The sequence below is a fragment of the Muntiacus reevesi genome, chromosome 20 (assembly GCF_963930625.1).
Source record: "Muntiacus reevesi chromosome 20, mMunRee1.1, whole genome shotgun sequence".
NCBI classification, from domain to species: Eukaryota; Metazoa; Chordata; class Mammalia; order Artiodactyla; family Cervidae; genus Muntiacus; species Muntiacus reevesi.
In genome coordinates, this window is record NC_089268.1 from 33688558 (window position 1) to 33803776 (window position 115219).

At 41.3% G+C, this 115219-nt stretch overlaps 4 protein-coding genes across 7 annotated transcripts; 3 read left to right on the plus strand and 1 right to left on the minus strand.

Moving 5' to 3' along the window:
• Positions 1-499: 499 nt before the first annotated feature.
• On the plus strand, positions 500-15554 carry C20H6orf62 (chromosome 20 C6orf62 homolog). Of its 2 annotated transcripts, none has more exons than XM_065912654.1 (5): positions 500-1546; positions 4552-4728; positions 5764-5886; positions 11346-11480; positions 14171-15554. In XM_065912654.1, exons 1-5 carry the CDS (start codon positions 1505-1507, stop codon positions 14294-14296), a joined length of 603 nt encoding a protein of 200 aa, XP_065768726.1. In that variant the 5' UTR covers positions 500-1504; the 3' UTR covers positions 14297-15554. The 2 variants fall into 2 exon arrangements, with proteins under 2 accessions (XP_065768726.1, XP_065768725.1); XM_065912653.1 differs by having other exon boundaries at positions 502-2884.
• Positions 15555-15991: 437 nt separating this feature from the next.
• Positions 15992-28129, minus strand: ACOT13 (acyl-CoA thioesterase 13). Its single transcript, XM_065912655.1, has 3 exons — positions 27859-28129; positions 19953-20137; positions 15992-17637 (listed from the first exon to the last, which is right to left on the minus strand). Exons 1-3 carry the CDS (start codon positions 27943-27945, stop codon positions 17433-17435), a joined length of 477 nt encoding a protein of 158 aa, XP_065768727.1. The 5' UTR covers positions 27946-28129; the 3' UTR covers positions 15992-17432.
• Positions 28130-28241: 112 nt separating this feature from the next.
• TDP2 (tyrosyl-DNA phosphodiesterase 2) lies at positions 28242-39633 on the plus strand. 2 transcript variants are annotated; one of them, XM_065912651.1, is made up of 7 exons: positions 28243-28549; positions 28634-28719; positions 32514-32693; positions 33423-33514; positions 35223-35341; positions 36670-36840; positions 38518-39633. In XM_065912651.1, exons 1-7 carry the CDS (start codon positions 28385-28387, stop codon positions 38797-38799), a joined length of 1095 nt encoding a protein of 364 aa, XP_065768723.1. In that variant the 5' UTR covers positions 28243-28384; the 3' UTR covers positions 38800-39633. The 2 variants fall into 2 exon arrangements, with proteins under 2 accessions (XP_065768724.1, XP_065768723.1); XM_065912652.1 differs by lacking the exon at positions 32514-32693 and having other exon boundaries at positions 28242-28549.
• Positions 39634-42789: 3156 nt separating this feature from the next.
• Positions 42790-114303, plus strand: KIAA0319 (KIAA0319 ortholog). 2 transcript variants are annotated; one of them, XM_065912331.1, is made up of 21 exons: positions 42790-42913; positions 70838-70995; positions 76247-76989; positions 79440-79617; positions 81973-82071; positions 84249-84346; positions 85527-85614; positions 86764-86856; positions 88261-88393; positions 91592-91820; positions 94674-94797; positions 95204-95336; positions 96759-96907; positions 98646-98797; positions 100633-100771; positions 101474-101633; positions 103651-103793; positions 106511-106633; positions 107857-107947; positions 110905-110996; positions 111285-114303. In XM_065912331.1, the coding sequence occupies exons 2-21, from the start codon at positions 70941-70943 to the stop codon at positions 111461-111463; spliced, it is 3201 nt and encodes a 1066-aa protein (XP_065768403.1). In that variant the 5' UTR covers positions 42790-42913; positions 70838-70940; the 3' UTR covers positions 111464-114303. The 2 variants fall into 2 exon arrangements, with proteins under 2 accessions (XP_065768403.1, XP_065768404.1); XM_065912332.1 differs by lacking the exon at positions 70838-70995 and having other exon boundaries at positions 42895-42913.
• The last annotated feature ends 916 nt before the right edge of the window (positions 114304-115219 follow it).

The window sequence follows — 115219 nt, forward strand, 5'->3', positions numbered from 1 at the left end:
TGAGGGGAGCACGAAATGAGGGCAGGGCGAGTCCATCCGGGTGCTCCGACGGGGAGGGCGTAAGGGCGTGGCTTTATGACAACGGCGGGGGCGGGGCGAAGGAGCCAACTCGGGAGCCGGGCCCTCCTGGACAGAGGGGCGGAGGGAGAATTGGGGTCGTCCCTTTTCACGCCCCATAGAAACTGCATTCTGGACAAGAGGGGGAGATTTCTATTCTCAAACTCCCCTTTTGAGGCGGGAGTGTTTAACCAAGAAGCTTCATCTCGGAGAGTCACCCATTCTCAAAGCTTGCTCACACCCTCTGCCCCTGCTCTTCTTTCCTCCCTCCGTGAGAACCATGTAAACCTTCACCACGGCCCGTCTTCTCTTCCCCCTTCGCCCCTGCGCGGATGGTGGCGGCCCGCGCCGGTGCGCAGCCGCAGAACGTTCAAGGCGGTGCCGGTGAGGGGCGGGTGACGCAGCGGCCGTCGCTGCCATTTTAAGTTGTTTGTTCTCGCTTCTCGTCTCAAACGCGACTCTGCCCCGGACCTGGGAGGCGCCGAGGCAGCTGCTGTCGCTTCCGCAGCCTACCGGTGGGGGGAAACCAGGCTGTGCCACCGCGGACGCTCACCCTCCGCTTCGGCTTCTCCCCCCTCCGGGTCTCCTCGACCTTCTTTCCGAGAGCCGGAGCTCGATCCGTGCGGAGAAGAAAGACTCCAGAGCAGATGCTTGAACTGAAATAACTTTTTATTTTGGGGGGTTTCCTTCGCTGACAGACCCCCTTTAGCGCAGGGCTCCCCTCCCCTTTCTCTCTTCCCCCTCCGCCGCCAGTACAAATCCAGCCCCCCCTCCCCCTTCCTCCTCGTTTCTCCTCTCTTTTCTCTCGCCGTCGCCGCCGTCCCCGCGTCCTTCCCGTCCGCCGCCGCCCGGGGCGCCGAGCCAGACTATGGGTCCCAGGTGGGGGCTGAGCGGCGGCAGCAGCGCGGGCGGCCCGGTCACAGTGCGCACTGCAGCGGGGATGGAGGGGTTCAGTTGGCTGGTGGTTTTCTCTTGACATGGCTCCTGCCCGTGCTGCGAGCAGCGCCCCCACCGCCGCCGCCTCTTCCGCCGCCGCCACCGCTCCGCCCGCAGGCTGCGGCTAGAGGGCCCGAACCCCGCCCGAGAGTCGGTCCGCCAGTCCCGGTCTCCGCGGGGACAGGGAGGGGACTTCCCCGTCACCCACCCCGCCCCAGCCGCCTCCAGTCCATCCCCCCTGTTCCTTCGGGAAGCCAACTAACGACCCCACCCTAAGCCATCCAAAGTCGGGAAACATGGTCTGTTCAACGTGAGAGCTGAATCCGGAATCCGGGAACTTAGTGTTTTTTTTTTTTTTTTTTTTCTTTTTTCTTTACTTGGGTGGGGTGGGGTGGGCATACTTTAAAAAGTAATTAATATTAACGCAACTATTTTCTTTTCTTCCCACTGATCCTTCCCCTTTACCCTCTCCCGCCTCCTCTACCCGGGCGGGGATTGTTTCCACGATGAAATGAGTGAAAACCCGAGTGATCCAGTGTCTCCCGTGGTGCGAGTGAGTCGCTGCCGCTGAAGGCAAAGGGCGGGAGTGGGACCTCTGGGGGGTGGAAGGCAGGTGGTCCCCGGGCATTGCCTGGGCTTTGGGAGAAGAACCCGCCACCTTTGCCTCAGCAATGCTAACAAAAAGATAAGTCTCACTCCCCACGGTCTTGCACGCGGGCAGATTCATAGGGAACGGTCCCTCGGGGAATGTAGGACTTATTGCAGGACTTGGGGTGTTGGGATCCCGGGCATTAATCAGGTCTAACCAGAGAGCCGGAATCATTATTATAGCGTATTATATACCCCTTTTTCTTCTGCCATCATGATTCTCCTTGGCAGCAGCATTAGCAGCCGCCTGATGGTGAAAATGTGGGTGATGGGGAAATTGGTAATGACTCCGCTGTTTTTTCTTATGGCTCCTTTGGGCAACAACTGCCCGCCCCCGGTATACACTGTAGTTGATTGCAGGGAAACCCTGAACCTCTCCCCTTCTTTCTCTACCGATTTTACACTTTTCTCTTTGTTCACTACCAAGTGTAATCAATAACACGCACTGATAATACATAGCAATAGTGAAATCTGAAATAACTTAAGAATTAATTAGGTACTACAGCCATGAATCTGGCTGGATAAAGTCCAATTGGATATTTCAGTTTCATTCACCTACCCTGTTTTGGTTTTGGGGGGAGGTTATTTTGGTGGCTTTTTTTTTTTTTTTCCCTTTTTGATATTTGGAAAGTAAGGATCACAGCCCCCCTCCTCATTCCTTTTCATTATTCCTTCTCTAAAAAGAGGGGAAAAAGATCCGGATGGATTTTAAGGATTGGACTGGTGTCAACTGTGTTTTATTGCACACCTAAATCCTATTCATAGGTTTTTCCCTTCCCCCACCTTTATTTTGGCAGTTAAGCCAAATGTGTTTTCCAAAAAGTTAGTTCAAGTATTTTCTCTGTCCTTCCTTCCCTTCCTTTTTCCCATCTGACCCCAAACCTTTCTTGTCCAAACATGACTGGACAGCAGCTTTTGTTTCTTGACCCTGTAATATGACAGTCTCCTAATATTGCCAGAAGGTGCAGTTTTTGGGTTGCAGTCGTGATTTTAGCTATACAATCATATTAGCAGGAAAAAAAATGACTTGTTTCTGTTGTACTTGAGTCTTAAGAAAAAGTGCCCATAGTTTAGTGACAATTTCCAAAGGCTTTAGTACCACCTGTATTTCAAAATGGGGGACCCAAACTCCCGGAAGAAACAAGCTCTGAACAGACTACGTGCTCAGCTTAGAAAGAAAAAAGAATCTCTAGCTGACCAGTTTGACTTCAAGATGTATATTGCCTTTGTATTCAAGGAGAAGGTAATTTAAAGTTCTTAATGTGATTTAGCACAAGGTTTTTTCTAAGTGTATATTACGTGATTAGGGTTAAAGAGTGGTGGACAAAAATCTTCATTTGTATGCTTTAACTTTGACCCTCAGTCAGAGGAGTTAGGGTGTAACCATGAATGAAAGGCTTGTGTGCTCATTGGTTTGGAAATAACGTAATTCTAAAGCTGAGTAGGATCCACTTTTAGTTAACATGGGGTGAGTAGCATTGTACAACTCGCGTTTTTGTTTTACAATAAATTTTATTTACGTGGAGTTATATAGAGAACTTGGTTACTGAATTTAAAGATGATCTGAGGTATATAGAATGTTTGAAAGTAGTAAATTGGAATCAAAATGTTTACTTGCTGAAAGCTTTCTGGTTCTTAAGCTACATGCTGTAGTTTATTTTTTCTCATGGTACATTTAGTGAAATAGAATGCACTTTTATTTTTAGGAGCAGTTTATTACTGTAACGGTTAATTTGTCTTTAGAAGTACAACATGACCAAAAGAAGTGTACATTTTTTTTGGTGTTAGAGTTAATTCCACAGTAAAATAGCAAATAATGAGTTGTGAGTAGTCACAGAAAACCTGATAAAAAACTTTTTTGGCAACTTAAAATAATGGACAATTTCTTAGATAATTTTTATTTGATATGAGGTTAGGTTTTGAATATTAAGGAAACACTGATTTTGTGCTTAAGTTGTGAGCTAATTTCACATCAGAAACACCATCTTGGCATGGTATATCTTTAATTTGAAAGTTTCTCACATATTTATTCCCACTATTAAAGTTATTAGTATTTAAGAACTCTCTTAGCTGCTAGGTATAGCATAAAAAGTGGTTTCGAAAGTGGTTTGTTTTGAAATGATTGTCTCAAGAGTGAATATCTCGGATTTGCTATTTTCTTTTTTCATTAATTGCAGAATTGAAAAGACCAGATTTTAATGGACACTATTATAATGTAGGTTCACTAGAAATACGAGATAAAAATAGACTAGATCTCAGATGCTGCAAATTATATCATCTAGCTCTTCTCACACCTATGGAAGTCTTTGACTGGACAGTATCCAGACAGTTGTCTTGAGCAGTTCATGAATTTTATGAACTAAATTGATGAGTTCTTGATCTTAACTAAGTTTGAAGGTTTGGAGGACATTTTTTCCTTTCCTTTTGAATATTGACATTTGTAGTTACATAATACCCAGAAGGAATAATGGAAATTGACCCTAGAGCCTTGATTTTAAACTGCTGAGAGTTTGATTTTGCTGTATGTAGAACCAGTTGAGTGAATTTGTGTCAGGAGTAAATCACTGTTTTGTTTTTTTATTAAAGCAGGGGTATCTGGTGTTTTGTTTCTCATTGTTTAAGAAATACTGTGCAAAATAAGTTCTTGTTATGGTTACCATAATGCTAAAAAAAACGTGCAGTTAAACATTCTGATAATAGCCTATTTGTGTGTGGTTGGGAAGTAAGGGGGTTGAGGGAAGAACAGAGGAATCCACCTAGTTTGAAAATCTGTGTTTTCTGTACAGAAATGGCTTCAGTTAAGAATTTTGCTGTGTTAGAATAATGCTACAAAAATTGTATTATGAACTCTGGGTGTTAGAAGACAATGTGCTACCAGTAGGTTAATACACTTTTCTTTTTTCCTTTTAGAAGAAAAAATCAGCACTTTTTGAAGTGTCTGAGGTTATACCAGTTATGACAAATAATTATGAAGAAAATATCCTGAAAGGTGTGCGAGATTCCAGCTATTCCTTGGAAAGTTCCATAGAGCTTTTACAGAAAGATGTGGTGCAGCTCCATGCTCCTCGATACCAGTCTATGAGAAGGGTGAGTTCTGTTTTTAAGTCTTGATTGGGTAGGCTTTATGTGAGTTAAACTTGCCTTTTTTTTTTCCCCTCCTAAGAATGGGTAATGAACGGTGATTGTAAATCCCTTTAAAAACGGAATTTAAATAAAGCATGCGTAACTTTCTTAGGCATTACTCTGTTGGTAATAGTGTACATTACTGTGATTCATGTATTATGGAGGTTTCCTTTTTCAGGGAGAATAAAACATCTTGCCCCTTGTAAATACAGAACTTTTGAGGCGGTTTGTCTAAACTTCTGCAACTCATTGAAAGTTATTGTGGGCAAAGTAACTTCAACAAGAGGGCCCCATCATTAGTAGGCTTGGGGGGGGGGCAGCTGGAGATAACCATGTAGTGGTCTGGAAGAGGTTAATTGGCCTCAATAATCAGCATATGATAGAATTAACATTTCACCTGTAATAAGGTGATTTAGAAGTTCCAGGACACCTTTGCTTAATTAGGGTCTGATTTTGAAGAGTGAAAATAATGGTATAAGAACTTAAAAGACAAAAAATGAGAGCTTCAGTTGCAGTTTTCACTGTGCACTGATGAGTTTAGATCTCAGTATGATAACTATTAGACTGATTGATTATATGTGAACTCTACAAGATAAAAATTAGAATTAGGTCGTAAACTATTCAGATTGTATACAGTCTTCTTGTCACCTCTTAGAAGACATAACACATGGTAGACCCTTAACACAGATTTGCAGCAACTGTCAGGGCCCACTTATAAGTGGATTTTTTTAAATAAATAATTTACAGTACTGCTCAGTCTATAGTTGGTTGAATCCACAGGTAAAGAACTGCAGATACGGAGGGCTGGCTATAAAGTTACATGCAGTTTTCGACTCTGATCAGTGTCTTTCCTGTCCAGGTTGTTTAAGGGGCAGCTGTATAGTGAACCTTTTGCACTTGTAAAATGTGTTTGTAGTCAGACCCTGTAATTTGTGATATTGCTTGTTACGGCTTTGTTTTTTTGAAAGTAACGTTTTGTGTGTGTGTGGCATTTTACAGGATGTAATTGGCTGTACTCAGGAGATGGATTTCATTCTTTGGCCTCGGAATGATATTGAAAAAATTGTCTGTCTCCTGTTCTCTAGGTGGAAGGAATCTGATGAGCCTTTTAGGCCTGTTCAGGTATTTTATTCTAAAATAAATGTGGTGAACACATAAATAAGTTGAAAACTCAGAGAATAGGGTCCAATTTAAGAAATTCCTTACAAATATGCTTTCTGATAGGTTTTCCTTCAAGAGTCCCTCCTGGCCTTTTGACTGTTGTAGGAATGGACAGCATTTGGATTATAGAATCTCTTGAGATTGAGGTGGTTCTGACTAACCAGTGTGTCTTTGAAATTATGGTCAGAAGAAAATGTTTTAAGGTAGACATTTGTTGATTGATAGTGGAGCCTATAGATAAACTTTAGAAAATCTCTTCCCCTCCACCACACACACTCCTAAAATACTTTGTAACTTAACCCTGGTTCTCAGGGGAATCTCATCCAAGAAATGAATGAAGAAACCCTTTCCTAGGAGTTGATTTGCATATAAAGCTTCATAGGAGAAAAGAATTTAGTAGTGGTTCTTAATTAACTTTCCTTGACATTTTGCTATGTTTTGACTTGTCATTTAATGTGCTTGACAATTTCTAATGTTTTATTTAAGGGAATTTATCTGTGTGTTAATGTAATTTTATTTATACTATATATGTGTGCATGGTTGTAAGTACAAGATCCACCAAAATGTTAATTATGGTTAGTTTTAGGTCAGATAAGGTAACTTTTCCTTTTTTAATTAAATAATATATGTTCAATAAATTTCTACAATGAACATACTTACCAATCAGACAAACTAAGTAACTACATTTATTTAAAGACTAAGTATACCAAACTAAATTTTAGAAGGATTATTTTGAACTAATTGCTTCAGTTCGGTTCAGTCGTGTCCGACTCTTTGCGACCCCATGAACCACAGCGCACCAGGTCTCCCTGTCCATCACCAACTCCCAGAGTCCACCCAAATCCATGTCCATTGAGTCAATGATGCCATCCAACCATCTCATCCTCTGTCGTCCCTTTCTCCTGACCTCCATCTTTTCCAGCATCAGGGTCTTTTCCAATGAGTCAGCTCTTCGCATCAGGTGGCCAAAGTATTGGAGTTTCAGCTTCAACATCAGTCCTTCCAGTGAGCACCCAGGACTAATCTCCTTTAGGATGGACTGGTTGGATCTCCTTGCAGTCCAAGGGACTCTCAAGAGTCTTCTCCAACACCACAGTTCAAAAGTATCAATTCTTCGGTGCTCAGCTTTCTTTATAGTCCAACTCTCACACCCACACATGACCCCTGGAAAAACCATAGCCTTTGACTAGATGGACCTTTGTTGGCAAAGTAATGTCTCTGCTTTTTAATATGCTGTATAGGTTGGTCATAACTTTCCTTCCAAAGAGTAAGCATCTTTTAATTTCATGGCTGCAGTCACCGTCTGCAGTGATTCTGGAGCCCAGAAAAATAAAGTCAGCCACTGTTTCCCTATCTTATTTCCCATGAAGTGATGGGACCAGATGCCATGATCTTAGTTTTCTGAATGTTGAGCTTTAAGCCAACATTTTCACTCTCTTTCACTTTCATCACGAGGCATTTTAGTTCCTCTTCACTTTCTGCCGTAAGGGTGGTGTCATCTGCATATCGGACTATGAAAATTGTCATTGAAAAAAAATTTTACTTTAATCCATTCTAGCGAAATGTCTTTATAGTGCTTCTGGGTGTAATAGACTAATTGGTACCCTTGTCCTGTCCCCATGGTAATGTTGCTACACATAGCTCAAAGAAGTTGTCATTCCTTTTTCTAAGGTTCATTTGACAGTAGGCTAAATAGAGGTGAATGTCCTATGTTTCTGTGTTGTTTTAATTGACGACATCTGACTAAGATGAACGCTCTGGAGAATTTAAGCTGAATATAGAAGACGGGAATGGAAAAGGCATGTTGGTCTTAAACCTTAATGGCGCTGCTCTCCAAAAGTACTGTTAGGTTTTTTGTGTGTGTTTTCAGTTCAGAATATCCCATTGGAAAAACTTAGGTCTGCTTATCACAGTATGTTTTTTTAATTCCTAGTACCGTCTTTCTCTCAGACCTTGTTTTAAAAAAATAGTTGTATTAAAATAGTTTTCTCAAGTGTTACTTTTCTTTAAAATCATGGCTGTTATATTGAGTGTTGACTGCTAGCCTGTCTTTTAAGTAAAATTTGATGTATGTTGAATCTTACTTAGTCCTTAAACTAGGTAGATAGGAACCTCCTTTTGCAAAGAAACTATCAGATAGGTAAATTATCCAAGGTCATGCAGTTAAGTGGTAGTCAAGACTTAAGTCTAGACTGACTATAAAGCCTACGCTCTTAACTCACTCCTGTACTGTGGAAAGTTCCCTGAATGATAAAATCTTTAAATTACAGTAGGATATAGGATTATCTAGGATGTAGGTAATATTTTTATAATTAGCAGTGTAAAAACAATCATACTTCTTTTGAAGTAATTTTAATCTAAATATCCTGAGTGAGAAACCTTAAATAAAAATAGCAGGGTTTATTCTCTCAAGATAGGTGAAGGAAAGGCAAACTTTATTGACACACCTTTTTTTTCTGACTCAAAGCATTTTAAAATCAGAATTCTTCAGTAGTGAGATTTAATAGAAACCACAGTAAAGCTGGTTTTAAAATATTGAGTTCTGCTATAGTCATAGTTCTGTGAAGTGCAGGGAGATAGTGTTACAGTTGGCCTGGTCTTCTCTTTCCTCCTCATTCCTAATGCTTTTGCTGCAGGTTAGCTCTTCATCATGCTATGAAAACATTCATTACTTGCCTTCTGGGAATTGTTTCTTACATGCTGCATATTAGTTTTCTTTTTTGTGTGGACCATTCCTTCCCAAAACTCTGGATATTCAAACAGGATAGAATTGATGTGCCACAGAAACGCAGGCAAAACAGGCAAAGCCTTTTTCAGTCTCACTTAAATTTCTTGTCAGTGTGTTATCTACTGGCCTCTTCCATCCACCCTGATATGTGCCACAGTGAAACACTTGAAGCTGTCTTTTTTGAGCAGCGTCTTGATTTTCACACACTTGTGTTTGTGTAGGTTTTGTTTCCTAGAGTGGCATTTTCCAAATTGCTTACCATTTTTATTTTCCCCAGGGAAAATTATTGTCATCTTTTAAGGCCCAATCCAAAATCATCTGCTAAAACTGCCCTCCTTGTCTACTGTTAGTTAATTATTCTTTCTTCTCATGGCTCTTTTAACAGTAAGAACCCATTTTAAGATTTTTTTCTTTCTTTTTTTTTTTTTTTTTTTTTTTTTACAAATAACCAGATCATATTCTGGGAAAGGTTTGAAGTAAGTTAGGATTTACGTTTTTATGTGCTTTTCCTCTTCAGCAGTATGTGAGTCCCTTAAGATTGAGATAATCTTACTTATATTTGTCAGTATCTAATAACATGCTTTTCATATAGAGTTCAATAAATATTTGTGCAAAAGTATAATTCAATATTTTATGTAGAGTCATGTGTGAAAGTGAAGTCGCTCAGTCGTGTCCGACTCTTTGCGACCCTGTGTACTGTAGCCCACCAGGCTTCTCGTCCATGGGATTCTCCAGGCAAGAAGACTGGAGTGGGTTGAGAGTCATGTGTTCAGTTCAGTCACTCGGTCATGTCCGACTCTGTGACCCCATGAATCGCAGCACGCCAGGCCTCCCTGTCCATCACCAACCCCCGGAGTTTACTCAGAACTGTGTCCGTCGAGTTGGTGATGCCATCCAGCCATCTCATCCTCTGTCATCCCCTTCTGCCCCCAATCCCTCCCAGCATCAGGGTCTTTTCCAGTGAGTCAACTCTTCACGTCAGGTGGCCAAAGTATTAGGAGTTTCAGCTTCAGCATCAGTCCTTCTAATGAACACCCAGGACTGATCTCCTTTAGGATGGACTGGTTGGATCTCCTTGCAGTCCAAGGGACTCTCAAGACTCTCAAGAGTCTTCTCCAACACCATGGTTCAAAAGCATCAATTCTTCAGTGCTCAGCTTTCTTCACAGTCCAACTCTAACATCCATACATGACCACTGGAAAAACCATAGCCTTGACTAGATGGACCTTTGTTGGCAAAGTAATGTCTCTGCTTTTTAATATGCTGTATAGGTTGGTCATAACTTTCCTTCCAAGGAGTAAGCGTCTTAATTTCTTGGCTGCTGTCACCATCTGCAGTAATTTTGGAGCCCCCCAAAATAAAGTCTGACACTGTTTCCACTGTCTCCCCATCTATTTCCCATGAAGTGATGGGACCAGATACCATGATCTTAGTTTTCTGAATGTTAAGCTTTAAGGCAGCTTTTTCACTCTCCTTTTTCACTTTCCTCATGAGGCATTTTAGTTCCTCTTCACTTTCTGCCGTAAGGGTGGTGTCATCTGCATGTCTGAGGTTATTGATATTTCTCCTGGAAATCTTGATTCCAGCTTGTGCTTCTTCCAGCCCAGCATTTCTCATGATGTACTCTAGGGGATACCATATTTGATGTTATGGCTTATGAGAAAAACTACTGGGTAGTAAAACCCTAGACATCAAGCAAGGTCTGATGTTTTTTCCATGTTAGTATTTTCTACTGTCTTTAACATAATGGGAGAATAAAGATTGTTTGAACCAAATGGACTAATAATCATTTTTACAATTCACTATTCTAAAATAGATTGTTTAAGGTTTCCAGGTTTCTTGAATTCCCTGTTAGCCTGGTCTTTTCACCTGTCATTTGGCCTCTCCATAGACGTTTTGTTGGATAATCTTCTTAATGTTAAAAGATTAAAAGAATGTTATGACTGTTCTTCATAATGTAAAAAACTTTACTAATATGAAAAAAATGTGTATACAAACTTTTTTTTTAATTTGAGGGGTTCCTGTATCCTTAGATACTCAACTTTGTGAGGCCTGAAGGTATATTTCAGGTGTGGGTTTTACTTTTCATTTACTCCTCTTAACTGATGGGTTAGAGCCCTTTTATTTTATCGGTGAGGAAGCTGAAATTTAGAAAAGTTAAGGGGTTTGCACAGGTCACGTGTGTAGTGAGGTGTGCAGCTGGGATTGGAATATAAATAGATTTCTTTCCAAGAGCCATCTGTAGCATTCTTTGTTATATAAAAGAAAGATGGGTGGTGGTATTGGACTAAAGTACTAAAGTAGGAGTCTTGAGCTAAGTGGATCTGAAAATCTTATTTAATGATATTTGGCTTAAAAGGGGTATTAAAATTTAGTCACTTAGGTATAGTTTTTCTTGAAGGTCAAATTATGAAGGTGTTATGCAAAAGAACTTTGTGATGAAGGAAATCTTGTGTATCCCAAGAGATTATTTAGAATGGTGGCCACCAGCTACCAAATGAGACTATTGATCATTTGAAATGCAGCCAGTACAATTAAAGAACTGAATTTTCAATTCCATTTAATTAATATAAATGTAAGTAGCCTCTATTGGTTACCATATTGGAGAGCACAACTGTATGCATATGGGTGCAGTAGACGTTTTAGGTAGTGTAACATGCTTGTAGTTACATGTAAATGTCTTATTTCTTAGGCCAAATTTGAGTTTCATCACGGTGACTATGAAAAACAGTTTCTGCATGTACTGAGCCGAAAGGACAAGACTGGAATTGTTGTCAACAATCCTAACCAGTCGGTGTTTCTCTTCATTGACAGACAGCACTTGCAGGTAAGCTGCTGTTGTGTGTGTTTTTTTTTTTTGGTAAACCACACAAGGGCTCATTTTAAAACTTTACTGGTTAGTAAATTGTTTTCTCTATGTTACTTATTTCTGATACGCCCCTTCAGTATTGCATTATTTTTGAAGTTATTTAAAAACCAAGAAAAAAAAAAAAAACCAAGAAACAGATGTCCTGACCTTAACCTGGAATATTGGTTCCCAAACTGCTGCATGTTAGATCTACATGGGGAACTTTTCTAAAAGTCATGATTTCAGTTTGCAGTAATCAGAATCTGTATTTTGAATAAAATCCTCAAGAGATTGATAACACATTTGTTTCGAGAAGCACTGGCCTAGATCTTTTTAAATATCTAAAAGGATGGAAGCACATCTGTATTTTAAAGGTCCACATGTATTTTAAATAAGTACTTCCAATTTAAGTAGCAATCCAAGTATTCCAAATTGATTTTTATTCTGTAAAATGTTTATTCTTATCAACCTAAGCCTAATAAATGTCATCACTTAGAATTTATAGTGGGTAATAGATACTTTGTTAATTGTTAAAAATAGCATAATTGTAATTTATTTAGCATTCATTCAGCAGATGAGTGCTAAGTGTCAGGTATTGTATAGCGGTGAACAAGTTAGAAATTCCTGCCCTATGGATTGGCATTTCATTGTGGGAAACCCTAGAAGTAGGTAAGTAATAACTACTAAGAGAAAAGAGGGAATTATATACTGTTTGGTGTGAATTCTTAGGTAATGTCACCAGAGAAGGCCTCATTGAGAAGGTGATTTTAAATACTTTTAAAAAAAAGTACGATATTAATTGCATTGTGTATAATGTTTTTGTTTTTATTTGAGCAAGTCTGTGCAAGGTACTAGAGAATTAGAAATGGGAATCATACTGCTACCTTCATGGAGCTGATAGGCTATTTGGGAAGACTATACATTTTGTACCTTATAGAAAGTAATTTTATGGTGTAGTTACAAGTAAAACTGGGAGTTAAGAAAATTAATTTCACTGGAAGCATGTGGTAAAACTGATAGAAAACCATACAATTTAGCTGGGGTGTATTTTGTTTTGGGCCTTTTTTGTTTTTAGTTTCTTATTTACCTTAGTACTCCTGTGGTGAATATTTTTTTGTTGACTCTCTTGTCCTTTTTAATTGCTTATAGTATACTTTCGTTTGAGTTACTTACTGAGAAAATACTGTAGAGCAGGATATTCCAGTAGTGTCTACAGTTGACCCTTGAATGACAGCGTTTCAACTGCACTCGTCCACTTACACGTGAAATTTTTTTTGATAAATACATACTGCTCAGTCCAGTTGGCTGAATTCATGGTTGGTTCAGTCAGCTGATCTGGAACTGTATATATGGAGGGAAGACTAAATTATACATGGAGATTTTCAAATGCACTTAGGGTCTGTGTTCCAATCCCTGTGTTTAAGTGTCGTGTCATCTGTACATAATATTTTACACATTTATGACATAACCTTTTTCTTTTTTGGATACTTTTAGGCTATGTGGTTTATCTGGATTTTTTCAAATTTTCACAAATCTCAAATTTTTTCCAATATATTTATTGAAAAAAGTTACTTATGTGGCCCTTGAGCAGCCCAAACCCATGTTGTTTAGGAGTCAACTGTATTATGCACCAAACTCAATACTAAGAGCTTTCCGTGTATGAGCTCATTTAATCCTCATAACAATTTTTTGATGTATAGATATTACTACTCCCATTTTATAGTTAAGGAAATCAAGAAATTAAGAAATTTGATTGAAATCATCTAGCAGAGATTTGCCCTTTATATTCTAACATAAAATACATGATAACGGCTAGACCAAAAATATTTTGAATGGGAGGTGATATAGAAGCTCATGCCTAGAATTCGGATTCTAACGCACATGCAGTAACTTACTGGCCATGAGACCTTGGACAAATAACTTCTGTGATCATGTTCTTTTCTATAAATGTAGTAAATGAAAGTCCTAAGTTTTTAAAGTTAAAATGAAAAAATATACATGTATGGATTCTGCTTGTAGGTATGTAGACTGCTTCAGACATTGGCAAAGTCCACCTTCTGTTCCTTTTGCCTTTTTTTTTTTTTAAGAGGTGCTATAGTGAAAAGATGCAAAACTTTGAAGGCAGTTCTGGGTTCAGATTTCATTGTCCACTTACTAGCAGTAGATTTTTGTGAAAGTACCTAGCCCTTGTTTATCAGAAGTTAGATGTTAAAATGGTAACTGCTTTTTAAAAATACTTAACGAGTGTGATTTATCTGTTAATACTTTGGGCTTGTTCTTTACCTCAGGATATGCTCAAATCTCTTAACCTATTTCTAATTTCTCTACCTTCTCCTCTCACCACATCTGCTGTCTTTCTCTATACAAGCGTGATTGCAAACCTCTATTCAAATCTATCTCCATGATATGCCTTTAATCTTAATTTCTTTTAGCTAGTAGTCTGACTTTTGTAACTTTTTAAAGTCTGCATAAATTCTGTAAACATTTAGTACCATGTTGACTCCTCTTCTGTATTTCGTATGTCAGGGTTCTGTCCTGACCAGACCAAGGTCCCTGTGAATAGGGACCATAATTTTCTTGCCTTACTCTGTAGAGATTCTCATGTGATAATTGGCCAGTTACGTTGAGGTCCTTCTTAAGAATATTCTAAAATTTTTTTCCCTTTCCAGACTCCAAAAAACAAAGCTACAATCTTCAAGTTATGCAGCATCTGCCTCTACCTGCCACAGGAACAGCTTACCCACTGGGCAGTTGGCACCATTGAGGATCACCTCCATCCTTACATGCCAGAATAGAGTGCTGACCAGCAAAATGGAGAAGATCAGAGAGTGCAGCAGCAATTTTTTTTTCTTACCACTTGATTCTTTTAGAGTTTAAAGAAAAATGGACTCATGCACAGAACACTATGCATTTTGAAACTCGTTCATCCTGGATTTTTTTTTTTTTTTTTAATCATTTGTATCTCAGAACTTAAATTAGATGTCTTCTGCACGGACTGTGTGAAAGAAGATGCTTTGCATATTTGCTGCACTGCATCAGCATCTTACTAAAAATGTGAAATGAAAGGACAATTGTACACTGAAATGCTTAAATGTTTCTGAAAGCACAAGGTGATACTCATTTTTGATGGTCTTTCCATTTGTGCTGGTGTTGGCCTCTTTGACACCTGTCATCAGTATTTGGAGGGTGAGAAGTGAATGTAACAGGTATAAACGACGTTTTTAAAACTTATAGCTTTGCTATAATCACCGTTGTTCAGAGCAGTGTCAGATTCATTCTAATGGCCAAAAGTGGTTGTTTAAAAAAGAAAAAGAAGATACAACCATGGGAAAGAAATCTCTTAAAAGCATCTCATTTTAGGCAGTCTTGCCTCATGTATTACTGGGTCATGTTTGTTTCCTGGTACTCATAAATGTATGTATTTTATTTCCAGATCTCTTTCCCCAAGTTGCTGTTATGAAAGAGTATTCTGCCGAGTGTGCACAGTTACACACACGTTAAAGCAGATCTGGAGTCTGAAGTAGCTAAGCAGCTGTGAAACTGAGAAATACATTCATGGCTGCAGAAACCACAATAGGGAGTGGACTTTCCTTTTGGTATTTGGGGTTTTTTTTGGTTTTGAAGAGATTTTTATTATAAAGAAAAACAATTCCAGTGAATTGTGCAGAAATACTGGTTTTTACACCATCCTAAAGGAAAACTTAGGGTTTTTTTGATGTAGAAAAGTTATTAAAGTTGGGATCTTAAATTGTTCGGGGAGGAAAAAAAACACCATTGAGTGTCAAAGTTCTAAAAGCAGAACTCATTTTGTGCAATGAACATGAGGAAAGACTACTGTATAGTTTTGTTTTATTTTTCTTTTAAATGAAGAAAAGCTTTGCTTAAGGGTTGCATACTTTTATTGGAGTAAATCTAAATGATCCTACTCCTTTGGAGTAAAACTTAGTGCTTACCGGTTTCCAATTGTATTTAGCTTCTGGTTGGAATTTGAATAAATGAAAACCTAAATAAAATAGGTGAAAGTTCCCTGACTATTCAGGTGAATACACAAAACTCGAAGTGGTAACTTTTCTTCTAAGTCACTTGGGTACTTGTTATTGAGACCTTAGCCCATGGCTAAACCATAAACTCAGAAGTTGGGTTTGTAATTTCAACAGGAATTGGGAATCAAAGACATTTTGTCAGCTTTTAACAATTACCATCCTGGCCTTATACCTGGCTTCGTGGAAAAGACAAAAATATTCTTAATTTCACAATGCACTTCCATGTTTTCTGATCAATTGACAATTGGAATCTATTTGAAATGAACACTTTCTCCTGGTCAGGGACTGTTCTAATAAACTCTTTACCTAACCGCCCTGAGTGGAACTAGGTGCCAAGGTTTAGAATTTGCCCCCATACTCAAGTTTTGAAGGGTTCAGGCCAATTTTTTAAAAAAAACAATGTCCTTATTTGGTATTTGATTGCCTTTGTGGTTAAATTTGGATTGGGCATCCTGGTCATTGCCCATTGTGAGTGATGTTACACCCCCCTGAAGTTAATATCCAGAAACACACTGCTCATACGCTCTTTATTGATGTTCACGTTCATTGGTGAAGGTGGTGTCCTGTTTCCCCATTTTATAGTTACTATTTTATATTTACTCCTCTACATGTGCCAGCGTTCTGTTAACAAGGAAGGGCTCTCCTGTCTCAGCCATTTATTGTCACCTAAACAGTATGGACTCATTTCTTTTTAATGGTATATAGTTTATTTATTTGTAATTGGAAGATAATTGCTTTACAGTAATGTGGGTTCCACCATACATTAGCACGAATCACCCATAGGTGTACATGTCCCTTCCCTCATGAACTTCCACCTCCCACCCCTCTAGGTTATCACAGAGCACTGGGTTTGAGCTCTCTGCGTCATACACTGCTATGTAATTTTCACGCTTTCTTTTATTGAGCACTTCTTGACTTTCAAATACAAGATAGGTTCATCTTATTTCCCTATCCCAACCTCCAGCTCTGAAATCAGCTGTTTTTTCTAAGGATCCCAAGTTCCTTTTTGTGGGCAATACTAGATCTGGGTTTCCTGTGTGCTCACTTGTTATTAAGTCTGCTTCTGCCCTTCCAGCAAACAGGGCTATATATATTCTGATGTGCATGTTGTATTCTAATAGAATCAAAGGATCATCAACCTTTAATTGTTAACTGTTTCCAACTTCCAAAGGAAATTACTTCCTTTCTTTATGATCAGTTGTGAAATGTTAGAACTAAGACCCTGATGCAGAAACCAATTATAAATACCACAGTTGACAGAAATTTGAGAAATTGACTAAACAATTAGTGAACTTGGTCTTTCCAGTACCAAGCATTAGGAGACTGAAGATCTGCATGGTTTTATCCGAGATACTAGAAAAGGGGTAATTCTGTGCTTCCCACTACCACCACTATAAAATATACCAATCCTGAATTGTCAGAAAAGCAGCATACCCACTGGGCTATTTATCACTAATCTGCTTTGCCTTAAACTTTATTGAGGACTGCTCACTCTTATTTTTCAGTGTGGCCTGTGGTTCCTCTGCTTTGAAGTTCCATAATGGAATTGGGTTTTTTAAAAAACTTAGCATTTTAGAGCTGAGGACCTACAATTTAAGGATTAATCATTAATTTGTCCTTTAGCACGATACTGGGTTTTAGTTATAAGGTAATCTTAACCTCAAATGGCCCTGTGAGCTTTGCTTTACCTGTTTTCAAAACACTCTAAGCTGAGTGTTTTCATCCAAGTATCACGGATTACTGACTAAAACTTAAGAGGCTCGAAATCAAAGAATACAGACAACCCCCTGTCCTATATCCCACTTGATCTCTGGCATTTTCCCCAAAGACACTTTCTTGGCTACTTGTGGTTGTGCTATTTTGAAAACTACATTTGTCCAAGTCAGGTTTACTCTGGACACTCATTGTTGAACTTCTTCAAGTTGCCTTCAGATGGTGTGTTTCCCATGTGTTTGGTATGTCTGCCTTGTGCTATTAATTTTCCCGTGGCCTTGTTAGTCAGATCCACAGAAGCAAATGATAGTAATCTTCCTTCCTTCAAAACATGTGCTGTAATCAGTATGTCTTCTCCCATTTTAGCAGGTGATAAGTACCTTGAAAGGAAATATTTAAATTAACAAATAGTTTTTAAAAGAGAAAGTTGAGTGCATCTCATAACAGCTGCCTTATTTTTTTCCTAGGTAGTTCAAGAATAGTATCAGTAAACTTTCTGTCCTTTCTAATTTGAATGGCAGATCCTGACCCAAGTTAGCTCTTATGATTCCTTACACGCACACAAGTTTGTTTTCCCATAAACACAGGGGTTTTCAACTGCTCCCCAGCCCTGCGGCCCTTCTTTGTTTTTAGGTTTCCTACTTCATATTTATTTGGGGCTAGTGAAAGATTCCCCCAAGCTTTCGTTTAATTTGCTTAACTTCCTATGTGAGGTAATACTTGCTGTTTTGTTATCAATATGCAGAAGTTACTCAGCTCTAAAATGATTTAAAAACAACTACAAGGAATTAATATAAGGCCCTCTTGGATTTTCAGGCAGCTCCTGATGGTGGCCAAAACTTCAGCCACACAGACTTTTTAAAAGGCCAAAATTATGTTTGGCTTATTAAAGATGCTTTATGGTTGTAATAGCAGTATCTTGGAAGATCATGAAGTGCAGTGCTAGGTTGGAAGATCTTTGCTCCTAATAGTCTTGAGGCAAAGCAGGGTCATCAGGCGGTCTTAACCCTCGTCACATGGAATAAGGGAAGAACTGCTGAATATGTGCCTCAATGCCCCAGCAGTTCTTTTCGTTCATCTTAATCTCAAAAGACCCTTTGCATTTTAATCTTGTGATTTGCTTACTGCACGCTGATTTCCATAGTAAAGACAGACTAAATGTTAAGTTAGCCTAAGGAAAGATTTAGATTGAAACCAGATGACATGTTTACATTGCCATCATGTCAAATAACATTGGCTTTCCCACTCTAACTTCTGCCTCCCCTTCCAACAAAAATCATATCTTCTGTAGCTTAGGTGGAAAAATTGATTGTCTTTTTCCAACACCACAAAAGCATCAATTCTTCCAGTGCTCAGCTTGCTTTCCAACTCTCATCCATACATGACTACTGGGAAAACCATAGCTTTGACAAGATGGACCTCTGTCTGCAAAGTAATGTCTCTGCTTTTTAGTATGCTGTCTAGGTTGGTCATAGCTTTTCTTCCAAGGAGCAAGCATCTTTTAATTTCGTGGCTGCAGTCACCATCTGCAGTGATTCTGGAGCCCAAGAAAATAAAGGCTGTCACTGTTTCCATTGTTTCCCCATCTATTTGCCATGAAGTGATGGGACTGGATGCAATGATCTTAGTTTTTTGAATGTTGAGTGTCAAGTCAGCTTTTTCACTCTCCTCTTTCACCAGGAGACTCTAGTTCATCTACGCTTTCTGCCATAAGGGTGGTGTCATCTGCATATCTGAGGTTATTGATATTTTGCCCAGCAATGTGATTCCAGCTTGTGCTTCATCCAGTCCTGCATTCCACATGATGGACTCTGCATATAAGTTAAATAAACAGGGTGACAATATACAGCCTTGACGTGCTCCTTTCCCGATTTGGAACCAGTCTGTTCTATGTCCAGTTCTCACTGTTCCTTTTCGACCTGCATACAGATTTCTCAGGAGACAGGTGAGGTGTTCTGGTATTCCCACCTCGAAGAATTTTCCATAGTTCATTGTGAACCACACAAAGGCTTTGGCGTAGTCAATACAGCAGAAGTAAATGTTTTTCTGGAATTCTCTAGCTTTTTCTATGATCCAGTGGATATTGGCAATGTGATCTCTGGTTCCTCTTTTTCTAAAACCAGCTTGAACATCTGGAAGTTCTTGGTCCACGTATCGTTGAAGCCTAGGCTTGGAGAATTTTGAGCATTACTTTGTTATTGTGTGAGATGAGTGTAATTGTGAGGTAGTTTGAGCATTCTTTGCCATTGCCTTTCTTTGGGATTGAGATGAAAACTGACCTTTTCCAGTCCTGTGGCCACTGCTGAGTTTTCCAGATTTGCTGGCACATTGAGTGCAGCACTTTCCCAGCATCATCTTTTAGTATTTGAAATAGCTCAGCTGGAATTTCATCACCTCCACTAGCTTTTGTTCATAGTGATGCTTCCTAAGGTCCCCTTGACTTCCCTTTATCACTGATTATATATTCCTGATTATTTATATTATTATTACTAATATATACTGTACTTAGAAATCCCTTTAGTTGTAGATTCTAAAACCATGGAATGTTTTTAAGGCAAATCTGTAGCTGCACTTAAGGATGACCAGCTAAGGGCAACTCGTGCTTTATTTCTGTTATAAACGTGTGTAGTCTCAGTTGTTTGAAATGAGTTATCACATTGAGAAAAGTGATTTGGGATGCAGTTTGGATACGTACGTTATGTTCATATCAACACTGACTCCGCCTATACCTCTTTCTGTGCACAGCAGCGCGAGGGTTGATATGACATCCACTAAGGTGGCTGTCATGCTGCCGTGGAGGGTGCCCATTTTATTGGTATGCTGCTCTTCTACTTTCATTTCACAAATCACTTTCCCAGGGGCAGCAGAAACAACAGTCACCTGTGTGTTAAAAAAGAAAAAAGAATTTTGAATATTTGGTGGTATTAGAAAAGCACAAACAGCTCTACCAAGAACTGTCATTGGATTAAACCAAGCCACCCCCAAAAGTTGATTCAGAAACTGAAAATCAAGTTACCAGTCTCTCTTGATAGAATTGAATTCTGGAGTAAATTGTGCTGAAATAAAAAGGAATATTTAGGGAAAAACAGGAGTAGTTTTTCTTAGTCTCCACTACTATGCAGAAATCAAACATTCCATCTGAGCTTTTCAGCTCTATGTACAGCAACCTGGCATTTCTTAATGTCTTCTCAGAAATTTTGCATGAACAAAGTCAGGTTTGTGCATTGTAATTTTAATTTGGATGTTCCCTAGTTACTGCACAAAGTAATTTTAGAATGACTTCATAATGAATGGTTTAAAACAATTTTTAAAATAGGCTGAAAGAAATTCAATACGTTATGAAAACAAGCTTATACCACAAACCTATTTTAGTATAAAGAAAGTTTAATAGAATCCAGCAAAGGTAAATTGCTGCTTTTAAGGTCCTACCCCATTTATAGTATCATAATGAAAAAATTACATGAAAGATAAAATGTGGAACAATTAATTTAAAATGTTATATCAAACATCTTTAGAAAGGAAACAAAAATAAAATGTGTTTCTTAAATCCTATTTAATTTACTAGGAAAAAACATCATAGATAATGTTTAGAAGTTGGAACTGAACTGTGAATGGAATGTGTTGCATCCAGTGCAGTAATTCTTGCTGTCACTAGAGGTTTTCAGACAGAATATGGATGACTGTGTGATGTCTCTGGGGAGGGAGGGGTGTCTCATGCATTAAACAATTCGATTCTAGAGAACTACCATTTATTGAGCATTTTCGTAAGTCAGGCACTGTGCCAGTCTTTCCATGCACTATGTAATAAGGGAGAGATGGTTTTCATTTTGTAGTAATTTAAATTCAGACTGGTTTACTCTCAAGATCACCCAGGATATGACAGAATTGAGATTCAGGTCTAAGTCTATCCACCTCCCAGTCTCCCTTGTTGCTAACTGTAGAATCTCTAGATATACAGCAGCTTTTATGCTCCCACCAGGAAGGCATTTTGGAACTTCACAAACTAACTTGAGTTGTTTGCTGCTGTTTACCCCTTAGAAGGCCCTGATATAAAACAGAAACAGAACCATAAAATACAAACCATTCTAAATAATATGTCATGTTTTCCAAATCAATGGAAAAGTGAATGTTAGAATGGGATTATTATCATTCAATAAATGATCTAGCCACAAGATGTCCACATAAACTAATAATGCACACCAAGGAGACCCAAGATATAAACTCACCGTACTGGGGCATTTACTAGACTTTGAAGCACTGCAGTCTGAAGATGAACAAGATCAAATCTCTGCTCTTAAGGGGTTTCCAGTCTATAGGAACAATACATGCACACTGCAGTACAGTGAATGACTGCAGACAGGATAAATACAGGTTGCTGGAAGTAAGGATCTTACTCATCCAAGTATGTTTTCAGGGAAGAGACATTAGGAAAGGCATCCTGTGAAATTATTTGCAGATTGAAGGATGGGCAGAATTTAGCCAGGTGAAGACAGTTTGAAAAAGCTAGGCAGTTCAGGAAAGCCTCACAGTCACCAACGGTGGGTGCGTGTGTGCGTCTGTATTTTCAGGCACATCTGATTTTTTGCAAACCTATGGATTGTAGCCTGTCAGGCTCCTCTGTCCATGGGATTTTTCAGGCAAGAATACTGGAGTGGGTTGCCATTTCCTTCTCCAAGTCACCAAAGGCAGTTGAGCGTAATTTCAAGGTACAGTGTATTTAATAGAGATCAGTTCTTAGTGTTCCATTTGATTATCTAACTTTGGCTGGGATGACAAAAGGTAAAACAAATGTCAATTTGACTTTCTACTGCAGAATACTGATTTTAATACTGATCTTATCCCCCAGCTTGGTGGTGCAGATGGTTAAGAATCTGCCTGCCCAGAGGAACCAGATAACAAATTGCCAACATTCACTGGCTCATAAAGAAAGCAAGAGAATTCCAGAAAAAACATATACTTCTGCTTCATTGAGTACACTAAAGACTTTGTGTGAATGACAATAAACTGTGGAAAATTCTTAGAGATGGGAATACCAGACCACCTCACATGTCTTACAGGCACAGAGACACTGTCTCAGTCCTCACAAATCTTTCATGTAGACAGTGTGTTTGTCTCCACTGGACTCAGGTCCACTAAGTAAACCTGCCCTCCCCTAAGTTACTTGAAAAGAACACTGAAAGATAAAGGTAAAAATGGAAGCAGTGAGAGACTATTTTTGAGGGGCTCTGAAATCACAGCGGATGGTGACTGCAGCCATGAAATTAACAGATACTTGCTCCCTGGAAGAAAAGCTATGATCAACCTAGACAGCATTTTAAAAAGCAGAGACATTACTTTGCCAACAAAGGACCATCTAGTCAAGGCAATGGTTTTTCCAGTGGTCATGTATGGATGTGAGAGTTGGACCATAAAGAAAGCTGAGCACTGAAGAATTGATGCTTTTGAACTGTGGTGTTGGAGAAGACTCTTGAGAGTCTCTTGGACTGCAAGGAGGTCCAGCCAGTCCACCCTAAAGGCAATCAGTCCTGAATATTCACTGGAAGGACTGATGCTGAAGCTGAAACTCCAATACTTTGGCCACCTGATGCGAAGAACTGACTCGTTTGAAAAGACCCTGATGCTGGGAAAGATGGAAGGTGGGAGGAGAAGGGGACGACAGAGGATGAGATGGTTGGATGGCATCACCAACTCAATGGACATGAGTTTGATTAAACTCTGGAAGTTGGTGATGGACAGGGAGGCCTGGTGTGCTGCAGTCCATGGATTCGCAAAGAGTTGGACATGACTGAGCGACTAAACTGACTGACTGAGGAACCAGTAGAGACTATAAGAGAAGACCAAAAATGAAAGTTAACAAATGGGTGCCATGGGAGGCAAACAAAGCCCTAGGGAAGTGCTCAGAGGAATTTAAATATTCCCTGAAGATTCAACTAGCTGAAGTACCATTCCACTCATGTTCATTGGCAGGGTGGTGATGGTGAGGAGAGATGTGCTAAGCAGGATTATAAGCAGTATTTTTCCCAAAGGCTGATAAATGGTAGATTTTATCGAATCAGTCTAGAATGCCTACAAAGGTAGATGCTATGAAGGCTTATATTCACAATAATCAAGTTGGCAAGGTTTCTCTCAATTACAGCGCCTCTGCTGCCTTCAACCTGGAAAAGAGGGGCTAATAGGGAAAGGCCTTCCTCACCACCTATAGATTGAGGACTGGGGTGATGTCTCTTCACTCCTTCAGATCTCCTCTCAAGAGGGAAAGCACAAACTTGGGGAGAATCTTCGCAGCTAATCTAGTATGTAGAACTGGAATAGAGTCATTCCCAGGAAGGCGTGATGCCCTGCAGGAATGTAAATATGATGAGCCCATTATGATAAAATCACAAATCAAACAGAAACAGAGAAGTCTAAATAATCTGTTCCCTAGTCCAGCTGTACCTTTTGGCATACCATGTTCATAAACTTTAAGTAATATCACTGTCCTTTTGTGGTAGAGTCAAAGCCTCAAAGTTTTTCTAGTAAGTATAAGGTCTATTCTTACTTTCCTAACCATTTCTATAGTCTTCAAAGGCTACTTGCTGTTCTCAACCCTGTATGTCCTCCGGGTTCAGTCTTAAATCTTTAATGCTTCTCTCTAGTCTGTGCTCTAGTCTAGACAGCTCATTCACCTACACTTTAGCTCTCATTTCCACAAGGATGACTCGACACAATTTAACCTGGCTTCTGAACTGCCTGCCCTTATTTGTGTGTTGGATTGCACCTGGTGTTTCCAGATCTCACTTGAGATCTCACTTGAGACTCCTGAAGTATATACTTTCACATGTGTCATTGTGGGAGTGAGAGTTCCATTGGCAAGTAACTTAAACATGATAAGGTGAAACGTGTTTCTTTACTGCAGAACTAGTTGAAAGCTTTAATATATAAAAGGGATGCAATGGCTTTACTCATATGAGGTACATAGAGTAGTCAAATTCAGAGACACAGACTATAGATATTGGTTGGCAAAGCTGGGGAAAAAAGGGAATGAGAAGTTATTGCCTAAATGGTAGAGTTCCAGGTCTGCGAAATGAATTCTGAAGATGGATGGTGGTGATGGTTGTACAACTATGTGAATGCAAAAATTACTACTGAATTGAATACTTTAATATGGCTGAGATGGTGAACTTTATGTTGTGTGTGTGTGCTCAGTCGCGTCCAACTCTTTGTGACCCCAAAGACTAGCCGGCTGGCTCCTCTGTCCATGGGGATTCTCCAGGGAAGAATACCGGAGTGAGTTGCCACACCCTCCTCCAGGTGATCTTCCCAACTCAGGGATCGAACCCAGATCTCCTGTCTTGCACGCAGATTCTTTACTGTCTGAGCCATCAGGGAAGCCCCATGTGGTAAAATATGTGTATTATACCACAATTCTAAAACATCAATGTTTTCTGAAATTATTTGGAGGACTTTTCCCCCCCTCAGGGCACATCTGATGGGACTGTTCCGTGGAACCCACTTTTTCCCTCTCCTCGATGATAAGGGTGAGGAACTGTGGTGGGGAGTGTGTGGTGTGTGTATGTGCACACAGCTGTGTCTGACTCTTTGAGACCCCATAAAATGTACCCTGTCAGGCTCCTCTTGTCCATGGAATTTTCTAGGTAAGAACACTGAAGTGGGTTGCCATTTCCTCCTCCGGGGGATCTTCCCAACTAAGGAATCGAACCTGCGTCTCCTGTATCTCCTGCATCTCCTGCATTGGCAGGTGGATAGTTTACCACTGCGCCACCTGGGGAGTCGATGGGTATTTCTTTATAATCTCACAGTACTTAGTTTGTTGACTGATTTAAAAGTGATCTTATAGCAACAACAGGACTTTATTTTGAGTGTTAGTCTTTCTGTATCAGTGCTTTATAAAAGATAGCTTCTGTGGGTGTTTATAAACACTGATAAAACAGAGGTTTTTTAAAGAGGACAGGCTAAGATAAAGCAGTATAATGTACAATCTCATACATTGACTTGACATCTATACCAGAACTAATTTTCAATTTGCCAGATCATTTGTAGAGGGACAGAAAGTCACTATCATTTTTCAGATTCTATATGCTATCTCCAAACATCTGTCCCCCAAACAAAGTCCTCTTTGGAATATTATCAGCCAAATTTTCCAGTGTTTTTGTACTTGATTCATTGACTTTGTGGGAGTGGGTACTGGGGCAAACTTGACACAATAGTTCTGTACATCTCACTTGCTTCTTACACCGAGAAACATTATTCCTTCTAGTCTTTACAAAAGCAACGGGGTAAGAGGACAAGTGTGTCTGAGAGACCATGTACATCTTTTATTCCAGTTTAATTTTAACAGTAATCTTGCATTCTAAAATCCTGTACTTAAAAGTGAGCATTTCTTGCCTTGAAGAATCTCTGGTGTCGTATTTAAATCACCAAAGCGACAATTTTTTGACGTAAAATGATTTATCAGTCAAGATCCCGTAAGGCACAAAAACTACACTTCTTTTATTAAGAGACTTTAAAGAATTATTAACCAGAGATTTAGAGAAAGAAATCATATGATTTGAACAGTCAACTCTAAGTCCAGTGCAAAGACATGGTTTATATGTACATAGAATAAGAGTAGCAATTTATCTACTTATGACCTAGGTCAAAGTGAATGATTAAGAGCATGGTTTTAAGTCAAGTTTTAAAAATCTCAGCACTGCTGACATTTGGACTGAACCATTCTCTGCTGTGGAGACAGGGGGAGGGAATCTGCGCACTGGGGATGTTTGGCAGCATCCCTCCACTCTACTCACTAGATGCCAGTCCCACCACTCCTACCACACTCCTGTTGTAATCAAAAATGTCTCAGTTCAGTTCAGTCGCTCAGTCATGTCCGACTCTTTGCGACCCCATGAATCACAGCATGCCAGGCCTCTCTGTCCATCACCAACTCCCGGAGTTTACTCAAACTCATGTCCATTGAGTTGGTGATGCCATCCAACCATCTCATCCTCTGTCGTCCCCTTCTCCTCCTGCCCCCAATCCCTCCCAGCATCAGGGTCTTTTCCAGTGAGTCAACTCTTCCCATCAGGTGGCCAAAGTATTGGAGTTTCAGCTTCACTATCAGTCCTTCCAATGAACACCCAGGACTGATTTTTAGGATGGACTGGTTGGATCTCCTTGCCAGTCCAAGGGACTCTCAAGAGTCTTCGCCAACACCACAGTTCAAAAGCATCAATTTTTCGGCACTCAGCTTTCTTCACAGTCCAACTCTCACATCCATACATGACCACTGGAAAAACCACAGCCTTGACTAGATGGACCTTTGTTGACGAAGTAATGTCTCTGCTTTTTAATATGCTATCTAGGTTGGTCATAACTTTCCTTCCAAGGAGTAAGCGTCTTTTAATTTCATGGCTGCAGTCACCATCTGCAGTGATTTTGGAGCCTAAAAAATAAAGTCTGACACTGTTTCCCCATCTATTTTCCATGAAGTGATGGGACTGGATGCCATGATCTTAGTTTTCTGAATGTTGAGCTTTAAGCCAACTTTTTCACTCTCCTCTTGCACTTTCATCAAGAGGCTTTTTAGTTCCTCTTCACTTTCTGCCATAAGGGTGGCAGGACACTGCCAAATGTCCCATGGGGAGCAAAACCACCCCCAATTGAGAACCGCTGGTCTAGATCACAATACCTTAAAACTCACAGTAAAAGAAACTATGTTCATGACTAGATTTACAAATCACCATACATAAACCTATTTAGCCTGAGCATATCTGCCCACTGGAAACAACTGCAAAATCTATTTTTGATCAAGTTAACACACAGAGCACCTATCATGATATCGACCTGTGCAGTTAATACGGTAGCCGCTAGCCACCTGTCAGTAGCGAGCACTTGAAACACGGCTAGTATGAACTGAGATGTGCTTTAAGTGTACAGTACACACGAGATTTCAAAGTACAGTAAGTTAGCCCTTTCTGTATTGACTACATGTTAAAATATTTTTATGTTAAACTATTTTACTAAAATTAATTTTATTTCTTTTTAATTATACAATGTTGTGATTATAGAATAACTATAAAACACCTCCTTCCAAAGGGGGTGATGAAGCCCTAAAGGGGGAACTTTCCCCCACTTACCACTCCTCCCAGTTTACTTTATAAATCCCAGCAGGAAAAAGGAAGATTTTATCAGCAACAAGCTAAGAAACCTCCGCAACTCAATCAATGAGACACCACCACAAACCCGACTCTCCTCTCCTCCAAGAACTTGTTCAAAACGGCCCCTCTCAACTGTCTCCTATTCTCTCTATAGAAGAACAGCTGAGGACTTGCACATGGTTAGCCTCAGTTTGCATGTAACTCCTCTGCCATTCCTGAGATAAACCCATTTTGCTGACTTACCCACTTAACCTTTTCCTTTTAAAAACGGACAGATGAACGTAGGCACACCTAGCACATAACTCTTTTGGATTGAGTTCCTAAACTCACCCATTACTACTAAGGTGAGTTTAGGAACTCAATCCAAAAGAATCTAGCCAGAGACAACTTATCCAGCGTTCACCCACGAACCAAGGAGGGCGCTTTCTTTCCCTTCGTTAGAAACCGCGCCTTCGCCTCTAATACCTTTTCCAGGTTTCTGTCGAAACTGTTAAATTTGCCTGGGTGCGCTGCCCACTCCAGAAGAGTCTTTGCCTTCTTCAACCAGATCATCGTGGACCGTTCGCCGGCTCCCAGGCCCCACTTAAGACTGAGTCTTGGAAGAGCAGGGGAGCCCCGAAGTTCGCAAAAGAACAAGGACGCAAAAGGTCAACGGCCTTCTGGACCCGAAGAGCGTTCCAGGTGCGCCGCCGAGCGCACCCGCCGCAACTGTCCCTCACCGCGGCAGCTGGCGCACTGACGTCTAGCGCGCCGTGACAGCGCACGCATGCGCCGTTTGGCTCGCGCCACCCCGGGCCGACTTTCTTGCTGCGCAGGCGCTCTACCGTCTTCCGAGAGGCGAGCGTGTTTTCTCGCGAGTGGTGGATGGGCTAGCGCCGCGGGCGCTGGGCGCCTGTGCAGAGTCTGGCGCCTGACTGTCCCCGCCCCCGCCCCCCACCCACCCCACCAACTCCCGGCCGGGTTCAAGGTGCGGTGAACGTGCCGGGAACCCATGGAGCGGAAGAGCGGGCCGGAGGCTGGGCCGGAGGCGGAGCTGGAGGAAGGGGAGCCCGAGGTGAAGAAGCGGAGACTCCTGTGTGTGGAGTTTGCTTCGGTCGCGAGTTGCGACGCCGCTGTGGCTCAGTGCTACCTGGCGGAGAACGACTGGGAGATGGAAGTAAGCTTTCGCTGCTTCTCTCTTGCCGGCTCTTCACCTTGGTGATGCAGGCGTACGTTCCATCCCTGTGTCTTTGTTTTGCAGAGAGCGCTGAACTCCTACTTCGAGCCGGCCGTGGAGGAGAGCGCTTCAGAAAGCCGTCCTGAGTCCCCCTCTGAGCCCGAGTCCTGGTGGGTGACGACCGGCCGGGGTTCGGACGGAAGCAGTCGGGTACCCGGTTGCGTTGGGCATCCAGGACCCGCCATCGAGTTAGGCGGCGGGTCTGCGCCGAGACGGGCCTTGGGTCTGAGTAGCCGAAGGAGGAGGGTTGGTGTATGTGAGACCTGCCACAGCAGCGGGGCTCACGTTTCTCCCGAGAAATCCAGGCTGTGTCACTTCGGATATACTTTGGAGTCCGAGGGAGAAATAGCAGAAATGTAATTTTTTATTACAGGTGTAGGGAATAGGTAAGCGAGCGTTTCGAAATGGATGAGACACAAAATCCTCTACTGAAGAATGGTAACTTGGAAGTCTCCTTGCTTCCTTTTGTTTGTTTACTCTGTGCTGGCCGGCCAGGATAATGGTTTTTATAAAATGCACATCCGCCCCTGTTATCCCACTGCTCCCTCCCAATTCCTGCACTTCTGCTCTTAAAGTCGTTATGCCTTACACGTTTCCCCATGGTTTGACCACTGCCTGCCTTTCTGGGTTCGTTTCCTGTCACGCTCTCTTTCCTACCCCACAAAACTTCCAGGCATGTCAGTCAGTCAGTTCAGTCGCTTAGTCGTGTCCAACACTTTGCGACCCCATGGACTGCAGCACACCAGGCTTCCCTATCCATCACCATCTCCCAGAGCTTGTTCAAACTCATGTCCGTCCAGTCGGTGATGTCATCCAACCATCTCATCCTCTGTCGTCCCCTTCTTCTCCTGCCTTCAATCTTTCCCAACGTCAGAGTTTTTTCCAGTGAGTCATTTCTTCTTATCAGGTGGCCAAAGTATTGGAGTTTCAGCTTCAGCATCAGTCCTTCCAATGAATATTCAGGACTGATTTCCTTTAGGATGGACTGGTTGGATCTCCTTGCAGTCCAAGGGACTCTTCAAGAGTCTTCTCCAATACCACAGTTCAACAGCATCAATTCTTTGGCGCTCAACTTTCTTTATGGTCCAACTCTCTCATCCATACATGACTACTGGAAAAACCACAGCTTTGACTAGTCAGACCTTTGTCGGCGAAGTAATGTCTCTGCATTTTAATATGCTGTTTAGCTTGGTTATAGCTTTTCTTCCAAGGGGCAGGCGTCTTTTAATTTTGTGACTGCAGTTACCATCTGCTGTGATTTTGGAGCCCAAGAAAATAAATTATGTCACTGTTTCCATTGTTTCCCCATCTGTTTGCCATGAAGTGATGGGACTATATGCCATGGTCTTAGTTTTTTGAATGTTGAGTTTTAAACCAACTTTTTCACTCTCCTCTTTCACGTTCATCAAGAGTCTCTTCAGTTCCTCTTCACTTTCTGCCATAAGGGTGGTGTCATCTGAGGTTATTGATATTTCTCCCGACAATCTTGATTCCAGCTTGTGCTTCATCTAGCCCAGGGTTTCTCATGATGTACTCTGCATATAAGTTAAATAAGCAGGGTGACAGTATACAGCCTTGACGTGCTCCTTTCCCTATTTGGAACCAGTCTGTTGTTCTGTGTCCAGTTCTAACTGTTGTTTCTTGACCTGCATACAGATTTCTCAGGAGGCAGGTCAGGTGGTCTGGTATTCCCATCTCTTGAAGAATTTTCCACAGTTTGTTGTGATCCACACAGTCAAAGGCTTCGGCTTAGTCAATAAAGCAGAAGTGGATGTTTTTCTGGAATTCTCTAGCTTTTTCTATAATCCAACAGATGTTGGCAGTTTGATCTCTGATTCCTCTGCCTTTTCTAAATCCAGCTTGAACGTCTGGAAGTTCATGGTTCACGTACTGTTGAAGCCTGTCTTGGAGAATTTTGAGCATTACTTTGCTATCGTGTGAGATTAGTGCAATTGTGCGGTAGTTTGAGCATTCTTTGGCATTGCCCTTCTTTGGGATTGGAATGAAAACTGACCTTTTCCAGTCATGTGGTCACTGCTGAGTTTTCCAGATCTGCTGGCATATTGTGTGCAGCACTTTCACAGCATCATCTTTTAGGATTTGAAATAGCTCAACTGGAATTCCATCTCCTCAACTAGCTTTGTTCATAGTGATGCTTCCTAAGGCCCACTTGAATTTACATTCTAGACATGTCAAACTTTTCTGTTCTCCAGTGGGTCCTTTTTTTCTTGCCTTTCAGCTCTTGTAAAGATATTTATCACCTCTGCCTAGAACATTTTTCTTCCTCTTTTGTTGCTTTTCTTATAATTGTACTAGGGTATATATGTATGTCCTTATCTTTAGGTGTGTGTGTTTGCGCACTCAGTCGTGTCCAACTTTTTTTGACCCCGTGGACTGTAGCCTGCCAGGCTTCTCTGTCCGTGGACTTCTCCAGGCAAGAATAGGGAGCGGGTTGCCATTTCCTTCTCCAGGGTATCAGTGCATTCAAAATACTTATGCAAATGTTTCTGAATAACAAGTAAAGCAAGTAAATGTTAAATAAGTAAAATGTTAACATTTATTTGTATGAATGGTGAGTAGAATTCTTTTTACTGTTTTCTGAAAGTCTGAAATTATTTCCAAAGGAAGTTTATAGTTGACTTACAGTGGTGAGCATTTTGCAGTATGTACAAATATTGAATCATTATATTATGTACCTGAAACTGGTATAATGTTTTATATACATTATACTATATGACACAGAGTGGTAGGCTGTCCTCAGTGCGTTAGATCAGGAGGCCCCTGGTATGGATTTGTCCCCAATACTGGTTAATTATATTTTAATTTAAAAAAAAAATTGGGGAGAGGGAGAGTTCCCTGATGGTCCAGTGGTTAAGACTTGGACCTTTTACTGCTGTTGCTGGGGTTCAGTCCTTAATTGGGGAACTCAGATCCTGCCAGCTGCGTGGCAAGGTCATAAAATAAAATTCAATTTTCTAAAAGAAGTTAAATTACTGGCATTAAATCTACTAAAATTATCAATACAAAACCCTAGTTCTGAAATTTGTGTGTGTGATATAAATGTTTAGGAGTCACCTTTTAGTGATGTTTGCCCCTCCACGCCAATGTCCGGGCCTTGATGGTTGAGGTGGATGGAGTAAGGCAGGCCTGAGGACTAGAACCCACACATGTGGTCTCTCCAGTGTGGCAGTCACAGAGTCGTCAGACTGCTCATGTGAGAGCTCAACGTTCTTGGACAGAGGTTCCAAAAGACTGGAGTGAAAGCTGCAAGGCTTCTAATGGCCAAGCCTCAGAAATCCCAGAGTATCCTTTTCACTGTATTCTGTTGATCAAGTAAGTCACTAAAGCCCAGATTCAAGGAGAAGGGTGTTCATTGAACTTCCCCTCTCAGTGAGGCAAATAACAAAATTGTAGCCATTCTTTCTCTGGCACCATATTTCAAATATGATTTAAAATGAATCCAAAAAAAAATAAAATAAAATAAAATGAATCCAAGTAAATGTGGAAATCTTACATACTCAATATAATTTGGAGTTGTAGTCTATAAAGTTATTTTAATGACCTATATCACTGAGGGATATCAAGTTGGTTATAAGTGAACAGACTTTTGCATAGCACAGAGTCTAGTTTTCTGTAGTCATCAGACTCTTGCTCTTCTATAAGCAGATAGTTTAGGACTCTTAAAATGTACTTACCTCCTGCCCAACTTTGCAATGAGGAAGACTTAAGAATAAATGTGAAATTCAAAATTGATAATGAATTGCAATAAAAATAACAAATCCAATTTCAGCAAGAGAATTTTACTTACCTGTAAAATGAGGGCTACAAAGATTTGAAAAATAATTTTTAAGTTAATCAGTTTCTAGATTATTTGCAGAGTTATGTTTCATTCTGCTCTTGCCAGTGTTGACCTAACCAAGGAAGAGACAAATGATTCTGTTAGTTCTAAAACCAGCACATCTGAAGATAAAGGTGTTCAGCAAGAAGATGGCAGCGTATTCTCTTTCATTACCTGGAATATTGATGGATTGGACATGAACAATCTGCTAGAGAGGGCTCGAGGGGTGTGTTCCTATTTAGCTTTGTAAGTATTATTACATCTGTTTCATGATAGTGTGATAATGTGTCTTACCTGCCTACAAGGAGGGTAATAGATCAAGGTTATGGGCTTTGCAATCAGTCCTGACTTCAGAGTCCAACTGTCAGAAAGAATCAGGAGTGATTGCCTCTGGGAGCAGGACTGTGGGTTGGAGTTCAGAGGGAACAGTAACTTTTGTTTGAAGCCTTCTGGTACTATTTTACTTACTAAACTTGTTATGTAATTATTGCTGTGAAAAGAAAATTGCCAGTGTGATCTGTATCTGCCACACACTGGCTCTGTGACCTTGTAGAACCACTTGAGAGCCTCTTCAATTCTCTGGAGCTCGGAGCTCCATTTTCTTCATCATGGATAATAACCGTTTCAAGAGGACAGAAAGAGACAACAACACTTCAGGCATCTATTAGAGTATAAGACAATTGGAAGCTCTTAATATTACTGGGTATCTACTGTCAGTGATTCTAGTTCTTCTGACTTTAAAGGGTTGTCCTGTATATGTTTTTTTTTTTTAATTTGATCTTTACAGTATTATGTGCTAAGTAGCACAGATCTTTCTCATTTTATAGTTATCAAAGATCAGTGTAAACATCCAATAGTAGGTGTCCTAGAGGACTATAATTTTGTGTTTCTTTTATGCTGTGGTATTTTCCTAATAGGTAGCTGCGAATGAAATGGTATACCTGGTACTTATCATAAATTGATGTGTTTAATTAGGTACAACCCTGATGTGATATTTCTACAGGAAGTTATTCCCCCATATTATGCTTACCTAAAGAAGAAAGCAAGTAGTTACGAGATTATTACAGGTAACAATTTTTCTGTTATTTAACTTGTGGTTTTTTTTTTTGCAAAACAAGTCAAGGAGAGAGATAAATCAAAGTTAAACAATTGGAACATGGGGGAAAAAAAGCACAAATAAAGTAAGCTTTAGTAAAAGAAGTCACACTCTCCGATACTAGAAAAAATCATAGGAGAAGATACTATATGTGAAGAAGTGGTTAAAATGGATGGTTTTTCAGAAAAATGTAAATTGCCAAAATTTAAGACATGAATTAGCTTTTTGGTCAAATCAAATTGTTGGAAAATATTCAAGTGTGATGATCACATTGTTATGTTTTTCAAAGAATCTTTACCAATTTCTTTTTATTTTTCTTTTTTCTACCTTTTTGCTCTTAATATTTTAATTTTAAACTTTTCATCTATTTTGCTCTTATTACGTGCATTTAGTGTACCACTGTGGCTTCATTTCATGATTTTTGGCTAAAGCTCATGTTTTCTTTGACTTTCACTTTTGCCTAGTATATGATTTCAATTTTGATTTACTTTTTAATCCAGAATTGCTGAAGGGAGAATTCTCTTTGTCTTTTTCTCTCTCTGTGGGACAACTTTTCTACATTCTCTTGGAGATTCCTTTTGCCTGTCTTCTCTTCTCTTGTTTTCTGAATCCCCTGCTTTATCCCTTCTTGCTTTACTTCCTCATTTTGTTGGCATACATTCTCTAGTGACTTTCTAAAAAGTAGTGGAGAGAGTGAAGTGTTTGAATCCCATCCTATTTGCATGTGCCAGTGTTTTATCCTCAGAGTTCTTTGATAGTTTGGCTGGACATAGATTTCTAGGTAGAAAGTCATTTTCCTGCAGAATTTTGAAAGCATGATTTCAGTATTTTCTGGTTTCCATTATTGATGATTTTAAGTCTGATGCCATTCAAATTCCTGTTCAGGAAACTTTGAACCTCTTCTTCTAAAGCCAGTGTTTTTTCATCTATTATGCTTAACACTTGGTAGGACCTTTCAGTCTGGAGGTTCATAACCTTTGGTTCTAGAAAATTCTTTGTTCTCTTTCTCCCTTCCTCCCTCTGCCTCCCTCCTCCTTTCCTGCTGCTGCCTTGCCCACGTGCTGTCTTTCTAGTCTGATACCCTCCTTCCTGCCCCTCCCTCTCCAGTTCTTCCTCCCGTCTCTCCCTTTTCTTCTTTTCCTGGTTTCCCTCTGTTCTGATTAAACCAGTCACGCCTTCTCCGTCTGCTTCGCTCTCTGAAAAACTGGGAAGCTCTTATTCACTGCCCCCTACCTCTGTTCTCTTTTCTTCTTGCAAGTTTTTACTTTCTAAATTTTTTATTCCACTCCTGTGATTTTTCTGGTGCTTTCAGAGTTAAAAGTAACTTCATATCAAGTTGCCTCAATTTGTCCCATACTCTTGCCTTTCAACATTTTTTCAAATTTTTATATTTGATATTAGCACTGTTAACTGATTGGGGCATTTATGTAAATTCATTTTTATTTTTGTGTTTCTTCCGTATTTTCAACTACATTTTTGTAATTCTTCCATACTTCAATTATGTCGGGACTTGGTTGGCCATCTTCAACTATTCTGAAGTAATAGTTTACTCTTAAGATATAGATCCATTTAAATTCTGTACCTGTTTGTTAAAATAGAATTTTCAGTAGGGGAACTTGGGGTAAACTGCAAATACCTCTGACCTCTCAGCCTACATTCTTTTCCACAAACACTTGAAGGTCATGAAGAAGGATATTTCACAGCTATAATGTTGAAGAAATCGAGAGTGAAGTTTAAAAGCCAAGAAATTATTCCTTTTCCAAATACGAAAATGATGAGAAACCTTTTGTGTGTGCATGTAAGTAATTTTTTTAAATTGACTTAAAAAGAAGAATGAACTAATTTTTTCATAGCTCCCTGATGATGTCTTTAAACAAAAAAAATAAAACATTGTATTTAGAGAAATATTTACTCCTCACTTACAGGTTCTTTTAAATAGTCTAAGAGAACTTTATCAATTAAATTTTTAGACACATTTCAAATACAGAAAATTTGTAAAAATAAGATCCTTGATTCATTAGATATTTTCTTAATATATGAGTTTGCTAACATTCCACATTTGCTTTCTAGTGTTTGTTTGTTTTTTTTTAATTAAATGCATTGTAATTGGTACTGTGTTGGATTCTGTGAGTCTTTCAAAAATTAGTCAAATGGATCTTGTTCTCATAGAATTCGTATATTAGCAGGGGAGAGATTATATGTATAGTAGCTAAAATAAAGGAAAGGCATAAATGCTGTAGGGGAGGTGTAATCATGTGCCTTGAAAGCTTAGAGAAAGAAGAGATGACTTTTAGCTGCATTGTTTAGTGACGGTTTCATGATGGAAGTTGTATTTTAATTGGGCCCTGAAAAATATGTAAAATATAGACATTAAGAACAGTGGTGGTGGCAGAACCACCATGAGCAAACTGGTGCAAATTGCAAATAGCAGGGTATGTTTATATGAAAGAGGGCACGTATAGCTCGAAATGAGTGTTCTATTCAGTTGAGTGTAGAGGGTACAAAGAGGGGTAGTGTGATGAGAGGCTAGTAAAGTAGGTTGGATCCAGATTATAAGAGATCATGAATGCCCAGTATAAAAGAATTTGGACTTGACTCTGCAGGCAATTAGTTGAAATATTGACAGATCTTACATTGTTGGTATCTTCATTGCAAATGGTAAGTGATTCTCATTCATTCATTCATCATTTAACTGATATTATTTTGAATTACCTACGTGCCAGGCTCTCGATACTATAGTAGAAAGTAAAAGAGCCTTCTTTGCTTTTGAATGATTCAACAGCTTTGTAGGAGAGAGGTAATTGTGCTGCAATTTATTATCTTATGAACAGTCTACAGTGTGCTGTAGGAGGATAGAAGAGGGAGCCACAGACCTGGGACATTGGGAAAGGGCTCACAGTGGAGTGGACCTTGGGGTTAGGTCTTGAAGTATTAGAGGGTCCTTGCTCAGTATTCTTTGGGAGTCTTGTTTGACCTTTTAGAGATAAGCCCAGTGCTGATGATACAGTTTCACTTTAATGAATATTAATATATAACCAATCAATTGAATAATTACTGATTCTGTTAACAAAGTTCAGTGTTAACAGTGGATCATTTTCTCAATTCTTCTCATTTGTCTTGTTGCAGGTGAGTGTATCAGGAAATGAACTTTGCCTTATGACTTCTCATTTGGAAAGCACCAGAGGGCACGCTAAGGAACGAATGAATCAGTTGAAAATGGTTTTAGAGAAAATGCAAGAGGCTCCAGAATCAGCTACAGTTATATTTGCTGGAGATACAAATCTCAGGGATCAGGAAGTGAGTGATGAAGTCAGTTCAGTGTTTATGGGCAGTTTATTGCTGTGGAAATTCACTTAGATTTCTTCTGTTTTTGGTGTGGGTTTTTTTTTTGTTTTTTTTTTTAATTTTGTTCGTGGCTGCACTGGATCTTCTTTGTGGCATGTGGGGTCTTTAGTTGCAGCATGTGAACTCTTAGTTGAGGCATGTGGGATCTAGTTCCCTGACCAGGGATCACACAGGGGCCTCCTGCGTTGGGAGCGCAGAGTCTTAGCCACTGGACCACCAGGGAAGTACCCTAGGTTTCTTTTGACTAAAGCTGTTAAAACTAGGACCTTCATTTGTTCATTACTTGTAAGTGGCCCTGCAGATGCGGTTCAGTGAATAATTATTTAGACTGCACTACTTGCCTAACACAGGGAAAGCAGAGGCAGGAGAGACTCACATTATTAGTGAAATATATATATATAGCATATGAGAAGGACAACACAAAACAATATATATTGATTAAAAAGAGGGGTTTAGAGGAAATACTAAACTCTTCTAGTTTAGCAAAGGTCGCTTTATTTTTAGTTTCTCTAGTTGCAAGGTGAGAAGAACAAAGATTTGACCAGCCTAGTTTTCCCTAACTCTTCCTACTGAGATTTTCTTTTTTCAACCTTTTTTTTTTAACCTTCATGACATTGGATTTGGCAGTGATTTCTTAGATATGATACCAAAAGCACAGAGAACAAAAGAAAAAATAGATAATGTAGACTTAATCAGAATTAACTTTTCTGCATTAAAGGATATTATCAGTGGTGTGAAAGGCAACCCATGGAATGGTAGAAAATATTTCCAAGTCATATATCTGATGAGTGATTGATATTCAAAATATGCAAAGATAAAAAAAACCTCATTAAAAAATGGATACAACACACATGGAATTCTACTCAATGTTATGTGACAGCCTGAATGGGAGGCGAGTTTGGGGGGAAATGGATACATGTGTATGTATGGCTGAATCCTGTCTCTGTCCCACCGGAAGCTATCACATTGTTAATCAGCCATATCCCAATACAAAATAAAAAGTTTAAAAGGCAAAAGGTTAAGATATTTCTCCAAAGAAGACATACAAATGGCCAATAAGTACTTGAAAAGATGTTTAATATCATTGGTCATGAGAAAATGCAAATCAAAAGCATGATGAGATACCACTTCACAGTCATTAGCATGACTATTATTTAAAAAAAAAACAAAAACAGAAAATAACCAAAAAAAACACAACTGCAGATATTTGACATTATTAGATCATATAAAATGGTATATGTCTAAATGTATAGCTTAGAGTAACAGTTTTGCCTTCTCTACACTTATGTTCATTTTTTAAGAAACTACTAATGACAATAACTGAGGCCATGGGTTTTCAGTCTTCTGGGTTTTAACTGATACCCAAAATTAGGGATCTATTTATGTTAGAAGAGAAAGGGCAAATTTCAGACCTCTCTGACTCTCTTGATATCTTTATACTACCTACTTATTATCATGCAGTAAACTACTTTTATAAAATATCTAGTTGTACCCAGTTTTGCGTTTGTGCATCAACAAATAATCTGTGGCATTCTGACTGGAAAAATTGTACTTAGATGCAGTCATGGTAAAGACCTTTTTAATTTAAGGGAAAAAAGACTGAAAAGAGTTCTTTGTTTTTCTTTTCAGGTTACCAAATGTGGTGGTTTACCCAACAACATTTTGGATGTCTGGGAGTTTTTGGGCAAACCTAAGCATTGCCAGTATACATGGGATACACAAATGAACTCTAATCTTGGAATAGCTGCTACTTGTAAGCTTCGTTTTGATCGAATATTTTTTAGAGCTGCGGCAGAAGGTGGCCACATTATTCCCCAAAGTTTGGACCTGCTTGGGCTGGAAAAACTGGACTGTGGTAGATTTCCCAGTGATCACTGGGGTCTTCTGTGCAACTTAGATGTAATATTGTGAACTGCTTTTCAAATACGAATTTTAAATGTTTGGAGTGATTTTGTTCTGTGATTATAATTTCAATTATAATTTCTATCTGTCCTGGAAAGGTAGTTTAACAAAGAGGAATTATAAACTGGATCATTGTAACAGAAGGAAAAACTACTGTGATTTTACTTTGTGGATTGTGTCCTCAGATTTCAGAACTAAATCTTAATATTCATTTAAACTAAAGCATACCTGTGTTGAAAACGTGAGGCCTCTTAATGCAAGGTCACAATGGCTACCAGAGCTTTTAATAGTGCTCGTAGCTGCTGGCTAGATTTCAAGCAGGGCCACATTTTGTCTGTGGACTAGCCTTTATATTAGATTTATTTTTTAAATCAGGTACCAAAACAGTTATATTTTAAATAAGTCTTCAAAAAAAAAAAAAAGAACAAATGGGTTACAGAGTCCTTGGGATTAGATGTTTTAATACTATTTCATAAATCCAGATAATCTGATAGTTATCATCCATCAGATTTTTTTGTCAGTTAACAGTACCTAATTGGTAAGCTAGAAATGAACTCATGATTTAAAAGCCCTTAACTTAAAAAAATTTGTGTTTGTAGTTATGTTGCCGAACAGAGGCAGACTTATGCTTGATAATGATTAAAGTCAGTTTTCCAGAGGCATTGGGCTTTTTTTCTAAGAGAAAAATGTGTAAAGAGAAATAGCCATTTAGTTTTACTGCTTGTAAAACTGAATTTTTTTCAGGAGTTGAATAAGGAACACTTCTACATGTGCTTTAAGGAAACATTTTTTTTTTCTTCCCCAAAAGAATATACTTTAAATAAAGAATTTTGCTTGTTTATAGTTTGTTTTAACATGCTTTTGTGCTCATGATGGAATTGAAATTATTACCTGCTTCCCGTTTCTGGCTCCACAGCTACTGCAGCTTCACCTGTGTGTAGAAGAAAACAACTTTCTACATTACTTCTCACTCTGCCAAGTATTACCAAGAATATATTGACTTCCTCAGTATACAGAAAGGAAAACTGGTGGTAAATAATTGGAATGAGAAGTGGCAGAACCTTATTTTCATCAGGAGTGTCAAAATTAACAACTAAAAAAAAAAAAAAAATTAACAACTGAAACACCTTAAAAAAGACAAACTGAATTTATACATATGGTGTGTCATAATGGAAAAGAGTTGTATATGCTAGTCATTTAAGAAAATGAGAATTAATGCTAATCTTTTAGCATATATTATGAAAGCTATAGTTCATTTTTGTGAGAAAAGGATGTTTGGGGCACAAGCTGCTTATTCACTTGAAAGAAGAATTAGAAGAACTCTACCACACTTTATATTACCAAAAAAAATTCTGGATAAGTGACAGGCTAAATATAAAAAAAAAAATGTAGTACTGTGTATTAGATTAAATAATTACCAAATTGTTTTAAAAACTGGAAAGGAGTATCATTTCCTTCATATGAATCAGCATCCAAGTTAAATACCTTCCCATTTACTGCTTATAGTGACAAAATCTAAGAAACAAGTTAGAAGTGAATAAGAACGATAAAACTACTTTTCATCTGCTTTCCATAGGCAAAAGTTCTTCATGCACGAATAAAGACACTCTATCTTTTTCTAATATTTATTTTTAATTGATGATTGGTTTATAGTATTGGTTTGATTTCTGTCATACAACAACATGAATTAACCATTGGTGTACATGTGTCCCCTCCCTCTTGAATCTCTCTCCCACCTCCTGCCCAGTCCCACCATTCTAGGTTATTACAGAGCACATGTTTGAGTTTTTACTTTGAATCTCAGGTATTCTCAGTATAGTAGCTTTTTTTTTTCCAGTCTTGTTGAAATTCCAACTGAGAATCTTATGTATCAGTATGGTAAGCAGCATCTTTGCCACTGATATGGTAAGTACTTGAATCATGCTAGACCTGTTTCTCACACCTCCAAAAAAATGTATGTCCTTGTCTTTTATTGTGCAGTTCAGTAAGAACAAATGTCCCAACCAACAGCATATAAAGATCAGATAAAGTCTGGAAAGCTGTACTGAAAATATATCATTTTATCTTTAGTAGTTATGATAGTGTCTGGCATGTAGCAGGAGCTCAATAAACGCTGAAGAGAAATGATAGTGGTCTCTCGTTTGTGTCTTAGAGAGGCAGTTAATATTTTCATAATTCAGTATGAAAATAGATACTATATGTATTGTGAAGTGAAGTCGCTCAGTCGTGTCCTACCCTTTGTGACCCCATGGACTGTAGCCTACCAGGCTCCTCCATCCATGGGATTTTCCAGGCAAGAGTACTGGAGTGGGTTGCCATTTCCTTCTCCAGGGGATCTTCCTGACCCAGGGATTGAGCCCAGGTCTCCCGCGTTGGAGCCAGATGCTTTACCGTTTTAGCCACCAGGGAAGTTCCCTGATTATATGTATTACATATATCAAAATAGATATTCATTGTAATGACTCTTGAGTTTAAAAGTCTAGGCTAAACTTACATGTATATGTAAGCATATATATATGTGTGTGTGTGCAAAGATTTTTAAGCCCATATATTAATTACTTAATTTTTATTTAGAGACTCCTGGGAACAGTCTTGTCTGAGTACATCAGATTTCTTGATGTGGGGAGAAAGGGCACTCGGTGGTACAATGGAATGCCACTATGAGAAGAGAAAGGACAGAGTGTCTTGTAAGGTTTGGGTTTCCTTTGAAGGAGGGTCTTGGAATCAGAGATTGGTCCTGTTGGGTTACTCTTTTTCAGAGGCAGGTTGGGAGAAGCAGGGATTAACTATGGATTGGGCACTGTCTTGAGGGAAGGAGAATTCAGCAATGGGGTATCACTAGTTACTAATGGAAATAGTGAAGCAAAGGGGTTGGCTGGTAGGAAAGCAGTCATTCTTAGAGGGGGTTGTTATGTCATTTTACAGCTACCGCATGACTGGGAGAAATATTTCTTGTTAATTTCCCTTCAGGGTTAATTTGTACCTGTCCTCCCAGCCTGATCAATTGGTGTTTCCACTCTTTCAGTCCTGAATAGTTTTTGTCTTTGTGCACTCCTCAAATCCCCACAATCATCTTCTACAAGTGCTATTACCGTCTCTATTTTATAATTGACAAGACAGGTTCAGCAAGTAACTGAGATTTCAAGGCCCAGCCATAGCCAGGGAATAGCCTAGAAGGGGATTATTCATCAAAAACTACTCAGGACTGAAACAGTGGAAATACCAGCTGATCAGGCTGGGAGGACAGGTACAGATTAACTCAGAAGCGAAATTAACAGGAAATATTCCTCCCAGAGTCATTGCTTCCAATAAGTACTGCTCTAAACTTAATTATCATGGGAATGTACAAGGAAGGCCTCAGTAGTGCCCTGGCTTCCTTTTCGGTTCTCTATTACCATACCTCGATGTGTGCATCTTTCTTACAAGGAAACTATAAATGCAAGGGAGAATCTTACACAGGAGTTTTCTATTGTTCAAATGATCACCTTCCCATAATGCAATACTTCTTAACACTGGTTTCCATCCTCGTTTTAGAAAGCAACACGTGCTCAAAATTAGCGGGAAGCCTAAAGAGGCTCCCGCTGGAGGAGTAGGACGTGTGCATGTGGGTGACTTTGCTTTGGGGAAGACATTTGCAAAGGGTCTTTGACCCAAGTACTGTGCTCACGCCTCCCTTGAACCTGGCCCCGGCATTTAGAAGAGGTACTCATCCCCTCAGGCTGTTTAGGACCAAGGTGGCCTCAGGGGTTGGTGAAGGAAAGGTAGAGCAATGCAGGCCAGCCTGCTGCTCGAAAGCCTTCTGTATGGTCTCCTGCGGGGTGGGAGTCCAGGTAACTTGCGTACCCATCTTTAGAGCACGAGCTGGGAGCCAAGAGCTGGGCAAAGACAGCTGCCCTCCCATCCCTGGGGGCACGTGTGCGCGTGCGCGCGCGTCGCCGTGGTAACCACGCAGCAGAAAGGCGCTGAATCACGGGCGCGCGCTATCCCAGCTCCGGCAGAAGCTGCAGCGAGGGGCGGGCGGGGACCCTCCTGGATGTATCTTGGCTAGACCCGTGCCAATCCCGGCGGGACTGGCTGGCCCCGCGCAGAGAAGCAGTGACCACAGTCGCTGTCACTGCTGGAGGTAAGAGGGCAGCAGTAGCCTCATCCTGTCTCCGGTTTGGGCAAGAGTCTCTCCTGGCCAGCAGCGCCTCGATAAAATATCCCCCTTCCCAACCCTCTGGCCGAGTAATGGGAAGAGAGGACAGCAAGTAGGCAGGTTATGCCAAAGAAAAATAAAACCAAGACGCCCCGAGTTAGGAGGTGAGTTTCTTAAGGTTCTTCTGGCCATCTAGGAAAGGGCTTATTCTCGATTACTGCACCGATTGATTGTTTCTTAGTAGGGTGGAGTCGAGAAAATTTGCATCTTTCCCCAATCTCGTGAATTGCATTTCTTAGCCCTATAGAATCGGTTTTCTTTAAACTTCGTTTGGTATTATTTATGTGATCTTTACTATCATTTGCTAAATTCATGTTGTCTGTGTATCTTAACCATAATTTGAAGCTAAAAACCTCTTCATGGCTTTTTCCTCCTTCCCTTTGAACTTCCTCCACTGAGTAGATATTCATCACAATATTAGTAATCAAGAGCATAAACCTCGTTTGTGAAAGTCATTATTCTTTCCATCATTTATTCTCTTAAGTATATGGAGTGAGAAAAGAATATGATATACACACTCGTCCATTTTTATTGCTAGATTTCTCATCTAAACATTTTTGTTTGTGGGTTAAATGTTAGTGTTTTTTCCAGTATTTAAATAGAAAAATTGAATGATATCTTTGATAATAATAGAAAAAGTCAATTTCAAACAACCCCCTCAAAAGAGCAAGAAATTTTGAAGGGAGTGTTAGTGTTTATTTCTTTATTCCTGAAATGTATGTTCACTGTCCAGATGTTTCAAATTGTTTGTTGCAAGAAGACCACAGTCATGGAGACTCTTGAAATTATGCCAAATGTAAAATTTTATCTTCTGCTTATTATTATACATGATTTTTCATATAGACAAGGGAAACTGGAAATATCAGTTCAGCTGTAGACTTTTGTTTCATATGGAAAGCTGGATTCCTCTTTGAATTTGAAAAATCTGAAAAAGAGAAATAAAAATATAATCAAGACTTTTTTAGGACCTCAGGTGATAGATTCATCACACCTTTGCCATCTAAGATGCTAATTTAGGAAATTAATTTCCTTTTAGAATAACAAAAATAATTCAGTCAAACTGACTGCAATGAAAATAGTCAAAAGAAAAAAAAAATAGAAAATAATCCAAAGAGAGTCACGGTAATTTTTAATTGTAAGAGAATGGATTTGCTGTTAAATTTTCTTAATTTTTTCTAGCCAAACAGAGAAGATGCATTCTCTTTAAATAAATCTGTAGAATCAAGCATGACTATTTCTGGGGCAGTGATGTAGATTGCCAGGTCAGATGGCCTGGGCTTGGTCATGGCTCTGCTACTTAGCGGCTCTGTCACATTTGACAAATTCCTAACTTCCTCTTAGACTCAGTTTTTTCATCTGTAAAATAGGGATGATAATAATAGGAACAACCTAATGGAATTCCTGTAAGAATGAATTAAAGCAATACGTATAAGAGCTCTTTACTCGTTGCCAGGCATGCAGTACACTTCAGTAAAAGGTGAAAGTGAAAGCCTCTCAGCCGAGTCCGACTCTTTGTGACTGTACAGTCCATGGAATTCTCCAGGCCAGAATACTGGAGTGGGCAGCCTTTCCCGTCTCCAAGGGATCTTCCCAACCCAGGGATCGAACCCAGGTCTTGTGCATTGCAGGCAGATTCTATACCAGTTGAGCCACAAGGGAAGCCCACTTCAGTAAAAGTTAGTTGTTATTATTGTTCTCAACGTAAGTTTTCTTTTCAAAAAATATTTTCTATGTCTTCAGAATAATTTGGCACTAAAAATAGAAATATTTTGATGTGACAAAACTTGTTCTGATTTGTAATATTAAATCATCAGAAATGCATAAATATTTCTTTGCAGCATCTTTACAACAATAATAAATATAATCACAATCTTAAAGGCATGTCAATTCCAGGTAATTATATTTGATACAATAAGGAAGGAGCTTCGCTTTAATGGGCCTGGAGTAATTGGTGAGTTATTGCTCTATTTATTTTTTTAAATGTGTATTTTTAGACACTATTCATGTGAATTCCATAGTGAGAAGCTTTATTTCTGTTAAGCAGTAAATGTGGTTGGACCAAAATAGCATCTATTTTTGCATCATTTGGCAGAGTCTTTTAACCATAGGTAGTTGTTTCAGAATAAGTCTTAAATGGTGTTGAACTGTAATCCCTTCCAAATAACATTGGTAGAATATGTTACTGTTGGAAAGTGATATTATGTCTAGCCTGCTGTACATTCTTTTCCTTAAGTTCATAAAAGCAAGGGATTCTAGGAAACATGTTTAATTTAAGCAATGTAGCTAGAGACAGGATAATTCCAATCTCAAATTTTCAAAGTTAGTTTCATTCTGTGCTAAATTTAAAGAATTATTAAGTATGGAAGGTAAATTAACTCAGTGTTGCCACTTACAAATTTTATTTTTTAAAATATTTATTTGGCTGCACTGAGTCTTGGTTGCAACATGCAAGCTCCCAGATGTGGCATGTGGGATCTAGCGCCCTGACCAGGGATAGAACCCGGGCCCGCCTGCATGCAGAGGGTGGAGTCTCAGCCATTGCACCACCAGGGAAGTCCTCACCTACAGATTGAAAATGTTAGTGTGTGTGGTATGTTTTTCATGTGATGGGGAAGTATGGATTACTCCTCTCTAGGATAAAGATCCTGCTATTCTAAGGTTGTGATTATCAGCATACTTTACCACTTATTTTCTATCCCTCTCATTAAAATAAAGAATAGGATGTCTTCTGGTCAATGTAACATAGTTTTCTTCCTTGAAAATGTCTCAAAAAGCACCTCTTAAGATGACTTATCTTCAATAAAACTGCTGTCTTTACTGTCTCTCTCATTGTATTTCTACTTATCAGGAGGTTGAAATATTTTGTTGATTCACTGTCTTCAGCCTCCTTGTCTTAAAACTATAAGACATTCAAATTCCAGGTGCCAAATGCCCAACATTTTCTTATCCTGTGGGAAAGACTTCTTTCCCAACACATACGTGTTTAGGAGTATGCTGCTAGCTAACTAGTCTCCACTCATTTATATCAGAATTTCCTAACTACTCCTGTGCAGCAACTGCTCCTCCCAAATCTGAAGAAATTTTTTTCTGATCTCATTTTACTAGACCTCTTACTATTCTCACTTTCTTGAAACAAAGTCTTCTTTTGGTTCACAATGCGATCCTTCAGTCCCCTCCTAGGGTTACTCTAAAGCAGCTATATGAACATGTCGCACCTCTGCTTCAGAATCTTCAATGTCATGTCCATCAGTGGATAAATGGATAATCAAAATGTGATCCTTACATACAATGGAATATTATTCAGTTTGGAAAAGGAAGGAAATTGTAACGTGCTACAACATGGATGAATCTTGAAGATATGCTAAGTGGTGTAAACCAAATACAAAAGGACAATATTGTATGATTCCACTTATTTGAAATATCTAGAAGAGTGAAATTCATAGAAATAGAAAGTAGAATAGTGATTACTGGAAACTGCCAGGTGTAGGTAATGTTATGATTTAATGGGTACAAAGTTTCTGTTTGGAATAATGACAAATTCTGGGGGTGGTGACAATGATGATTTCACAAGATTTAATCTCTGTCTTTCCAGTTCTGCAGTTTCGTTTCAGGGAGAATAGAAACAGAATTATTTTCAACCTGCTCAAAACTTCTTGTACTTCCAGAATATGAAGATTTCTGTCTTTCATTGATTCCAGGAACTTCTTGGCTGTTTTCTCTTTACATTTTGTTTCTTTCCAATTCTTTTAAAAAATTTTTTCATTTTGTTTTGGAATATAGCTATTTAATCCTCCCAATTATTTTTATTCTTTCTTTTTGGAGTCATCAGAAGATGTATATTGGGCCAATTTTTTTTACTTCAGGACTTTATTCTGGCTTTTGCATTTTCAGCTTATTTGAATTGCATTTCAGGTTATTTCTTCAGTTACAGCTTCCATTTCATTGAGTTTTATTTATTTTTTAAAAATTTATTTATTTTAATTGGAGGCTCATTACTTTACAATATTGTAGTGGCTTCTGCCATACCTTGACATGGCTCCGATGACTTTATTTCTAATTCTACAACTTCTGATTGCATCATTTAAACTATGTCTTTTAATTTTTGTCTCCTCTTTTCACTTTAATCTGCTTCACCACTTCAAACATACTTAATCTGTAGTGTCTCTTAGGTACACTTTTACTCCTGTTTCTCACTCTCATCTGTTAATATCTGCCACCTCTCCTTTGTACTGGTTTGTTCTCTAAGGTATATTACTCTTGTTTTTACGGTGGTTCATTTTCAGTGGGAATTGCTTTTCCGGTGGAGTTCTATGTGCTTCACGTCCAGCACTGTCCCTCTAAACAGATTTTTGCTTTGCTTCTGCCTTGGCACGTAGCTTTGTATTAATAAAAAGTTTTCTTGTTGTTACGTATGTGTATGGTCCATTTAGCCTGGAAATGGAACTTATAAATTGGTATTGTACCAGGTTGTTAAAGGAAGTCCCCATAGAGAGGTACATCTTGGCCATCCTTCCCCGGTTTTCTTTGAGTCTTGTCATGGCATGCCTCTGATTTCTTCTAGCCCTTCTTCCTAGGATGCATTAGTCCTTCTAGGCTGCAGGGGTGTTTGTGAGGCTCCTCATAATATTTTATAATGTCAGTAGATGTTCAGCTACTTTCCTGCTGCATTAGTTTTTGATAATATCTGATTCCTTAATTGATCCAAATTAATTTTGTCCCTGTGTTTGAAACTAATATTGTGTTTTTCCTTTCTTCTCTTTCTTTTTAAAAACTACTCCCATTAAGTTTTTTGTTTGTCTTTGGAACATTCATGTAAATTTTCCTCCTTGTTAGAAACATATATTCATTATCATGATGGCACTTCTTAAATCGTAATTCCCATCCCACTCTTTTGTTATTCCTGGTTTGTTACAGAGTAGTAGTGAGTAGTGCATGCATGCTTAGTCATGTCTGACTTCTTGTGACCCCACGGACTGTAGCCCGCCAGACTCCTCTGTCCATGGGATTTCCCAGGCAAAAATACTGAAGTGGGTTGCCATTTCCTCCTCCAGGGGATCTTCCCAACCAACGATTGAACCCAAGTCTCTTGTGTCTCCTGCATTGGCAGGAATATTCTTTACCACTGGAAGGGAAGCCCCGTGATAGACTAAGCCCTAATAAAAAGTTATTTTAGCATATATATTTTAATAGATGATTTTTTTATTTATAGTGAGTTTTAGAATCTACCATGCCTCTTGCCTCTTCTTTCTTTCCCCAAATATCTTTTTGCCTGTTTGTTTTTTTTGCAAATGAATTTTGTCAAGTACTTTAAAGCCATCTGTTGAGTTTTAGTTCATTTTCTGTTTCTTTGTTAACAGTATTATTATCTTTAACGTCTATTGTCTTTCCAGGTTATACAAGATTTTCCTCCCCCTGTATTTGTATCTCCTGTTATCTCTCCCAGTAGAGTTTTCTTACTGTATTTTAATAGATTGTCTTCACATTTTGAGTCTTTTTGCATATTTTAAAGCTTCTGGCCATGCCTAGGAATGGGATCTCTCTAATTAGTGCTCTATCTGTATATTTGTCTGCTTTATACAGAGATGCTGTTGCTTCAGAAAACTTTGCTGATCTTCAGCAGCCTGATTGTATCAACCCTTGTACTGATATTTCCTTCACTAATTTGATGTGTCTAGTGATGAGGAAACATCTTGTGTTATTCTCTTCACTGTCTCCTTAATAATCTGATTCTTAGAACATTGTTAAAAGAGTGATTTGACTTTTCTTTTTTTTGGCTTATTTTCCCTCCTATTTATTGCCTGGTCTGCCCTTTGGAGCGTCACAGAATCTGTTCACTTGCTATTCCACACGAATGCCCATCCTGTGCTTAAAAACCAATGCTGGATCATGTTCCCCTTAATTCTGCTTGATCGCCTAATAGGAAATCATTTTATACTGTAATTGTAAGGCATTATCTCTGTTGCCAGTAAATTCCTGGGTAATCCTCTGTGTAGGTTGGCACAGGTTTTTTTCTAGGACTAGTTTTACTTTATCCTCTGTCAGTGGAGAAATTCAGACCACAGATTACCTTACTGAAACACTGCCAAGTTTTTACCTTCGTGGCCTGGCATCTAGTCGTGTCTGGGCTTCCTCCACCACCTTACTTCCTTGGTTTGTTGGTGAAGATCTGAGGCCTTGAGAGCCCTTTGGAGATGTAAGAGCAGTGGGTTGAAGCTTCTTCCACAGGTACTTTCTGAGCTGCTTAATCTTCAAGTCCACTCTCCAGGCTCAGGCAGGTCCAGGGTGAAGGAGTGGACTGATGAAGAGTTTATCAACTGCCTTGGCCAAGGCAGTGTTAAAGGGAAAAAGATCGGGAAAAAGTTCAGGAAAAAGCAACCTTGACTCTTTTTCTTTCGTTGTGCTCCTTACACATTGAAACTTAGAGACTTGCTTTGGAGAAACTGGAAACTAGCTTCTGATTGGTGAACCACAGAATTTCAGCTAATTCAACCAGAATATTCTATATACCTGTTGTGGATGACATGTATCTGTCTTACCTCTCTCAGATTCTTAATGGGAACTTCAAATAATATGAAAATAGTATGTAAAACTGCCTTGTGAATAAAAGGACTATTATCAATGGCTATTATATTGTGATGGTGATGATGAATATTACAAACCATTTAAAAAACTTTCTTGTTAATAGGATAAATTATTAACCTACAATATTCTACCTTCTTTCTATTTTATTCCTTTTCTTTCATAGGAAATAAATGAATAATTATTAATGCCAGAAAGTTAAATTCTAAAGGAGAACTTTTTTTTAAACAAAGTATAGTTGATTTACAATATTATGTTAGTTTTAGGTATACAACAAAGTGATTTGAATCTTTTCTTCCAATTCTTTTTCCACTATAGTTTGTTACAAGATATTGAAGATAGTTCCCTGTTTTATATAGTAAATCTTTGTTGTGTAAAGAACTCTTACACCAGCTAATTATAGACATGTTGATAAATATTAATAGAATTGAGGGCTTGAACAGTCTCAGAATTGATGAACAGTTTGCCTGTTTCAGAAGTTTTTTGGTAATCATCACCTGTCTTTAGAATTTGGCATAAAGCAGATTCACTGTGTGTTGTTGACACACAAGACATCTAGTATCTGAATTTAAACATCGCTGAGCACCGACTGGGTTTTTCCCCTACAGTGGGTGGCAGATGGTGTCTGCACTCTTCCTGGCCTTTCCTCGTGCATGCTCTCTAAAGGTGATGATTTAATTTTTAAAGCGCAGGACAAAGCATTTATTTAGAAAGCAGTGTTGACCCCATTAGTCAGAATTAAATTGAGGGAGAAACAAAATTGCTGAGCCAACTGAAAGCTAAGCTGTTCCCATAATTAGGGAGACTATTTAAAGCTCCAAGATGTTCACTCAAGATTTCACCTTCTGAAAAATTTTCCCTTAATGTAGGAATAGTTTCTCCAGGAATACCAATGTCTGGTGTTATTTATAATATGAGGACCCTGAGACAGTGTGTCCATTTCCAGAAGTTCAGAAGAGATGGTTTATTCTAGGAATCAGTACCTAAGTAAATATAACTTCTCTTTACCTTTTCTTTCTTCTCACATACAACCTTTCACTATCCACTTGTCCTTTGAATTGTTCTCTTGACTGTTTTATCCAGTTACTTCCAGGAAATCACCATGTTCCTCTCCACTCACTTTGACTCCTTGAGTGCAAGATGTTCAGATGGTAACCCATGGCCTGCAGTCCCCCCTGTGAATAAAGACTGCCTCAGCAAAGACAGCTTTTGTCACAGTAGTGACTGATAAAGCTTGGATGCTCAGATGGTATAAGAATAATATGACAAAGACAGCACCTCCAGCAGCTCCCAAGGGCTAAGTCGAAATAGCAAAATACAGCTTATCTTGTTTGAGTTCACTGGCTCTGAAAAGTAAGCGTTTACCAGCCTACTTTTGTTAACCAGTTAACTGCAAACAGGACCAACTATAGACGCAGCCTGTTCCCAAATAGCCCGCAGGAAAATGCTGTCCAGAAGATCCGTTGAGGTCTTTGAAATGAGGCCCCATTTGAGCTGTTTTCATTTCCCTTGGGCAGACATGCTAGAGCTTGTTTTCTCTCTGAGCCTGTAGAAGCATTTCACTGCGGCATTATTGATAAAGGCCAAATACCAGAAACAACCAATATCCAGCAATAGGGAAATGGCAGCCCACTGCAGTATTCTTGCTGAAGAATTCCATGGACAGAGGAGCCTGGTCGGCTACAGTCCATGGGGGTCCCAAAGAATCGGACACGACTGAGCAACTAACACTTTCACTTTCACAAGGAAATGGTGAAGTCAATTATAATAATCACCTCCATGGGATATTGCAAAATAACAGAAAAGAATAATGAGTAAGAAAGTAGCAGTGAGGGATAATGAGGGATAGAATGTGAAATGAAAGTGAGAACTATATTTCACTAAGAGAATAGCTTTGGTGAAGTATATGTATACATACTGAATAAATGGAAGGAGAGCCTGGAAAGAAAAAATAGCCATTCATTAGTATAATTTAATTGTGATATTTTTAGTGTACGTTTTGGTCATCATAGTTACAAAACGAGTTATTTCATTCACTCAGCCTCCATCTGGGCAGTGTGCCAGAGGTTGGAGACACAGACAACAGCTAATAAAAGGCAGTTCTCCTGGGCTTTTGTAATATATCATCTTAAAAAACAAACTTTTCCCTTTGATCAGAAATGTTAGCACAGAAAAAGTGGCAGCCGCGGAGGAACAGCAGTTTCATCACAAAGTTTATCTTTCATAGCTCCTTCTGGCTTTTCATGTCAAAAACTAGCAGCAGCCATAATAAACCATCGCCATGCAATGTCTGTAACTTCTGGCCACAATGTATCATGATCTGGATTGGAATACCCTGAAGTCCTTCACCATTCATCCTACCTTGGTTCTAACTTGACTGGTTTCCTTTGGGCAGAGATGAAAGAAAATCCCCAGTGTGTGAAGACTTGAGTTATTCTTTCTTCTCCCTGTAAAATGGTTGGCTTTTTTTTTTTTTGTCCACCCTTAAACTTAGAAAATGCTGTCTGTTGTAGGTACTCTGTGGGGTCAGTAATGGGACAAAGTGGGAACATTTCAGAAAGCCCTTCTGTCGAAAAGGACAAAGGATAGTGGTGTGTTTTGCATTGTGTCCTCCCTAAAAGATAAGGTGAAGTCCCAGATCCTGGTGCCTGTGAATGTGACATTATTGGAATTAGGGTTTTCACAGATGTACTTGAGCTAAGATGAGACCATTAATCCAGTATGACTGGTGTCCTTGTTAGCAGAGAGAAATTTGGACCCAGAGGCAGCCTAGGAGAGCATCATTTGACAACAGATGCAGACTGGAGTGATGTAGTTGCATGCCCGGGAATATCAGTGACAGAGGCAAAAAGGGATTTGCCTCAGGGTCTCAGAGGGGCTGTGACACCTTGATTTCAGACATCTGGCCTCTAGGATTGTGAACGAATAAATTACTACTGTTTTAAACCACCTAGTTTGCTGTACTTTATAATAGCACCCCCAGGAAACTAACACAGATGTGAAAAGTAAATAACCACTTCAATGATCACCCGATGGGAGTGTAGAAATAGACAAGGCATTATGGACCTGGTCAGGCTTTTAAACCCCTACAGGACGATGATGCTTCAGAACTTTTGTCTGAGTCAAACACAACATATTCAAACAATTTAAAGAGAACTTCCAGGCTAGAAAACAGGAACATGTAAGGTTACTCAGAAAACTTTTTTGCATTGAAAGCCAATGACTTTAAAAGTGGGAAAATTTCCCTCCAGTCTGGGTAGGTAGGGGCTCCCCAGGTAGCCATGGGGAGGAGAGCTCTGCTCTTGAGGGGCATGGCTTGGGAATGGTGTATGTTTCCTTCTGGGACAGTCTTCAGATTCTCTTGGTTCTGCTTTTTTTGTAGGCCCTCTGCTGCCACTGACACCCTATGAGGACAAATCTCGCTCTCTTTTTAAAAAGAGATTTAAAAAAAAATATTGCATATTTATTTATTTTGGCTCCACTGGATTTTGTTGCAGTGCACAGGCTTCTCATTGTGGTGGCTCTCTTGTGGACACAGGCTCTAGCCGCATGGCCTTTAGCCATTGCAGCCTGCAGGCTCAGGAGTTGTGATACACGGGCCCAGCCGCTCCCCGGCATGTGGAATCCTCCTGGATCAGGGGTCGAACCTGTGTCTCCTGCATTGGCGGGTGGATTTTTCTCCACTGCACCACCAGGGAAGTCCCAGATCTCTGTTTCTTAAGAGAAGATTCCTGGCATAAGCTTGAGATCTGGCTTTCTTTCAATGCGTCACACAGAGGTTGTGCATTGGCCCATCTTATCTTGGCTTTCATGGGCTCAGGGCTTAGGGCTCCTCCAGTGCCCCCTGAAAGTCCTGTGCTTCCCCAGTTTCTAGAGAATGGGTTTCCTTTATCTCCCTCTCTTCCATGCCACCTGCTTCCTATCTTCCAGGAATTCTTTGGAGTTTCTGGTCTATTAGTAGTTCTCATTCTTATTTTTCCAATGTTAGGGTTTCTTTTCTCCCATCTGTTCATACGTTGTGCCTGCCTTTCCCCTTTATTTTCAATTTTCAGTAGGAAAGTAGGAAAGAGGGGAAATAGATGTTATATATCCAGTCTGCAATTTGGAACTAGAAAGTTTTCTTTTTCTTCTCAGTTATTGATGAAACTGATTTCAAAACTCCCAAGTCCTATTAATCCTGTTAGTGAAGCTAATCCTTTTAATGAAGCCAATTCCCCCCAGGAAGATTTGTGTGAATGTATTTGCTGGGTAGGCTGGGTCTCTTGGTATAATGGTGACCAGGATCTGCCTCTTTAGAGAGCTCAAACAGCGAGGGTGGAACGATCCTTCTCTAAGCAACACCTGGAGACTTGGTCTAGTACTACAGCATCTGGCTTGTCTCAAGCTGCCTTGAGGACAAAATGGGTGTGTTAAGTAGCTGTGATTAGAGAACTACAAGACAGACACCTATCTTCCAGCTATCTCTCATACAACTGCTGTCAAAAATACCTAAAATAGCCTTTGGTCACCAGGAATCTCCTGTGACATCCTCATAGAGAAAAAGACCTTAAGGTTTAATCAAGTTATAGCAACCAACACCTTTGCCTGGAAGCTTGGGTTTATAGAGACCTGCAGGGAGGGGATCGATGGAGGGGAAGGGGAGAACCTGACCAAGGCTCCCTAAAAGGGGTGGTGGTGGTGTTTTAGTCACTCAGTCATGTCCGACTCTTGGGACCCCATGCATCCTCTGTCCATGGGATTCTCCAGGCAAGAATACTGGAGTGGGTTGCCATTTCCTTCTCCAGGGGATCTTCCCAACCCAGGAATCGAACCCGAGTCTCCTGCATTGCAGGCAGGTTCTTTACCAACTGAGCTACAAGGGAAGCCACCCACCGAAAAGGGGAGACAGGCATAATTCTGTGCTTCTCAGTTCTGTCTGCCAACACGCACCGGCTGATCTCTTGTTGCTTCCGTTTCTTGCTTCGAAATGAAATACGAAAGAGAATTGGCAGCGGGAAGATGAGTGCTCTGCATGCACAGGCCCAATGGATAGGGCTAGGTTTAGGGCTAGGCTGAGGATACAGAAAGCAGAAACACAGCTATGGATTGTCAGCATTCCCTCCGGGGTAAAAACTGCAGAGGCCCTCATATTTGGAATCTTCCCAGATGAGATTACAACCAAGCTCCGAACTGCTGCAGCCTGGCTTACCAAAATGCCTTTTTAAAGTTTCTGAAGTAGAACTGCATATTTTTGCACAACCGAATGTCAAGCTCACGAAGTCTGACTCTCCTACTCTCCTCCAATGTTGTTAAAATATATTAAAAATAAATTTCTAATTTTTCCCCCCGTGGCATATTGTTAATGGAGGAGATACAAAACTGGGTTTTATATCAGTCCATCTGGTAGTGGTAGAATTGGCAGTGATCGGAATCCACTTAATGGTCGATGTTGTCAGTCCTTTCATCAGGCCAGAGCTCTGTTTGGTTTGCTCCGGCTGAAGTAGCCAGGGAGTTGCCGCCATGGGATTTGCACTCCCGTTGACAGCAAAATGTGGTGCTCTCCGAATCAGAAGGCGTTATTTTAAGTTTCTCCCCCTTGCACACCAAGGCCTCCCCACGGGTCCATCTGACTTGGTGAGAGCGGTCGCTGATGGACCCGTTTGAAGACGGGCCAGTCCCTCCAGTCCGCGCTCAGGTTTGCCACTCAGGCAGTTCTTCCCCTTCTTCTCTTTCCTTTTTGTTTATACTTTTCCCTCTCAGTGCTGTTTGAAAGGTCGGGTATGTTGAGGCATGCCCCGAAAAAAGTGCCGCAGACAAGTTCCGGAGGCTGGCTAAACTTCCGGGGACCGACCCCCTGCAGCCTGGTCCAATCAGGAGCCGACACGGAGCCCTTGGACGCCCACCGCCGCTGTAGCCCGCGCTTTCTTCCTTACATGGAAGGACCTGGCCTGGACGCCGGCCCTGGCTATAAAACCTCTCCCCACCTCCCATACCTCCCTTTGTACCCTCGCTCACCTGCCCCCGGGAGTTCTGCCCGAGAGTGACCGCCCAATACAGGCCTTTACCAACGGTCCTTAGAGGTGGCTGTTTCTTCCCGCGGCGTTTTCTAACACTGTTAACCAGTCTTGCAGTTTTTAAACCTGCTCTGTGGCTCCCCGTTTATACCTCCAGCTCCTCTCTCCTCTGAACTCCAGACCTGTTTGTCCAGTAGCCTGATCAGCACTCCACTTGACTGTCTTGAGTTGCTCCCCATTTCAGGTCATTCCAACCCCGTTCTTCCAACTGCTCAGTCATCCTAATCACTTGTCTTCATCTCAAGCCCTCCACCACATCCAACAGCAAATCCTGCAGTCTCTACCTGCAAAATAATTAAGGTATTTTGAGACCCAGACCCTCACTGCTGCCTCCTGGGGGCAAGGTGCCATCCCCCCACCTAGATAAGTGCACGGGCTTCTCACTTATCTCTCTGCCCTCTACACTCCCTTCAGCATGGAAGCCTCAGCCAACAGAGTTAATGCTGCACCACTTCCTGTCTCAGAGGCCAAACCGGAGATCCTTAGGGTACTGACCTGTGAACCAGTGTGGCCTCCAGTTGTCTCCCTGACCTTTCTCTTTAGCCATGCTGACGGTCTTGCAGTTCCTGGAATACAAGGCACATTCCTCCCTCCTCAAAGCCTTTGCATTTCAGGTCCCCTCTGCCTAGAACCCTTCTTTCTGTCCACATGTTTCATTGTCTCATCTCTTTAAGACTTGGCTCCAATAAGACCTTTTTTTTTAAAAGTTTATTTTCTTAATTGAAGGAAAATTGCTTTACAGAATTGTGTTGCTTTCTGCCAAACATCGACATAATCAGCCATAGGTATATGTGTGTCAAATAGGACCTTCTGAGTGTATGAATCCTTCAGTAGTGTCTAATCTGCTCTTTAACTCATCTGTTGAGCTTTTGATAGCAAAAGTATCTTAATTACTTTTACCCTTGTGCTTGGTGATTTTTCAAATCTGCCAGGGTCTTTTTTTTTTTTTTTTTTTTTTGGAGTAATCTTACATCTTTCTTTTTGTAAACATTTTAAGTGTCTTATTTTATATCTGTAGGTCAGGATTTTATTATTTGAAAATCTCAGAAACCGGATTCTCTTTGTCTTTTCTGTTGCCTTTCTTCCTGGTGTCTCTTTGTTTTGTAATTTGGAACTCTAAGCTCATGTTGATCTGAGTTCTCCCTGAGGGTTGCAGCAAGTTCTTCCAGACAGAATTTGTCATTTCCTCTGCCAGGTTTCTGTGGGTACTATCAGCCCAGAACTACTTTAAGGTAATTTCTCCCCTTGGATTTAATTGAACCAAACTTGTAATGAAAAGTGTAGCCCAGACCTGTGAGGAGCAAACCTCTGGTTGTCAGTTCTCAGGGGTAGAATTATTTCTTCCCATAGAGCACAGTGGCCAGGGTTTTATTTTTATTTTTTTCCCCAGTTCATCCTTTCACCCACAAGGTTGTGTCTCTTAAAGGTTCCTGGTTTTCCAAGGCACCTTAGTTTCAACCCCTCATCTTGAATGCGCCCAAGGCTCCAACTTCTGTATTGTAGCCATTAGACTTCTGTCTCTATGTTCTAGAAATCAACAGATACCTCAGGCAACTACAACCTCAGCATCAACTTCCAACTTTCTGTTTTTTTTTCAGCTTTAGGGGATTTCCCTTATTTCCCTATGAGTGCAGTTATATATTTGAAAAGTGTCTGTTGTATTTTACCCCCAGAAATCTGAATATTGTATGTGTTACCATTTTGCTAGACATAGAAATCCAGACTTTCCCCATGTATTTTCTTTTTAAATATGCATCTTTCATGAATTGATAATACTCTGTGCAACATGGGCCTCATAGTAATAATACATGGGTATTATATATCCATAGGATATACAGTTATATTTAACTGTACCCTAATATTGGATATTATTGCTTTTATACATTAGAAGAAAACCCAGTTAGCTTTTTTTTTTTTTTAATGGAGAGACATATAAGGCAATACAGAATAGTGGCAAAAACATATTCTGTGGTGTCTGACACGCTTGGATTGGGTTCTAGTTCTTTGGCATTTTAGTTTTTCTGAGCCTTGATTTCATTGGATGATAATATGCAATTGGAGGGATTTCAGAGGATTAAAATGAGTGCCAGGGACATTGTGAAATAGATGGGAATATTTACAGAGGTTAATTGTACTTCATACAATGTTTACTTGTGATAATAATCTAGCCTTGGAACATGTCCTGAGGGGAGGGAACAGTGACTTCAGCTTGGAGGTTATGTTCAGGAAGCTGAGGAAGGCTTCTTTGAAGACCTGATTTTTGAAGTGGATATAGTCAGGGTAGAGGAGGTTGTGGATGTTGGAAAGAAGACTGGGAAGAGGGGGACATGGAAGGTCTTGTGACGAGTTTGCTCTCCTCTCCCGAGGTGTCTATCCTGGCATATTTCCGGAATTTGTAACACTGGCTCCAGTCAGCGTTTGAACCAGTCTGTGTATTGGGTTGGCCAAAGAGTTTGTTCGAGTTTTTCCATAAGATGATATGGAAAGCGAACTCCTTGGCCTACCCAATAACATGTACACAATCACCATCATCCTGGGAGACCTGCCACGGGCCAGGAGATGGTTCCTACTTGGTTGAAGTGAGTTCATTGGTCACAACTACTACAGTGACTTTTCTAAGATCAAAAGTGAACTGCAGTGAAATGGAAAGAGAAATATATGAATAATATATTTCCTGCTATTCTCCACAGGATCATCTGGGCAAACCTTACCAAAGAACAAGGCAGTTAGGAAGCAAATATCAGATACGTTGGATTTTGGCTGCCACATGCAGGATTTCTTTCTTTCTCTTTTTCGTACACTCAGCTCCAGCTGAAATGAAATCTGTCAGCTGAGTTTGAAAAGTAATTTGTCACAGAGAACCATGGTGATTCTATCTCTCTGAAATAGAAATTACTGAGTTTAAAAGTCGCAAATTAAAATATGAATACACCCACTTTTTTCAGTGACTTGTTTTCTAGATCTTCCCCTCACTTTGGTTCTTTCCCTGAAAGCGAAGTGTCATGTCCAACTCTTTACGACCCTACAGACTGTAGCCCACCGGGCTCCTTTGTCCATGCCTGGATTCTCCAGGCAAGAATGCTAAAGTGGATTGCCATTCTCTTCTCCAGGGCATCTTCCTAACCCAGGGAACGAACCTGGGTCTTCTACATTGCAGGTTTAACTGTCTGAGCCACCCAGGTAAACCTCTTTGCCTGAAATAATGGTAACTCCTTGTGGTCTTAACAAGTTGTTCATGCTTAGCTTAAATGATTTCACAGACCCATGGGGAGTCAGCATACTGTCTGAATCTGGGTCAGACTGTTTCTTCTAAGGTGAAGTATAAATATCAGCTCTTTCTCTCCATAGTGTTGTATGTATAGACCTTCTGAGCAGAGATGTGTACTAGTTGTAGTTCTAACTAGCTGCCCAGGATAGCCCAGGCATTTTCTCATAGATTGGGCTGCCTGACAAAATACAGTATAGACATGTCCCAAATATTGCATAATAAAAATTATTTGTTATTTATCTGAAATTCACATTCTATTGGGAATCTTGTGTTGGTTTTCGCTAACTCTGGCTGCCTTTCTCATAGCCCATCCCCCTCTGGGTTACACGCCCAGGTTCCTTTCCTGCATGGAATCTGTTATTTACTGAGGTCTTGATGCTCAGTAGATCTAAGCCTCCAGGCCGAGCACAATGGCAAGAATATTAAACTTATTTATTTACATGTAAAATATTGAAGATATTCACATGATTCAAGAGGCACAAAAGACTGCCTGTTGAAAAAAAATTCTCTCTTCCTGCTCCCTCCCTCATCATCAGGTGTTAATAACGCTTTCTTGGTTGTGTTCTTCCAGAGATAGTTAATGCATTTTCAAACAAGTTCATATTTATGTTTTTCCCCAACCCATTCTCTTTTCCCACAAATGGTGAACACCATTTATACCATTCTGCAAGTTGCTTTTGTCATGTAATGTTGCTGCTAAGGTGCTTCAGTCGTGTCCGACTCTGTGCAACCCCATAGACGGCAGCCCACCAGGCTCCCCCGTCCCTGGGATTCTCCAGGCAAGAACACTGGAGTGGGTTGCTATTCCCTGTTAGGTCTTGGTATATTACCAGCACATGGAGGGCATTCCTCTTTCTTCTTCACAAATGCAGAGAATTTCAGGGTATGAGCAGCCTTAATCTATGTAACCACTTCCCTGCTGATGAAGGTTTGGTTATTTCCATTCTGTTTGTTAATACCAATATTGCAGCCCAGCAATAAACTAGTGTGCATATGATTTCATGAATGGTTGTGTATATTCTGTAGAATAAATTCCTGGAGGTGGAGCTGCTGAAATGTACTTGCTGCCACTTTGCCCTCCACAGAGATTGTGCTAGTTTCCATTCCCATTAGTAAGGATGAGAATGTCTGAGTATCCAAACTCTCACCCACACCGTGAAGTATGAATGTTTTTTCATATGTGACAATCTCATAGATGAAAGAATGGTATCTCTTAGCTTTAATTTGTATTCCTCTTCTTATGAGTGAAATTGAGTATCTTTTGAGGTATTTAAAATGCATTTATATTTCCTTTTCAATGTTGTATCTACTGATGGACTTTTTGCCGGAGCCTGCCGGCAAACGAACTGGTCGAGAACGCAATTACCAGAGTACCTAGGAAAAATAAGACTCAGAAAGAAAGATGGGGTTGAGAGGGACGGAGTCTGCCTGCGTCTGACTCCGCCGACTTTATTGAAGAATACCACGCCTATATATACGCTAACAGGAGTTACTAAGAATAGATCGAGGGTTTGCATACGTGCAGAGCTACAGATGTTTTAAATTCCCACTCAAGATCAGTAAAGCATTAATTACCCTAGCGCCCAACATGATTAAGATCAATAGAACATTAGATAGAAAACAGGCTTCATCAATAGAACATCATCTAGATTGAAAACAGGTTTCGAGCATGATGAGTTTATCAGCACCAGAAAAACAGGCATAAGGTCACCCGGGTGTTTTTTCCCTGAAGGAGATAAATGCCAGTCTATACTTTAACAAGAAAGGGTGGCAGGACAAAGAGAGACCACCCTTTGTTCTCTCTTAGGGCCGTAAGGGGCCTGTACATTCGGGCCGGCTCCCTGCACTTTTCTGTTAGAGGACACTTTTATGTGTTAGGGAAATTATGTAAGCTGTAAATATTTTTCCCACTTCAGTTCTGTTCAGTTCAGTCACTCAGTCTTGTCTGACTCTTTGCGACCCCATGAATCGCAGCATGCCAGGCCTCCCTGTCCATCACCAACTCCTGGAGTTTACTCAAACCCATGTCCATTGAGTCAGTGATGCCATCCAACCATCTCATCCTCTGTTGTCCCCTTCTCCTCCTACCTTCAATCTTTCCCATCATCAGAGTCTTTTCCAAGGAGTCAGTTCTTCGCAGCAGGTGGCCAAAGTATTAGAGTTTCAGCTTCAACATCGGTCCTTCCAATGAATATTCAGGACTGATTTCCTTTATGATGGACTGGTTGGATCTCCTCGCAGTCCAAAGGACTCTCAAGAGTCTTCTCCAACACCACAGTTCAAAAGCATCAATTCTTTGGTGCTCAGCTTTCTTTATAGTCCAACTCTCACATCCATACATGACTACGGAAAAAACCATAGCCTTGACTAGACGGTCCTTTGTTGGCAAAGTAATGTCTCTGCTTTTTAAAATGCTGTCTAGGTTGGTCATAACTTTTCTTCCAAGGAGCAAGTGTCTCTTAATTTCATGGCTGCAGTCACCATCTGCAGTGATTTTGGAGCTCCCCAAAATAAAGTCTGTCACTGTTTCCACTGTTTCCCCATCTATTTCCCATGAAGTGTTGGGACCGGATGCCATGATCTTAGTTTTCTGAATGTTGAGCTTTAAGCCAGCTTTTTCACTCTCCTCTTTTACTTTCATCAAGAGGCTCTTTAGTTCTTCTTCACTTTCTGCTGTAAGGGTGGTGTCATCTGCATATCTGAGGTTATCGATATTTCTCCCGGCAATCTTGATTCCAGCTTATGCTTCACCCAGGCCAACATTTCTCATGTTGTTGACAATTTGACTTTAGAAATGGTATTGCTTCCATGAAAAATTTTATTTATCCATTTTTTTTGTTAGTGAACATGATTTATTTAGGCTTCCCACGTGACACTAGTGGTGAAGAATCTGCCTGCCAATGCAGAAGATGCAAGAGATGTGATTTCCATCCCTGGTTTAGGAAGATTCCCTGAAGGAGAAAAATGGCAACCCACTCCAGTATTCTTGCCTGAAAAATTCCATGGGCAAGAGGAGCCTGGTGGGCGATAGTCTATGGGGTCGCAATCGCAAAGAGCATAGCACATGATTTATTCATATTTTCTATAATGATTTCTGAGTTCATTTCATACCTAGGCCTTCCCCACTCAGAGATTACAAATATAATCTCCCATAGTTTCTTTTCGTTTAAAAAGAAAAAGCAGCTTTAAGATACAGTTCAGATATCATGCAATTCACCTATTTAAACTGTAGAATTTAGTGGCTTTTAATATATTCATTGACTTGGGCAACCATCATCACAGTATATTTTAGAATTTATGAATTTACTATTTCAAAAAGAAATCCCATATACATTATATGAGATAATAGAAAACATATATATATATATAGGTCTCTGCCCCATTGAATTGTCCTGGCATCCTTGTCATAAACCCACCTCACAGTTTCTTATAATGCTTTTATGGTCTTATTTATACATTAGGAATTTATCTTGGTATTACATGTGAGGTAGGGATACAACTTACTTTTTTTCAAATGGCTTTCCATTTTTGAGTATCATTTATTTAATAATCTACCCCCTCCACTGATTAAGATGGCATTTTTAATCATGTCCTATAATCTTTTAAATATTTGGATTCGTTTTTTGAATATCTGTCCATTCAGTGATCTAGTTTTGTACCTGTACTGTCCCATTTTAATGATTTTTACTTTATAATATGTTTTGCTGTCTGGTAGGGCTAGCTTCCCCTTAGTTCTCTTCTGTTCAAGCTTGTTGTCCTTCATATCTTACTGATTCTTCCATGTGATCTGAGGAATCATCTTTGTCTAGTTTTCCATTTGCTCAAATAAATTTCTATCAGCACTGTTTTTATTGGGAACATAGAAATTTACTTGTCAATTTAGGAAAAACTATCATATTTCTGATATCATTTTGCCCAAGAATATTTATTCATGTTTTTGTCTGTTTATTTAAGCTTTTTTGGTATTTCTCCCCAGAATTTTAAAGTTGTCTTAAAATAGGCAAGTATCTTGTAAATTCATTCTTAGATCTTCGTTATTTTTTGTTGTTGTTTGCTATTCTTTTTTATTATATTCCTTTTTGTTGTTTTTGTTGTTGTTATTTTCTTTAATTTCTTATTTAACTGGTTGTTGTTAATGGTAAAATTTTAAGAGAAATTGCATGCGACTTAATTTTCTATTTTTTAAAAATCATTTGCTCCTTGAGGTTTGAAAATAAACATTTTCAAATGTATCTTCTGTGTTCACAGATGAGATTGAAAAGTTATTTGTTGTGCATGTGCACAATTTCTAAATCATCTGTCACTTTACCTAGTTTTCACCTAAAGAAACATTTTTATTTAAAATGCATTAAACATTAGCCTTTTATTTTTTATTTTAAATTCTTCTTTGTTTTTTCTTCTAGTTTTATTGAGATATATTGACATATAGCGCTATATAAGTTTTGTACAGTATAATGATTTGAATTTCAGATACCATGAAGTGATGACCGCGGTAAGTTTAGTGACCATCCATCGTCTCATACAAACACACAGGAAAAGGAAAAGAAATGTTTTTCCCTTTGTAATGAGAACCAGTGAAGTTGCTCAGTCTTGTCCGACTCTTTGCAACCCGATGGACTGTTGCCTCCCAGGCTCCTCCATCTATGGAATTTTCCAGGCAAGAGTACTGGAGTGGGTTGCCATTTTCTTCTCGAGGAGATCTTCCTGACCCAGGGATTGAAACTGGGTCTCCCACATTACAGGCAGATGGTTTACCATTTGAGCCTCCAGGGAAGCCCTTGTAATGAGAAGTCTTATGATTTACTCTCTTAACAGATTTCACATATAATATACAGCAGGATAAATTATATTAATCACATTATACATTACATCCCACGTACTTAAGTTTCTTATAACTAGGAGTTTATACCTTTTGACCACCTTCAAGCAGCTGACCCTCCCCAACCCCTGCCTCTGGTTATCACAGATCTGACCTTTTTTTCTATGCCTTTGGTTTTTGAAGTATTAACCTCCAGTACTATTTTAAATGTGGTGTACAACATAGTGATCGATATTTCTATACATTACAGCATGATTCCAAACATTAGCTTTTTTAAAACCTAAAATTGTTAATGTTGGTAGATGAGAAATTAGTAAACTTGAAGTCAAAATATAGTCAAGCTGTGTTTTAAGGTTGATGATCTTTCCTCAAGAAGTTTATAGTTTATTGGAAAATATACATGAAAAATGAATTAATCCTATAAGGAAGTGTATGCTCACTCTCATATAAATGGTTTCAGATGTCATGGGCATATCTGCCACTTAAAAAATGATTAAGTTTTTGGACTTCCCTGGTGGTCCAGTGGTTAAGACTCCATACTTCCAATGCAGGGGTTGCAGGTTTGATCCCTGATTATAGAACTAAGATCTCATATGCCATGCAGTATGGCCAAAAAGAAATTTTTTTAATTACTCTTAAAAAGGTTTGGACTTTTATAGTATTTGAAATCCCCATGAAGTAACTGAGCTTACCTGAACCTAAGTATTTTACATTCCATAAACTGAAAAAAAAAAAGTAATCCATAAGTAATGTCACTTATGGATTAAAATGGGAGCTGGTGCCATATAATGGAAAGTGCAATATAAGCAGTGGCTTAAATGAGGTAAAAGTTTATTTCCTCCTCAGAAAAACTCACAGGTTGGCAGTTGAGGATCAATACATCAGCTCCATATCATCGGGGACCTTTGATCTTTCTAGACCTGGCTTGCCTCCTCAGGGTCTCTATGTGGATATAGACAGCTGCTGGGGCGTTAACCCTCGGGTCCTCTTTCAGCTAGCAAGAAGAAAGAAAGAGGAGGAGGGCAGAAGGAGCTTTTTCTGGAAATCCTCGCCAGCAATTCCTTCATATTAATATCTCACTGACCAGAGCTTAATCACACATAACCCCATGGGGCTTCTGGGAGTGTTGGGAAATAGTCTTTTAACTGAGTACCCTTGTGTCCCAAATAATTACCTGAAATTGTGTTACCAGGGAATAAGGGGAGGACACTCAGTGAACAGACAGCAGAAATCTTTGAGCCTCACTCTTCCTGCTTCCTTGACCCTCCTCCCTTCCTCGGCCAGGACGAGATGTGTTCCATCATTACTTGTTGATACATCTCTGTGCTCTCTCTGAGCTCACTGCATTCCTACAGCTCATTCATTCTCTGACCCCATCCCTGAGCCTTATGTCATCTCTGAGTCAGTGACATCATCACCATCACCCAAAGAGAAAGGACAGTTGGTGTGAGGCTTCTTGGATGGTCATGCATGACAGGAAGCTCTGAGATGGGATGACACTTAAGAACAAAATCAGGCCAGAAGCATTAAGAATCACAAATAGCTCTTTGACATGCATCTTGGTAACTTAAAAAAAAAATGCTGTGTTACAACAACCAAAGCTTGCTTTATTTTTGAAATAAAAAAAAATTATTTATTTACTTATTTGGCTGTGCTGGGTCTTAGTTACAGTATGTGAACTCTTGGTTGCTACATGTGGTATCTAGTTCCCTGACCAGGGATCAAACTCAGGCCCCCTGCATTGGGAGTGTGGAGTCAGTCACTGGACCACAAGGGAAGTCCCCTAAGCCTTCTTTAAAAATGAAAATACAATTGTATTTTATTAATACAAGGGGAAGATGTATTTAGTGTATTAAAAAATAGAATTTTCATATAAGAGAGGAAGGAAGAGAGGGAGAGACAAGAAATCATCAAAAGGAAGAAATAAAAATTATTCTCACCAGTTTTCACCTTGGGAGGGGCATTTCTTTTAGATCTTCACGTGTATAAAGTTGATCCATGCAGAGTTTATGTAAGGATCTATGTATTTGTACTATTTATAGCCTTTTGAACTTGTTAAGCCTTATTTTAAAAGCCCTATTTTACCACTCAGATTCAATGCTGCCTTTGATTGAAATTTTTAGGAAGCTAGTGAGGCCTTCTCTGTGAATTCTTTAATACTTTTCTTTCCATTTAATGAGAACATAAAACCACAGGAAGGTAGGCAAGGCAAGTAGTTGAGAGGGCAAGACTCTATCAAGAGAATCCAGCAGTTTAGAGACTGAATAATAAGTGAAAGAGGTCTTCTTCAGTCACCCAGAGTAGAATGTTCTTACTTTCCGAAAGTGTAGAGGAGGACTGGGGCAGTTACAGGGCAGGTTTGAGATCCAGAGCCTCAAGACTGACCCCAAAACTCAGTTTCCTTTTGTGTAAAGTGGGGATAATAAAACCTCCTATCTCAGAGAGAGCAGTTATAGGGATCAAAGAGGAAAATACATGTCAAAATATGATTTAATCCATGAGGTGCTATATATATATATATTTAAAGAATAAGATCAGGCCAGAAATATCAAGAATACTTGCAAAACCTGCAAATTGTTAGAGCAGAGAAGACTTGATAACATGAAGTCTGTATACCTTTGAATGTTGAAGAAATGGAGATCCACTGCTTATAGTAATGTGCTGAAGGAACCTTATAGACAGTGTTGACCGTCAGTTCAGTTTAGTTCCGTTGCTCAGTCGTGTTGGACTCTTTGCGACCCCATGAACTGCAGCACACCAGGCCTCCCTGTCCATCACCAACTCCCAGAGTTTACTCGAACTCATGTCCATTGAGTCGGTGGTGCCATCCATCCATCTCATCCTCTGTCGTCCCCTTCTCCTCCTGCCTTCAATCTTTCCCAGCATCAGGGCCTTCCAAAATGAGTCTGTTCTTTGCATTAGGTGGCCAAAGTATTGGAGTTTCAGCTTCAGCGTCAATCCTTCCAATGAATATTCAGGACTGATTTCCTTTAGGATGGACTGGTTGGATCTCCTTGCAGTCCAAAGGACTCTCAAGAGTCTTCTCCAACACCACAGTTCAAAAGCATCAATTCCTCGGTGCTCAGCTTTCTTTTTAGTCCAACTCTCACATCCATACATGACCACTGGAAAAACCATAGCTTTGACTAGATAGACCTTTGTTGGCAAAGTAATGTCTCTGCTTTTTAATGTGCTGTCTAGGTTGGTCATAACTTTTCTTCTAAGGAGTAAGCGTCTTTTAATTTCATGGCTGCAGTCATCATCTGCAGTGATTTTGGAGCCCAAAAAATAAAGTCTGCCACCGTTTCCACTGTTTCCTTATCTATTTGCCAAGAAGTGATGGGACCAGATGCCATGATCTTAGTTTTTTGAATGTTGAGCTTTAAGCCAGCTTTCACTCTCCCCTTTCACTTTCATCAAGAGGCTCTTTAGTTCTTCTTTGCTTTCTGCCATAAGGGTGCTGTCATCTGAATATCTGAGGTTATTGATATTTCTCCTGGCAATCTTGATTTTAACTTCTACTTCATCCAGCCCAGCATTTCACATGATGTACTCTGCATATAAGTTAAATAAGCAGGGTTACAATGTACAGCCTTGATGTGCTCCTTTCTCTTTTGAGAACAGTCTGTTGTTCCAGTTCTAACTCTTCCTTCCTGGCCTGCATACAGATTTCTCAAGGGGCAGGTCAGGGGTTGACAAGAGGATTTGCTTACATCTGCTGAGCACTGAAAGTTGGCTCTAAGATAATTGCTTTTCAGAGCTTTCCAAGTAGGATATGGTTTTCAAGGTACATTGCACAAGGGCATCTGCCAAAGGGTTAAGGGCTTAGAAATTTGGCTCATGGCCCTTTTACCAGGCTGTGTGCCTTTGGAGCAATGTTTGCTCAGAGATTCACCTTTTATTAATTTGGCTGAAGTTATCCTATGGTATGGCAGGGGCCTGGTCTTGATCCATGGGGTTCTCAGCCAACCGCCCCTGGCTGATAGCAACTCTGCTCTTCTGGGCAGTGTCTTGGCAGCAGGCTGAATGCCATCCCTGGAGGACCAGTTGCTCTCCTGCCTTTTAGGGCATGGTCAGTCACCGCAAATGGGATATGGCCAGTCTTTTCTTCTATCCACTTCCCATCCCAAACCACACTTCCGTTGCTTCAGAGAAAGGAAGTTATTAGTGGCAGACAGTTTGCACCAGCAGGCGGTCTTCCTCTGGGTTTTTAGGCCTGAAGCTTATGGGACTCTGAATGTTCACATTCTCTGCTTCACCTTATGGAAGCTCGTGTTCATATGGCCTCTGTTATCCTGACACACGGAAACATTAACACAGAAACAACCTCCTGAATTTAACCACGGCCACCTTCACTGTGGTTCCTTTCTGGTCTTTTGACGTGACTCAGCTCAGTAACATGGGGGCCGGGGAGGCGCCCCTCTCTCCTTAAAGGACACGGGCCGGTGATGCTTGTAGGCTGAGCAGCAACCTGTTCCAAGTGGTCAGTGACAGCCATCACTGCAGTTCAGGGGGAGGCCTTCTTGTGGTTTGAATTGCTTCTCGAGAAAGACTCAAAGCAAGGTCCAGCGATTCCCCAACCCTTCTTCCATGGGATTCCGGGTTTGGCTGTGTTTGTAGGCTCCTTGTCCTTTCCAGTTTCCTCTCTGTCTCAGTGGCAAAGAATCCGCATGCCAATGCTGAAGACGCAGGAGATGCAATTCCCTCCCTGGGTCAGGAAGAGTCCCTGGAGAAGGAAATGACTCCCCACTCCAGTATTCTTGCCTGCAAAATTCCATGGACAGGAGAGCCTGGTGGACTGCAGTTCATTGGGTTGCAAAGAGTCGGACACGACTGAGTGACTGAGCACACGCTGATAAAGCTAATTCACGTATTAGGACGTACGACAAGGAAGCTGCCCCAGTGGCCCGGTCCACATCCCAAATCTAAACCACAGTCCATATGCATGTGTGGGAGATGCTTGTCAAGGAGCCCTCACACACACCAGTTGCAAGCCTCCAGCTCAGCTTGCTTCCTTGGTGGCTCAGATGGTAAAGAATCTGCCTGCAATGCCAGAGATGTGTGTTCGATCCCTGGGTCAGGGAGATCCCCTGGAGGAGGGCATGGCAACCCATTCCAGTATTCTTGCCTGGAGAATCCCATGGACAGAGGGCCTGGCGGGTTACAGTCCATGGGGTCGTAAAGAATTGGAAATGACTAGCACCTCACCCTAGAAAATAGGACCTGCTCGCCTTGTAAGGAAATCTCTGACCTCCTAGACTATTGTGCCCTTTTTCGATGATGCTGCTTCTAATGTTCAATGAAACTCATTCTTGCCCCAAATCTAAGAGTGGTCCATTGCTTAGATGCCCTCTACTCCCTCAGACCATGGATTGTGTTCCCTTGAATAAAGGACAGCCAGCACATCACGAAATGTTTTGTTTTGCCAGTAACCCCCTTCCACCTCCCCCAGATACCACATCATACTTAAATGACGAGTTGGAAGGCCTCTGAGATGCTTCTGGAAGGGGGACGGGAAGAGGAAAAATAAGGTGTCTTTTTCTCTCCCAAAAGCCTGAGTATAAGTGTGCTTGGGGAGGGAATGAGGGATGGGTGGGAGAGAGTGGTGTGAACTTGAACTGAACCCTAGCTGACCATAGCGTATCAATTTGCAGCTCACGGCAAGGCTCTGGCACACTCATTAGGAAGCCCTTATCAAGCTGTGCTTGCTCCTGGGAGCCTTGTTACAGTAACAAGCACTTCGAGTCCAGACCTTCCTTATACTGGTTCTTCCTCACCCTTGAGCAGATCAGTGAACTTTGGTGAGCCTCAGTTTCACCATCTTCATATTATCAAAAGCATTGATAATAATGCCACCTGTGTTATTGTGAAGATCATACTGAAGGAAGTGCCGGGCAAAACCAAGATGCTCCTATTGCTCTAGATCATTGAATCTGAGATGCTAGTGATTAGAAGATGCATCGTTATTTTAAATACCACAAAGGAAGAAAAAAAAGTCCTGTCAATTATACCATAGCACATCCCTTTCTTATCCTGTAAACTGTTTCTACACATTGAAAGAGATTTTGGGGAGGTTGCTTCAGGGAGATTTTTCTCCTAGGTCATTCTTGGGCATATATAAAAAGGAACTATAAGTGAATATACATTAAGATGTTTTAAAACTTCCTGACAGTCTTAGTGCATTGCTGCTGAGTCACTTGTGAAGGCATTTAGTGAGGTCTGTGTGTTTTCTGGACAATCTTGCCTCTCTGTCATCGTGTGCATTGGGGGTGTAGCGTTTCTGAAAGAGGGCTTTGCCTTGCCTTCTTTCAAGCCTCTGACCCCAGCTCTCTTTTATTGCCTAGGTTTGGGCTTATAAGGGGAGAGAGCATGAGAAACCCTTTGCCCCTTCTTAGGAACTATCCTTTCTGTTTAAACAAACTTCAGATGGATGGTTTGCCTGAGAAATGATTTTCAGGAGGGGTCCTCTGTGTGTGTGTGACTGATCAAATAGTTATAATGACATAAGTCAGGTTAACAGGAGAAAACCAAATTTAATTGCTTATTAAATTTGCAATTTAATAAGAAATCCACATAATGTGAGAGATTCCAGATAAAATGAGGGTCGGATATAATGAAGTATATTTGTCCTCCTAGACCAAGGAGAAACAGGTAGGGTTCTGGGACTTCAAAGGGAAGGAAGGCAATTCACAGGAAGATGAAAAAGAACCAGTGTTTGGAAAATGGATGTTTGCCATGTCCTAAGGAGACAGTGGGGCCCACAGAGTTTTAACAAGCAGACTTTGCTAGATTCCTCCATGTCTGCCACACTTAGCTCATATTATATTGCATTTATTCATGGTGATAGCTGCGTTCCTCGAACAGGTCCTCTGTCTAAATCCTTTTCGGCAGTTCGAGGGACGGACAGAGTTTCATCCTGAGTCCTCTGGACTTTGTTTTCATCTTGAAATAATCCACAGGCCAGAGTGGCACATCTTGGGGTGTCCTGCCCTGAACCCTGCTGTGACCCTGGGGTGTTACCAAGATAGGCTTCCCATTGCCATGAATAAATGATAGAGATAACTTTGTGTGTTTCTGCATTCACCTATTCTTTTCTTCCTTCCTGTCTCTTTTCTGTTTTTCCTTTGAAGTTCTGAGGCCAAATCTGGCTCCTAAGAAACCCAAAGGAAGCCCGCAGCCAAGACCTCTCAGGGCTGTCTACGCAGCCGGCCTGCACCCACTGCGTGAGGCAGAATGGCGCCCCCCACAGGCGCACTCGCTTCATTGCTGCTGCTGGTGACCTTTACAGGTAGGAAGCCGTTACCCTGGAGACGCCAGCCTCACCCTTGAACTTCCTCTCTGACTTAAGCAACTCAGATCAACCTGAGGAGATGAAGGTGCTGTGCGTTTGCTTTCAACAGACTTATTTCACATATAAAAAGGAAGACCTCATGCATAAGTGGTTTCTGGAAACAGGCATTTAACTTTTTCGTCATGACTATTTTGGGGGAAAGAAAATCACATTTCATATATCCTGGGAAAACTTCATGTATTTATTTCAAAGAACCACATAGTAGATCTTTTTTGGAAAGCAAATAACAGGCTTTTTTCTATCTTAAATCTTTATTTTTCGTATGGTCTGTTTACTTCTTGTGGACACACCATGGCTTAAAATCCTTGGTCAACATCAGCTCTGGTGATCCATGCCCCAGCTAGGCCAGCCAGACCCCTTTGAACTTACCGAAGCCCGAGGATGGACATATGGCTAGGGAAACTGGTTTTATATCCAGGGTTTGTCACAGTGCGGTAAAACCACACCGAGGTTTATCTGGGAGTGACCCTTGTTAAAACGTGTCTTCTTAGGCCCCATCCAGACCTACTGAATCAGAACTCCTAGTGCGTGTGACTCAGGAGCCTGAAGCATCTAAATTTTTTTTTTTTTTTTTTGATTCTTTTATTTTTTTTATTTTATTTTATTTTTTTAAAATATTATTTTATTAGTTGGAGGCCAATCACTTCACAACATTTCAGTGGGTTTTATCATACATTGGCATGAATCAGTCATATAGTTACACGTATTCCCCATCCCGATCCCCCCTCCCACCTCCCTCTCCACCCGACTCCTCAGGGTCCTCCCAGTGCACCAGGCCCGAGCACTTAACTCATGCATCCCACCTGGGCTGGTGGTCTGTTTCACCATAGATAATATACATGCTGTTCTTTCAAAACATCCCACCCTCACGTTCTCCCCCAGAGTTCAAAAGTCTGTTCTGTACTTCTGTGTCTCTTTTTCTGTTTTGCATATAGGGTTATCGCCACCATCTATCTAAATTCCGTATATATGCGTTAGTATACTGTAATGTTCTTTATCTTTCTGGCTTACTTCACTCTGTATAATGGGCTCCAGTTTCATCCATCTCATTAGAACTGATTCAAATGAATTCTTTTTAACGGATGAATAATATTCCATGGTGTATATGTACCACAGCTTCCTTATCCATTCATCTGCTGATGGGCATCTGGGTTGCTTCCATGTCCTGGCTATCATAAACAGTGCTGCGATGAACATTGGGGTGCACGTGGCTCTTTCAGATCTGGATTCCTCAGTGTGTATGCCCAGAAGTGGTATTGCTGGGTCATATGGCAGTTCTATTTCCAGTTTTTTAAGAAATCTCCACACTGTTTTCCATAGGGGCTGTACTAGTTTGCATTCCCACCAACAGTGTAAGAGGGTTCCCTTTTCTCCACACCCTCTCCAGCATTTATTGCTTGTAGACTTTTGGATAGCAGCCATCCTGACTGGCGTGTAATGGTACCTCATTGTGGTTTTGATTTGCATTTCTCTGATGATGAGTGATGTTGAGCATCTTTTCATGTGTTTGTTAGCCATCTGTATGTCTTCTTTGGAGAAATGTCTGTTTAGTTCTTTGGCCCATTTTTTGATTGGGTCGTTTATTTTTCTGGAATTGAGCTTCAGGAGTTGAAGCATCTAAATTTTAAGAAGCACAGTCTTAGGTCATACAAGGTCCACTTGAGGAAATACTATAGTCAGGAAAGCTTTATCATTTCCTGCATATTACTCTCCTCACACCAAACGTCCATCTTATTAAAATCACCATTGCTTAGTATACAAGACAAAATGATCCTTTACTCCATGCTTGATGTACTCTGTACTCTGGAAAATGCTGTCATTAATGTTTGAGCCCCCCCCCCCCTTTTTTTCTCTCAAATCCCTACCTTTTCACTGCTTTTTGTCATTTTCTTATGGGATATTTTTCATTTATTCAAAATTCCTGGGTTAACTGAACCCCAGTAATGTTATTTAGGGGTTGTCGGCTTTACTCTATCCTCTTTGCCTTTGACAAGATGCTAACCATTGATTTTGTTGACTTGTCAACAACTGTGGAGTGCTTACTATGTTCATGGATTGGACTGGGGATTTGTAGAGGGAACAAACCTGTGAGTGTTCTTCTGTTGCTTCAGGAACTTTCTTGAGTGAGTCTAATAGATGGTTTAGTTGTTGGGATACCCACCTTCTCAAACTTCTTTATTTAATATTCAGATCCACTCTTAAGGTATGTGTATCTAAACAGCCCATTCAGGTGATTTTTTGCAAAACAAAATGATGATCTGTCCCAGAGGTTTCTGGAGACCACCACCTCCAACCTGAGGGAAAACTGCTCTAAGTTTTTTGTTGAAGACTTCTGCCAAGCTTCTCAACCACATGTAACAATTTGCTTGTTCTAGGATCACAGCCTTTTTCATGTTTAATGGTTTCTTTGACACAGTTTTACAGGTCGACTTTTAAGCTTCTGGTATCCAAAGCCAGAAATGAAACATGATAGTTCTTATGAATCATATTTTTCAAAAGGATTGTTCAGTTCATATTTTTCAAAAGGATTGTTCAGTTGTTCAAGGGAAAATGTATCCTCCCAATTGTGTCTGAAAGAAATTTCTAGCTTGGGTCTTCATTTAAAGGCTGCTTCTTTTAAAGGGATGTAGTGATATCTTTGGGAGAAGGCAATGGCAGCCCACTCTGGTACTCTTACCTGGGAAATCCCATGGACGGAGGAGCCTGGTAGGCTGCAGTCTATGGAATCGCTAAGAGTCAGACACAACTGAGCAACTTCACTTTCACTTTTCACTTTCATGCATTGGAGAGGGAAATGGCAACCCACTCCAGTGTTCTTGCCTGGAGAATCCCAGGGACGGGGGAGCCTGGTGGGCTGCCGTCTATGGGGTTGCACGACTGAAGCAACTTAGCAGCAGCAGCAGTGATATCTTTACAAGTAAAGACAGTACTTTTGAAAGTAGAGCTGGGAGTTGTAGATTACCTACCTATTTTATCCCCTTTATCATCTCTTGACCTTGATTGTTTTATCATGTTCAGCACAGAGTATTTCCCCCTCTCCATATCTGATAAAAGATTAAGCTTTTCTTTAGAAAATAAAAGGCTAAAAACTATTAAAGTGACTTTTTAAAAAAGTAGCTTTGGTTTGAGAAAATATCATTTCAGTAGAAGTAAAGCAGTTTGCCTGCTTATTTACTGGGAAAGATATATATATTTATATCTAATTCTTATTGGATGAGACCAGTTAGACTAATATTGAGTCAATATTTGGTACTGAATGATTCTTAAAAATTTATAATAGTGATGATGTGTATATAGGTGAAAAAAAGAAATTATTCTTGTTTTGAAATGGACCATTTTTTAAAGGTCTTTGTTGAATTTGTTACAGTGTTGCTTCTCATTTATGTTTTGGTTTTTTGATTGGGAGACATGTGGGGTCTTAGCTCCCTGATCAGAGATGGAACTTGTGCCCCTGCCAAAGGACTGCCAGGGAAGTCCCAAACAACATGAATTCTTGTACTGTGTTTAACCATTTCTCTTACCTCCAGTTAGAAGTCATCTCTAACTGTCATTATGAAAAATGTAACAGTTATTAAGAGAATGATCAGTGATGAGCACTCACTAGAAGGATCTTTTGCTCTTCGGAGTTCAGCAGAACGGCATTCCTGGAACTATATGTGATGAGGGACCAATTTGTTTCTATTTCCAATCCACCACAGACAGACTGTTTGGTAAAATATCAACAACAAGTTGTCTACAGAAAGAAAAACACGCAATGCAAGAATTGTAGGTTTCAGTTTTATTCGGGGACCTTCCTGAGGACTATAGTCCAGGCAACAGCGTCTCAGTAGGTCTGAGGGAACTGCTCTGAAAATCTGGGAGAAGAAGCCCATATGTATATGATTTGGGGCAGGAGAATGCGTGCAGTCAAACACACCTCTTGATACACCACTGCTGCTAGTCACAAGGAACAGGGATCTCAGCTGACGATTTTAGTGCTTTTCTATGTATGGGAAGATGCAAGAATCTGAGCTCATTAAAGTTCTTCCTGAGACACATGTCCAACTATCTAAGGGGCCTGTTTTTCCAGAGCACAGTGTGCCTCATCCCGCTTTTCATCCTGAATTCCTTTCTGGGTACACTGTCTGCTAGTGACTGCAGTGGGCAGTGACTTCATCCTAGAACCGAATGGTGGGCAACATTCTTTATCTTTTTTTAGTATTAATTTTTATTGGAGTGTAGTTGATTTACAATGTTGTTAGTATCTGCTTTAGAGCAGAGTGAATCAGTTACACATATATCCCCTGTTTCTTTAGATTTTATTGCCACATAGGTCATCACAGAGTATTGAGTAGAGTTCCCTGCGCCATACAGTAGGTTCTTAATAGTTATCTGTTTTATATATGTTAGTTGTGGATATGTCAATCCCAGTCTCTGAGTGTATCGCTCCCTCTCTTCCCCCGCTTGGTAACTGGATTTGTTTTCTATGTCTATGACTCTGTTTTGTAGACAGGTTCATTTGTACCATCTTTTAGATTCCAATATCTGCTTGTTTTACAACATACAAAAGGAGAAAAGTGATTTTGTCCTTGGGTGCCAGGGAATGACAGATTGCTAACAAGTTTTCTAAAAACCCCAGATTCTCTTATCATGGCCTGCCCCCCTGTGTCTGCAGATCACACTTAGGTAGCACCACCCTTCTGCCTACTGATTTGCCAGTTGGCACCGTTTATTGTTCATTATCTAGAATTGGCTTAAAGCTAGTTGTTCTAGACCTATATTTAGGATGAGTTTTTTGTCTCTTTTGATAATTCCCTGTCATCAGAATAAGCTGAGATGTTTAAAAATTCAGTTAACAGCAACAATATGACGTTGTTCCTGAAGTAAACCTTTATAACTGGATTTTGGGTGAGGAACAAAATGTTACAATCAGTGTAAAAGCGATACACACATAGAAAAGAATGCCTCTCTTCAGTAAGTGGAGTAGCACCATATAAAGAGAGAAGATGGAAGGTGAGATGGACAGATGGAAGAATCTGTGGATGGATGGGTTGGGGTGGAAGGGTGTGAGGACAGGTGTACAGATGGGGGTGTTGATGGGCGGGCTGTATGATAAGGCAGCGGACTTCCTGTAGGAGATGATGGTGGTTTATTTGCTTGCCAGCAGTGATCTGCCTGGCTTCCCTATTGGTGGCTGGAATGTTTACAGGTTGTGCCTGGACGCAGTGCAGCGAGGGGAGGACGTATTCCAATGCCATCATCTCTCCTAACTTGGAAACTAGCAAAATCATGCCGGTGCCTCAGACCACCCCCCTGGGGGACTGCACATCCGCCTGCTGCGACCTATCCAGCTGCGACCTGGCTTGGTGGTTTGAGGGCCGCTGCTACCTGGTGAGCTGCCCGCACAAAGAGAGCTGCGAGCCCAAGAAGATGGGCTCCATCAGGTCTTACCTGACCTTTGTGCTCAGGCCCGCCCAGAGGCCCGCAGCGCTGCTGGACTACGGGGAGGTGATGCTGAACAGGGGCGCCCCGTCGGGAATCTGGGGGGACTCACCTGAGGATATCAGAAAGGACCTGCCCTTCCTGGGCACGGATCGAGGCCTGGACATGTCTGAGTACTCGGATGACTACAGGGAGCTGGAGCAGAACCTCTTCCAGCCGCTCAGCAAGCAGGAGTCCCGGGGGAGCGCTGAGTTCACGGACTGGGGCTTGCTGCCCGGAGGTGAGGGAGGCTTCAACTCCTCTGCTGGAGACAGCCCCACAGCACCAGCGGAGAAGCAGCCGGAGGACCCAGGGCTCCACAAGCTGAATGAGTCGGCCTGGACTCCAGCCCCGAAACCCTCTCCGGAGAGGTTGTTGCTTCCCTTGGTCACTGCCCCACCTCCAGGAGAAGAAGTGGAGAGAGAGGCTTCTCAGCTCCACGGGCAAGCCGGCAACAGCTCTGAGAAAGAGGTGGGTGTACCTGGTGTGTGTGTGAGACAGGAGGGGCTGAGTTCACCTTGGAGCCTGGCTCAGTGGTGAAGAGCCTGCCTGCCGATGCAGGAGGCGCCTCCCTGGATCAGGGAAGATCCCCTGGAGAAGGAGATGGCCACCCACTCCAGTACTCTTGCCCGGAAAATCCCCTGGACAGAGGAGCCTGACAGGCTACAGTCCATGGGGTCACCAAGAGTCGGACACGACTTTGCAACTAAGCAACAACAGCCTCATTAGGTGGAGGACACGAGAAGCTTCCTCTTAAGGGCATCTGTTAAGGTATTGGCAAGAAAGATGGCTCTCAGAACCTTCCAGACCTAACATCTTGTTCCTCTTTTGGGGCCTCGTGACCAGACTGTTTAAAAGAGCAAATAGTTCTTTTGCCTTCACAAGTCAGCCACCTAGTGATGATTTAGCGCTTCTCCCTTGAGTTGCCTCTACTGCTATCTAAGATGAATGAGGGTTTTTTAAACATTTCCAGAGCCAGCCCATATAATGCAGCATGTATAGACAGAGGCTTTGCAAATCTCTTGTGATAGGTTTTGTAGGAGCAGAAAAAAATTTTTTCTTCTAAGTTTTTTTTTTTCTCCTGGTTAATAGGAGAAAAACAAATTTACTTTTCATGTGTAGGAGACCCCATAAAAATATGAGACATGACCAAAGAAGGAAAGCTTTCTGTTTTTTAAACAAAGAAACAATAAATCTGTGAAGATTTGACAAGCCAAAGAGGAAGAGGTTTAGGCTTGGGGTAGTAAATTGATGACAAAATATCTGTTAAAGACAAGTATCTGTTAAAGAATTAAGCTGAAGCATATTAATATTTTTAAGAGTTTGAATAAAAATGCATCCAAATCAGGCAGCATCCAGTATAGCAGATAGAAAGGAGTTCTGAGGAGCTGTACAAAATGAAAGACATTTTTAGGCAGAAGGGAGTTGGAAACAAGGAGATTATACAAGGCAGGCAAGTGGGTTGATTATTGCAAGATTACTTTCCTTTAAGGGGCAGTGGGAGTTTATCAAGCAGATTACCTTAAGATTATTCCTGATTGACTGGTTTAAGCTTCCATTTCTGGGAGAGCTGAAACTGTAAATCATGCTTTGGGGACAAAATAAGCTACTCTATTTTGGGCCTGTTGTTTTAACTCAAGGTTTGTTTATTCAGCCTTCTCAGCCCTCAATTTCTTCTCTCTGGTGAAAAGGTTACCTTCTATCCTCCTGGTACAATGCTTTATTTTCCACTGAAATACAAATTTCCCTCTACAGTCACAGTCAAATTTTTTTGAGCTGCATTAAGTTGTAAATAATCCTTAAAAGCAAAGGTCCCTTTCCTGTGAAGATTTGTCTCTTGCTTTCAGGGGGACAGAAGAGGAGTCAGAGTGTTCTTTTTACACTGACAGTTTTCCAAGTACCTTTAATTCAACATAATCAGTTTGCCGGAGTGTCTTATTTGGGGATGATGTATTCTCAAACCCCTGCAGTTTCTTCAAGACCCAACAGGTTCTGAGGTTGCTACTAGTGACATGAATCGGTTGGATCGGGGGAGCCAGATACTAAGGAGAGGACATAAACTGTATGGAACTTTCCATGAAAAACACAGGTGAAAAGAATGGGGACCTTTAGGATAGAAGACGTACCGAGGCAGAGAGAAGGTTCAAGTGCTAAGAGCAGGAGCTCAGGGAGGTAGACTCAGAGGCCGCCCTGTGGGGAGAACATTTGAGAGTCCAGAGGCTGCTCGCTTGGGAAAGGTCAGAACTGGGTGAGATGCAGTGAGCGAGTTGATCAGGGGAAGCCAAACGCAGCTGTCAGTAGTGACTGGAGGACAGATCGTGGGAGAATTTAGTGTATTTCAAGGTACAAGAGGGTGCATCAGAAGATAAAGGAACATAAACCAATTAAGACTTCTTTATTTAAAAAAAGAATGTTATTTAAGATATCAGTGCTTAGGTTAGAGTAAGTAAGGAAAGCTGGATTGAATTGACTGTGTATTGTAATCTCAACCATTAAAAATTGCTAAACAGTCTTTTAAGTAGTGATATTATCAGAAGTTTTTTTTTTTTCCGCTTTGGTGTATGTTTCTTTTCAAAGTTTCCGTATTTTTCTGTCTTTGTAATTGTCTTAAACACTTTAAGACTTTCCATTAAAAAATAAAGGATCACAGGTTAACTGTGTTCTTTTCCCCCACCAAGTATTAACACCTTTCACCTTCTTTTATGTGGCTAAGTGGACCACAGAAGTGAGTAGCTGTGTTTTCAATAAACCCCAGTGCCCCCTTCTCCAGTTAATGTTTGAGTTACAGCTTTTCTTTCTGTGGATTTTGCACTCCAACTCCGCCTTTTGGTCCCCTGTCTTATTGGCCTGAGTTTTACTGACCCGGCTCTATTCAACCTTGTTTCCCCTCTGACAACTTATCCTTGTAATTGATCGCCTAGGTCCTAATGCCATCCCATGATCCCCCTCCAGCCAGCCTGGAGGTCAGCCCGGCCACAGTGGAGAAGAGCCCAGTTCTCACAGTCACCCCGTGGAGCAGAGAGCATAGCATTCCAACCCTTCCCACCAGCACCATCCCATCCGAGCAACCCAGATCTGCTCCTACTGCTCCCAGGCCAGGTAAGTTAGAAAACACACCTGGAAGAAACGTGCTGAAGACATGCTGTATTCACACTATATTCTATATTCACATACTATGAATACCATAGTCATAGTAGCGACAACTTTTAAAGTCTGCTCATTCCCTCTGGGTACGTTGTTAAGCATCTATTGTTTGCCAGAAATAGTGCTAGGTGCTGGGAATTAAAAAAATGAATAGAGATTGTCTCTTCCCTCCATGAGTCTATGAGCTAGAGGACCAGTCTAACAGATAAATAGATGGTTTGATACAAGATGGCAAACAGTATGGCAATACAGTATCTCATACAATATGCTATCAGAGACTGCCATGGGAGCAGAGAGGACGCTGTGGTATATAAACACCTGGAACTGAAACTTAGCTGAGCAGTTGGGCTGAAGAGCTAGATGTCACTGGTGGAGAGGTGATCGTTGAAGGCTGTCCAGGGAGAGTAGGGAGGTGAGCTGGGGAGAGGCCTGAGGGGTGGAACATTGGGGTTGCCCTGTATTAGGAGCTGGGGGAGCAGAAGGAGCCTACGGAGCTGACCAGATGGTCATGGTTGAGAGGTAGGAGAGAGAGAAAGCAGACATGGACTGACGGAAGGAGAGGGGAGAGGGTTCCACATTGGAAGCCGAGTGGTGAGGGGGCTGTGTGTTATAGGAGGACTGAAAAACTCCCATTAGATTTAATACTCAAGAAGTTACTAGAGACTTTTGTCATGCTTCCTGAGCCTTTCTGCGGGTGATCTCCTTTCAGGATTACCCTCTCTTCTTTTGGGCTTCCCTGGTAGCTCAGTTGGTAAAGAATCTGCCTGCAATGCAGGAGACCCTGGTTCAATTCCTGGGTCAGGAAGATCCGTTGGAGAAGGAATAGGCTACCCACTCCAGCTTATTCTTGGGCTTCCCTGGTGGCTCAGCTGGTACAGAATCCACCTGCAATGTGGGAGACCTGGGTTTGATCCTTGGGTTGGGGAGATCGCCTGGAGAAGGGAACGGTTACCCACTCCAGTATTCTGGCCTGGAGAATTCCATGGACTGTTTAGGGGTTGCAAAGAGCCGGACACGACTGAGCCATCTTCACTTTCACTCTCTTCTTTGGTTATTTACTTTGATCCTGAGCTTCAGTAGAGAGGAGGACAATAGTGGAGGAGATGCTGGATAATACTATAATGAAAAGGAAGCTGTCCTGGGAATTAGCATCCTTGGGTTCTGATAGCACCTATTCCTAGAGAGCTTAGAGGATGAAGTGAATTCATCATTTTAAAGCCCTTGGCAGTGTTTAATCTGGTAAATAAGCGACTGTTGAGATGAATACATTTAAATTAGTTAAATATCTATTGCTAATGATCCACATAATCTTGGGCAACTCACATTGCCTTTCTAGGGCTCAATTTCTAAAGTGAGGGGTTGGAACCAGTGTCCCTTCTTAGTTCACAATTGCTGATCTTTATTACAAAGAGTCAGTGACAGGGAAGAGGAGCCAGAGAGGGCCGCGAACCCTCTGTAGCTGGTCTAGGAAGGCACTCAAGGGACTGAATACAGACCAGGAGGAGAAAAGTGGATTTAAATGAGCCACGTGTCCCTCTAACGCCTCCAAATAGCTGGGACCTCTAGGGAGCACTCAGCTTTTTTTTTTTTTTTAAATCTTTGCTTTTCTCTGTGTGATATCTTGACCTATCTCAATTGTGTTTTACAAGTGAGGCTGATGTCCTGTTGAGTCCAGTCAATTGAGTGTATCAATGTAATCTTGGCTATAGAGCAAGGAACCATTGTTCTGAATGCTGATTTAGTAAGAATGGATGTGCCTACTGCTTGAGTTAGAATAGCCTTTTTACCATTGAGGTTGCCTGGATTTTCTCCTGGAAATGTTCTAAGAGCAAGGCCATTGCAGCAGTGCATGGGGTTACTATCAGAAGGACTGAGTGGTGTGTGAATAATGATTCAGAAACACTTATGATCACACTCGGTCTTTTTATGGCTAAAAATAGCACCTACCAGAGAGTCAAGCAAAGCTGGTAGCAAGAGAAAAAAAATAGCCCCGACCCACAGTATCCCTCCTGTTTCATACAACTCTTGTCACTGACAACCTTGCCCAGTCAGCCTGAAGCATTATTTTCCCTACAGTGTCTACTCACATAGACAGTTTTAAACTGATGAGATCTACCCTGCAGCCTAATATGGGGTACAGTTCAGTTACTAGCCAGAGGGGAAAAAGTATCCTTGATAGAGTCAGATGAAGAACTATTACAGAAATGTGTTATTTTATTTCATGGATACGAAAAAAAAGTCTCTTATAGGACAGTAACGTAGCATCATTAAGGTATGTGATGAAATGTACTATTTCTAATTAACTTTCAGTGAAACAACTCATGGTGTCTGCTGGCGAGAACCGAGTCATAACTTCCCCGGAAGATGAAGTTGAGCTGAAGGCTTCGGTTGTGCCAGCGCCACCTGCAGGTGAGGCTTTGACTTTCCTCTGGGACCACTGGGCTCAGACTGTCATGTGGAGAGAGCCGGGTTCGATGCCTGGGTCGGGAAGATCCCCTGGAGAAGGAAGTGGCAACCCAGTCCGGTATTCTTGCCTGGAAAATCCCACGGATGGAGGAGGCTGGCAGCTACAGTCCATGGGGTCGCAAAGAGTCAGACATGACCGAGAGACTTCACTTCTCTTTCTTTCTGGGCTTCCCTGGTGGCTCAGACGATAAAAAAAATCTGCCTAGTATGCAGGAGACCCAGGTTCCATCCCCGGGTCCGGAAGATCCCCTGGAGAAGGGAATGGCTACCTACTCCAGTATTCTTGCCTGGGGAATTGCGTGGAGAAGTCCACGGGGTCGCTGAGTCGCAGAAGACTAAGCGACTAACACATTTGAGCCAGTAGGGGGCGCATGAGCTGGCGGGTCCTTAAGGAGTCTTCACTGGTATTTTTTTTACAACTTGGATTCCTTTTCACAACCTGGAAATGTCACTCTCGAGGCTTTGATGATCATAAGCTTTAAAGTTTGTTGAAACGGTTTAAAACGGAGTAAGAGGATAGGAATTAAATCCAGTGCATTTCCTTTAATTGGTCAGAATAAAAAGTCATGCAATTTCTTTTTTTTTAAGTTGAGAATTATGTCTTTTAAAAAATCCTTATCTATGTATTTGGCTGCATTGGGTCTTAGTTTCAGCACACAGGATCTTTGTTGGGGTGCATGAACTCTTTAGCTGTTGCTCATGGACTCCAGAATGTGCAGGCTCAGTCGTTGCGGGGCTTCGGCTTAGTTTCTCTGCGGCATGTGGGACCTTAGTTCACTGACCGGGGATTGAACCCATGTCCCCTGCATTGCAAGGCAGACTCTTAATTACTGGAGCACCAGTGAAGTCCCAAGTCCTACTTTTCCAATGATGCAAAACAGAGTGGTATCTTAGACCAGGAGAGGTTTCCACATGCTTGCTTTTGACTTGTAATAAGAGAAGGCAATGGCAACCCACTCCAGTATGCTTGCCTGGAAAATCCCTTGGATAGAGGTGCCTGGCAGGCTACAGTCCATGGGATCGCAAAGAGTCGGACACGACTGAGCAACTTCACTTTCACTTTCACTTTTCAAGAGGGCTTCACAGGTGGCGCTAGTGGTTAAGAACCCACCTTCCAGTTCAGGAGACACAAGAGACACAGGTTCAATCCCTGAGTTAGGAAGATCTCCTGGAGAAGGGAATGGCACCCCATTCCAGTATTCTTGCCTGAAGAATCCCATGGACAGAGGAGCCTGCCAGGCTGTAGTCCATAGAGTCAGACACGACTGAAGCGACTTACAATGCACAACGCACAGAACCTGGAATAATTCTCCTGTCAGGTGAGGGAGGTAGCGTGTGCACAAAGGTGTGTTTGCAGACATTGTAGTGATGACAGCTGTTCAAAAAGGTGTTATTGAAAATGCTCTTTTTCCTGCTGGCCCAGCACTCTGCTAGTCAGCAAACATTTGGCCTTGTGACCTGACAAATACATTCTTTCTCAAAATATATTCATTCCTCTGCTGCTTGAATATTTCTCATTCCGGTTAGTTCCTTTATTTATTTCTCCCTGTCACACATGGATCAAAATTTAGGCATAAATGATGATACTTGGCATTTGTAATGTATTCCTTTCAGCTGAAGTACCTCATGCCTTAATGACTAGCATCACAAAGTAGAAGATAACTTTGTCTTAACATACAGAGGTTTAATCTGTTCTTACATCCTTATATAAACCTCTACAACAGATGAATTAAAACCTTCTTGCTTTTTATTAAAAGGAGAAAAAAATCCATAGCACAGTGGATTATATTATGTTAAAATTTATATGGTATAGTCAGGTGTAGCAGTCCAGAAGGAAAGTCATCAAGTGCAAACAATGAAATTAGGGCCCTTTAAAAAAAAAGCTTTCTATATTTTCTCAATTTTTATAAGTTATGTGTTCTTATAATAAAAAAGAAATTTTACATTCAAAAGATACATGAAACTTATTATTCCTTACTTCGATGATAGTTGAAAGTTGGGTTCAACATACCTAAAGTAATTTCTGCTAGTAGATTGAAGACTCTTACTTTCTTTCCTCTGCCCCGATTATAGTGATTTTTAAGAATTTATAACTACTCATACTTCTCTTTGGCTCTCAGAAACAACTTACAGCTATGAATGGAGTTTAATAAGCCACCCTGAAGACTACCAACGAGAAATAAAACAAAGACACACGCAGGCTCTTAATGTCTCTCAAGTAAGTAACTGGTGACTGGTTGTAATTGACAGCGTACCTAAAAGTTCAGGTGTCGCCTTAGTTGTTGAACCCAGAAGTCTCTGTTATGGTTAAGATTAAAAGAAGTGCCGTAGGGAATTCCCTGGTGGTCCAGTGGCTAAGACTCCATGCCCTCAATGCAGGAGTCCAGAGTTCGATCCCTGGTCAGGGAACTAGACTCCACATGCTGCAACCAAGAAGTTGCATGCCACAACTAAAGAAGCTGCATCCACAATGAAGACCTGTTATAGTCAAATAAATAAATAAACATTTAAAAAAAAAAAAAAATAAAAAAATAAAAGAAGTGCCGTAGACAGAGGAGCCTGGTGGGCTACAGTCCCTGGGGCCACAGAGAGTTGGACGTGACGGAGCAACTCAGCACACACATTAATGAATTATATTTCAAGCAAGTAGGTAGACAGGCAAGTGTGAATAAAGGGGCTTTCAGGAACTTTTTCTTCGTTTGACTTACTTGACAGATCAGTCTGGGGAAGAAGGCTGGTTGCCCAGGCTGATGTGGGTCTCTGTAGTGAGGCTAAAGCCTGTATTCCAACACTTGCCCCTTTTGCAGTGTCCGAGACACTCTCGTCATCTCTGATTCTTAGGCACATTTTTAGGACTGCCAAAAATTCATTCCAGTCCACAGATGGTTTGACTACCAAATATTGCTCCAAGATGTAAGCTGTCACAGGAGGAAACATGTCCTCGCTTTAGATGGCCATAGGCGATTATGTTGTCTTCATTTCTGAGACCACACAGCTACTGGTGCAACCCAAGTTAGCATCACCATCCCCTTATCACTGAGCGCTGTTTCTCAAAGTCTGGCACCTGGGCCACGGACAGCTGACCCACCAAACCTACTTGGTAAAAATGCAGGGTTCCAGTACATACAAGTTTGCGAATGGCCACCCTTGGCTGGTCCATCTCACATATGCCTCGGTAAGGCCTGTGAACGTCTGTAATGAAGCTGAAGTCCTTCCCAGCAGATCATCACTGTTTTAGAGTACAGGCTTCAGATGTGGCAGTGTGTGCCCAGGTCCCAAGCCCGTTCTCTGCGCTGACTTTAGGAGAACAGCTTCTGGAATATTTAAGGATCTTCTAGGCAGTGGACCCATCCTGTTGTTTGCACGTTTTACTGGTGTAACTTTTCTTTATCTTGCAGTTGTCAGTAGGACGTTATGCCTTCAAAGTAGCAGTTTCTGGTGAAAATGCCTTTGGAGAGGGCTTTGTAAATGTCACCGTGAAGCCAGGTAAGCTTGTGGAAGAGACTAGCCTCCTGTGGTATAGGTCCACCTCGCCTTTTGGTGCCTGAACTACACAGTAATATATTATTTAGTTTTACACTGGACACCATTGTAGAGACCATGCAAAGATGACATGGGTTTTTTTTTTTCCTTTCTGCTTTCTTAGTATAGTTCTTAGTACTCACTTGACACTGTTGTGCAGGGTTGTAAGGTTATTGCTTTCTCTTAAGTGTTAGTTGTTAAGTCTTGTCCGACTCTGTGACCCCATGGACTGTAGTCCACCAGGCTCCTCTATCCATGGGATTCTCCAGGCAAGAATCCCAGAGTGGGTTGCCATTCCCTTCTCCAGGGGATCTTCCCCACCCAGGGGTCGAACCTGGGTCTCCTGCACTGCAGGCAGATTCCTTACCATCTGAGACACCAGGGAAGCCTCAAGTCAGTGGCAGATGGTCTGCGCCTCAGCCTCCTCCATCTGACACTCTTCTATCTCGGTTCCCTGTGACTCAGTTTGACCTTAGGTGAAGGAGCTTTTCAGATTCACTTAACTGAGTGCCTCCAGGGCCAAGGAAAATGCATGCCATGGGCTTTCAAGCCCCCTGGTCCTTTCAGGCCACCACTAGCCCATAGGTCAGGCACTTGTGTGAGTTGGAAACAGTGGCCCTTTGTCAGGGTGGGCGCAGCTCTGGCTCCGTGCATGGAGCATGGTGTGGTCTTGAACCTCCTTCATCCCCTCCACTGAACCTAAGGGAGGTGGTCCAACTGGGTGCCAACCCCCCTCCAGCCTCTACCTCAGGGGTGATGAGGGAGCCTTCAGTCAAAGATTGAAGATCCAGTTATTCATAGGAGCTGGAACCACACTCCCTTCTGCAGTTGCTGCTGCTCAAACTCTGTCACCAACCCCTTGGTTGTTATTACATGTGTTCATTGAGCCTGGGGTTTTTGTACAAAAATCTAAACCCGCAGACATGCTCCTAAAATGTACGGAAACATCCCAAAACATTAACACGCACTCTGCACATTCAAGGCCTGTAGGATAAACACCGTCTGGACAGGATATCGATGACCAGTGTGTTTGAAGGTCAGATGGTTTATTTCGGTGCTGGTGTGCACAGAACACAACGTGACTCAGTCCGTGTCGTTTTTTCCGTCTTGCAGCCGGAAGAGTCAACCTGCCTCCCACGGCAATCGCTTCTCCCGAGAGACAGGAGTTCTCCCTGCCACTGACGTCGGCTCTCATCGATGGCAGCCGTGAGTACCCTGCCTCAAGTTGGGGATTTTGCCCCACGAACCATGAGATGTAATGGGAGCTCTCTGTTGAAGCTGAGGACTTACGGGCTAACTCATCGATAGATGGGCATCTATCTGTATATCCAAGTCCTTCAGCTCCTTGAGCATGACTTCTCTGCCTTGGGCTGAATTTCCCTTCAGTTATGTCTCATTTGTTTGTGAGAAAAGTCCTTTAGGGCCTAGCTATTGCATCGGAATTAAAGCAACTAGGAAAGTCTCTCCTTTCGATGCAGTCTATGTGATGAGCCTTTGGAAAGTCACTTTTAACAGATGGTAGAAGGGGTGTCCTTAGTGAGAACGGGTAGAGTTTTGTTCATTTAATTCATAGTTCATTCCTTCAATTAGAGTGTATGTGGAAGGGGCCCGAGTGTAACTTCGTGGGTCCAGGCAAATGAGAATAGATGAAAGCATATCCTGTGTTTGACACTATATTCAAAATATGTTCAGCTGTGTCAGTGTCACTGGTATTTGCATTTATGTCCGTCAAATCACAAAGCTAACACCAAATCCGGTGAGTGAAGAACTCTTGCCTTGGTTCCTAGGAGAAGAGTACCTGTCAGTCACTAGCGCTGCTCCTTTCGAAAAGTCTGCACAGATACAGAAATATATACAAGTCACATTGACACAGTCTCTTGCATCTATTCCAATATCAATGTCTATATTGCCCCCTTAGCAACATGAACATAAAGCATATTTTAAATGAAAATATTTATGAGAAGATGCATTACGTCTTGATTCCTCTAATTCAGTGTAGCTTGGTTATAGGAAACTGTTCAGGATTATTAATCTGTCACATGAAGGTTTCTTTCCTTGAATGAATGAGATGAAACTGGCTCCTTTCTAGGTCTAAATTACTGTTATTCTGCACAGTACATTTTGTTTACTCTCTTTAGAAGTAGAGGTGGGAGGTTTTCATGTAGGGTACAGTCTTTCTCTGGATTTACACTTAATGATTAGGGTGGTAAAATGTGTTTTGTAATTATATAGACGCACCTCTCAATTCTTTATGAATCTGTCACTCAGATATTTACTTAAATTATCAGTAAGATATCATGTGCTGTAGTTAAAGTGAGTTAAAAAAAAAAAAAAAAAAAAAGTGCCTGCCACTGTGCCATTTAAATTCACAACTGAGTGGAAACACCCTGACTCAAATCTGGTGGAAATCTGGGAGAAAAATCATGATGATAATTTAAGGAGAAGAAGAAATCTCCCTTTTAACACATAATATATGGCCATTGAAATCTTTGCAATTAAATAATTTCAAATAAATACGCATTGAAACACCCAATGATATTAATCATGAAATTGATATTTTAATATCCTTGTATTTAATTCCAGTTTTCATTTATTTTTCAATCTTTCTAGAAAGTACAGATGATACTAAGATAGTGAGTTATCACTGGGAAGAAGTTAATGGGCCCTTCCGAGAAGAGAAGACCTCAGCTGATTCCCCCGTCTTACATCTGTCTAACCTTGTTCCTGGAAACTATACTTTCAGGCAAGTGGCTTCAGCTTCCAGCCCTGATCATGTGGCTCTTTCCTTGAATTGATGCATCTTTTCATTTTCATCAGGAGACAGGGCAGATTTGGTTTTGTCGGGGTTTTGGTTGGCAGCCACTTTATACTCTGATCAATAATATAAACTACAAGTGTCTGTGTATGGGAAACCTTTGGATTTGGTTGTCAGCAACAGTATGAGATGGCACCTATTTTGCTGTGTTGAGAAACATGAAAGAAAGTTTCCATCTTTGGAGTCAATGTGAGGCAGAGTTATGTGATTTATCTATTTCTTTATCTTTTTATAACTTTTTAAGGTGTAGCTGGAGTATAATAAACTGCACATATTTAAGATATAAAATTTGATGAGTTTTGACACATGTATATACCTGTTGCCCCATTGTCAGAATCGAGATAATAAACATTTCCATCATCCCCAGAGGTTTCTCATGCCCCTTGGCAATCCCTTCCTACCTCTTCCATTCCTGTCTCTGGGCAACCACTGACTTGCTCTCTGCCACTTTACATTATCCCGAACTTTCTAGAATTTCATATACATGGAATTGTACAGTATGTGCTCCTTTTTGCTTAGTTTCTTTCACTCAGCAAATGATTTTGATATTCATCCATGCTGTTGTCTCTAGCAATAGCATACTTTATTTAATTGCTGAGTACTATTCCAATGTATGGATATATATACCACAATTTACTTATCCTTTCATCGAGTATGGACTCTGGGGTTTTTAGCTTTGAGCTGTTATAAATAAAGCTGCCATGAACATTTGCATACAAGTCTTTTGTGGACATATATTTTCATTTTTCTGGGGTAAATACCCACCAATGGAAGAATTAGGTCCTGTGTTGAGTTTGTTCAGCGTTTTAAGAAATTTCCAAGCTCTTTCCCAAAGTGGGTATATTATTTTATATTCCCACCCATAGTATATGAAGTTTTCAACCTCCACATCCTTACCAATACTTGATGTAATCATTCTTTTTAATTTTATCTACTTTGATGGATGGCGATATCGCATTACGGTATTAATTTGCATTTTCCGGATAACTAATGACATTAAGCATATTGTAGGTGTTTATTGGCTGTTCATGTAGCTTCATTTGTGAAGCTCCATTCAGATCTTTATCCTGTTTTTAAAATTACATTGTTTGTCTTATTTAGTTATAAAATTTTTATACATTCTGCTGTAAGATTTTTATATATTCTGAAACAAGTTCTTTATTTTATATACATGTTATAGATATTTCCTCCCAGTATATGAAGTTTTGTTCTCTTAATGGTACCTTTTAAAGGGCAAAAGTTTTAAATTTTGATTGTCTAATTTATCAGTTTTTTTCTTTTATGTTTCATGCTTTTTGTGTTCTATCTAGGTAGATTTTGTTTATTCCCCAAATTGCAAAGATCCTGGTGTCTTTCTTTAAGTTTTTGTATTTCTGGGTTTTATATTAAATCTGTGATCTATTTTGAGTTAGACTTATGTATTGTGTGAGATTTTTGAATGTTAAGTCGACCTTACATTCATGGAGTAAGCCCTATTTGATCATGATATTCTTTTTATATAGCATGGGCTTCAACTTGATAATATTTTTGTAAATATTTTTATGTCTGTCCTCATGAAAGATTTGGTTTATGCTTTCTTCTGTCTTTCTCTCCCTCTGCATTTGTCTTTGTTAAGGTTTGGTGTGAGGATTATACTGGCCAAATAAAACAAGTTCATTTCCTTTATTTTCTGAATTATTTATGAATAACAGGTGGTATTTCATTCTTGAATGTTTGATAGAATTAATCAGTAAGATCGTGTGGGCTGGAATTTTCTTTTTGGGAAAGTTTTGATAATAAATTTGATTGCTTTAATAGATGCAAGTCTATTTAGATTTTCTGTTTTTACTTTTTCTTTTTTTTAAGTTTTATATTAGAATATAGTTGATTAACAATGCTGTGTAATGTATATGTTTTTTCCTTGTGTCAGTTTTTAGTAAATTGTATTTTTCAAGAAGTTTGTGCATTCCTAATAAAGCATCATACTTTTTGGAATTAAATTGCTCATAATATCTTCATATTATCCTTTCAAGTCTGTAGGATCTGTGATGATAACCCCTTTTTCACTTCCAATATTGGCAATTTATGTTCTCTTTTTCTCTCAGTTAGTTTAATTAACGGGTTTGTTAATTTTATTTGTATTCTCATAGAACCTAACTATAACTGCTTTAATCTATTTGCTTGTTTTCCAATTTGTTCTTTTCTGTTCTTATCTTTATATTTACTTACTTCTTTTTACTTTTGATTTACTTTGTTCTTTTTCTTCTACTAATGACTTCTTAGAGTAGAATCTTGGGTCATTTTCGAGTCATTTCTTTAAGGACTCAGAATGTATCCTGACTAAGCTTGGTTGTGGAGGAAGGATCTTAGGTGTTTGGTTTCCTGTCTGAGTGAGAACTGGAGTTCGGATCTTGGTTATATGGAATACGTGGGCTAGAGGCTCAGAATACCTGGGCCCCCTGTAAGTACCTTACCTACAAATACGTCCTGTGTTCTTCCCAGAGCTTCATTCTCATAGTCCTGTTTATACCTGTTGAACATGCACTGCTACTCTGAATTAACATCTTTATTCCAGAAAGATGAAGTGACCTTATTTCACTGATGCAGTTGCCACATCACCAGTGAGTTTAGTACAGGAGGGTCAATGCAGCTCTCTCTCTTTTGTTTGTATTGGTTGAGTATCATTTGTTTTTGAAAGTGCTTACTCCTAAAATGGCTTTGCAAGGAGTATCCTGCAAACACTTAATGCTGAGTCCTCTAGGAAAGAATGAGAAAATTAAAAGGCTTTGTAGCTGAAACTTTGTGAGTGATTTTCTGCCTCTGCATGTTCAGGCCCTAGGGCAGGAGTCTCAGGTAATAGAGAGAGGCTTTTGTGTTGATTGGGGTTGGTTTCTTCATCCAGCATCTCGAAGGATCATGAGAAATCCATGTAAAAGAAGACCCTATCATGTGACTATATTGCTAGCTAAAAATAAAGTAAATTAGCAGCAAAAAATATATCCTCAGTTCTCTTCTTTCCTCAGCTTCATCCTCAAGTTTCTGCTCTAAGTTGTTTGGAGTAATATACATAGGCAGACTCAGCTGACCACTTGCCTTAAAATTTGGCATATTTGTGCAGTATATAATAGACTCCTGTCCTTTTACTAGGTTGACTGTTACAGACTCAGATGGAGCCACTAACTCTACAACGGCAACCCTAATAATCAACAGTGCTACAGACTACCCTCCAGTCGCCAATGCAGGACCAAATCAGACCATAACTTTGCCCCAAAACTCCATCACTTTGAATGGAAATCAGAGCAGCGATGATCACCAGATTGTCCTCTATGAGTGGTCCCTGGTGCCTGGGAGTGAGAGCAAAGAGGTGGCTATGCAGGTAAGTTCTCCATCCTGCCTTCAGACTTTTATTTGTCTAGCTATCTGTTCGTCTGTCTCTCAGTCTATCCATCTTTCTTTTTTCTTTCTGTCCATCTATCCATCCATCTAAAATATTGGTACAAGGGGGAAACTAAATTCAGAAAACATGTTTTATGAAGTTGCCTGTTATAACTATTAGAAGAGTAGCTAAACTCACAAATCTTCTAAATTTATGTCACTTTCCCTCACTCACTCTATGTAAGCCCAGAATAGCAACAGCAGGTCCTAGTTGAAATGTCGACCTTGAATGTTGAAAACTTGACCTTGAGGTTATTTGGGAAAAGGCTGACCCAACATTTGCCACAGAAATGTTATTTTAGTACATATTAGGATAAACATTAGAAATAATCTAATCTAAACCTCATTATCAGAAAATTCTTGTGTATTTTGTTCCTCCTATTTTTAGAAATTGCATGTTATCGTCTCTAGATCCAGTGGTCTCTTGTTGAGATCTCTTTGTATTTACCTTTTGATTGGTTCAAATCTCTGTCTGTAATAACCTTGAAATGTTGCTCTATTTGTATGCATGTGTGTGAGCTGCTTACTTATTCTTCTTTTGGTGATGGCCAGAGCTGTTGGTTTTTGTTGCTAATCAGCTTGGTACCTTTGAAGTTATGTTATTATTTAAGAGTTTAATGGAAAAAAGATAGTACCTTACATTGCCCCCTTCTTCTTCTCCTTCAAACACCGTCTCCCCAGTCCAAGACAAATTTCTCGTTAGTGTTTGTGATGAAGTCAGACAGTCCATGAAGACTGACCTACTTTACTTTTTGATCTTTCTGAAAAGAGCTTTGTGATCACGATGAATTAAGAATGACCCAATTGGATGCATGGAACTTGAAGGAGCTGTGAGTCCTCTGGATACCCTTAGAGAGGACGTGATATAGTGTTCATCTCTACCTGAGAGTTGTGGCAAGTGCTGTTTGCCACTGTTGGGTTAAGAATTTGGATTTAGAGGAGTTTGGATACAAACAAGAAGATGGACTATTTTGTATTTTTTTCAGTTAAAAAAATATTTCAAAATTTCTTTCCCTTAATTTCTGAGAATGATGTGCCCAGAGCTAATGCGGCAGTGCATCCCTGTCTGCGGGACCTGGATCCAGAGGATGTCACGTGTGCCGGACTGCAGGGCTAAGCTCGTTGCTCTGCGCGCCTGCCCACTTGCAGGAAATACGCTGAGATTAGCCCCAGTAACCACGCTGCTGCCTTGTGGTTGATTGATGATGGTGTCGAAAGGAGTGATGCTTTTTATGAACTGGGACCATCACAAAGATAAGCTCTTAAACCAGACTCTTATGCTTAGACTAAAAATTCGCAGTGAATCTGTCTGCTCAGTTCCCATTTGCTGCGAGTTTCCTTTTCACTGTGTGCATAACGTTCCTGTAACCATGTTAATTTTGAGGCATGTACTGGAAATTATACTTTCTCTAAGAGCTTTTCAGAAGAAAATAAAACCTTTGCTCTATTGAGTCCAAATAGGGGAAAGCCCTTTTTTAAGATCTTAAAAGAATGCATTTCAAATTTCAGCAACTCCCCTTGTGATAAGACACTTGATTTTCTGTTCTTTTTAAAAAAAATTTTCCTTTAAAACTAAAAGAAAAACAGAGAAATTTATCTACAGACAATCATAGGATCTGTGAAAGTAAATACATTATGATAGGACTTATATTTAAAAATCCTTTCTAGGATGCCATGAACTTTAAGCATAGGCAAAAACTGGAAATATTTCCAACAACACAGCAGCAAAAAAACCCAAAGGGGTATTAACCTGAAGGCAACAAGGTTAAACTACTGTATACTCACTGAAAAAATGCCTTATTGAAAAGTTTTGTTGTCCCGGCATTTTAAAAAGTTATTTTACATCAAGGACCTGCTGTATAGTGCAGTGAACTATAATCAATATCTTGTAATACACTATAGTGGAGAAGAATCTGAAAAAGAATATGTGTATATGTAACTGTTTCACCTGAAACATTGTAAATCAACTATACATCAATAAAAATTAAAAAGAGAGAATGCATGCACAAAAAGAAAAATTCAAGAGATGATAATCTATGGGGGGAAATAACAAAAAGTTATTTTGGATCATGATTTATTTCCTGTGGTTAAAAAAACTCAAATTCTGATAAAGCGAAAACACGTCTTGACCTCAGCCAAGTCCCTTTGTGTGAGATAATTACTTTGATGAGTTTAACCTGTGTATGGCCAGAATCTTTCCTCTGTGTTTGTATATGTATGGAAAGTGTGAATAATAGTATCCAGCACACTGTAGCCTTTGTTGCACAGTTTTCTTGGATTCATATTATGTCTTTAATATCTTTCCACTTTTCAATGTGTACATATGCTTCATTCTTTTAAACCTCTTTCTTTTCAGCTGGCATTCCATAGTGTATCATGGTGGGCTTGGCCATTTCTCTTTTGATGATCGTCTGGATTGTTCCCTTTTCTTTTTTTTTTTCTGTAGGCAATGTCGTAGCATCCACGGGCGAGTCTCCATTATTACACACGTGGTCTTTCCTCTACAGCTGATACTCAGAAGAAATGCTGGGTTGAAGAGTGTGTACTTTTAACATTTGAATGGATGCTGCCATATTGACTTCCAAAAAGGCTATATTAATTTATATTCTTTAAACAGTGTCTGAGGATATACTGTGGACTTCAGATCCCATTTTCCTGGGACATGCATATATTTTTTAAAAGCAGGCTCTCCACATTTAGTAAAATCACTATTTTTTCATTCTGTCATGCTAATTACTTGTGCTTCTTTAATATTATTTTTTTCTTTATCATTTTTGTCTTTGCTATGACTTAGGGAGTAGAGACCCCATACCTTCATTTGTCTGCAATGGAGGAAGGAGATTATACATTTCAGCTGATGGTGACAGATTCTTCGAGGCAACAGTCCACAGCTGTGGTTACCGTGACTGTCCAGCCTGGTAGGTGAAATAGGAAAGGAATTTAGCCCCAGAGATTAAAACAGAAATGACATCTGGGCTTCTGGGCTTCAGACCAGCCAAATGTGGTGCAAATTCTCTTAAGTCTTTGAACTGTCAAGAAATTGACTACAGTTCCACTTAATGACCTTTCTCTTCAAGAAACCAGAGGTGTACATATTACAGAACAGTATTTCTTGCTATCTGTCATCCCGGTCTAAACTTGGAATATTTAATTCCTGGGTCAGCTGAGAGACCTCATGTGTCTCCCCAGGATTCCCAAAGGACAGGGCACACTCTATTAGCTGCCTGATCCGAATATGAGTAATTTGCTTAAATCAAGAAATCAGAGGATGGCAGACCTCATGCAAAGAGATGTTACTTCTTCACACCATTTCTATAATTCTAGAAAACAACAGGCCTCCGGTGGCTGTGGCCGGCCCGGATAAGGAGCTGATCCTCCCTGTGGAAAGCACCACGCTGGACGGGAGCAGGAGCAGCGATGACCATGGAATTGTCTTCTACCGCTGGGAGCGTGTCAGGTAGCCGCCCATCCCATCACCGAGCGCGGCATTCACACCCTGGCTTAGTGCTGAGATTACCCATTCTCTGGAGGATCCAGATTAACCAGTCAACTTGAGATTGTTGAGGAGTCAGGATTTAAGCTCATTTCTAGAAGTGGAGGGGCACCATTGTTTAAATTCTCCATCAGGCATGGATGGACAAAATGGGTGTTTCTTGATAGTGGAGGGTAGGTGGACAGGGCAGTCTCGGGGTGAGGTGAGCTTCGTGACAGAGGAGGTTCAGGAGAACCTGGGTGGGGGATCCTCATGAGAGCCCCCCGCATCTACACACTCTCAAACCACCTGCAGTGACTATAGACAGCCGAAGTGCAGAGTTCAAGGGGATTCCTGTATCCTCAGACATTTTTTTGTACTTAACATGCTTAATCTTGTGGAATGCTAGATCAGTTCTTAAGAGGTAAATACTATTATTCCCATTTTAAGGGTAAAGCAACTGAGGCTTGCAGAGATGAGTGAGATCACAGGGTTTAGAGTTGTCCAGATAGAGCAAGAGCTGGGACTCAACCTGAGTCTTCCTATCTACAGAGCCCACAGTCTTCACAACTCCACTGTAATTCCTCTCTTAAATCAGTTATCTGGCTTGTTCCCTCGTCTTTTGTATTCTCCTGAAAGAGAGCTGAGGATTTCAGCAGATTTTATTCAAAGAAGAAATAGCAGAGGGAATTCCCTGGCCATCCACTGGTTGAGACTGCATTTCCACTGCAGGGGACGCAGGTTTGATCCCTGCTCAGGGAACTAAGATCCTGCATGCCACACAGTACGGCCAAAATAAAAAAAAGCGAAAGAAGCAGGAGTAGTTTCTAAGGCTCCATTTTCTAAAAACAGATCGTTTCACTGACAGCTCAATTTAAACAAACAAACAAACAAACAAGAACTCCAAAATCCTCTTCCCAGGAATCCAGAAACCTTTGCCTGAAATAGGATTTAGCTTGTGACTCTTACACAGAACTCCAGAATCTAAATGAATAAAAAGTTATCTTAGAATTCTCTGCTGCTGCTGCTAAATCACGTCAGTAGTGTCCGACTCTGTGCAACCCCATAGACAGCAGCCCACCAGGCTCCCCCGTCCCTGGGATTCTCCAGGCAAGAACACTGGAGTGGGTTGCCATTTCCTTCTCCAGTGCATGAAAGTGAAAAGTGAAAGTGAAGTCGCTCAGTCGTGTCTGACTCTTTTGACCTCACTGCAGCCTACCAGGCTCCTCTGTCCATGGGACTCTCCAGGCAAGAGTACTGGAGTGGGGTGCCATTGCCTTCTCCACAGAATTCTCTAGATGGTATATATTATTGCCATAAAAAGAACCATTTATAAGAAACACCATGCCTGCCGTCCTCAGACTCCCATACTCTGTGCCCGTTGTTAATGACTGTCATGTTTCATAGAGGCCCCAGCGCGGTGGAGATGGAAAACTTCGACAAAGCTATAGCCACAGTAAGCGGTCTTCAGGTGGGTACCTACCACTTCCGTTTAACAGTGAAAGACCAGCAGGGATTGAGCAGCACGACCACCCTCACCGTGGCCGTGAAGAAGGGTGAGTCAGGGCAGAGGGCGGGTGGATCCGCTGGCGGAGGGGGCTGGGCGCCTTCTACTTGGTCTCACAGCCCCTTAGCCGCATGGGTATCTGGAAATGCTGGTGTTTGCTTATTGGTTCATAGCAGATGCTGAGCTCTGGTTGGCCAAGCAAAGGTCATTCCTTTTCCACCCATGTTAGCTGTTTTCCTGCCTCCCTCTGCAAGGACATAGCATTTCCTTTTGTTTGTGGAATGCATCTCCTGATGGCTTCACTCTTCCATGACTGCTGTCAACCACAGCCTGGGGTCCCAGTGGCCTCATGGTGCTTTCTATCTTCCTCGGAAATCTAAGTGCAGAGATGGTTTCAGGCTCCATGAAACCATGACTATGAAGTGTGTGGTCCAGTCTTACACCATCTTGCTTTAGGTACTTGTCTCTTTGGCTTTTCCATTTGACCATGAGTGGTTGAAGACCTTTATCATAGGTATTTGTCTCCTCCATGTGGCACAGTGCTAGACTCACAGCAAATCATCTATGTTGGTTCCTTCAGTAAATGAGTGAAGGAATGAATGATTATGATGTATTGAAGCTCAGAAATGTAAAAGAGCATGGCTGGACGGGAAAATCCAGTTGGATATTAGGGACCAGCAAGAGTGTCAGAACACTGGGGAGGGTAGCCAAGCCTCAGACTCAGCCATAAAGGACTGTGTATGTTGTGTTGTGCTGGGTAGTTTGGACTTTATTGTTCATTTGGGAGAGGCTGAAGCAATTTTCTCAGCACAGTGACATCAATTTTAGTTTTTTTCCCAAATGTTTTATTGTGTAAGTTTTCAACCACATATATGAGTAGAGAGAATAGCCCTAATGGACCATCATACACCCATCACCCAGCTTCAACAGTTAGCAACATTTTCCCCTTCTTATTTCATCTATCAGTTCATATTTTCTTTGATCCTGGTTGAAGCAGTTTGAGGCAAACCCTAGCATTATGCCATTTTTACCTGAAAAATTTGGATTTTAAAAAAGATAATGCTTGTGGAGAAGTGGAGCAGACAAAATGGCAAGCTAAAAATAGCACCAATTGGCTCTATTCCAGTCTCTCTCTTTTTTGAGGAAGAAAGTGGCCAGTGACCAGTGGGATGTTAATGACTTCTTTGGGTCAATATTTGACTGTCCTCACCTGTTTTCTATTGGTTGGTTTATTGAATCCAGAACCCCATCTGAACAACCCCATCTGCCTCATAGCATCTTCATTATATCAGAAATGGCTCTTACATTGTTCATTATATTTGATACCCAGTCAGAACAATGAGGTCTAGTTATTTCTGACTCAAGTTCTTTATTGTATTTACACAATCAAAATTTGGCATGATGAGAAACATAAATATTTCTGTGGCCAGAGAGCGTGGACCAGTACAGAATGATCCAGAGCTTATTTTAAATGAAAATATTTTCATTTTCCAGACCCCAAACGTAATTAAGATCATGGTTTCTCTTTTCAAAAAGAGAAAAACTGTAATGATAATAGTAAACTGTCCAACATATTGGCTGCCAACTTATAAGTAGCTGAGTGCAAAGGGAACTTAAAGAAAGTCTTTAGTTTATCTTATGGGTATTTCAGGCAGGAGATGATGCTTTCTGGATATTTTAAATCTACATATCTGCAAGATGGAATAGTCATGGATATTTTATGTCACACTTATCACAAGTATTTTAAATCAATTTCTTTGCTTTCATTTCTGCTGTATTTGACTTAGAAAATAATAGTCCTCCCAGAGCCCAGGCTGGTGGCAGACATGTTCTTGTGCTTCCCAATAACTCCATTACTTTGGATGGTTCAAGGTCTACTGATGACCAAGGAATTGTGTCCTATCTGTGGATCCGGGACGGCCAGAGTCCAGCAGCTGGAGTGAGTACTTGAAGAGAATTGCCCCTGGACCACTAAGCATTATGTCTGTGTTAGTTTGCTAGGGCTACATAGCAAAATACCACAGGCGGGGTAGCTTCAACAACAGATGTTTATATTCTCCCAGTTTTGGAGACTGGAAAATCCAAGATCAAGGTGGTAGATGATTTGGTTCCAACTGCCTTCTTGCTGTGTCCTCACATGGGAGCGGGGCCGGAGAGGGAAAGGAAGTAGGGGAGAGAGGGAGAAAAAGGGGAGAGAGAGGGCTCTCGGGTGTCTCTTCTTACAAGGACGCTAATCCTATGGGATCCGGACCCCACCTTTATGACCTCAGTTCAGTTCAGTCGCTCAGTCATGTCTGACTCTTTGTGACCCCGTGGACTGCAGCATGCCAGGCTTCCCTGTCCATCACCAACTCCTGGAGCTTACTCAAACTCATGTCCATTGGACATGGAGGATTAGGACTTCAACCTTTGAGGGGACACAGTTAACTCCATTTCCATGTCTCTGTTGTGATCTCATCTCCCTTTCCATGCCCCCCTAAGATGTTTATGATTCTAGGTTTCCTCTGATGCCTGGGTGCAGGAAGTTGCTATTCAATTTAAATAAATCTGAAGTCCTTTCTGACTTTTTCCCCACCCAGACTTTGATAGAGTCAGAAACTGTAGCCTGGAATCTTCTCAAGGGACTCATTCGTTCCTCCTTGTTCTTTCCTCATTCTTTCCTCAAGCTCCTCAGCTTTCCTGTTATTCCTATTTCAATCCACATGGATTCTTTCCTTTTCCTCAGCATTGTACCAGATAAGTCACTAGATCCAGGATTGCCATTCCCATTGCATAAGTACAGAAAATCAGATACAGAGATGGAAAGTGACTTGGCCAAGGTTGATTAACTCATCTTCAACCAACCAAATAGGCTTAGGTTTTCAGTTCCTAGCAGGCATTTTTCCACATTAGAGCACCCTGCCTTTTTGGCTCTAAATGTAGGTACATCTTCGTTCCTGCTGTTGCTAAGGACTTGAAAGATGAACATTTACTCTTGGAGATGTACCGAGGGAGTGGTCCCAGGGATAGAACTGAAAGCGCTTTCATTCCAGAGTAACTCTGGAATGAATACTGTTCAGCCAGATGGTGGATTGGCTTCTGAGTGTAATTATAACAGCTCCCTGATCAGAGCACTTGTTACCGTTGGTTATCACCCTCTTCTGTTAGCAAGTTCAGGGCAGGGGTCTAGGAGATTCTTCTCAAACGCTTTCAGCAGAGATGTCTCTACTAAGGCTCTTGGGTCACTAGAGAAGGTGAACATGATACAGCACGAGGAATCCTAAGACTGTGAAACTGTCTTTGAAAATAAGACCCAGAAAACTCTTCAGAGAGAGTGCTTCACACTCCAGGTGTTTGCCCTAATTTCAGGGGTTTTTGCCTCTGCTGGGTAGAATTTGGTCATTCCTAGAGCCCTTGGGAAGCTCCTGTAACAAAGTCATGTCTGAGTCTTGTGTCTCTGGTGCTTTAAAAGTGGAGGGACCTTCCTGGTGGTCCAGTGGTGAAGACTCTCTTCTTCCAATGCAGGGGACATGAGTTCAATCCCTAGTTGGGGAACTAAGATCCTACATGCTGTGAGGTGTGACCAAAATGTAAAAATTTAAAAAAACAAATAAAAATAGCAGTGGAAGAGACGCCAAGGATTACCCAGACCTTCGCTAACCTCCCCTCCCCACTTCCTCCTCAGCCTGTCCCTAAGAATCATGCATGTGTGACAAAGACGGGTCACTGAGGTTTGGGGTCCGCAGAGGCCCGGGTTGGGAGCCGAGTACGGACTGTGAACGTGTTATTTCTCAGGATGTCATCGACGGCTCTGACCACAGCTCGGCCCTGCAGCTCACCAACCTGGTGGAGGGCATCTACACTTTCCGCCTGCGAGTTGCTGATGGTCAGGGGGCCTCAGACACGGACACCGCCACAGTGGAAGTGCGGCCAGGTACGCGCTGGGCTTCTGGGCCTGCGTTTGTGGGGCTGGCCTGTGAGCCGGGATTGGGGGGAGATCTGCCTTTGGGGGTCTTTGCAGGTGGCAGTGGAACCCCGTGTGGGAGGCCAGGCCCACCTCGTGGTTTTCTCTACACGTGGCCATCTGTCCCCCAACAGATCCAGCCTCGGAACTCTTAGGGAGAACTGGGCCTGACAGCAAGACTCCTTGGTCACTTTGGTTTTCCTACCCGAAGACAAAGAGGTCTTTCAAAGACAAAAGGCCTGGTGAGGTGGCCGCGAGGTCTTCACTCCTGGGAGCGCCAGGAGGGCAGCTTCAGTGAGGTGGCCACACCAAGCTCTGGCATGAACTGGGCCGGGCCCACAGCCCTCAGGGACCGAGTTCTCTTTCTGGGTCAGGGGAGGTGTGTGAGGTCTCAGAATATTAAGTGAGCCCCAAGGCTGACTAAGCACACCTGTCTATCATCTGGAGAAAGATTAATAAGTCAGAAAGCTGATATAAAATAAGGAAAAAGTCCTCACCGACAGTGGCCTCTGTAACTTTTGGGAGAATTGACCTGAGCCGTAGAACCCAAGTGTAGAGCCTAATACAGGGGTTGCTTCAAGCTCTGAGACTCTTGTGCAGGCCTTACTCCTCCTGTTATCAAGCCTGGGGTTTTCAAGTGGAAAGAAAGCCTGTGTCTTCTCGTTCCCTCAGACCCGAAGAAGGGCGGCCTGGTGGAGCTGATCCTGCAGGTCGGCGCTGGGCAGCTGTCGGAGCAGCTCAAGGACACCCTCGTGAGGCAGCTGGCGGCGCTGCTGAACGTGCTGGACTCGGACATCAGGGTTCAGAAGATTCAGGCCCACTCGGACCTCAGGTGTGAGCCACTCAGTCCGGCCTGATGGTGTTCATCTCCTCTCTTGTTCTGTGTCTTTGCACACACGTTTATCCCATTCATGTCCTTTATTTTTTTTCCTCAAAAGGCAGCAGCAAGGGCATGATTATAGAGGTCCTTCCCACGAGGCTCAGTAAATGTTTGCTGATGGAGAATGTTCCGACTGAAGGAGTTAGGGACCATCAGAGGGAGCTGGGTTTTGGTTCTGGTATCAACAGAGGGCATGCAAATAGTCTGGGGCATGCACGGAGCATGTCTCATAGCCAGACTCTATTCCTGCCTCATGTTCATGGGGCTGAGACTTCTCTCACTCTGAGAGGATCTTGGATTATCACTTCCCTCATAGCTCAGTTGGTAAATCATCTGCCTGCAGTTCAGGAGACCTGGGTTCAATTCCTGGGTTGGGAAGATCCCCTGGAGAAAGAAATGGCAACCCACTCCAGTATTCTTGCCTGGAGAATCCCATGGACAGAGCGCCTGGCAGGCTACAGTCCATGGCATCGCAAGAGTCGGACGCGACTTAGTGACTAAACCACCAGCCACCTTCTGAGGGTCTGTAAGGTTCAACCTCTGCATTGATTTCTTATAGGATTTATAATTGAAATTCTAAAAAACCCTTATACACCCAGTTTGTGGTATGATTTTTATGACAACATTTGTAGAGTAATATAGATTTGAATAGAAATTTTTCCAAAGATGATATACAAGTGGCTAATGAACACATGAAAAGATGTTCAACATCATTAGTTAGTAAGGAAATGCAAATCAGAATCACGTGGAGATACCACTTCATACCCACCAGGATGGCTTTAATCCAGAAGAGACTGTAACAAATGTTGGCAGGTATATGGAGAAATTGGAACACCCATATATTGCCAGTGGGAATGTGAAATGATACATCCACTGAGGGAAACACTTTCACAGTTTTTCAAAATGCTAAACATAGAATTACCATACGACCCAGTAATTCCACTCCTAGCTATATATGCACAAGAAATAATACACATATGTCCATACAAAATTCAGGACGTGGACATTCACAGTGGTCTTATTCATATGGCCCAAAAGTAGATACAGTCCAAATGCCATCGACTGATGAGTGAATAAATGATATGTATTCATACAAGGGAATAGTAGTTGGCATTTTGAAGGAGGGGGATATACATGCTACAATTTGGATGAACTGTGAACACATTATACAAAATGAAAGAAGCCAGGCACAAAATGCCTCTTACATATTCCATGTATATCAAAAGTTCAGAATAATCAAATCCGCAGAGACTGAAAGTAGATTAGTAGTTGGCAGGAACCGGAGTCCTGGGAATGCTTGCTGATGGATGTGGAGTTTCTGTGATGGTGGAAATGTTCTGGAGATAGATGGTGATGGTTGCACAACTTTGTGAATGTGCTAAAGGCCACTGAGACACACTCTTTCTTTAGAACGGTGACTTTTATTGCAAGTATATCACATCTCAGCGAAAGGTAAAAGTGAAGATGCATCTGAAGGTTCTCATGTTGTGTGTGATTGTGTCTGTTTGTACATATTGCTTTGGGGCCCTCCAGGTGCCTGCCAAAGCAGGAGATGTAAGGGATGCAGGTTCGATCCCTGGGTCAGGAAGATACCCTGGAAGAGGGCATGGCAACCCACTCCAGTATTCCTGCCAGGAGAATCCCCATGGACAGAGGAGCTTGGCAGGCTACAGTTCATGGGGTCATAGAGTCAGACATGACTGAGCGACTTAGCATGCATGCACTCACACATTGCTCCATTTATCTGAAGATCTGCCCCTCATCAGTTGAATTCTGGGACCGAAGAGCCTTTATTTGTGAATAGAAGCCGATGAACTCCTTGGCCCCCCAGGATACACCCGTGTCCTTCCCAGGCCGAGGAGCTATGGCCGCCTGCCTTCTCATCCCTGCAGGTCCGACGGCTGGAGTGGATATGTCACGCCGGTCACTGGCTAACCATGTGGCTGGCCCCTCTCTGTCTCCTCTGCAGCACCGTGATTGTGTTTTATGTACAGACTGGGCCGCCTTTCAAGGTCCTCAAAGCTGCCGAAGTGGCCCGAAATCTACACAGGCGGCTCTCAAAGGAAAAGGCTGATTTCTTGCTTTTCAAAGTCTTGAGGATTGACACAGCAGGTATGCCCCCTATCAGAAATATCTTTGTTTTTAGAGGTCAAGTAATGTAAATATATAATTGTTGTATATTCAGAATTGGATCTCACTGGACTAGACATAAGGCTTCCCAGGTGACTCAGTGGTAAAGAATCTGCCTGGAATCCAGGAGACCTGTGCTCAATCCCCGGGTCGAGAAGACCCCCCTGGAGAAGGGAATGGCTACCCACTCTAGTATTCTTGGCTGGAGAATCCCATGGACAGAGGAGCCTGATGGGCTACAGTCCATGGGGTCCCAGAGTCGGACAAGACTGAGTGACTAACCCTAAACACTATGCAGTAGACATGCCATCCAATTAAATGCAATGGTAATATTACAGAAATATAAGTAACTACCCAGATTAAAGGAGAAGATTTCTTGGAGGAGGTGAAATATGTTTTGGTTCCAATATGGCAGGACTATAGCCAGGTCTCATAGTCTTTTTTGAATTAAGTGGAAATAAAGTTCAGTATTTAATTATCTTTCTAATTTCTCCATGTCAACTCCTATGGGAATATTCTAAAATAATCAGATTTGCTAATCAGGGCTACATTTTGCTGGCACAGAAAGAAGACACGGGGACAGCTTCACTTTAGCATCCAGGGATTTGTTTTGCATTTATTTCTCCAGTCGGTTTCCTGCAACACACATTTGCCAACTGTGCTTTGTCTTTGAGGGAACCTGGAGAGAAACAAATCATAGTTCATTTTTAAAACTATACTCTCACACACTGGTCATTGTCAGAATTTCAGACTTAAACAGTCTGAATGTTGTTAAACAGTCTTAAACAGAATGTTGTTAAAGACAGATAAGTAAGTATTAATGGCTGGAAAATTGATTGACGTGGGACATTGTGGCTTAGGTTGTGAATAGATGTTATGTAGGTTATTGGGAATTTTGTTATTCTTTAGTCGCTAAGTCATGTCCGACTCTTTGCAACCCATGGACTGTAGCCCGCCAGGCTCTTGTCCATGGAATTTCCCAGGCTAGGATATTGGAGTAGGCTGCCATTTCTTTCTCCAGTGGATCTTCCTGACCCAGCGATTGAACCGGTGTCTCCTGCATTGCCGGTGGATTCTTCACTGCTGAGTCACCAGGAACAGTGAAAGTGTCGATCACGCAGTCATGTCTGACTTTTGGGGATCCCATGGACTATAGCCCACCAAGCTCCTTTGTCCATGGGGTTCTCCAAGTGAGAATACTAGAATGGGTAGTCATTCCCTGCTCCAGGGGATCTTCCCAACCCAGAGATCAAACCCAGGTCTCCTGCATTGCAGGTGGATCCTTTGCCATCTGAGTCACCAGGGAAGCCGATTGGAAATTTAAGATAGCTTATAGTGCCTTCCAGTGGGACCTCTTCTCTTAACCGCTTGCTTGCTGCCTCTTCCTGGTACCAAATCCATTCACATGTGTGGATGGAAATGTAGTCTTTAGCCCAGGCCTCTGTCCCCACCTTCCAAGGGACATGAATACCTTATTATGTTAAAAGGATCATTTCAGTAGACACTGAGGACCATGATAATATTTGGATAGTAAAATTTAATTTGTCTCAGATGTGTATCTAATCACAATTGACTTTCTTTGTAATGTGGAGTAAATTATTTTTTTTTCATTTATTTTTATTAGTTGGAGGCTAATTACTTTACAATATTGTAGTGGTTTTTGCCGTACATTGACATGAATCAGCCATGGAAGAATTTTTTTCTTGCTACAAAAGTAATCTTTGTTTATTGTAGGAAATTTGGAATACATAAGAAGACAAAAAAACTAGTATAATCCTAGAATAATCCTCTAGATTCTAGAGTTTGGAATTCCCACCATTCGAAGATAACTTTTGTTAATAATTTGATGTTTTTCCTTCTAGTTCCCCCATCTCTAGACACATGTAATGCAATCAGGATAATTTAATATGTATTTTTAAATCTGCTTGTTTAACTTCAAACCATATTATGATCATTTTCTCAAATCTTTTAGAATTTATCCCTCAGTAAGATATTTGTGGTCACAGAATACTCCATCCTGGATGTGTTTCATAATTTATACAACCAAGTCTCTATTCACAGACTGTCAGGTTGATTTTTAAATAATGGTAGGTTGTTTCAAGCCTTCAAGCTTGCAGTCATTTGTTACAGCAGCAATTGGAATCTCTGATGCAGAGAGAGTATTCCCTGGTGGCTCAGACAGTAAAGAATCTGCCTGCAATACAGGAGACCTGAGTTCAATCCCCGGGTCAGGAAGATTCCCTGGAGAAGGAAGTGGCAACCCACTCCAGTATTCTTGCCTGGAGAACCCCATGGACAGAGGAGCCTGGTGGGCTACACTCCATGGGGTCACAAAGAGTCAGACACGACTGAGCGACTGAGCGCACACATACACAATGTAGATAAATCTTTGCACATCCCCAGTCATTTTCACTGGATAAATCTTTAGCATTTATCATTCTTGGTCCAGAGGGTGCTGCATTTCCGCTATGTGTTTAAGCTTTTTGTTTCACGGTGCACATGTTGACATGTTTCTGCCATTCACTTCCTGATGAGATTGTCAACATGAGAGACCATCCCTGGACCGCCGTCCATACAGTAAGAGGCACTTGACTCAACAAGGCGCCTCTCTTCAGGGTCTATGGAAGAAAAAGACACAGCTGAAGCCAGGGAGCCTCCTTTGCCCCATGATGGCCTCTGCCTCACTCGCCTTCTTGCAGGGTGCCTTCTGAAGTGTTCCGGCCATGGTCACTGTGACCCCATCACAAAGCGCTGTATTTGCTCCCAGCTGTGGATGGAGAACCTGATCCAGCGTTATATCCGGGATGGGGAAAGCAACTGTGGTGAGTCCTGGCGTGGTGGGTGGGCTCCGGGTGAGGAGGCTTCAGACAAATCATTCTGAGCTGTCAGAAAGAGCTGTCTGACTGTACAGCTATAAATTCAACCCTTTTCTCATCCAAAGCCCATTGAACCAGCTCACGTGGTGATGGGTCAAGATATTCCCACAATTCACCTTGGGGGTGTGTTTAAGACTTTTCCTTAAAACTTCCTGCTGAGGAAATTCACCTCGGCAGAGCAGATGTCGCTAACCATTGCTGAGAAGGTCGCTTTGGGCTACATGGACCCCATGTCCGGACTGTACCTGCCTTAGCTTGAACTGAGTGTGACCTTCTGGTGAAGTGGCCCCTGGTGTCGACCTAGCTGGAATCAGATGAGCAAGAAAGCTGGCCCACTCCCCAGGCTGTCTGCCCAAGCGGGCTCCAAACATTGGAGCCGCCATCTTAGCCAGCGTCTGCCTGAGCCACCGCCTCAGTCTCTTCTGAGGAGGAAACAGTGTTTCAGTGCCAGTCTGTTTCTAAGAGTCATTTTGCTTCTGGGGATGCAGATGGACATAATTGGCAGAAAAATTAGGACGAGCTCCCTGCCAAATTATGTTCCCGTTTCTACTTCTTAAAAAATTGAAAATAACCAGCCCTTGAATCATTATTCCAAGTAGTGTTGTAACATTTAATGGAGTTAAACCTTGTGTCTTTGCTCCATTGGTTTCTCTCTTCCTGGGTTGTTGCAAAGCTTTTTACACTGGATTTTCATAAGGATGTGGAAGAAGTGAAGTGAAGATGAAATCGTTTCTGAATGACTGTCAGGCTCTATGATAAGTATCTTCATGTCATGGGCAGCCATACAAATGAGCACCTTATTTGCTTTATTGAAACCAGACCAGAACCAGTATTGAGGTTCTGTGATTCTGGAATGAATGTTTTGATGTGCCTTATTACTTGGGTGTTTCAGAAGCCTTCTTAATTGATGGATTTATTTTTTTCAGTTTCTTCTGTTCTCCGATTAGCATGCAATATGTGCTCCATGAGGTCCCTGAACCAGTTGGATAAATGTAGGATGGTTTTAAGTTGTTCTCGATTTGTTAGTATTTTACCAGGCCCTGCAGCCAGCCTGGTGAGGTGGTCACAACACCACAGATGGATTCAGAAATATTCGTTGAGAGTTATTGAAATAAAGCTGTTCTGCAGAGGGTATGTAACATGTCTGCTCCGGTTTTCCTGTCTTTCAGAGTGGAGCGTGTTCTATGTGACAATACTGACTCTTGCTCTCATTCTGCTGACAGGGGGTTTAACGTGGCTTTGCATCTGCTGCTGTAAGAGGTACCTGGCATGCTTATTTATTTCTTTGAAAATAAAGATGCAACATTCAAGGTGATAGGATAGGGTTAAGGGCTGTTGCTCGGGTTTGTGACACTGCTCAACTTTTGACAATCTCTCTTTTTATGAAGAGAGACTCGACTTTAAAAACCACATGATAATGCATTCTCCCCCACAGGGCTTATGTGCCTACTAGTTAAATGGAATAATACTAGAGACAACTCTTTTTTCATTACAGCTGTCATATTTTCTAGAAGATTTAATGCTTCTGTATCAAATCTAATCTTTTCTACCAGTCTCACATCACATTCACTAGAACACTACCTCAGTGGCCTAATCCACTCTCAGTAGAGAAAGGAGTTCTAGAATATACTGATCCAAATGGTAGGTTTTCATTAGTTTACATCTGTGAAGCAGCAAGTCTAACTGAATTCTTTTTCCTAAATGCAGAACTTTAAGGGAAGTGGCACCATCACCAGAGAAGTTTTGCTTTAGGTTTTTCCTTCTTTTTTCCCCCCATGAACCTGACCACTGAGGAACCCCAGACTTAACTAATGGTCCAAACCTTCCAGAACCCCATGCCCAACCCTCTGTGAGGACATTCGTAAGAATAATGATTACTCAACTCCTTAGAAGGCAGCATTGGGTCCACTTTCCTACATGGAACTCTATGAATGCTCTCCGCAGATTTGATAAACAAAACATAATTCAGTTCAGTTTAGTTGCTCAGTCATGTCCGACTGTTTGCAACCCCATGAAATGCAGCACGCCAGGCCTCCCTGTCCATCACCAACTCTCGGAGTTCACCCAAACCCATGTCCATTGAGTTGGTGATGCCATCCAACCATCTCATCCTCTGTCGTCCCCTTCTCCTGACCTCAATTTTTCCCAGCATCAGGGGCTTTTCAAATCAATCAGCTCTTCGCATCAGGTGGCCAAAGTATTGGCGTTTCAGCTTTAACATCAGTCCTTCCAGTGAACACCCAGGACTGATCTCCTTTAGGATGGACTGGTTGGATCTCCTTGCAGTCCAAGGGACTCTCAAGAGTCTTCTCCAACACCACAGTTCAAAAGCATCAATTCTTTGGTGCTCAGCTTTCTTTATAGCCCAACTCTCACATCCATACATGACCACTGGAAAAACCAATGGTATACCATAATAATAGTTATTTTTCAGAGGTCACTTATCAATTTTTGTAGTTTTATTTGTGATTACTTTTCCAAAGGTAGGACCAGTGAGCGAGTGCATAAGCAGAGGTAATTAGCAGCCTCTATCCATTACATTTTCCCAGAACCATCTGGGATGAAGGTCACCCTGCTGTGCTTGGATTTCAAAATTCTGCAGCTTTGTGACCTTTGTATCAAGTTGATGATGATGATGACAAGAGTGACTGAGCATTTGTTAAGTACTTGCCATTATAATGAACGCTTCTAAGTGCTTTCTATGTGTTATTGAGTTTTCCCATCAATCATGTGAGAAAGGAACTGTTCTTATTCCCATTTTACAGGTGGGAACATGCAGTCAGAGAGATGAGAAAAAATGGCCTCACAGCCACCCAGCTAGTAAACCCAGAGTTGGAAGCCCATGCTCTTAATCACCAAGTTCTCAGAATATTGCCTTCGTTTGTTCTTTTCAAATCTTACCATAGTGTCTATGTGTATTTTCAGATTATCCTCTGAAGCATAGGGTGAGGTCCATAGAATCAGCCTGGTTGTCTTGATGTGTTGTGAAAAAATGAAAGACTGAGTTATTACTTATTCCTTTGGGAGAATTTATTATAATTTCTGTTGATTTTTTTTCTGATTGCTAGTTATGTCATCTTGTCATTCTTGCATCTTTGGACATCCCAGGGTAGTATAGGTTCAGGGGGAAACTTATTCATCCAGGTTTTTCTGAGGAAGGAATTCCTCATGGAGAAAAGCTTGCTGGGCCAACACACAGTTGCTGGAAGGTCCTTGCATCTCAGCCCGAGGCTTAGGTGAGAACCTGGAGTTAGGTGATAACAGCAGTGCTACTCTGACATATGTTTCCTCAGGATGAAGGCGTAAGTAAGAAAGAGACTCACAGACTTAGAGAATGAACTTATGTTTGAGGGAAGGATGAGGGGGAAGAGATGGTTAGGGACTTTGGGATGGACATGTACATACTGCTGTATTTAAAATGGATAACCAGCAAGGTCCTACTGGACAGCACATGAAACTCAGCTCCGTGTTATATGGCAGGCTGGATAGGAGGGGAGTTTAGGAGAGAATGGATGCATGTGTATGTATGGCTGAGTCCCTTCGCTATTCACCTGAAACTATCACAAAATTGTTAATTGGCTGGGTCAGTGTAAAGAATCCACCTATTAATGCAGAAGATGCAGATGCAGGCTCAATCTCTGGGTCAGAAAGATCCCCTGGGGAAGAAAATGGCAACCCACTCCAATATTCTTGCCTGGAGAAATCCATGGACAGAGAAGCCTGGTCAGCTACAGTCCATGGGGTCACAAAAGAGTCGGACACGACTTTGCAACTAAGTAACAACAATATCAAATAAGAAGTTAAAAAAAAAGAAAGGCACATGATGTATCTCAGGCTCACCAAACCCAGATTGGGCTGTGACACACATCATTAATGAAGAAGATTGTTTGTGTGTTAGACACTCAGTTGTGTCCTCTGGGCTCCTCTGTCCATGGAATTCTCCAGGTAAGAATACTGGAGTGGGTTACCATTCTCTTGTCCAGGGGATCTCTCCAACTCAGGGCTCAAACGTGGGTCTCCCACATTGCAGACAGATTCTTTGCCATCTGAGCCCCCAGGGAAGCCCCACATATCATTAATAAAAGATGCCAATGAATAAAATGTAATAGCATTCTAAAGGCAAAGCGTTTCCTTTAGTGTCCTCCATGGGTTTTAAATTCTGGATCCCACCTACCTCCTTGAGAATCTGAATGGACCTTTTTCTTTGTCCTTTTCAGACGAAAAAGGACTAAAATAAGGAAGAAAACCAAGTACACCATCCTGGACAACATGGATGACCAGGAAAGAATGGAGCTGAGGCCCAAATATGGTAAGTCTCCGAGACAGTTTCCCAGTGCCTTGCGAGCATTTAATCTCAGCATCTGAGAGTCACCCTGCGAGGATGCAGCTGATAAGTGACAAAGCTTGGGCTTAGGCTCGGGAGTGATTCCAGAGCCCCTGTTAACACCCACCAGGAAACCCCAAGCGCCTGCTGCCTCCTAAGTGATGGCTTTGCAGGTGCAGAGTGCAGGGCTTGGGGCCCGGGACCAGAATGATGGATGGCGGAGAGGGAGAATGCCTCTCCCCCCTCAAGAGGCATCTGTCCGTTTCGCCCTAGGTATCAAGCACCGAAGCACAGAGCACAACTCCAGCCTGATGGTGTCCGAGTCCGAGTTTGACAGCGACCAGGATACAATCTTCAGCAGAGAGAGGATGGAGCGAGGGAATCCGAAGGTTTCCATGAACGGATCCATCCGGAACGGAGCTTCCTTCAGCTATTGCTCAAAGGACAGATAATGGAGCTGTTGGTTGTGAAACAGAAGGATGCCTACAGGAATCCTTTAATCCCGGAGAGTCGGTGGGAGTTACAGACAAAACTCAACTCTTGTTAGTATAGCGTGTTCCCGTCCTTTCACACTGGGCTGGAGGTGTGTCCCCGTAATTTAAAAGACCTGTCTTCTTGGGGTCTTTGAGACACAAAACAGAATGAAAACAATGCTATTTTCACTGAGATGCTTGTTAGTAGGAGTAAAGGTCGGGTAAGACGCTAAGGTATATGCTTAAAAGAGCTCTGTGTTTTTGTACCTAACACAGCATTATATCCCTATGTTAAGAAAAAGATGAATCTGTTTCTGTCTGCAGATCCCTGGGGAAGGTGAGTTCAGTACGGATGCAGAGAGGGCTGACTTCTCTTAGGAGCGGTAATTTGCCTTTAAAGATGACTTTCCCAGCGTGGTTTCTGTCATAGGAGCCTTGGAGCCTGAGGTCTGTGTGTATTGAGCTGATTTATCTGCAGTGTGGGTTGTCCTCTCTCCAGCCAGTTTCCTGTGTCAAAGAGACATATATACAGAGCTGAGGTCTCCTGTTTTTGCTGCTTCGAGACGGCCAACCACCATTTCTGTGCTGTTTCTAGCGAGTAGCTCTAGGAAGTTTGAGAGCTCAATAAGAACTGTATTCTGAGGACCAGAGGCAACAGAGAGGGAGGTGGGGTTTGCTGACTTATGGGTTGAAAATCGAAGATAACATTTTAACAGGTTTTACCTTTTCTTTCTCCGAGAAAAACAAACTATTGCTGAGGCCACTCTCAGCTTCAGTTTATAGGAAACACAAGGAAAGTGATTAGTAATTCATTAGCTGTTTATCATGTGCAATAGGCCGTGCGTTTGGACCTCCACCAATAGGAATAAAGACTGAGCAACTTTGTAATATACACGGTCAGGGATGTGGGCCCCGTGGATGCAGAAGTGGTAAGGGGGAGGGCTGAGTGTATTCCCAAACTCTGAAACACCTCCAGTCTTAATGAGAATGGTATGCTTCTGATACTCGGCCCCTGTAGTTACTCTTCCTAATAACTTGACATAGATATCCACTTAATTTGTTTAAAACTATATTTATTCTGCCATTTTCTACTAAATAGCTTATTTTAAATATATGGAAAAAAGTAAAGCATCTCTAACCACAAAGCCGCATCCGAGAGCAATGAACTACGGTGACCTGCAGCCTGAGAACTCAGCTGGCTCCTGATGCTTTGGCTTCCGCTGTGGTCCTGAGGCTGATGGCCTGGGCGGTGCCCTTGGCGTTCTTTGTGAAGGGATCAGAATGAGGGACGGGCCTGTCGCAGACAGAACCGGGGCTGTGGCATCAAGCATGACCACATTTAAGCAATATTCTGTTGCACAAGCTTTTGTCACAGGAGAGGGAAACTGGGACTGCTTTGCTATGATTAAGTGGAGAAGCAAGGCCATTAAACCATCAGGTTTAAATCATCAGGACAGGACAATAGAGAAAACAGTCCCCATGGGCCACTGAAAAAAACGAAGCTTTCCGGTGCTGTTCTTGCTGCTAATATCCATCCTCATGAGACTGTCTTGTTTTTAATTATTCTGTTTTCTGGGAAATGGCAAAAGTAAAAAGCATACAGGTGTGATTTTATTTTTAAGCATTTCTTTATGTCTACACTTTCTGTCTAGCCAGCCAGTTCAGTGCTACTGATGGTGTTAGAAGGAAAATGTAATGCTTTTTACATAAATATTTAGCTTCATGAACTTAAAATCTGACCTACCCAGTGGCCAGTTATATTATTTTTGTGCACAACTGGAAATTTCTGGCACAGAGGATGGCAGTCTAAATATGATGTCGGCAGAGCGCAGTGATGAAGGAGTGATCATGTGTTAAGTGCTATGTACATGATACATGTATTTTACATACTCTATTGATCCTTACAATCAAGCTGGAAAGGTAGCTATTATTCTCATATTGAATATAATAAAGGCCCAGAGAGTTTAAGTAACTTGCTCAAGGTCATGGCTAGTCAGTGGTGCATATAGGAATCGAATACAGATTTTGTAAGCTGCAAGGTCCATGCCTTCCACCCTCCTCCCCTATACACAAAGGACTCCCATGCCCAGTTATTGGAGGGCAAATTCTGGTGGGTCTTTTGGACCACTTGGAAGTTTGGTTCCTAGGACCAAGAATTCCCTCTGTGAAGGGAGCAGAAGGCAAAGGGGAAGAAGACTTCATCTTTTCTGCGGGATCATACCCGAGGCTGCCTCTCTGGGTGGCTGAGCACTGTTTCTGCCCTTTTTGACCCTGTCTCCAGCCCAGCGGGTCTGATCCTTCTACCACCGATGGATCGTGAATCTATGATGGGTCAAACATAAACACCACACCAGAGATCAGAAAGTGAGTCCTCTCTTGTTATCCCACTTCTCATGAGAGGAGCCGAGCGTGAGGTGGAATGCAACCAGCATTCCTCACTTGTGCACTTTGCATTCAGGGTCTTAGGAAGATGAAACTCTGTAGGAGCTTAGATGAGCAAAGCGGGGCCCAAGAATGTGGGAGAGGCCAGTGGTGGGGCTCACAAGATGACCAGACTATTAGTTGCTGGCTAAAAAAAATCAATGGTAGAGCATTCAAACCCACAGTATTAAGAGGTCAAGCATGTGCATGACTAAGCAGGTGCTGAAAAAGATGCAGTGAGGTAAGGAGTAATACCATGTGGCATGCCAACGCCACCTCCTTTATGGGCAGAGAGGAGGGGCAGTACTGTTCTTTGCTGTGTGTGACCAAACCATCATGAACTTTGGCTGAAGTCTTGGTTTTCTTTACTTTTTTTTTTTTTAAATGTCTTTCCCCCATGTATTTGACAAGGTATCATTTCTATTATAACACTATTAAATGTATGTGCTAATCTGAATAAAGGTGTTTGTATTCTCTGTAATGCCTCCACGTCGTTGGGTGCATCGGGGGGATATTCATTCTTTATACTTCTGTGTGGATGGATTTCCCGGAGAGGAGGCAGCGGACTGGCCCATGATCTGTTTTCATGCAGCCAGTGAGTTAACAGTGGTTTTTACATTTTTAAATAGGTGAAAAAAATCATATTTCTGTGATGCTTGAATCTCACATGGAATTCAGATGTCAGTTCAGTTCAGTTCAGTCGCTCAGTCGTGTCTGACTCTTTGCAACCCCATGAACTGCAGCACGCCAGGCCTCCCTGTCCATCACCAACTCCTAGAGTTTACTCAAACTCATGTCCATTGAGTCGGTGATGCCATCCAACCACCTCATCCTTTGTCGTCCCCGTCTCCTCCTGCTTTCAATCTTTCCCAGCATCCGAGTCTTTTCGAATGAGTCAGTTCTTTGCGTCAGGTGGCCAAAGTATTGGAGTTTCAGCTTCAGCATCAGTTCTTCCAATGATGTCAGTGTCCCTAAATAAAGTCTTACTGGAACACAGGCACATTCTTGGAGTCCTTTGTGCTGCAACAGTAGAGGTGAGTAGTTTCAACAGACTGTGTCCTAAGAGTATAATGTAATGTAATATAATATAATCTGACAGAACACCTGAACACTCACTCTTGCCCACTAGCCCACTGGGACAGCGGTGTTGTCTATGGTCTAAATTTTGGCAACTCCTTCCTGGTTAGCTGATAAAATGGATGGATTATAGGTAGATTTACAGACCACCAATTTCTAAACCCACTTCCACTTACTTATAAATAACATACAAATAGAATATAGCCTTTCAATATTCACACCTAGCATGACCTATTT

Bases quoted from the DNA above. Each gene is read 5' to 3' on its own strand.
- C20H6orf62 (XM_065912653.1), top strand. From the start codon at position 2,756: ATGGGGGACCCAAACTCCCGGAAGAAACAAGCTCTGAACAGACTACGT. The intron at 4,729-5,763 runs GTGAGTTCTGTT...GGCATTTTACAG, and splicing joins GATACCAGTCTATGAGAAGG to GATGTAATTGGCTGTACTCA. The intron at 5,887-11,345 runs GTATTTTATTCT...CTTATTTCTTAG, and splicing joins AGCCTTTTAGGCCTGTTCAG to GCCAAATTTGAGTTTCATCA.
- ACOT13 (XM_065912655.1), bottom strand. From the start codon at position 27,945: ATGATCTGGTTGAAGAAGGCAAAGACTCTTCTGGAGTGGGCAGCGCAC. The intron at 20,138-27,858 runs GTATTAGAGGCG...TTTAACACACAG, and splicing joins TCGACAGAAACCTGGAAAAG to GTGACTGTTGTTTCTGCTGC. The intron at 17,638-19,952 runs GTACGTATCCAA...TTTCCTTTCAAG, and splicing joins AGTGTTGATATGAACATAAC to GTACTTATCACCTGCTAAAA.
- TDP2 (XM_065912651.1), top strand. From the start codon at position 28,385: ATGGAGCGGAAGAGCGGGCCGGAGGCTGGGCCGGAGGCGGAGCTGGAG. The intron at 33,515-35,222 runs GTAACAATTTTT...AAACACTTGAAG, and splicing joins TAGTTACGAGATTATTACAG to GTCATGAAGAAGGATATTTC. The intron at 35,342-36,669 runs GTAAGTAATTTT...GTCTTGTTGCAG, and splicing joins GAAACCTTTTGTGTGTGCAT to GTGAGTGTATCAGGAAATGA.
- KIAA0319 (XM_065912331.1), top strand. From the start codon at position 70,941: ATGGCGCCCCCCACAGGCGCACTCGCTTCATTGCTGCTGCTGGTGACC. The intron at 91,821-94,673 runs GTAAGTTCTCCA...GCTATGACTTAG, and splicing joins GCAAAGAGGTGGCTATGCAG to GGAGTAGAGACCCCATACCT. The intron at 98,798-100,632 runs GTGAGTACTTGA...GTTATTTCTCAG, and splicing joins GCCAGAGTCCAGCAGCTGGA to GATGTCATCGACGGCTCTGA.